Source organism: Hemiscyllium ocellatum, chromosome 2 (assembly GCF_020745735.1).
Source record: "Hemiscyllium ocellatum isolate sHemOce1 chromosome 2, sHemOce1.pat.X.cur, whole genome shotgun sequence".
NCBI lineage: Eukaryota > Metazoa > Chordata > Chondrichthyes > Orectolobiformes > Hemiscylliidae > Hemiscyllium > Hemiscyllium ocellatum.
Window position 1 is genome coordinate 148,050,756 of NC_083402.1, and position 110,214 is coordinate 148,160,969.

General features: G+C 44.6%; 1 protein-coding gene across 1 annotated transcript; it reads left to right on the plus strand.

The window, feature by feature from the left end:
* Positions 1-523: 523 nt before the first annotated feature.
* On the plus strand, positions 524-109,915 carry carm1l (coactivator-associated arginine methyltransferase 1, like). Its single transcript, XM_060841044.1, has 13 exons — positions 524-1,116; positions 38,004-38,129; positions 44,357-44,463; positions 47,014-47,118; positions 48,993-49,103; positions 71,375-71,552; positions 72,432-72,522; positions 79,639-79,720; positions 80,305-80,390; positions 85,552-85,641; positions 87,030-87,167; positions 95,315-95,404; positions 105,733-109,915. The coding sequence occupies exons 1-13, from the start codon at positions 960-962 to the stop codon at positions 105,743-105,745; spliced, it is 1,374 nt and encodes a 457-aa protein (XP_060697027.1). The 5' UTR covers positions 524-959; the 3' UTR covers positions 105,746-109,915.
* The last annotated feature ends 299 nt before the right edge of the window (positions 109,916-110,214 follow it).

Here is a 110,214-nt window from a genome sequence, read left to right on the forward strand (position 1 = left end):
ATCACCGACCCAAAGAAACCCAAACATATAAATAGAAAGCAGGAATTTTTAGCATTGCTTCGCCTGAGGTCCACTGAAGATATTACCTAGTAAGATAACGAAACGTCTGGAAATGAACCTTTCAGCTCAGTGAGCAAAACCTACAGCCATGCCCCAGTACTTTTCAATGCACTCTTAACTGCTGATGTCCAGAATCCCTACAGCAGGGTCATTTGGCCCATCGAATGATCACCAACTCTCTGAAGACCATCCCACCTAGTCACACTCCCCTGCCATATCCTCACATTTCCCATGGCTCACCCACCTAGCCTGCACATCCCTGAACACTCCGGGGCAATTTAGCATGGCCAGTCCACCTAACCTGCACACAACCACCCTATGAAGGAGCAGCACTTTGAAAGCTAGTGTTTCTAAATAAACCTGTTGGACTATAACCTGATGTTGTGTGATTTTGAGCTTTGTACAGCTTTGGATTGTGGGAGGAACCCCATGCAGACACGGGGAGAATGTGCAAACTCCAGACAGACAGTCGCCGGAGGGTGGAGTCAAACCTGGGTCCTTGGTGCTGTGAGGCAGCAGCGCTAATCACTGAGCTACCCCTTCTTAGTTTTATTCTACAAATGACAAATCCATTTCCCCGATCTATTACTTGTAAGGGTTAAAAAATATATATTTAATTTGATGTCGTTCTCTTTTAAACTAAAACAAAACCTGTGTCTTTTGTAGGTCTGGCAGTGTAGATACAATGTTGATTGGGGAATAGCCCCTTAGCTGTGCCAGTGAGTCAGGGATGGTTCTTGCTGGTTCAGGATGCACCAGCAGGGGACAGGAGATGTCCAGGTTTCTACAGCTTCGGGTCGGTACACAGCTCTGATTTCCATCGCCCCCCTGCTCTCAATCGCTTTCGCTGGCAGTTAGTAGCGAAGGCTCTTTGTGTTAGTTCTCGGTCTGTTCTGTCCATGGCTTGCTCGGTGCAGGAACACAGTGTGTCCCTGGTTTTTGTTAACGAGGATCAGCAAGGAGGCTTCCAGTTCACCCACTCCCCGGAGAGTCAGCGGCCCCTTAAACTCGAAGTGAAAGTGCAAGAGGAAGAAGCGTCTTTGCGTTTGATTGACCGTAAGTTTTGTCTTTTTTTTCCCTCCAGTTGTCCTGGCCTTGGGCTCGGTTCAGTTTGAGTGGCAGGGCCGGAGGGATGGGGGGGTTACTGCAAATACAAACCAGTCTGGGCTCATCCTCCCCCACACACTGCCTTAAATATACAACACTCCCCACTCCAATGCTATTTATCAAAATCACTCCGACCATGTCAGCAGGTCTGACAAAATCTATAGAGAGAGAGCTAATATTTCGAATCCAAGACGCTTCCTCAGAAGTTGACAAAGTATTCAGTGGATTGTATTCAGGCTGAAGTTAATCCCAATGGTACTAATTCGGCCTGCGTTATTCAACAGAATTTAACTTCAGACAGGAATCTGAATGGACCCTGACCAAGGTATATAATCATGTGAATGGTAACATCTGGGGATTGGTTAGCTCAGCTGGTTATGGAAGGAAGGGTAATAGTACAACTTTTAAAGCATAGATGGGGGTATTTTGTTTAAAAGTACTTTTTAACATTGACCAGTTGATTTTCTGTGCTTCTATTTTTACAATTGTAAAACAGGGGTTGATTTCCTGATAACCGTGTATCGATATGACTAACTGAAGACCCCTGTTATTTCAATTTGATTTTTGTTACCAGGATGATTTATATTGATGTGGTAGGTGCACAGTTAGCTCGGATGACTGGTTTGCAAAGTGAAATGATGCCAACAGCGTGGGCTCAATCTCCACCACTGGCTGTGGTTATTCTCCTTCCCAACCTCTCAACTTAACCTGAGGTGTGGTGACCCCTCAGGTTAAAGCAACACCAGCTGTCTCGCAGTAATCGGAGAGGAGCCCCATTCATCCAATAGGTGACTTTGTGGTAAAACAGTGGTGTCATTGGATTAATAATCTGGAGGTATCATGTCATATCCCATTTTGGCATTATGAGGGGTTTGTTCAGTTAATTACATACATCAGGATGGCCGCAAAACTGCTGGATTGTTGTAAAATGAAAGAAACGATCCACTTTTGTCCCTTTTGGGGAAGAACCCCCACGCCAAACCCCTTACCCCTTACCCACTCTGGTTCATATGTGACTCCAGACACATGGCAGTTTGGTTTAGTGCAGGGAAAAGTCTGTCCAGATTGCAAAACAACAGACTGCCAGAGTTATCTTGTTTGTTGTTTTTGTTAAGGTACGATTTAGAATAACTTTAAAGATAAAAATGTATGTGGAAAGAGATCAATGAAAGTACCATGATGAATTGAAACTGAGATGGACTGAGAAGATTAATGGTAAATATTCACCTGAAGTGTCAGTGTAATTGCTGCCTTCATAGCTTCTTGGGAGGAATCAGGAGATTTAAAAAATACTCTCAACATTTTTTGATAATTAAAGATGAGGACAGCCACATATGCCTGTATTTCCGAAATATATTACAACCTCTTTCCCTAACTTTTACATTATTTGTTAAATAATGTCTGGGTTTTTGCTCTGCCACTGTGTGGAACTGTATTCCAAGTTTTGATCACTCTTTGTGAAGAATAACTTCATGTGGTTTTGGTCCTGAATTTATCTTTTCTTTGAATTTAGTGGACAGCGAAGACAGTTATCTCACAGTACAACAGGATCTTGATTAGATGGGCCAATGGGCTGAGGCGTGGCAGATGGAATTTAATTTGGATAAATGTGAGGTTTTGCATTTTGGAAAGGCAAGTCAAGGCAGGACTTATACACTTCATGGTAAGATCGTGGGGAGTGTTGTTGAACAAAGAGACCTTGGAGTGCAGGTTCATATTTCCTTGAAAGTGGAGTCACAGATAGATAGGATAGTGAAGAAGGTGTTAGGTATGCTTTCCTTTATTTTTGTTGAGTTTAGGAATTAGGTGCTCATGTTGCGGCTGTACAGGACATTGGTTAGGCCACTGTTGGAATATTGTGTGCAATTCTGGTCTCCCTACTATCAGAAGGATGTTGTGAAACTTGAAAGGGCTCAGAAAAGATTTACAAAAATGTTGCCAGAGTTGGAGGATTTGAGCTATAGGGAGAGACTGAATAGGCTGGGGCTGTTTTCCCTGGAGCGTTGGAGACTGAGGGGTGACCTTACATGGGGTGGCATAGTGGCTCAGTGCTGCCTCACAGCACCAGAGACCCGGCTTCAATTCCAGCCTCAGACGACTGTCTGTGTGGAGTTTGCACATTCTCCCCCTGTCTGTGTGGATTTCCTCCGATGCTGAAAATGTGTTGCTGGTCAAAGCACAGCAGGCCAGGCAGCATCTCAGGAATAGGGAATTCGACGTTTCGAGCATAAGCCCTTCATTCCTGATGAAGGGCTTATGCTCGAAACGTCGAATTCCCTATTCCTGAGATGCTGCCTGGCCTGCTGTGCTTTGACCAGCAACACATTTTCAGCTGTGATCTCCAGCATCTGCAGACCTCATTTTTTACTCGAGGATTTTCTCCGATGGTCCAGTTTCCTCCCACAGTCCAAAGATGTGCAGGTTAGGTGCAAGGTCCATGCTAAATGCCCGTAGGATTCAGGAATGTGTAGGTTAGATGCATTTATCAGGGGTAGATGTAGAGTTATTGGTGTAGGGGAATGGATCTAGGTGAGATACTCTTTGGAGGGTTGGTGTGGACTTGTTGGGTCAAATGGCCTGTCTCCACACTGTAGATTCTATGACTTAGAGAGGTTTATAAAATCATGAGGGACATGGACAAGGTAAATAGACAAGGTTTTCTCCCCAGGATAGGGCAGTCTAATATTAGAGGCCATAGGTTTAGGGTGAGAGGGGTCTTACTGGGCAACTTTTTCACGCAGAGAGTGGTACATGTTCAGAATGAACTGCCAGAGGAAGTGGTGGAGGCTGGTACAATTGCAGCATTTAAAAGGAATCTGGATGGATAGATGAATAGGAAAGGTTTGGAGTGATATGGGCCAAGTGCCGGTGGGACTAGATTGGATTAGGATATCTGTTTGGAATGGATGAGTTTATCCAAAGGGTCTGTTTCCGTGCTGTACATCTCTATGACTCTATGACTGTATGAGAGTTAGTGTTTCGGGCATTAGCTCATCAAATGTCAACTCTCCTCCTCGGATGCTGCCTGACTGCTGTGCTTTTCCAGCACCACACTTTTTGACTCTGATATCCAGCATCTGCAGTCCTCTCTTTCTCCGTAACATGAGAGTGTATGTTCATAATTATTTAACCAGCAGTTGATTTTACTTCCACAAAATTTGGAACATGTCGGCATAATTAAAATTCAGAGGTGTTTTGACAGTTTTCATATTGCTGATCTTTCATCATCATTCATCTCACATAAATCTCTGTCCAAACAGTACTTGTACGTTAGCATATTCTCTGTTTATAGGTTATGCCAACACCATGTGGGTGAGAGTAAATATTTAGGCTTGTTTTGCAGCCATGCATGGGGAACTGGGGCAACAAATGTTGGGGTCTTTTCCATGAAATGGTGCCTAATAGTTTCTGTGTCATTTATTTAAATAACAATATCAGTCAAAGTATAATCAGCGCAGACTTGAAAATTCAAAATGGAGGAGTGAGTGTGGGGGAGAAGGGGTGATAAATGGAGAAGTAGGAATGTGTGTGAGAGTGTGTAAACGGGTCTAGGTCTGTGAGAGGGTGCATGTGTGAGTATGGAATTGTGTGTGTGCATACGTGTGTGTGCGTCTGTCTGTCTGTCTGTCTGTGAGAGAGAGTGTATATGTGTGTGTGTATGAGAGTAAAGTGGTCAGAGTCTGTGACAGGGTGTGTGTGTGTGTGTCTGGGGTGGGGGCGTTGTGAATGTCTGTGAGAGAGAGTGTATATGTGTGTGTATGAGTGTAAAGTGGTCTAAGTCTGTGAGATGGTGCATGTGTGAGTGTGGGAGTGTGTCTCACAGACCTAGACCCCGTTACAGTCACACACATACACATGGTGTGGAGATGCCGGTGTTGTAACTGAAATTATGCATTGAAAAATTGATTGTCTGTTAAGTCTTCCATCTGTTAGAATACAGTGATAGTTTCACTTCTTTCATGTATAAATCACAAATCACAAAACCCTTTTTAAAAAAGTTGCATTCTCAGTTTAGCTGTTAGCAATGGTGATAATTGGACAAAATGTTAAACATGTTGTCTAGCTATAACCATTGTTAACAGCTAACCTGAGAATGCAACTTTTTAAAAAGAGGTTTTGTGATTTACACATGAAAGAAGTGAAACTAACATGGTCATTCTAACAGATGAGAGACTTTGAAAAATACCTTGATTGTTTGTTATGTATAATTTCAGTTACAAGATAATGCAAACTTTTGCTATAAATTCTGTCTTACAACTGTGTCCTCCACTATCACCTGATGAAGGAGCGTCACTCCAAAAGCTAGTGTGCTTCCAATTAAACCTGTTGGACTATACCCTGGTGTTGTGTGATTTTTAACTTTGTACACCCCAGTCCAACACCGGCGTCTCCAAACCATTTCTGAGTTCAAGTTTCTTTCCAGAAATTTTGCACAAAATCTCAGCTGCCCCCTTCAGGCACCACTGAAGGAGTGTTCCACTGTCAGAGGTTCTGTCTTCCAGAATGAGATGTTAAATCAAGGTCAGGTGTTCCTTCTGAGGTGAACGTAAAAGATCCTGTGACACTATTTAACATCTTGGCCCATGTTACCAAGGATCCATGGATCTGGTCATAGCCTGTTCAGCCACATGAAGTCCTGTCACAGAGACCCACAATCCAGGAGTAGAGCTGCAGTCAAGAATTTTGAGAAGAACGATGGAGTTGTCCCTTGTTTCCTGATTGGTATTTGTCCTCCAATCATCACAAGAAGATTCATCTAGTCATCATTATGTAAATCATCTGTGCCTCTTCCTGAACTACAATAGAATGTGCTGTGGTCAAGAAGACCCTCCTCCACCACCAAACTCTAGTCACTAGATGCCTGGAGGAAGAACCCTTCATCTTTCACCTTGGGACCCTCCAACCAAGCAGGATGAATGTGGATTTCAGCAGTCTCCTCATGTTCCCTCCCCCCACCTTATTCCAGGTCCAACATTCCAACTCGGCACTGCCCTCTTGACCTGTCCATCTTCCTTCCCACCGAACTGCTCCACCCTCCTCTCCGACCTATCACCTCCATCTTCCTATGACATTTCCAGCTACCCTCCCCCCTCAGCCCCACCCCCTCCCATTTATCTCTCAGCCCGCTTGACATCCCCCCCCCCACGCCCCCCATTCCTGATGAAGGGCTCCTGCTCCTCGGATGCTGCCTGACCGGCTGTGCTTTTCCAGCACCACCCTTTTCAACTCTGATCTTCAGCATCTGCAGTCCTTGCTTTCTTCAAGAAAGACACCACAGAGCGATGTAGGCGTTATCTAATGTGGCGGTGATATTATGTCACTTCTCCATTGATTATGATATTGATGTTACAGAGAAACATTGTGCATTTCATGGGTGACAATGTTGGAAGCACCTTGCTTCTGTTAGGACTACCCGTGGCATCAAGGTTCCATACAAAGTGTGTTTGAAAAAATGTAGGAAAGATTCTATTCTGATCTTGATAACACTGTCACTCCAAAACAAGAAAGAAAATTCTCCTTTAGAATGATTTGTTGCAAGGGTTACCCATGACTGAAATCAGGAGTGGAACTGTAGGCTTTCTCCCCAGCCCATGGTTTCCAATGCAGACAGTGCCTGTGTTCAGCCCAGTCTCACAGCAAACACACTCTTTCAACTTAAGGACAAATAAAGACACTACGTGGAGCTGTCCTGGACCGAGCGTTGGCAGCTCTGAAATCATATAATTATTGGAGTGAAAGATCTAAGTGACATCTGTATCACTTAATCCAGGCAAGAAAGTACCTGCTACATAGACCACCAACTTGTTCAATTGATAATGAACATTTCCTAACAGCAAGACTTCACAAGGTCAAATAGATAATGTGCTGGAAATGTGTGAATTTGTGAAGGCCAAATTCAGTCACTTGCTATAAGTTATGTTGGTTTGAAGAGATAATGTATTGTGAGATCCATAGGGGAGAATTGAAAACAATTCAAAATAAAGCAAGGCTGTACGCTGGCTTTTTTTTCCAATGAAGTGAGCTGAGACAAATCTGACTCCAACTGTTTTGGAACTACATTTCACAATTGTTCAGGAATGCTGGGCTTGTTTTATTTGATCTGCAGAATTTTGCCCAAGGCTGAATGGAATCAAATGATGTTTTATTGAACAGAAGGTGCGTAATCACTCCTGATAATCATATACCTTCCATGCTGGGGTGAGATTTTTGGCAGCAGTTTTATCTCTGGAAAATGTACAATCTACACTTACCCAGAGCCCATCCAGATTATATTATAATTTGCTTTTGCACATTACAAAAATCCGTCAATATACTAAACTTGGTACAATAGAAGCTTGACTCTTAAGTTCCAATGGCCAAGGTGTGAACAAAACTGGAGTTAATGTGTGTATTAAAGATTTACATCGAAATACTCACATTAAAATGGAGTGGATTAATTTCAAGTGAGGTCACCCCTGATATATAGACAAATGTAGCAGGACATTTTATCACATGCAATGGACCAACAGCCAAATTAGTTTTGGTGATGTTGATTGAAGGAAGATGGTTACTTTGGAGAACACATTGATCATCACCTAATGGCTTAATGGGATTGGTTCCTTAATCAACCTGGACTATGTACTGCTATCAGAAGAATGTTGTGAAACTTGAAAGGATTCTAAAAAGATTTGCTAGGATGTTGCCAGGTTTGGAGGGTTTGAGTAATGGGGTGGAGCTGAACAGGCTGGGGCTGTTTTCCCTGGAGCATCGGAGGCTGAGAGGGGACCTTATAGAGGTTTGAGGGACATGGATAGGGTAAGTAGCCAAGATCTTTTTCCCCAGAGTGGGAGAATCCAAAACTAGAGGGCATAGGTTTAGGGTGGGAGGGGGAAGATTTAAAATGGACTTAAGTGGCAACATTTTCACACAGAGGGTGGTATGTGTAGGGGATGACCTGCCAGAGGAACTGGTGGAGACTGGTACAATGACAACATTTAAAAGGTATCTGGGGGACATGAATAGGAAGGGTTTAGCGGGATATGGGCCAACTGTTTGCAAATGTGACTAGATTAGGTTAGGATATCTGGTCGCATGGCCAAGTTGCACCAAAAGGTCTGTTTCTGCATTGTACCACTCATCATGTGCTCAAACCCAAAAGAGAACTTGAAGTCAGGTGGCCTTATCACTCAGGGCTGCACTGGGGTAGATCCCACCAGCACCACATTGCTGCGATTGGTCAAATTGCCACCAGCAAGCGATTGGTCAAACAAATACATGAACCACCTGACTGATAGACTGGGAATTAGACTAGTTGGGATTTCTGGAAGTGGAGAAGCAGAAGTGGGAATGACCAAGGTTGTTATTGTAGAGATGCTTGTCCAGGCTTCACTCAACTAACAATAAGGTTCAAGTCCCACCTACTCCCGAGGTGTTTAATAAGAAAATATCAACAATGCATGTTATCTCTTAGTCTCTGCCATCATGCAGTCATGGCCTTTAGCCTAAAACCTTGTTATTTACACAGAACCCATCACAGCGATCAGCCACTCCTGACCGGGGAACTGAACCCTGCTTTCACAAGATAACAACCATTCTCCAAACAGGGAGATGCCATGATGAAAACATTGTTTATTTTCTGGAAACAACCAACACTGGAGATCACAGCAGGTCAGGCAGGATCGGTGGAGAGAGAGCAAGCTCATGTTTTGAGTCTAGATGTCTCTTCATCAGAGCTGTCATGAAGTGTAGAGGGGACAGCATTTATGCTGCAGTGGTGGGGTGATGCTGGGGGAGAAAAGATGTTGATGGTTCAGATGAAGTCATCAGAATGTGAGAATGGTAGACAGTTGCACGGGGTGGGGGAGGGGAGAGAGGACATAAAAACAGAATGTAACAAGCTAAATGAAAGGGAAAAGATGGGAGTTAGTTCATAATTTGAAGCTGTTGAACTCAATATTACACCCAGAAGGCTGTAAAGTGCCCAGTCTGAAGATGAGATGTTGTTCCTCCAGTTTGTACTGGGAGTCATCGGAACACTGCAGCTTGTACTGGACAGATGTCTGAACGAGAGCAGGATACGGTGTTAAAATGACCGGTTCCAGGAAGGTCAGGGTCATGCCTGTGTACAGACTGGAGGTATTCTGCAAAGTGGTCACCCAGTCTGAGTTTGGTGTCTCCAGAGTAGTTGACATTGGGTGCAGTGAATACAATACACAAGGCTGGAGGAGGTGCAGGTGATATGCTGCTTCACCTGGGAAGACCATTTCGGACGTTGGGTAGTGGCTGGGAGGAGCAGATGATGCACTTTTGGTGGTTACATGGGAAGATGTGGAGAGAGGGGTGGGGGGGGGAACTGTCTGTCTTTTCACATCTGGCAGGAGATGTACCATTGTTCTGCCATTCTCACACCCCCCCCCCCCCCCCAAACACCCTTCACCCACAAGACCCCATCCCCCACTGTAGCATAAATAGTGTCCCCTCCACCACAGCTCTGATGAAGAATTATCTAGACTGGAAAATTTAGCTCTCTATGGATGCTTTCTGATCTTCAGTATTTGGTGTTTTCAGGACAGGCTCCAGTGTCTGTAGTAACTTTCCCCCTGGTTTATTTTCTAATCAGTCTGCTCAGGTGAGTTATGACACACCTCATGAGCATGTGAGACTTGACCTGGGTCACCTAGCTTAGACATAGGGACACTACCAGTGCATCAGAAAAGCTCTTAGACCTAAAACATCTAAATTTTAATATCTGGCCCTGCACTGTGCCTCCAGTTGTCTGTTGAGTTGATTTTAACAAAATGCAGATAACTATCATGATGATAGGAATAGGACTGTAAAGGTTTGTGCTATTTCTACAAGTGAAAGGTTCAGAATTCAGTCTGTTGTTCCCAACTAAGTTCAGAAATGATTAGCAATTAACTGCAGCTTCTGCTGAAATATGTACAGTTAAATGTTAAGACTGAAGCTGACATTAAAGTAACTTAATTTGAAGGAGTTACCTGACTCAATAACAGTTGACAGTTCTGTTCCTGAGCTTGTATTCAAGTGACAATGGTATTCACTTAAGGTATACTTCTGAAATTATATCTGCCCTTTATCTACACATGGAGAGTCCTTGACACAGGCCTGGCTCACTCGTGTGTGACCCTCCTGCTCTTGATAATCAGAAATGGGGATTAAACCCATGGCTTCAGTACAAGGGCACTGTGCTATTACAGGTAGTCCTGTGGTTTTTTTTTAAAAACTAAATCTCTGGAGATTGAAGCTCCTGTTTTTCTCTCCCCCCCCCCCCATTTTGTTTTTCTTTATTACAATAGAGCAGGCATGCTTATTTTCCCCAGCACCCATCATGTGTAGGTGTGCACAGGCAGCTGCAAAACAGCAAAAACACCAGGTGTGTGAACTAAATAATTACACACTAGGAAAAACATCCATGTGGCCAAGGACCCATCGACAGGCAAGAGGCTGGGAGAACACAGCAAGGCAGGCAGCAGCAGGTGGTGGAGAACTCAACATTTTGGGTATAATCCTTCCTCAGGCCTGAAGGGTTAATACCCAAAACATTGACTTCTCCATCTCCACCACCTGATGCTGCCTGGCTTGCTGTGTTCTTCCAGTCTCCTGTTTGTCTACCTTGGATTCCAACATCTGCAATGGTTTGTTTGTCTCCAAGGCACCAGTGATGAGCAGAGTCCCATGGGGGCAATGTCTGCATGAAAGGAAAAGTGAAAGGAGGGAAGGGATCTAATTGAAATAGAGTTGGAGGATGCTGCATTTTTATTTTATTAACCAATTACAAAAAAGTTGACACCTACTGCTGTATACAATTTTACGAGGGAGAGGAGCAGCAAAGCCAGGCCCCAAACCCTACTGTTCAACCAGTTTACTGGGAGAGGAGGACAAACCTCAAATCCCAATTTGAAATATGAAAAATCAACAATGACATTTGTACATGTGACAGTCCCATTACATAGGAAAGTGCAGACAACAGACCCAGCAAGCCCCTGGCCTTCCCACCTTCCAGCCACTCCAAGGCAGCCCACCCCTACACACTTTCCAGTTCAGTCCACCCAGACACCTTTTGACCACCTCTGGAGCAGCCTGCCCCAGTAGCCGCCTGGGATGACAGCGCTGAGGATGGCTACCCACCTTCTGGCTCTGTCTGCCCCTATGTACCATTGGGCTCTTACCCTCCCAATGCACCATCTGGACAATGGGCTATCCTGGCACACCTTCTGACCACCTCTTGGACAGCCCGTCCCCGTCCCCTGGGAAGGCAGTGTGCAGGGTAGCCCACAAATCTTATGGATCACAGCCCACTCCTACATGCATTCTGGCTTTCGGCTGCTCTGACACCTTCTGACCACCTCTAGGACAGCCTGTCCCGATTAACCCTTATCAGGACGACAGCACTTGGAACGACGTACCCACCATCTGGCTCTCAGGGCGACTGACATCAGGGTGGCCTACCTATCATCCAGCTTTCAGGACAGCCTACCAACCTTAGGCTCACAGGATGGCCTACCCACCCTCCGGCTCTCAGGATGACCCATGAGCCTTCCAGCTCACAGTAAGGCCTGCCAGACCCAGGGACACAAGGCAGTGCCGCTGATAGACCCAAACACCACAAAACAGTTACATATATTTTAAAAAGTCCTTTCTGGTCCACAGTCCAAATATAGAGTCTTCAAAATATAGCGTCCACTCCCAAGGGCAGTAAATGCACACCCCACAGCACACAGTTGTTCAGTCTCCATAGAGTCCTGGCCCAGCCTTGGAAAACCAGGCCCACTCACAGGAACACAGTACATTGTACAGGTGCAGTTAACTCAGGGGTTTGGTCTACTCCAGAAGGAAGGTGTTCTACCAAACTCCAGGATACAGCAACTGCTCACCTCCCAGTGTGCACACACACGTGTTCAATCTTCAGAGGCCCAGTCCCAAGGCTAGGCCTCCCCACAAGAACAGCTCCTCTGGTAAAATGTATATGTCTCCCACAAAGGCTCAGTCTAAACACCAATAAGTATGAAGACATACAAAAAAGAATACTACAGTCCAAGGGCTAAGCCCTACCATAAAATTAACATTTTTAACTTTTTTGAGAAAAGGACAAAAGTGTAACAGGCTGTAACCAGCCAGTGAAACAACAACCCCCTAATGAGAACTGAGCTACACCTGAAGCATTCTGTGCATCAGGAGTTAATCAGTCCTCACTAAAAGGGATACCAGTTAAACTGACTAAATAATTCAGCCAGTTCAGGAATCAGGTTTCACCCCCTCCAGAAAAGGGAAGCAGAAACTCAGTAACATACTGACTGTTGCACCAGCCAACAGAGTCAATCCCCTAAATTGAGGACACTGAATCTCCTGTTTATATTTTATTTTATTAAACAAATTACAAAAACAGTTTACAAAGTTACATTTACAGCTGTACAAGAGACAGCAATTTTACAAGGGAGAGGAGCAGCAGCAAAGCCAGGCCCCAAACCCTACCGTTCAAACAGTTTACAGGGAAACAAGGACAAACCTCACATCCCAGTTCCACATATGACAAGACAGACAATGACATTTGTACATTAGACAATATGGTTACATACAGAAGTGCAGACAATACAGACCCAGCAAGCCCCACCCCTCCCACCTTCCGACCACTATGGCAGCTCACCCCTACCCACCTTCCAGTTCAGTCCACTCCAAGACCTTTCAACCACCTCTAGGGCAGCCGCCCCAGTACTCACCCAGGGTGACAGCACTGAGGATGGCTACCCACCTTCTGGCTCTCGGTCTGCCCCTGCGTACCATTGGGCTCTCACCCACCCCAATGCACCATCCGGCCAGTGGGCTATCATAGCACACCTTTCGACCACCTCTAGGGCAGCCCGTCCCCTTCCCTGGGACGACAGCGTGTCGGGTAGCCCACAAGCCTTGCGGATCTCAGCCGCCCCTACACACCTTCTGGCTCTCAGCTGCTCTGACACCTTTCAACCACCTCTAGGACAGCCCGTCCCGATTACCCCTTATCAGGACGACAGCGCTCAGAACAGCCTACTCACCATCTGGCTCTCAGGGTGACTGGCATCAGGGTGGCCTACCCACCCTCACTTTCAGGACAGCCTACCAACCTTCAGGTTCACAGGATGGCCTACCCACCTTCCAGCTCTCAGGGCAATGCATGAGCCTCCCAACTCACAACAAGGCCTGCCAGACCCAGGGACACAAGACAGTGCACCACCACCACAATATAGTTAGTTACCACAAAAAAATCCTTTCTGGTACCCAGTCCAAATCTATACACAAGAGTTTTCAAGATATAGAAAACATTGCCAAGAAAAGTCCACTCCAGTATACAATGTACATGGTCAGAAACAGTCCACTACTAAAAAACAGAATCCACAACCAAGGGCAGAGTCCACTCCTGAAGGCAGCAGATGCACACCTCACAGGTGTTCAGTCTCCATAGAGTCCTGGCCCAGCCTTGGAAAGCCAGGCCCACTCACAGGAACAGTACATTATACAGGTGCAGTTAACTCACAGGGGTTTGGTCCAATCCTGAAGGAAAGGTGTTCTCCCACACTCCAGGATACAGCAACTGCTCACCTCCCAGCACACACACAGGTATTCAATCTTCAGAGGCCCAGTCCCAGGGCTAGGCCTCCCCACAGGAACAGCTCCTCTGGTAAAATATATGTCTCCCACAAAGGCTCAGTCCAATCACCAATAAAAAGACACATACAAAAGGCAAAGACAACTAGAGTCCAAGGGCTAAGCCCTACCATAAAATTAACATTACCCTTTTCTCAAAGGAGAAAGAGAAAAGAGTAACAGGCTGTAACCAGCCAGTGAAACAACAATCCCCTAATGAGAACTGAGTTACACCTGAAACACATTCTGTGCATCAGGAGTTTAACAATCAGCCCTCACTAAAAGGAATGTCAGTTAACAAACTGGCTAAATAATTCAGCCAGGTCAGGAATCAGGTTTTGCCCCCAAAATAAAATGTAGCCCCAGCCAACACAGAGTCAGTCCCCTAAACTGAGGGACCTTTGAATCTCCTGTTTATATCAGTCAGCCAGGGCTTTTCTGATTGGACCAGATTAACAGCCTCAAACAGGGAACTCATCTTCTATGAGGCCCACCTGGCTGACCTAATTACAGTCACTGCACTGTCCTTCACAAGTCAGTGTTTGTTTTGAGTTGTTTTGCCAGACTGAAAGAGCAGGCACATTCCAGGCCCGACAGGAAATCTACAGTCTAGACTTTAAAACCATGATGTGAAGTCCTAGACTTAAAACAGATAAAGTCTTTTAAAATATCAGCTTTGAATGGGAAGATTCAAGCCATATGCTATAGTCCAACTTCCAATGTCAGTTCTTCAGTTTTCGTTTGTGAATTGTTCATCCCCTTAGGGTGAGCGATACCAGAATCAGGAATTGAAACACTTTCTAATGTTAAGCTTTCAGTGCCTGAGTCTTGTAGAAATCAGCCAAGGCAAACGTATGCTCCAACACAGAAAGCTGCATATCAAGAATTTAAGTGAGCAGATCCCACAGGATTGTGTGCCCATTAATTTTCAATTCTCTGGATTTTTTTGTTTAAAGATTGCATGGACTGGTTTTTATTTTGCTAAGGCTGACTTTTTCATGAAAATTATTGACAGGAAGGAGTTTCTCCCTCAGTGTGGCAGGCCGCGACTCTGCACAACTTGGGATCAGTTGTTTTCCACGATGCAGTTTTCTGGATGGAGTGTAACGCTGTGGATTGTAGCAGCGTGATGAATATTACTCTGGCATATTCAGCTGATGACAGCATGATTCCATTGTGAGATTAATGGTTACGGCGTTAAATGGAGCAGAAATCTTCTGATCTTTGTGCAGTTTTTCTTCTTCCAACTCCAGACTTGACTTGCCCGTTAAATCCCACATCCACCCTCTCAAAAAAATTAGTCCTTACTCATTGTCTCCTGTTATGGGTGAATTGCGACAAACTACCTTGAGTTTGGCCACTTGCTATGAAATCTTACAGACATCCAAATACTCAAACAATTAGTTAAACATTACTGCATGTAGCCCACCCCTCAAGTGAGCAAATTAAGCCTCACAATCCGATTTAGCTATTACCTAATTAATGGCGGAATTTAGTTATGATTCCAACCAACAGTGTCTGTCTCTAGAGGTGTCCTGGTGCAGTGTTGTACTTCGAAGTTCTGCTGCTGATGGTTTCTGGAGTTGAATGTTTGTACAGTTTTCTAACTTCCAGGTTTATAACATTACTGACAATCCTTTAGTTTCTTTTATCCAACATATGGGATGCTACTCTGGAGCTATTGAGTCTGTAGCATGCTGCCTTATCAGAGATAGCTTCCCTGTTCCTTGTTACATTTGACGTTGACTTGCTGTTTAAAGACCAACTTGCCTGCAGTTAACTCCTTAACCCTTTTGTAGGCAGTCAGTTCTTGCAGCATAAGGCAGCTATTTATCAAGCGATTGTTAAGAAAGTATTGTTCATGTAGCTTTGACTCCTTCTCCCAAACGTAGCTAATTGCTTTCAATTCCTCGATACATTTGATCTCGAGCCGTCACAGCTTATTCCAGGCAGAGTTATTGCTGCTTCTTTCAGTCCAGGAGCAGTTGTTAAACTTCTGAAGTTTGCACGATGACACTCCTGGTATCTTTAGTTTGACCGTAGAATTTATCAAGTTTATATTTGGAGCTGCTTCACACTGATTAAAATCTGTGAGTTTGTATCCTTTACCTGTTAATGTGTTCAAAGTGAAATATTCTCCTATAACCAAGCAAGTCATGAAACTGTTAGTGAGAGTGGAGGTGACCCAGTTAGTACAGTACTGAGACCAGTGCAGGTATCTTGTGGTGCAGAGGGAGTGACCCTACCCCCGGACCAGATGTGCCACCTTCTCCATAGGTGTGTGATAACATCTTGGAACAGGTGAATTAGCAAACTAGGTCTGAGTGGGGTGTGAAACCACGCACGTTTCTCATTACTGTTTACCTCACAGTTGGTGAGAAAAGGATTTTATTTGGTTTTTATGTCTCCTGTAGTTGAATAATAAGCTGCCAGTAACCATTTTGACTCGCGTCATACATAGTCGTTTGGAACTGGAAACAGTTCTTTAGGAGAGGAACAATATCAAAGGTCACTGCTGACGTTAGTTGAAGATTAAGAAGACACCTCAAGACATAAGCTCCCTCAGAGAGGGGGCCAAGGAGACAGGGCCCAAAAGGCAGTCCATTGGGGACCATGGGCTGGCCTTTCCATTGTGGCTACTCCCTGTTTGGAGGTGGAGGCTATATGCTCCAATGTCCCTCTCATTGGAAGAAGGGAGGCTGCCTACAGGAATCCAGCCACCTCCCCATGTGGAGTGGTTAGCTCCCTCAAGATGCCGACTGCCTGGGGAAAGCACCATTCCCAGGCCCTACCTTCATTTTAATTGTCCGTCTCCTTTCATTTGGCAGCTTCTCATTCTCACCCGGTCTCACTGCTGGAACCGTCTTGGGTGGAAGGGCTACATTAGGCAGGAGTCCGAGGGCAGCTTCCTGCTATTTTCCTGGATCTCCCACATCCCAGCAGACCGTACAGGGACTGGAGGATTCCTGTCCAAACATTCTCATCAATGATTTCATTTATCTGTCTCCATTCCAGTTTTCCCCTGCGATGATTCCTTGCATAGTTATGGTTTAATGAGGAGTGAGTCCCACTTTATCCAGTGCTCACTCTTCCTGTGTGAGTGCCGAGAGTTACTCAGCTGGAAGGGAATCCTGTCCTGACCCAATGTTCACATAATGCTACTTCCAATCAGGTCAACAATAGACACAAACAGGACAGCTACTCTTCCCCCATTCAGGGACATGGAGCCAATGGCCCAGTGGCTTTATCACTTGATTGTTTGTCCAGAAACCCAAGTGATGTTCCGAACAAAACCAAACAAAAAAAACCGTCAGATGTTGTAAATCAAAAACAAAAACGGACATTGCTGGAAACGCTCAGCAGGTCTGGCAGCAACTGTGGAGAGAAATCAGGATTAATGTTTCAGGTCAAGTGACCCTCAGAATTCAGGACCCGAAATGTTAATTCTGATTTATAGAGTCTTAGAGACGTACAACACGGAAACAGACCCTTCGGTCCATCCCGGCCATGCCGACCAGATATCCCAACTCAATCTAGTCCCACCTGCCAGCACCCGGCCCATATCCCTCCAAACCCTTCCTGTTCATATATACATCCAAATGACTCTTAAATGTTACAATTGTACCAGCCTCCACCACTTCCTCTGGCAGTTCATTCCATACCCGTACCACCCTCTGTGTGAAAAAAGTTGCCCCTTAGGTCTCTTTTATATCTTTCCCCTCTCACCCTAAACCGATGCCCTCGAGTTCTGGACTGCCCCACCCCAGGAAAAAGACCTTGTCTATTTACCCTATTCATGCCCCTCACGATTTTAATAGGTCACCCCTCAGCCTCTGACACTCCAGGGAAAACAGCCCCACCCTATTCAACCTCTCTCTACAGCTCAAAACCTCCAACCCTGGCAAAATCCTTGTAAATCCTTTCTGAACCGTTTACAGTTTCACAACATCCTTCCGATAGGAAGGAGACCAGAATTGCACACAATATTCCAACAGTGGCCTAACCAGTGTCCTGTACAGCCGCAACATGACCCCCCAACTCCTGTACTCAATACTCTGACCAATAAAGGAAAGCATAACCAAACACCTTCTTCACAATCCTATCTACCTGTGAGCTGAAAATGTGTTGCTGGTTAAAGCACAGCAGGTTAGGCAGCATCTCAGGAATAGGGAATTCGACGTTTCGAGCATAAGCCCTTCATCAGGAATGAGAGAGAGTAGTCAAGCAGGCTAAGATAAAAGGTAGGGAGGAGGGACTTGGGGGAGGGGGCGATCTACCTGTGATTCCACTTTCAAGGAGCTATGAACCTGCACTCCAAGTTCTCTTTGTTCAGCAACACTCCCTATGACCTTACTATTAAGTGTATAAGTCCTGCTAAGATTTGCTTTCCCAAAATGCAACACCTCGCATTTATCTGAATTAAACTCCATCTGCCACTTCTCAGCCCATTGGCCCATCTGGTCAAGATCCTGTTGTAATCTGAGGTAACCCTCTTCGCTGTCCACGACACCTCCAATTTTGGTTCTCTCCACAGATGCTGCCAGATCTGAGCTTTCCCAGCAACTCCTGTTTTTGATTCAGATGTTCTGGGGAGCCAGGTTCGAATTTCACCATGGCAGCTAGTGGAATTTGAATTCAATAAAAATCCAGATTTAAATGTCTAATACTGACCATGAAACCACTGCCAGTTGTTGGAGGGAGAAAACCTGTCTGGTTCACTAGTCCCCTTTAGGGAAGGAAATCTCCCATCCTTACCTGGTCTGGCCTATATGTGACTCCAAACCTACGTCAATGTGCTTGACTCTTAACTGTTCTCGGAGGTGATTAAGGATGGACAATAAATGCTAGCCTAGTGAGCAACACCCTCATCCAATGAATAAAAAGAATTAAAAACCTAACATTAATGCATTTAATGTTTTCTTAACTGAGATCAGCTCAGTCAGCACTATCTTAAACCATTCTTAGTGAGTCAGCTGTTGATTTTGTTTCTTTGTCCACAGCATAGATGTTTCAATTTGGGATCTTTCTGCTCTGCATAACTGCACTGGGCAGAAGCGCTTCGACAAGTTCTGTTTTTGAACAATATATGCTTCGATGGGAAGGGAGCATTGCTGACAAAGCCTTTGGTTGCCGGTTCCTATTTGCGCTTGAAGTGTGGGGTCTCCTTGGCCATTTCTAAGGGCAGTAACATGTCTGGAGTCACATGTAGACCAGCCTGGGCCTGGTCAGCAACTCTTCCCTCCCAAATAGCCAGGTCGTTTTTTTTTACAACAAAGGCATGATTGTTTCAGAGAGTCATTACTGAGACTAGCTTTCACTTTCAGAGTTGGGCATTTTTCTAATCAACCCAACCGTTACATGCCTCTGGAGCAGGAGGGACTTGAACCCAAGTCTCCTGGCTCAGTGGTAGGGACACTACCACTAAAAGCCCTCTGAATTCTGGACATAAATGATTGAAAGTAAATCCCATCAGCTTCCATGGTGAGACTTGACCAATGTCTGCAAGGCATTAACCTGGAGTTACGAGTTCTGTGACATTACCACAATGCCACCATCTTTATTGATATGTATTAACTGAAGATATTGATATGTATTACCAAGAGAGTAGTTGAACTCAGTTCAATTACCAGTTAATGTGGTGAGTCTTGAGGGTTAAGCAGATGGTGTTGAGTAGTCAGGCGGCATGGTGGCTCAGTGGTTAGCGCTGCTGCCTCACAGCACCAGGGTCCCGGGTTTGATTCCAGCCTCAGGCAACTGTCTGTGTGGAGTTTGCACATTCTCCCCGTGTCTATATGGGTTCCCTCTGGTTTCCTCCCACAGTCCAAGGATGTGCAGGTTAGGTGAATTGGCCATGCTAAATTGCCTATAGTGTTAGGTGCATTAGTCAGAGAGAAATGGGTCTGGGTGGGTTACTCTTCGGAGGGTCAGTGTGGACTGGTTGGGCCGAAGGGCCTTTTCCATACTGTAGGAAATCTAGTTAACAGTTGTTCATGTCCAGCTATAGGTTCAACATAATTGATATTTTCAGTACCTTGTTTTTAAATATTTTCCCATGCAACTTATGTAATTAATGTATTGTTTTCTCAAAAATTCTGCTCAACTGTTACTCTGATCATTGTTAAATAATGTGTTTGCCAGGCGTGTAGGAAGCTTTACTCCATCATATGGTGAGTCTCGAGGGACCAGCAGGTGGTGTTGAGTAGTCAGCCACAATGTTATTTTACTGCAGAGGCATTTTGATGATGGATAGAGTCTGACAACAGGCTGCTGAACTCTTGAAGCATGGTTTGTTAACCCAATTCCCTTGGTGAGTTCTCATGTATCAGAGAAAGCAGAGGAGACTCCCTGCTGTCACACTGATCTGGGAGCTGTGTGCATTGCCTGTGAATGAGGGAACGTGACAATCACCAGATTAGCTCAGCTAAGTCGGTCAAACAGGTCGACCCAGACCAGGGAACAGTTCAGGAAAGCAAACCCCTCCTTTTACCATGACAGAGAACGGGTCTCTCTCGATAACCCTCTTGGTAAAAGCAGATTCACAAGCAATTACTCTGTTTGCCAAGTATCTGGCAAAGATGTTGGTTTAAAAACTCCAAAATGAATTTTCTGGCACAATATGCAATTAGGAGCTGAGTAACAGCATTACTGGTACCAAAGATAAACAAGGCCTTCTGTGGATGTAGGATATTATTGCTGTGGCTTACTGTTCTGTGATGAGCTTCATAAAATACAAGTCCCAAACGGCACTTTCCACACATTACCAACTGCCACTTTGAAGATAGGAATAATACTGAGCACAGGAACAGGAATAATACTGAGCACAGGAACAGGAATAATACTGAGCGCAGATACAGGAATAATACTGAGCACAGATACAGGAATAATACTGAGCACAGGAACAGGAATAATACTGAACACAGATACAGGAATAATACAGAGCACAAGGAACAGGAATAATACTGAGCACAGATACAGGAATAATACTGAGCACAGGAACAGGAATAATACTGAGCACAGATACAGGAATAATACTGAGCACAGGGAACAGGAATAATACTGAACACAGATACAGGAATAATACTGAGCACAAATACAGGAATAATACTGATCACAGGCAGCAGGAATAATATTGAGCAGAGGTACAGGAATAATACTGAGCACAGATACAGGAATAGTACTGACCACAGATACAGGAATAATACTGAGCACAGGGAAGAGGAATAATGCTGAGCACAGATACAGGAATACTACTGAGCACAGATACAGGAATAATACTGAGCACAACGAGCAGGAATATTACTGAGCATGGACACAGGAATAATACTGAGCACAGGGAGCAAAAATAATACTGAGCACAGATACAGGAATAATACTGAGCACAGGGAGCAGGAATAATACTGAGCATAGATACAGGAAGAATACTGAGCATGGGGAGCAGGAATAATAATGAGCACAGATACAGGAATAATACTGAGCACTGATAAAGGAATAATACTGAGCATGGGGGGAGCAGGAATAATACTGAGCACAGGTACCGGAATAATACTGAGCACAGGTACAGGAATAATATTGAGCATGGATACAGGAATACTACTGAGCACAGATAAAGAAATAATACTGAGCACAGGGAACAGGAGAATACTGAGCACAGATACAGGAATAATGCTGAGCACAGGGATCAGGATTAATACTGAGCACAGATACAGGAATAATACAGAGCACAGATACAGGAATAATACAGAGCACAGGGAGCAGGAGAATACTGAGCACAGATACAGGAATGATTCTGAGCACAGGGAACAGGATTAATACTGAGCACAGATACAGGAATAATACTGAGCACAGAGAACAGTAATGATACTGAGCATGGATACAGGAATGATACTGAGCATAAGGAGCAGGAATAATACTGAGCACGGTTACAGGAATAATACTGACCACGGGGAGCAGGAATAATACTGAGCACAGGTACCAGAATAATACTGAGCACAGGTACAGGAATAATACTGAGCATGGATACAGGAATACTACTAGGCACAGATACAGGAATAATTCTGAGCACAGGGAGCAGGATTAATACTGAGCACAGATACAGAAATAATACTGAGCACAGGGAACAGGAATGGTACTAAGCAAGAGGAGCAGGAATAATACTGAGCACGGGGAATAGGAATACTACTGAGCACAAAGACAGGAATAATACTGAGCACAGGGAGCAGAAATAATACTGAGCTCAGATACAGGAATAATACTGAGCACAGATACAGGAATAATACTGATCACAGGCAGCAGGAATAATATTGAGAACAGATACAGGAATAATACTGAGCACAGGGAGCAGGAATAATACTGAGCACAGGGAGCAGAAATAATACTGAGCTCAAATACAGGAATACTACTGAGCATGGATACAGGATTAATGCTGAGCAAAGATATTGGAATAATACTGAGCACGGGGAGAAGGAATAATACTGAGCATAGGGAATAGGAATACTACTGAGCACAGATACAGGAATACTACTGAGCACAGATACAGGAATAATACTGAGCACAGATACTGGAATAATACTGAGCACAGGTACAGGAAAAATACTGATGTCAGGGAACAGGAATAACACTGAGCACAGATACAGGAATAATTCTGATCACAGAGAGCAGGAAAATACTGAGCACAGATGCAGGAATAATTCTGATCACCGAGAGCAGGAAATTACTGAGCATAGATACAGGAATAATACTGAGCACAGATACAGGAATAATTCTGAGCATAGGGAGCAGGAATAATACTGAACACTGATACAGGAATAATACAAAGCACAGGGTGCAAGAATAATTCTGAGTACGGATACAGGAAAAATACTGAGCACGGATTCAGGAAAAATACTGAGCACAGATACAGGAATAATACTGAGCACAGGGAACAGGAATACTACTGAGCACAGATACAGGAATAATACTGAGCACAGGGAACAGGAATACTACTGAGCACAGATACAGGAATAATACTGAGCACAGGGAACAGAAATACTACTGAGCACAGATACAGGAATAATGCTGAGCATAGATACCGGAATAATACAGAGCACAGGTACAGGAAAAATACTGAGCGCAGGGAGCAGGAATAATACTGAGCACAGATACAGGAATAATACTGAGCACAGGGAGTTGCAATAATACTGAGCACAGATGCAGGAATACTCGTGAGCAGGGGTACAAGAATAATACTGAGGACAGGGAGCAGGAATAATACTGAACACAGATACAGGAATAATACTGAGCACAGGGAACAGGAATAATACTGAGCACAGATACAGGAATAACTCTGATCACAGAGAGCAGGAAAATACTGAGCACAGACACAGGAATAATACTGAGCACAGTGTGCAGGAATAATTCTGAGCATAGGGAGCAGGAATAATACTGAGCACAGATACAGGAATAATACTGAGCACAGGGAACAGGAATAATACTGAGCACAGATGCAGGAATACTCGTGAGCAGGGGTACAAGAATAATACTGAGGACAAGGAGCAGGAATAATGCTGAGCAAAGGGAGCAGGAATAATACTGAGCACAGATACAGGAATAATACTGAGACCAGATACAGGAATAATACCGAGCACAGGGTGCAGGAATAATTCTGAGCACAGATACAGGAAAAATACTGAGCACAGTTACAGGAATAATACTGAGCACAGGGAACAGGAATACTACTCAGCACAGGTACAGGAATGATACTGAGCACAGATACAGGAATAATGCTGAGCAGAGGTACATTAATAATACTGGGCACAGGGAGCAAGAATAATACTGAGCACAGATGCAGGAATAATACTGAGCACAGATACAGGACTAATACTGAGCACAGGGAGCAGGAATAATACTGAGCACAGATACAGGAATAATTCTGAGCATAAGGAGCAGGAATAATACTGAACACTGATACAGGAATAATACAGAGCACAGGGTGCAAGAATAATTCTGAGTACGGATACAGGAAAAATATTGAGCACGGATTCAGGAAAAGTACTGAGCACAGATACGGGAATAATACTGAGCACAGGGAACAGGAATACTACTGAGCACAGATACAGGAATAATACTGAGCACAGGGAACAGGAATACTACTGAGCACAGATACAGGAATAATACTGAGCACAGGGAACAGGAATACTACTGAGCACAGATACAGGAATAATACTGAGCACAGGGAACAGGAATACTACTGAGCACAGATACAGGAATAATACTGAGCACAGGGAACAGGAATACTACTCAGCACAGGTACAGGAATGATACTGAGCACAGATACAGGAATAACGCTGAGCACAGGTACATTAATAATACTGGGCACAGGGAGCAAGAATAATACTGAGCACCAATGCAGGAATAATACTGAGCACAGATACGGGACTAATACTGAGCACAGGGAGCAGGAATAGTACTGAGCACAGATACAGGAATAATTCTGAGCATAGGGAGCAGTAATAATACTGAGCACAGATACAGGAATAATACTGAGCACAGGGAGCAGTAATAATACTGAGCACAGATGCAGGAATACTCGTGAGCAGGGGTACAAGAATAATACTGAGGACAGGGAGCAGGAATAATGCTGAGCAAAGGGAGCAGGAATAATTCTGAGCACGGATACAGGAAAAGTACTGAGCACAGATACAGGAATAATACTGAGCACAGGGAGCAGGAATACTACTCAGCATAGGTTCAGGAATGATACTGAGCACAGATACAGGAATAATGCTGAGCAGAGATACATTAATAATACTGGGCGCAGGGAGCAAGAATAATACTGAGCATAGATGCAGGAATACTAGTGAGCATATGTACAGGAATAATACTGACCACAGATACAGGAATACTAGTGAGCATATGTACAGGAATAATACTGAGCACAGATACAGGAATAATACTAAGCATGGGTACAGGAATGCTGCTGACCACAGGAGTAGTAATAATGCTGTGCACAGGGAGCAGGCATAATACTGAGTACAGATACTGGAATAATGCTGAGCACAGGGAGCAGAAATAATATTGAGCACAGGGAGCAGTAATTATACTGAGCACAGAGTGCAGGAATAATGCTGAGCATGGGTTCAGGAATAATACTGAGCATGGATACATAGGAAATACTGAGCACAGGGAACAGGAATAATACTGAGCACAGATACTGTAATAATGCTGAGCACAGGGAGGTGGAATAATACTGAGCATGGATACAGGGATAATACTGAGCACAGGGAACAAGATTAATATTGAGCAGCGATACAGAAATAATACTGAGCACAGGGAATAGGAATAATGCTGAACATGTATACAGGAATATTACTGAGCACAGATACGGGAATAAGTCTGAGCACAGGGAGCAGGAATAACAATACCAGGCATGCATACAGAAATAATACTGAGCGCAAGGAGCAGGAATAATACAGAGCACGGGGATCAGGAATAATTCTGAGCACAGATACAGGAATAATACTGAGCACAGGGAGCTGGAATAATACTGAGTACAGGGAGCAGGAATAATATTGAGCACAGACACCAGAATAATGCTGAGCACAGATACAGGAATAATACTGAGCCCAGGAGGCAGGAATAATATTGAGCACAGATATAGGAATAATACTGATCACAGGGAGCAGTAATAATATTGAGCACAGATACCGGAATAAGACTGAGCACGGTGAGCAGGAATAATACTGAGCACAGAGAGCAAGAATAATACTGAGCACAGGGAGCAAGAATAATACTGAGCATGGGGAGCAAGAATAATATTGAGCACAGATACTGGAATAATGCGGAGCATAGGGAGCAGGAATAATACAGAGCAGAGATACCGGAATAATGCTGAGCACAGGGAGCAAGAATAATACTGAGCACAGATACAGGAATAATACTGAGCATAGATAAAGTAATACTGAAGACAGGGAGTGGGAATACAGGAATAATGCTGAACACAGGGAGCAGGAATAATTCTGAGCACAGGGAGCAGGAATGATACCGAGCACGGGGAGCAGGAATAATGCTGAGCACAGATAATGGAATAATGCTGAGCACAGATACAGGAATAATATTGAGCACAGATACAGGAATAATACTGAGCAATGGAGCAGGAATAATACCGAGCACAGGGAACAGGAATAATACTGAGCACGGGGAGCAGGAATAATGCTGAGCACAGATACATGAATAATAGTGAGCACAGATACCAGAATAATACTGATCACAAGGAACAGGAATAATACTGAGCACGGGGAGCAGGAATAATGCTGAGAACAGATACAAGAAGAATACTGAGTACAGGGAATAGGAATAATGCTGAGCACAGATACAGGAATAATATTGAGTACTGACACAGGAATAATACAGAACACATAGAATAGGAATAATATTGGGCAGAGATACCGGCATAATACTGAGCACAAGGAGTTGGAATAATACTGTGCAGAGGGAGCAGGAATAATACTGAGCACAGATTCAGGAATAATACTGAGCACAGGGAGCAGGATTAATACTGAGCATGGGGAGCAGAAAAAATACTAAGCATGGATACAGAAATAATACTGAGCACAGGGAGAAGGAATAATACTGAGCACCATCCGAACACCGTCACCGTGTCCACAATCCGAACACCGTCACCGTCCCCGCAATCCGAACACCGTCACCGTGTCCACAATCCGAACACCGTCACCGTGTCCGCAATCCGAACACCGTCACCGTCCCCACAATCCGAACACCGTCACCGTCCCCGCAATCCGAACACCGTCACCGTCTCCACAATCCGAACACCGTCACCGTGTCCACAATCCGAACACCGTCACCGTCCCCGCAATCCGAACACCGTCACCGTCCCCGCAATCCGAACACCGTCACCGTGTCCACAATCCGAACACCGTCACCGTCCCCGCAATCCGAACACCGTCACCGTGTCCACAATCCGAACACCGTCACCGTCCCCGCAATCCGAACACCGTCACCGTGTCCACAATCCGAACACCGTCACCGTGTCCACAATCCGAACACCGTCACCGTCTCCACAATCCGAACACCGTCACCGTCCCCACAATCCGAACACCGTCACCGTCCCCACAATCCGAACACCGTCACCGTCCCCGCAATCCGAACACCGTCACCGTGTCCACAATCCGAACACCGTCACCGTCTCCACAATCCGAACACCGTCACCGTCCCCGCAATCCGAACACCGTCACCGTGTCCACAATCCGAACACCGTCACCGTCCCCACAATCCGAACACCGTCACCGTCCCCGCAATCCGAACACCGTCACCGTCTCCACAATCCGAACACCGTCACCGTCCCCGCAATCCGAACACCGTCACCGTGTCCACAATCCGAACACCGTCACCGTCCCCACAATCCGAACACCGTCACCGTGTCCACAATCCGAACACCGTCACCGTCCCCACAATCCGAACACCGTCACCGTCCCCTCAATCCGAACACCGTCACCGTCTCCGCAATCCGAACACCGTCACCGTGTCCACAATCCGAACACCGTCACCGTCCCCGCAATCCGAACACCGTCACCGTCCCCGCAATCCGAACACCGTCACCGTCCCCACAATCCAAACACCGTCACCGTACCCGCAATCCGAACACCGTCACCGTGTCCACAATCCGAACACCGTCACCGTCCCCACAATCCGAACACCGTCACCGTGTCCACAATCCGAACACCGTCACCGTCCCCGCAATCCGAACACCGTCACCGTCCCCGCAATCCGAACACCGTCACCGTGTCCACAATCCGAACACCGTCACCGTCCCCGCAATCCGAACACCGTCACCGTGTCCACAATCCGAACACCGTCACCGTCTCCACAATCCGAACACCGTCACCGTCCCCACAATCCGAACACCGTCACCGTGTCCACAATCCGAACACCGTCACCGTCCCCACAATCCGAACACCGTCACCGTCTCCGCAATCTGAACACCGTCACCGTGTCCGCAATCCGAACACCGTCACCGTCCCCGCAATCCGAACACCGTCACCGTCCCCGCAATCCGAACACCGTCACCGTCCCCACAATCCGAACACCGTCACCGTGTCCACAATCCGAACACCGTCACCGTCCCCGCAATCCGAACACCGTCACCGTGTCCACAATCCGAACACCGTCACCGTCCCCGCAATCCGAACACCGTCACCGTGTCCACAATCCGAACACCGTCACCGTCCCCGCAATCCGAACACCGTCACCGTCTCCACAATCCGAACACCGTCACCGTCTCCGCAATCCGAACACCGTCACCGTCCCCTCAATCCGAACACCGTCACCGTGTCCACAATCCGAACACCGTCACCGTCCCCGCAATCCGAACACCGTCACCGTGTCCACAATCCGAACACCGTCACCGTCCCCGCAATCCGAACACCGTCACCGTCCCCGCAATCCGAACACCGTCACCGTCCCCGTAATCCGACACCGTCACCGTCCCCGCAATCCGAACACCGTCACCGTCCCCGCAATCCGAACACCGTCACCGTGTCCACAATCCGAACACCGTCACCGTCTCCACAATCCGAACACCGTCACCGTCCCCACAATCCGAACACCGTCACCGTGTCCACAATCCGAACACCGTCACCGTCCCCACAATCCGAACACCGTCACCGTATCCACAATCCGAACACCGTCACCGTCTCCGCAATCCGAACTCCGTCACCGTCTCCGCAATCCGAACACCGTCACCGTCCCCGCAATCCGAACACCGTCACCGTCCCCGCAATCCGAACACCGTCACCGTGTCCACAATCCGAACACCGTCACCGTCCCCACAATCCGAACACCGTCACCGTCCCCTCAATCCGAACACCGTCACCGTCTCCACAATCCGAACACCGTCACCGTGTCCACAATCCGAACACCGTCACCGTCCCCACAAGCGGAACACCGTCACCGTCCCCGCAATCCGAACACCGTCACCGTCTCCGCACAACGAACACCGTCACCGTCTCCACAATCCGAACACCGTCACCGTCTCCGCAATCCGAACACCGTCACCGTGTCCACAATCCGAACACCGTCACCGTGTCCGCAATCCGAACACCGTCACCGTCCCCACAATCCGAACACCGTCACCGTCTCCGCAATCTGAACACCGTCACCGTGTCCACAATCCGAACACCGTCACCGTCCCCGCAATCCGAACACCGTCACCGTCCCCGCAATCCGAACACCGTCACCGTCCCCACAATCCAAACACCGTCACCGTGTCCACAATCCGAACACCGTCACCGTCCCCGCAATCCGAACACCGTCACCGTGTCCACAATCCGAACACCGTCACCGTCCCCGCAATCCGAACACCGTCACCGTGTCCGCAATCCGAACACCGTCACCGTCCCCGCAATCCGAACACCGTCACCGTCTCCACAATCCGAACACCGTCACCGTCTCCGCAATCCGAACACCGTCACCGTCCCCTCAATCCGAACACCGTCACCGTGTCCACAATCCGAACACCGTCACCGTCCCCGCAATCCGAACACCGTCACCGTGTCCACAATCCGAACACCGTCACCGTCCCCACAAGCGGAACACCGTCACCGTCCCCGCAATCCGAACACCGTCACCGTCCCCGTAATCCGACACCGTCACCGTCCCCGCAATCCGAACACCGTCACCGTCCCCGCAATCCGAACACCGTCACCGTCCCCGCAATCCGAACACCGTCACCGTCTCCACAATCCGAACACCGTCACCGTCCCCACAATCCGAACACCGTCACCGTGTCCACAATCCGAACACCGTCACCGTCCCCACAATCCGAACACCGTCACCGTATCCACAATCCGAACACCGTCACCGTCTCCGCAATCCGAACACCGTCACCGTCTCCGCAATCCGAACTCCGTCACCGTCTCCGCAATCCGATCACCGTCACCGTCCCCGCAATCCGAACACCGTCACCGTCCCCGCAATCCGAACACCGTCACCGTCCCCGCAATCCGAACACCGTCGCCGTCCCCACAATCCGAACACCGTCACCGTGTCCACAATCCGAACACCATCACCGACCCCACAATCCGAACACCGTCACCGTCCCCGCAATCCGAACACCGTCACCGTCCCCGCAATCCGAACACCGTCACCGTCTCCGCAATCCGAGCACCGTCACCGTCCCCGCAATCCGAACACCGTCACCATCCCCGCAATCCGAACACCGTCACCATCCCCACAATCCGAACACCGTCGCCGTCCCCACAATCCGAACACCGTCGCCGTCCCCACAATCCGAACACCGTCACCGTGTCCACAATCCGAACCCCGTCACCGTCCCCGCGATCCGAACACCGTCACCGTCCCCGCAATCCGAACACCGTCACCGTCTCCGCAATCCGAACACCGTCACCGTCTCCGCAATCCGAGCACCGTCACCGTCCCCGCAATCCGAACACCGTCACCGTCCCTGCAATCCGAACACCGTCACCGTGTCCGCAATCCGAACACCGTCACCATCCCCGCAATCCGAACACCATCACCGTCCCCGCAATCCGAACACCGTCACCGTCCCCGCAATCCGAACACCGTCACCTTCCCCGCAATCCGAACACCGTCACCGTCCCCGCAGTCCGAACACCGTCACCGTGTCCACAATCCGAACACCGTCACCGTCCCCACAATCCGAACACCGTCACCGTCCCCACAATCCGAACACCGTCACCGTCCCCGCAATCCGAACACCGTCACCGTTCCCGCAATCCGAACACCGTCACCATCCCCGCAATCCGAACACCGTCACCGTCTCCGCAATCCGAACACCGTCACCGTCCCCGCAATCCGAACACCGTCACCGTCCCCGCAATCCGAACACCGTCGCCGTCCCCGCAATCCGAACACCGTCACCGTGTCCACAATCCGAACACCGTCACCGTCCCCACAATCCGAACACCGTCACCGTCCCCGCAATCCGAACACCGTCACCGTCCCCGCAATCCGAACACCGTAACCGTCCCCGCAATCCGAACACCGTCACCGTCCCCACAATCCGAACACCGTCGCCGTCCTCGCAATCCGAACACCGTCGCCGTCCCCGCACTCCGAACACCGTCACCGTGTCCACAATCCGAACACCGTCACCGACCCCACAATCCGAACACCGTCACCGTCCCCGCAATCCGAACACCGTCACCGTCCCCGCAATCCGAACACCGTCACCGTCTCCGCAATCCGAGCACCGTCACCGTCCCCGCAATCCGAACACCGTCACCGTCTCCGCAATCCGAGCACCGTCACCGTCCCCGCAATCCGAACACCGTCACCGTCCCCGCAATCCGAACACCGTCACCGTGTCCACAATCCGAACACCGTCACCGTCCCCACAATCCGAACACCGTCACCGTCCCCGCAATCCGAACACCGTCACCGTCCCCGCAATCCGAATACCGTCACCGTCTCCGCAATCCGAACACCGTCACCGTCCCCGCAATCCGAACACCGTCACCGTCTCCGCAATCCGAACACCGTCACCGTCGCCGCAATCCGAACACCGTCGCCGTCCCCACAATCCGAACACCGTCACCGTGTCCACAATCCGAACACCATCACCGACCCCACAATCCGAACACCGTCACCGTCCCCGCAATCCGAACACCGTCACCGTCCCCGCAATCCGAACACCGTCACCGTCTCCGCAATCCGAGCACCGTCACCGTCCCCGCAATCCGAACACCGTCACCATCCCCACAATCCGAACACCGTCGCCGTCCCCACAATCCGAACACCGTCGCCGTCCCCACAATCCGAACACCGTCACCGTGTCCACAATCCGAACCCCGTCACCGTCCCCGCGATCCGAACACCGTCACCGTCCCCGCAATCCGAACACCGTCACCGTCTCCGCAATCCGAACACCGTCACCGTCTCCGCAATCCGAGCACCGTCACCGTCCCCGCAATCCGAACACCGTCACCGTCCCTGCAATCCGAACACCGTCACCGTGTCCACAATCCGAACACCGTCACCATCCCCGCAATCCGAACACCATCACCGTGTCCACAATCCGAACACCGTCACCTTCCCCGCAATCCGAACACCGTCACCGTCCCCGCAGTCCGAACACCGTCACCGTGTCCACAATCCGAACACCGTCACCGTCCCCGTAATCCGAACACCGTCACCGTCTCCGCAATCCGAACACCGTCACCGTCCCCGCAATCCGAACACCGTCACCGTGTCCACAATCCGAACACCGTCACCGTCCCCGCAATCCGAACACCGTCACCGTGTCCACAATCCGAACACCGTCACCGTCCCCGCAATCCGAACACCGTCACCGTGTCCACAATCCGAACACCGTCACCGTGCCCGCAATCTGAACACCGTCACCGTGTCCACAATCCGAACACCGTCACCGTCCCCGCAATCCGAATACCGTCACCGTCCCCGCAATCCGAACACCGTCACCGTCCCCGCAATCCGAACACCGTCACCGTCCCCGCAATCCGAACACCGTCGCCGTCCCCGCAATCCGAACACCGTCACCGTGTCCACAATCCGAACACCGTCACCGTCCCCGCAATCCGAACACCGTCACCGTCCCCGCAATCCGAACACCGTCACCGTCCCCACAATCCGAACACCGTCACCGTCCCCGCAATCCGAACACCGTCACCGTTCCCGCAATCCGAACACCGTCACCGTGTCCACAATCCGAGCACCGTCACCGTCCCCGCAATCCGAACACCGTCACCGTCCCCGCAATCCGAACACCGTCACCGTGTCCACAATCCGAACACCGTCACCGTCCCCGCAATCCGAACACCGTCACCGTCCCCGCAATCCGAATACCGTCACCGTCTCCGCAATCCGAACACCGTCACCGTCCCCGCAATCCGAACACCGTCACCGTCCCCGCAATCCAAACACCGTCGCCGTCCCCGCAATCCGAACACCGTCACCGTGTCCACAATCCGATCACCGTCACCGTCCCCACAATCCGAACACCGTCACCGTCCCCACAATCCGAACACCGTCACCGTCCCCGCAATCCGAACACCGTCACCGTCCCCGCAATCCGAACACCGTCACCGTGTCCACAATCCGAACACCGTCACCGTCCCCGCAATCCGAACACCGTAACCGTCCCCACAATCCGAACACCGTCACCGTCCCCACAATCCGAACACCGTCGCCGTCCCCGCAATCCGAACACCGTCGCCATCCCCACAATCCGAACACCGTCACCGTGTCCACAATCCGAACACCGTCACCGACCCCACAATCCGAACACCGTCACCGTCCCCGCAATCCGAACACCGTCACCGTCCCCGCAATCCGAACACCGTCACCGTCTCCGCAATCCGAGCACCGTCACCGTCCCCGCAATCCGAACACCGTCACCGTCTCCGCAATCCGAGCACCGTCACCGTCCCCGCAATCCGAACACCGTCACCGCCCCCGCAATCCGAACACCGTCACCGTCCCCACAATCCGAACACCGTCACCGTCCCCGCAATCCGAACACCGTCACCGTCTCCACAATCCGAACACCGTCACCGTCCCCGCAATCCGAACACCGTCACCGTCCCCTCAATCCGAACACCGTCACCGTCCCCGCAATCCGAACACCGTCACCGTGTCCACAATCCGAACACCGCCACCGTGTCCACAATCCGAACAACGTCACCGTCCCCGCAATCCGAACACCGTCACCGTCTCCGCAATCCGAACACCGTCACCGTGTCCGCAATCCGAACACCGTCACCGTCCCCGCAATCCGAACACCGTCACCGTGTCCACAATCCGAACACCGTCACCGTCCCCGCAATCCGAACACCGTCACCGTCTCCGCAATCCGAACACCGTCACCGTGTCCACAATCCGAACACTGTCACCGTCCCCGCAATCCGAACACCGTCACCGTCCCCGCAATCCGAACACCGTCACCGTGTCCTCAATCCGAACACCGTCACCGTCCCCACAATCCGAACACCGTCACCCTCCCCACAATCCGAACACCGTCACCGTCCCCACAATCCGAACACCGTCACCGTCCCCGCAATCCGAACACCGTCACCGTGTCCACAATCCGAACACCGTCACCGTCCCCACATTCCGAACACCGTCACCGTGTCCACAATCCGAACACCATCACCGTCCCCGCAATCCGAACACCGTCACCGTCCCCGCAATCCGAACACCGTCACCGTCCCCGCAATCCGAACACCGTCACCGTGTCCACAATCCGAACACCGTCACCGTCCCCGCAATCCGAACACCGTCACCGTCTCCGCAATCCGAACACCGTCACCGTCCCCGCAATCCGAACACCGTCACCGTCCCCGCAATCCGAACACCGTCACCGTCCCCGCAATCCGAACACCGTCACCGTCCCCACAATCCGAACACCGTCACCGTCCCCACAATCCGAACACCGTCACCGTCCCCGCAATCCGAACACCGTCACCGTCCCCACAATCCGAACACCGTCACAGTCCCCGCAATCCGAACACCGTCACCGTGTCCACAATCCGAACACCGTCACCGTCTCCACAATCCGAACACCGTCACCGTCCCCGCAATCCGAACACCGTCACCGTGTCCACAATCTGAACACCGTCACCGTGTCCACCATGCGAACACCATCACCGTCTCCGCAATCCGAACACCGTCACCGTCCCCACAATCCGAACACCGTCACCGTCCCCACAATCCGAACACCGTCACCGTCCCCGCAATCCGAACACCGTCACCGTGTCCACAATCCGAACACCGTCACCGTCCCCGCAATCCGAACACCGTCACCGTGTCCACAATCCGAACACCGTCACCGTCCCCGCAATCCGAACACCGTCACCGTGTCCACAATCCGAACACCGTCACCGTCCCCGCAATCCGAACACCGTCACCGTCTCCGCAATCCAAACACCGTCACCGTCTCCACAATCCGAACACCGTCACCGTCCCCGCAATCCGAACACCGTCACCGTCTCCGCAATCCAAACACCGTCACTGTGTCCACAATCCGAACACCGTCACCGTCCCCACAATCCGAACACCGTCACCGTCCCCACAATCCGAACACCGTCACCGTCCCCGCAATCCGAACACCGTCACTGTGTCCACAATCCGAACACCGTCACCGTGTCCACAATCCGAACACCGTCACCGTCTCCGCAATCCGAACACCGTCACCGTCTCCGCAATCTGAACACCGTCACCGTGTCCACAATCCGAACACCATCACCGTGTCCACAATCCGAACACCGTCACTGTCTCCACAATCCGAACACCGTCACCGTCCCCGCAATCCGAACACCGTCACCGTGTCCACAATCCGAACACCGTCACCGTCCCCGCAATCCGAACACGGTCACCGTCCCCGCAATCCGAACACCGTCACCGTCCCCGCGATCCGAACACCGTCACCGTCCCCGCAATCCAAACACCGTCACCGTGTCCACAATCCGAACACCGTCACCGTCCCCGCAATCCGAACACCGTCACCGTCCCCACGATCCGAACACCGTCACTGTCCCCGCATTCCGAACACCATCACCGTGTCCTCAATCCGAACACCGTCACCGTGTCCACAATCCGAACACCGTCACCGTCCCCACAATCCGAACACCGTCACCGTGTCCACAATCCGAACACCGTCGCCGTCCCCGCAATCCGAACACCGTCACCGTCTCCGCAATCCGAGCACCGTCACCGTCCCCGCAATCCGAACACCGTCACCGTCTCCGCAATCCGAACACCGTCACCGTGTCCGCAATCTGAACACCGTCACCGTCCCCGCAATCCGAACTCCGTCACCGTGTCCGCAATCCGAACACCGTCACCGTCCCCACAATCCGAACACCGTCACCGTGTCCACAATCCGAACACCGTCCCCGTCCCCACAATCCGAACACCGTCACCGTCTCCACAATCCGAACACCGTCACCGTCCCCGCAATCCGAACACCGTCACCGTCCCCGCAATCCGAACACCGTCACCGTCCCCGCAATCCGAACACCGTCACCGTGTCCACAATCCGAACACCGTCACCGTCCCCGCAATCCGAACACCGTCACCGTGTCCGCAATCCGAACACCGTCACCGTGTCCGCAATCCGAACACCGTCACCGTGTCCGCAATCCGAACACCGTCACCGTCCCCGCAATCCGAACACCGTCACCGTCCCCGCAATACGAACACCGTCACCGTCCCCGCAATCCGAACACCGTCACCGTGTCCACAATCCGAACACCGTCACCGTCCCCACGATCCGAACACCGTCACCGTGTCCGCAATCCGAACACCGTCACCGTCCCCGCAATCCGAACACCGTCACCGTCTCCGCAATCCGAACACCGTCACCGTCCCCACAATCCGAACACCGTCACCGTCTCCGCAATCCGAACACCGTCACCGTCCCCGCAATCCGAACACCGTCACCGTGTCCGCAATCCGAACACCGTCACCGTCCCCGCAATCCGAACACCGTCACCGTCTCCGCAATCCGAACACCGTCACCGTGTCCACAATCCGAACACCGTCACCGTCCCCGCAATCCGAACACCGTCACCGTCTCCGCAATCCGAACACCGTCACCGTCCCCGCAATCCGAACACCGTCACCGTCCCCGCAATCTGAACACCGTCACTGTGTCCACAATCCGAACACCGTCACCGTCCCCACAATCCGAACACCGTCACCGTCTCCACAATCCGAACACCGTCACCGTCTCCGCAATCCGAACACCGTCACCGTCCCCGCAATCCGAACACCGTCACCGTGTCCACAATCCGAACACCGTCACCGTCTCCGCAATCCGAACACCGTCACCGTGTCCGCAATCCGAACACCGTCACCGTGTCCGCAATCCGAACACCGTCGCCGTCTCCGCAATCCGAACACCGTCACCGTCCCCGCAATCCGAACACCGTCACCGTGTCCGCAATCCGAACACCGTCACCGTCTCCGCAATCCGAACTTCGTCACCGTGTCCACAATCCGAACACCGTCACCGTCCCCGCAATCCGAACACCGTCACCGTCCCCGCAATCCGAACACCGTCACCGTGTCCACAATCCGATCACCGTCACCGTCCCCACAATCCGATCACCGTCACCGTCCCCGCAATCCGACCACCGTCACCGTGTCCACAATCCGAACACCGTCACCGTCCCCGCAATCCGAACACCGTCACCATGTCCACAATCCGAACACCGTCACCGTGTCCACAATCCGAAAACCGTCACCGTGTCCACACTCCGAACACCATGCATCATGTTTTGTGACACCATCACAGTGTTGAATGGAGACAGTTTCAGACAATTCATACGTCGGCATCCACATGGGTCTGTGAGCCATTAACATGAACAGAATTATGTTGATCCACCATTTCTTACTTCGTTAGATCAGTAGCTCCCTCGGTTTTCCATTACCATCACGATAAAGGACCTTCCTTAGTTTATTTGGCTGTGTAGAAGGACATGGTGAAAGTGAGGACTGCTGATACTGGAGAGTCAGATTCGAGAGTGTGGAGCTGGAAAAGCACATCCGGTCAGGCAGCATCTGAGGAGCAGGAGAGTCGATGTTTCGGGACGAAACCCTTCACCAGGAATGTGTATAGAAAGGCATTCTTGGAACAGGGCTGGGTGTAACTCAAGTTAAGATGGCAATCTGGTGTAGTTTTACAATAACACTACATGTTCATCATAGAAACTAAGACCACAAGGCAGCCATTCTGCTTCCAGAGCCGACTTAAACAGCAGAAGTGTCATGTTCCAGAGAGAGGTTTGGTCGAGTTTCGATCTCCCTCCCAGAACATCTCTATGTATGGCTTGTCCAGCCCTCACTTAATCTTAAAGGTCTCTACTGAGTCGTCCCTACAGATTCAGCTTCTTCTCCTGTAACACTGGTATGACATGCCTCTTCATAAAAACTGCTACATAAGCCTTACTGATCAATTTCTTGGAAGAAATAATAATATTTTGGTTCTGTAAGTAAATCAGTTACCAAGAAATGTGTATCATATTTCTGCGTGCATGAAATGATAGTTCCAACATATAAATAAATCCAGAATTATACATAAAAGCTTCACAGATGCTTTACTCACGTTTTCTCACGTCCTCGTGTGTTTCAGACGTCCCTAAGAAATTGAGGATGCAGATTGATTCAGGTCAGCCTATAACTACCAAGGATGTGAACTGAAATAAGATTTCTTTCTCTTGCAGGAAATGGAGTTTGTGTGTTCAAATGCTCCATGAACCGTGAGACAGAAAGCTGCCGGGTGGGGAAACAGGCCTTTCTCATCACTGTGGGATACAGCAGTGTGCTGCTTCAGTTTCAATCAATAAACGGTAAGAATGTGATTCGGGGCTCAATCTGACGATACTCTGCAATGGATGTCACACTTACAGAGCAATATGGGTTTTTTTTTGTAATAAATAGTCATTCATGGGATGAGGGCATCGCTAGCATTCATTGTCCATCCCAGAGAGCAACCACGTTGCTGAGGCCAGACCAGGTCAGGACAGCAGTTTCCTTTCCTAAAGAACATTAATGAACCAGATGGGAGTTTCCAACAAGAGATTCATGGTCATCATAGAACTCTTAATTTTTATTAAATTCCACCATTATGCCATGGTGAGATTTGAACGCAGGTCCCCAGAGGAGTCTCAGGATTAATAGTCTCTGGATAACAACTCTAGGCCATCGCCTCCCCATGACCTTCATGGTTCCAATCTTATGGTAGACCAAACTCAGGGTCACAAACCTGGCGCTGCCTGTGGTGTGGTCTGGGAGATGTTTGAGTGACGTCAATGAAGATGTCACTCCTAGAAGCTAGCTTCCTTGAAAACAGACCTGAGAAGTGGCATGCGTATCCTCAACCCCACTCCAGCCTAGGGATGGAAATGCAGCCCGTCATATCAAAATGGAATAAGTTGAACCAACCTGTCTTCTGGTGAGATTCCCTGCAATCCATTTGAATTATTTGTTGCATTTTTCAAATTTGTTTTAGCTTTTGCCTTTTGAGAAATCCTCACACATGTTGTTGGATTGAATCTCAGAGGGGTGGCACGGTGGCTCAGTGGTTAGCACAGCTGCCTCACAGCACCAGGGACTAGGTTTGATTCCAACCTCGGCTGACTGTCTGTGAGGAGTTGGCACATTCTCCCCGTGTCTGTGTGGGTTTGCTCCGGGTGCTCCGGTTTCCTCCCACAGTCTAAAGATGTGCAGGTCAGGTGAATTGGCCATGCTAAATTGCCCATGCTAAATTGCCCGTAGTGCTCGGTACATTAGTCAGAGGGAAGTGGGTCTGGGTGGATTACTCTTCGGAGGGTCGGTGTGGACTGGTTGGGCTGAAGGGCCTGTTTCCACAATGTAGGGAATCTAATCTAATCTAAAAGAAACTTTCTACCCGAGAGTCTGAGTGTCACATTGGACAGTGCAATTACCATGATAGGCATCATGGGAGGCTGAACTATCTGCTGTGATGGGATTCGAACCTGGGTCATCTGGATTAATAGTCACGTGACTACATCACTAGGCCATCGCTCCCCCTACAGTTGTGGCAATAATTATCTCTGCCATTTACTGAACTTTTCACTTTGTTAGATAAAGCTCTTGCAACTTGTTCTATGTTCTATGTTCTATGTTCTAACTCTTGCATTTGGAAGAAATTAATAAGAACGAATGAATCTGGTATTCACCTGAATATCTCAATTCCCGAATAGAGATTATGTTTTGCCAATTACTGACATTTTTGGTGATTGAATGTAATTTTATTTTATTATTTTTAATGATCATTGATTTTTGTGTGCAGACCTACATCTAGGTTTGTTCATTGTATATACTCAAATAGCCAGCGATCCATTCCTATACCATGTATTTACAGCTGAATAATGAGCAAATTAATCAGTATTGGCCATTGTGAATGGATAAGGAATAAACTCATGTACAGCTTAAATACACCGAGAGGAAAAACTCTTTCATTCTGTCAATTTGGAACTTGACTTGCAGAGAAAGTATATTTTTAAGTAAACTCTGGGACAAACCATTTATTTTTAATCCTGTAATTAGCTGATTGCTAAGTTTTGCAGGACTTATAAAAATATATTTTTAATGCAGTAAATTTGCAGTTTACTACAACATTGAACTTTCTTAATAGGTGTTTGATTTCAGAATGAAACATAAGAAAAAAATATGAATAAAGGAAGCAACAAATGAACCTGATGTTTTCCTAGTTAAAGGTACCATTATCCATTATCGGGATAGGTACAGATAGAGATGATTAGTGTGCTGTAGGAGAATATTGTTCCACTGCTGGTGAGACCATGGGAAAGTCTTGCGTGGAATGCAATCAGCCATGGTTGAATAATGCAGATTGTCGGATATACTGATGTGTTAGATTATTGTGGAGGTCATGGAGAGATTTCAGAAACCATCTCTTTTTGTGGAATTTTAGCATTCCTTGGGTAAGTTAAAGTGAGAACATAAGAAATAGGATTAAGAGTGGGCTCTTGACCCCTCTAGCCTCCATAAGTGTGGATAACGATAGATAATGGGATAAAATGTGCATAATCCACCCATAGCATGGGAGAATGGCAAATGGGGTTCCGCACTTGGCAGAAGCAGCCTCTCCCTGGAGAGCAGGCCACCCGTTAATAAGCCAGTCTGAAAGAGGAATAAAAACCGAAAGAATTGTGGATACTGGAAATCAAAAACAAAAATAGCTGAAAAAGCTCAGCTTGTCTGTTATTGCTATGATATCCCAGTCCCACTTTCCTAACCATGTTTAGGGTGAGAGGGGAAAGATATAACAGAGACCTAAGGGGCAACTTTTTCACACAGAGGGTGGTACATGTATGGAATGAGCTGCCAGAGGAAGTGGTGGAGGCTGGTACAATTGCAACATTTAAGAGGCATTTGGATGGGTATATGAATAGGAAGGGCTAGGAGGGATATGGGCCGGGTGCTGGCAGGTGGGACTAGATTGGGTTGGGATATCTGGTCGGCATGGCCGGGTTGGACCGAAGGGTCTGTTTCCGAGCTGTACATCTCTATGACTGTATGATATGAACCAAAGGCAGGTTTATGGAGTTAGGCCACAGATCAGCCATGATCTCATTGATTGGTGGAGCAGGCTCAAGGTCTGAATGGCTTCCTCCTGTTCCTGTTTATGAAGATCTCTCTATAGTTACTGTTTGTGCTGTTTCAGAATCATCTTGTCAAAGTAAGGATGAAAATGTATTCCAAATGAAGTGACCTGGATGTTTCTGTTTGACTCAAACCCACTGCTTGGCCAAGGTCTTCACCATCAGTGGGAATAGAAATCCAGCCTTAGGTTCCTGCAAGGTTTTTGTTTTTATTTTTATTTTCACTTCTGTTGGCAACAAAAGTCTTCCAACTGCAAAGTGTCTCTGTGTAGCCTGTGGAAGAAAGCTGGATTTTAACTTTTTAAGCTTCCAATCAGAGGAATGTGAGGTGTGAATGTAATGTTCCCCTGCCCAGTCCAACAAAGAAAAATGAGGTGGAAGGTCACTTCAGTTCAGCTGGAATTTCTTCCCATCTGTTGTAGACAGAAGCAGCCTACTGTGTACCTCAAACACCAGTAATTCCCAGGCAATATGAAAGGAGAGAGAAAGCCAGTGTCATTGATCCCTACAGTGTGGAAACAGGCCATTTGGCCCAACAAGTCCATACTGACCCTCCAAAGAGCATCCCACCCAGACCTATCCCTGTAACCTTGCATTTCCCATGGCTAACGCATCAAACCTGCACATCCCTAAACACTACGGGCAATTTAGCATGGCCAACCCACCTAACCTCCACATCTTTGGACTGTGGGAGGAAACCGGAGCACCTGGAGGAAACCCACGCAGACACGGGGAGAATGTGCAAGCTCTACCCAAGGACGAAATCAAACCCTGGTCCCTCACTGCTGTGAGGCAACAATGCTAACCACTGAGCCACCATCCTTACTTGTATCACACTGCACTCCAGCACTGAGGTCTTAACAGGATCTTGGTTGGTTTTGTTATATTTAGTACAGTTTGTAATTGGTCAACACAGAAGCACTCTGAGTCACTAGTACAGTGTCTGTGTTTGCTTTTATACTTCTACAAAGTTTGAGGAAACCACATTGTTCATTTTTTGGATTTGTTAACTACCTACAATGCTTGTTGCATGGAGACCAGGAAGTTATCGCCAGTTACCAGGCAGAATTGCAGCCAGGACAAAGGAAATAGAAGGCCAAAAGAGATTGGCCTAGCGGTATTATTGCTGGGGTGTTAATCTAGAGACACAGGTAACATTCCAGTGAGTGGCATTTGAATCCTGCCAGGGCAGATGGTGGAATTTGAATTCAATAAAAATCTGGGATTAAGAGTCTAATGATGACCATGTTTCTATTGTTGATTGTTGGAAAAACCTGTCTGGTTGAGTAATATCCTTTAGGGAAGGAAATCTGCCATCCTTACCTGATCTGGCCTCCAAAAGACTCCATACCCATGTTAGGGATGAGCAATAAATGCTAGCCCCTGAGACATCCATAGCCAGTGAATGAATGAAGCAAAAAATACTGAGGGTTCGAGTGACACCAGAGAAAGAGAGTTCATCGCCCTTCCTGTTGTTAAGCTACAGCTGCTTGGACACTATTAAGAGCCATTTGCTTCAAATTGTACCTGCGCTCAGCATTTTGGGAATTGACTACAGAGGCAGTCCCATGAGGAGATTGGTACCAGGACTTCAGCACATCATTTCGACTGTAGGATTCCTGAATTAACAACCTGCCTGTCAATTTAATTTTTATATCACTTAAAGCACTCATGATTCCAGTGAAAATTTCTTCCAGACCTACTGGACAAGCAATGTGCGGAAAACCGTTAGGGTTTTGTCAAGTGTTGATTGTTACTTCATGATTGTCACAGAAATTATTGGCAATGGAACTGAATTTGCCCAAGGTGATGTGATTTGAGACAAAACTATTTTGTGCTCAGCGAGCTGGCTTCATGATAGATAATGAATAATTTTCTCCAGGAGAGATTAAGGTGTTGTTGTATTAATCAGATGATTGTGAAATGGTTGAAGTAACGTTAACGCTTCAGTACAGTAAAGTTCACAGGCAAATTGCATCTGACCAAGCAATGTTGAGCAGGTGAGTAGATCGAATAGACTGGGATTATATTAATTGGAATTTAGAAGGATTGGGGGGAGGATTTTATAGAAACATAAAATTACAAAGGAAGTAGATAAGATAGAAGTAGAGAGGATGTTTCCACTGGCAGGTGAAACTAAGGCAAGAGGGCACAGCCTCAAGATTAGCGGGAGCAGATTTAGGACTGAACTGAGAGGGAACTTCTTCAGCCAGACGGTTGTGAATCTGGAATTCCAATGCCCAGTGAAATAGTTGAGGCTTCCTCATTGAATGTTTTTACAGCTAAGATTGATTTTTTTTTAACAGTTAAGGGATTAAGGGTTATGGTGAGTGGACGGGTAAATGGAGCTGAGTCCATGAAAAGATTAGCCATGATCTTATTGAATGGCAGAGCAGGCTTGAGGGGCCAGACGGCCTACTCCTGCTCCTAGTTCTTATGAATGCAAGTTTTCTTGATCTCGTTGGGACAGAATTGTATATATTTGTACATTTCTAGATTTTGTTTTCTGTATTTACTATTTTATCCAACCCAACAATCCACTGTTAGTTTTGATGTGTTTTTCAGTGCGTACACACCTGAAATAAGTTAATTTGTCCACCAATGCTGCAGTGTCTGAACAATCCACTTGTGCATTCTAAGTAGCTTATCATCTACTAAAATCTGAAGAGGGGTAGTACTTTTTGTTTTGAATAGGTATTAACTTAGATCAGTCTTTAATTAGAGACAAATTTAGGAATTGCTGGAAAAGCCTAGCAGGTCCAGCAGCAGCTATGGAGATAAATCAGTGTTAATGTTTCGAGTCGAGTTCTGAGAAAGAGTCACTTGAGACCGAACATTAACTCTGATTTCTCTCCACAGATGTTGCCAGACCTGCTGAGCTTTTCCAGCAATTTTGGATTTACAGCATCCACAGTTTTTATTCAGTTTTTAGTTAATTCTGAAGGGGTTTCACTGCGTCAGCATTTCCTGTTGCACCACTGTATAAACGGCAAAGTTAGTCACTCTTGGATAAAAATGCTGATTCCATTGCAGCAGCCACATCGCAGTTGGTGGTGTAAAGCAAAGAAGTTTCTGGAGAAATTTAGTGGCGATTATGTGGAGAGAGAGCAGAGTTAATGTTTCAAGTTCGGTGACCTGTCTTCAGAACTGCCAGTTTTCAGTTCATCCCAGTTCTGAGGCTAGGTCACTCGACCCGAAATGCTTTTTCTCCACAAACCTGTTGAGTTTTCTCCAGTAACTTCTGCTTTTTGTTTGCACTCAGTGGTGTTAAGACTGGTGAGAGTTGATTTTCTAAACAATTTTAGCAAATCTGACTCTGGGTATGTCAAATGTGCTGTGAGTTGGTAGCTGTGGTCATCATGACCACTGTATGTTGTGAAAGGCTTGTAATTTGAGTTTTCACAAAATCGTTATCTCTTTCTTTTCAGAGTTCTTTACCTTTTACAATTCCTTAAAAGTGTTTAAAAACTCCAAGAAAGTGTGTTCAGCATTTAGCCAACGAACAGAAGATGCATCTGCAGTACAGTATTTCCAGGTAAGGAGCCAGTGAGAAGGAGCCAAGGCACATTATCACCCAAATCTTACAATGGCTTAAATATTTTTACCCACGATTTGGATAATGCCACAAATTTCAAGTAAAGACAGAAAATATGTCAAACTTTAATTGTGTGTTCAGCACATTAAATAATAGCAATTGAATGATTCGAATGGTATTGATAAACAGAACTCCTTTCAATAAAAATTAAAGGAAATTTATACATATTGGCCAAACACTGGCAAATGGGACTAGATTAATTTAGGATATCTGGTCAGCATGGATGAGCTGGACTGAAGAATCTGTTTCTGTGCTGTACAACTCTATGACTTGGAAATAGCTGCATTAACCACTATTTCCAAAAATCTCTGGAAACCAAATTGTGCTAAAGGTGTGGGGGTGTCGAAATGTTAAAACCCTGCTCAAAAGAAAGGATTAAAATGTAATTGAAAATGCATCAACATACTCTTTCCTCATTCCTTGCTAAGCACTGGAGTCCACAATATTTGTTGATAGATACGGTAGACCTGAAGAAAGGTTATTGGACTTGAATTGTTAACTCTCCCTCCACAGATACTACCAGGCTTGCTGAGTTTCTCCGGTAAATCCTGACTAACAAACTGAATTTTCATCTCAAAATGTGTCAATACATGGAATGCACTGAATGTGAAATTTTACAAAGCATTGAAAAGGTACCTCTGAAATCAAGGTTGAAGGTCAGATGCAACCAGAGAACTATGATTCATCATTACTCAACTTGTTAAACACCGATGTTAATTCCCATAGTTTAAAAAAAGCTGACCTCACTGATATGAACATTATGTTGCCAATCACATGTAGATGAGCAAGATGAGAGAGCCACAGATGGATCTTGGTGTGAGACTGGAAGGAGAAGCTGGATAGATACTCTGTCTACAGTTGGATAGATAAGAGTGAAATCAATTAAGTTGGAAATGTAGGAGTTGTGTTTGAGGAGGAACAATTTAGCATGGCCACTCTCATTTGTGTCTTCAGCCATTCACATCAAAGGACAAGGTTAATTCACTCAAGTTTATAGGGAGTTAAACGCGGACTCTGAAAAGATAGACACTAATTTATAAATTTGTGTTGCAAACGTTTCGTCCCCTGTCTAGGTGACATCCTCAGTGCTTGGGAGCCTCCTGTGAAGCGCTTCTGTGATGTTTTCTCCGGCATTTATAGTGGTTTGTCTCTGCCGCTTCCGGTTGTCAGTTCCAGCTGTCCGCTGCAGTGGCCGGTATATTGGGTCCAGGTCGATGTGTTTGTTGATAGAATCTGTGGATGAGTGCCATGCCTCTAGGAATTCCTGCTTGTCAATGACAAGCAACATGAATTCGACTGGGACAACACTACTATTATAGGACAAGCCAAACAGAAAACAGCCAGGAAATTCCTAGAGGCATGGCACTCATCCACAGATTCTATCAACTAACACATCGACCTGGACCCAATATACCGGCCACTGCAGCGGACAGCTGGAACTGACAACCGGAAGCGGCAGAAACAAACCACTACAAATGTCGGAGGAAACATCACAGAAGCGCTTCACAGGAGGCTCCCAAGCACTGAGGATGTCACCTAGACAGGGGACGAAACGTCTGCAACACAAACTCCCAGCTCGGCGAACAGAACCACAACAACGAGCACCCGAGCTACAAATCTTCTCACAAACTTTGAACAAATTTATGAAGTAACAACAGGTTCAAGAATTGTGCAGAGAAACGTGGAAAGTGCAGTTTTAAAACTTCATGTGGCAAAGCCCAAACAACTGAATTTAAGCAGTTTATAGCTTTGCAAAAAATGTAAACTTTGAAGGGTTGTGATTATGTAGTGATTGGGACCAGGTAGATCACTTTGACTGTGACATCCCTGATTAGGCTTGTTAACCTGGGCCCGGGCTGACTGTAAACAGGGGATTTAGAATCTCCTCAGTTCAGGGGGAGTGACTCTGAGCTGGCTGACCACAACCAGTGTACTGTGCACATGTAAATAAATGGAGACTTGATGACAGGATATTGGCCTTTCTGCTGTTAATTCAGATTTAATTCTGGACATTGATGCTTACCAGAAAGTGATCCCCGTCATGTTAAGTAGCTCTTTATGGGCTCCCTGGCAATTCTGAACTATTACAATTCCACTTCTCTCATTCACATTCGTGAACAACTTTGTTTTACATGGACCATAATACAGTACAGCACAATACAGGCCCTTCGGCCCGCAATGTTGTGCCGACCTGTGAAACCAATCTGAAGCCCATCTAACCAACCTTCTTTCATTATCATCCATATATTTATCCAATGGTTTGTCACTTTGTTAAAAATGTTAATATTGTTCTATGGATGAACTATCAATTTGATTCCAATTCCTGACATCTGAACGCATGAGCTAATGTTGGATGGAGCAGTGGATGGAAACTTTGTTGAATTAAAGGGAGGATGGAGTTTTGTTAATACCAGCAAGCAGAAGAAGGTCTGAAACATTGGAACATAGGAAATCAGATTGATCAAAGCCATGCATTTTTTTTTCTTTCAGTTTTATGGTTGTTTATCGCAACAACAGAGCATGATGCAAGACTATATAAAGACAGCCACCTACCAAAGGGCAATGCTGCAGAATCATGATGATTTTAATGGTAAGGTGAGTGCACATGAATTAGAGTGGGATAGGGGAGGGCAAGGCTTTATTTTCTAATTACTCAGTGGCATTTAATCCCACAGTTGGCTAGTCCCACATTTTGTTTTAAATTTAAATGAAGCGATCAGCTCTGATGAAGAGTCATCTAGACTTGAAATGTTAGCTCATTCTCTCTCGATGGATGCTCATTGGAATTCAGAAGAATGAGGGAGATCTTATAGAAACATGTAAAATTATGAAGGGAATAGATAAGATAGACAAAGAGAAGGTGTTTCCACTGGCAGATGAAACTAAGACAAGAGGGTGTAGCCTCAAGATTAGGGGGAGCAGATTTAGGACTGAACAGAGAAGGAACTTCTTCACCCAGAGGGTTCTAAATCGATAGAACTCCCTGCCCAGTAAAATAGTTGCATATTTCAGTAAACGTCTTGAAAGCTTTTGAACAATGAAGGAATTAAGGGATATGGTGAGAGGGTGTGTAAGTGGAGCTGAGTCCATGAAATGATCAGCCATGACCTTATTGAATGGTGGAGCAGGCTCGAGGGACCAGACGGCCTACTCCTGCTCCTAGGTCTTATTCTGCCTGACCCAATGTGATCTCCAACATTTGTTGCTTTCGGTGCAGCAAGTAATTGTTCAGCTCTCCCAATACATGAATTGATTCACCTGATTAATGTGATATTTATTTTAAAGTCTTTATTGCGAGATTGCATTTGGCAGTTTAGTCATGGCTGTGAATTTGCAGTAGTATCCACAGTGAAATGGTCAGCATGCCCCATCATTTCCTCCTCTGAACCTGATAATAACCTCTCATTCCTGATGAAGGGCTTATGCCCGAAGTGTCGACTCTCCTGCTCCTCGGATGCTGCCTGACCTGCTGTGCTTTTCCAGTACCACACTCTTGACAGTAACCCCTAGTATCCCCACCTGCATAATTAAACTCTTTTCTGTTGCATGGGTCCATGAAATCAATTGGAAATAATTGAACAAATGAGAGATTAATATGTTTGTGAATCAGGTATTCCCTATCAGAAAACTTAGACAACCATCACGCTGATTTACTCTCACCAGTGTCAATTATTGATCAAAGCATGGTCTTTAATTTTTTTTAATTGAAAACATTCCAAATTATTCATCTGGGTGACACCATTTGCCACTACCAGCCTCTTGTCAGCAGCAAGCCTACGGAGAAACTACTAATGCAGCCTCTAAAACTGCACTGCAGAGGACACTGAGCTGAACAGGTACACGTGTGTGTATGCACATGTCAATCTATTTAAGGGATTTCATATCTCAGATCCAAACTGAGCAAACATTACACATACACAGCAACCAATTACAGCAAAACTATGTGTTCTCATAACTTTTAAAAACATTTGAAGTAATACACCAACTGAGAGCATTGTTAAAGTTTTCGAATGCACCAGATTTGATATTGAATTGAAAATGTTGATCTGTCACATTTATCTGTTGGGATGTAGGATGAGATAGGCACAAGATTTATATTGTGTAATGTAGCGTTGGTTGTCAGATGCCCATGGTGATGGTATTTTTCCAATGTTATGGTGGATATTAACTTGCCTTATACTGTACAGAAATATCCAATTTTCAGTCATACTTGCTATTGTTGTTAGAACAGCTCAGGGTTGCAAAGATTTATATGTACAGATATATGTCCCACTCACCAAGTCCAGCTGTCAATGCTGCAATAATTCTGCCAGCTTACCACTGTCTGGAAAAGGCATAATCTGAAATTGTATTAACTTGTGTCAAGCCTACTCAGCCAAATTAATCCAGGCACGGGCGGTTGATGTGATTAAGGTTTGACACTGTAATGGTACTGTGATTCTGACCACTGTGTTTTATTTTGCTTAAAGGTTGTCCTTGATGTGGGTTGTGGGTCAGGAATCCTTTCGTTCTTCGCAGTTCAAGCAGGAGCTAGGAAAGTCTACGCTGTGGAGGCCAGCTCAATGTCAAAATATGCAGAGGTAGCGCACAAATACACTGCCAAGATTAACATCAATGCATACTCTGCTGATTGAGCTACTGTTTTTTAATGGTCTTAGTTGAATGTAAGTTAGCTCACTGAGCTGGAAGGTTTGTTTTCAGACATTTCATCACCATACTAGGTAACATGATCAATGAGCCTCCGGTGAAGCACTGGTGGTATGGCCCACCTTTTATTTATGTCTTTAGGTTGCCTTGGGTTGGCGATGTCTCTTCCTGTGGTGATATCATTTCCTGCAGTTGTGTCATTTCCTGTTCTTTTTCTCAGGGATGGGTAAATGGGATCCAAGTCAATGTGTTTGTTGATAGAGTTCGGTTGGAATGCCATGCTTCTAGGAATTCTTGTGTGTGTCTCTGTTTGGCTTGTCCTAGGATGGGTGTGTTGTCCCAGTCGATGTGGTGTCCTTCATGATCTGTATGTAAAGATATTAATGAGGGAGGGTCATGTCATTTTGTGGCCAGTTGATATTCATGTATCCTGGTGGCGAGTTGTCTGCCTGTTTATCCAATGTAATGTTTGTTACAGTTCTTGCAAGGTATTTTGTAAATGACATTAGTTTTGCTTGTTGTCTGTATAGGGTCTTTCAAGTTCATTAGCTGCTGTTTTAGAACTTCAACCTGAGCTACAGGTCTTACTTAGATTACTTACAGTGTGGAAACAGGCCGTTCGGCCCAACAAATCCACACCGACCCGCCGAAGCACGCCCACCCAGACCCATTCCCCTACATTTACCCCTTCACCTAACATGACAGGCAATTTAGCATGGTCAATTCACCTGACCTGGACATTTTTGGACTGTGGGAGGAAACCGGAGCACCCGGAGGAAACCCACGCAGACACAGGGAGAATGTGCAAACTCCACACAGTCAGTCGCCTGAGGCAGGAATTGAACGCGGGTCTCTGGCGCTGTGAGGCAGCAGTGCTAACCACTGTGGCACAATTTCTCTATGCAAATTGTTGTAAGCAACCTTTGGGGCTCTTTTACTTCTGAGTCAAAAGGCTAAAGCCTTGTGACCCATGCCCAGGAAAGGAATGAGGGGCAATTCTTTTACAGAGAGTGGATTGGATGAGGAATGAGCTTCCTGAGGATGAGGGCACAGTTACAATGTTTAAAAGACATTTGGATAAGTACATGAATAGGAAGGGTTTGGAGGGATATGCACCAGCAGCAGGCAGTGGGACTAGTGTAGTTTGGGATTATGTGGCTTGGACTGGTTAGACCAATGGGTCTGTTTCCACGCTGTATGACTCTATGACAATGCCTTGAAAACTTATCACCTGGAAATGATGTTGAACAAATCCCTTACCTGCCTATCAAGCAAATGTGAAGTAACTAACGAAAAAGATCAAGGAATCCTGCCAGTTATGTCCTCAAACACCACAGTGATCTTATGTGTCAACTCTGGGATCTTGCTATGTGCATTTTAATGTTACACTTAATTACACAACTCAAAAACATAATTTATTGGATGTGAATAGATATGAAACATTTGCAGGATGGCATGATATGCTATGTAAATCCATTTTCTTAAACATTTAAACACTTTATAGTGTATTTTGTTGAAAGGTTTCTGTGCAGTTTTACTGTAGAGGATTACACTGTAGAATCAGCACCTTTCTGATGTCTGCTCCCAACTCAAGGTGCTCAGTAACTGGACCTGAGCATTGTTAATTACTCTGAAGAGAGAGATAGAGAAAAACAGAGACTAAAAATGTATGCACTCGGAAGCAGAGAATTTTTTATTGTTCCAAACTATGTTACTAATGGTTTTTCAAAATAAGCAAAGATGATAATAGCCATATTGCTGTAAAGGTATTAGGAAAGCCAAAATAAATCATTTATAGGTAAATCTATTCACATGGATTTAATGTGGAAAACGCTTTGATAATTGGGCCTCTATAAGGTCACTGACAAATTTTATTGACCAAGTCACCTCCGAGAGGGTTCACGGAATCAAATTGGCTCGAGCTAAGGAACATAAAGGGTGCAGTGACATTGCTTGGTGCAATCTGTGGGCCACCCACTCGTGAGAAGGATATTGAGAAACAAATCCACGGGGAAGTTACATAGAGGTGCATACAGAACAGTTCCAATGAAAGGGATTGAATATAGACTGGAATCACAATACAGGTTACTCTGCTATAACATGCATTTAGTTAACGTGAATTCGTTGTAATGCAGCTGATGAATTAGGGACACGGTTTCTAAAGAGCAAACTCTTAAAACTTGCGTTGGATGTAATGTGATTACAGCAGCAACACTGCTTTCTAAAGCACAATCTTTCTATAACACAGGGTTGCACAAGAATACAACCATCATGTTAGAGAAGATCTACCTGTAGTGTCAGGGCTAGTGAATGGCAAGCATTTTTACATTGTCTTCAGGAGAATTTTCTACAGCAACTTGTGTTCAATCCAACATGTGCTAGGACTTGCTTTTGGCCAAATGCAACAAGTGTCAATGTATTTAGGGCACAGTGACTTTTGTACAATAAGATTCCAGGATGATGGTTTAAAGTAACAATGAACAATCTAGTCTAAAAATATCACCTAGAGCAGACAGCAATGGGGTGAGAACAGAGCTGGGCCAGACAGACTGGAATGGAAGGATTGGTGGGAAAAACAGGAGCTGAACAATGTGCTACACTCGAATAGGAGGTGGATTATGCACAATCAACATAGGAACATGGAAAATAGGAAGAGGGGTAAGTCTCTCAGCCTTTGTAGCCTGCTGAACCATTCAATATGAACACGGCATATCATCTAACTCAGTATTCTGTTCTTTTTCCCCATAACCCATTGATCCTTTTAGCCCTGAGGATTATATCTAACATCTTCCTAAAAGCATTCAGTATTTTCGCCTCAGATTCTCTCTGTGTCAAAGAGTTCCACAGGCTCGCTACTTTCTGTGTGAAGACATTTATCTTCTCAGTCCTACATGGTCTAACCCTGTCTCTTTAGACTGTGACCCAGGTTAAGGACTCCTGGTCATTGGGAATATCTATTCTGTATTTGCCCTGTTCAGTCTTGTTAGACTTTTATAGGTTTTTATCAGATCCCTACTTATTATAGAGTTACAGAGCCATATAGCACAGAAACAGACCCTTCTGTCCAACTTGTCCATTCTGACCAGACATCCCAGTCTGACTTAGTTCCACATGTCAGCACTTGGCCCTAAACCCTTCTTATTCGTATACCTGTCCAGATGCCTTTTAAATGCTGTAATTGTACCAGCCTCCACCATTCCCTCTGGCAGCTCATTCCTTACAAGAACCACCCTCTGTGTGAAGTAGTTGCCCACTTGGGCCCCTTTTAAATCTGTCCCCTCTCACCCTAAATGTATCCCCTCTAGTTCTGTACTCCCCCACCCCAGCGAAAAGACCTTGTCTGTTTATCCTATCCATGTCCCAGCCTCCAACACTGGAGGGAAAAAAGCCCCAGCCTATCCAGCCGCTCCCTATAATTGAAACCCTTCAACCCTGCAACATCCTTGGTAAATCTTTTCTGAACCCTCTCCAATTTAATATAATCCTTCACACAGCAGGGCAGAACTGTACACAGTACTCCAAAAGTGGCCTCAACCAATGCTCTCTATAACCTCAAAATGACATTTCAACTCCTATACTCAACGGGATGAACAATGAAGGTTAGTGGGCTATACACCTTCTTAATCACCCTGTCTACCTGTGACAGCTTTTAAAGAACTGTGTACCTGAACCCCTAGGTCTCTCTGTTCAACAATACTACCCAAGGCTCTACTATTAACTGTAAACATCCTGCCCTTGTTCGTTTTATCAAAATGCAATACCTCACATTTATCCAAATTAAACTCCAGAGCCAGGGCTGAATGAGGAAATTACAGAGGGACTTGCTGACTGCTCACCATGAGAAAGGGCGTCATAAGAATCCTTCTCAGCCAGCTCCTCCCAGTGACCGAACAGCTCCTCCCTTAGTCTCAGTGCAGCTTCTGTCCATGCAGAGGATCAATGGCCATTACTCTCAGTGCACAATAAACCCCAGGAAAATGCAAGAACAATACCAACCTCTGTTCACAGCCTTCTACAACCTCCCAAAGGCTTTGGACTCTGTTAACCATGTAGGAGTGTGAGACATCCTCCTCAAATTTGGCTACCCGCAGAACTCCATTTCCATTCTCTACCTGCTGCTTTATAATGACTGGCAAGCCTTGTGCCTCATCAATGGATCCACCACAGATCCTGGTGTGAGTGCAAACTGGGGACAGACAGGGCTATGTCATCATATCAGCATTCTTCATTATCTTCCTCAACACCATAATCCACCCCCTGTCCATGAAGCTCCCTATCAGAGTGGATCTAACCTACAGGACGAATGGGAGACTGTTCAACGGTTCCACGCCAGAATTAAGGTCACTCCAATACCTGTCAGTGAGCTGCAGTACACAGTCAGTGCCTGGTGTGCACACTTTCAGAGTCGAGATAGAAACCATCATTAGTGGATTCACCGAGGAGTATGAGAGAATGAGCCTCAGCTCAGACATTCAGAAAGCAAAGGCCCTATACCAGCCTCTCCTGCCACTCAACATTGTCCCCCCACCTGGCCATGAGAACCCAGGGTGAGTCCCTGGACAAGGTGGGTCATTTCCCTGATCTTGGAAAGGTCCTCGTGGTACTAGCAGGCATTGACGATGAAATCCACCATTGACTCCAATATGCCGGTGCAGTCCTCAGGTGTCTGCATGTTCAAAATCCAAGATCTCAAACCCAGCACCCCAACGATCCCAACTCCCCCATAAAGACCCCACCCCAACAGTCCCAACCCCCCCAATAAAGACCCTACCAACAGTCCCAACACCCCCCATAAAGACCCCTGCCCCAACAATTCCAACACCCCCATAATAAAGACCCTCAACCCAACAATCCCAACCCCCTCATAAAGACCCCAAACCAACAACCCCAGCCTCCATAAAGACCTCACCCCAAAAATCCCCACCTCCTAATAAAGACCATCTCCACCTCAGCCTCAACAAACGTCCCCCCCACCCAATCCCATCCCAAATGTAGGGTTAGTCTCCAGGCTGGTTCCAAGAGTGTGCTGCACTGTGACTCGTGCTGGAGCAGGTGAAGAAAGGGAAGGGTTTCCATCAAGTCAGTCCATGAGAAAGCACAGCTGAAACTGAACATAACTATTAATACCTTTGATTCACAGGAGGGAGGAAACTAGGAGATAGAACAATGCACAAAAAGGCAGTGTACAAGACAACAGGGAGAGACGGCTGTTGGACCAAAAACAATGTAATCCAAAGAGATGCACAAAGAAAAATGATATGAACAGCATAGACCTAATTATATATTCCAGTAGCTACTGAATTTTACTTTCTATTTTTGAAAAGCTTGATTACTGTGTTGCTGAAATAGAAGACAAAGGAAACTGAATATTCACAGCCTGTTTTCCTGCAGTAATGTTTCTAATTATAACTCCTGTGTGATTCCTCATGAAAGGGGGACTTAGCATTTAAGCAGTGCAAATTACAACAGGCTTATCATTTGCTCAGCTCTCTACCCAAGTGTATCCCCATCACTAACTGTCCAGAAATCTCAACTGGATCCTGCTCTTCCTTTTGTTTCCTGAGATGCATTATTGGCCACGTCGGATCATGCTGCTTTTGCAATCGTTAACACAGGAAATGTACAAATTAGAATTTCTTTCTTGCCAGAATGCATTGACGTTTGTTGGTCCTTGATCCAGAATAAATAAATAATGTTAATTGACCCATTTTTATTCCATGGCACATATTGACTTATCAAATTTTTCCCAGAGAATAACAGTGCTGTTCTCCAGATGTTGGCGAGACACAGGCGTTGGTAAGACCCAGAACCGGTCCATAAGATACATGTAAGCAGGTGTGAGTCAATACTATATTATCCTGTTACACTGCTGACTAGATTCTAGCTGGTTCCCAACAAGCTAAAGCAGGTGGGGCCACTCATTGCACTATTGGAGGATAACATTCCTGCTGTTAGATCTTTAGCAAATTAAACTACAAACACTGTAGTTTTCAGGAAGAGGGATTTGCTCCAAAGGTTTTCAGATTTCTGAAATTTTTGTAGCAGCTCATTCTGAATTGTAAAGAAAATGATCAAATCACTGTTGTTAGACTTGGATATATTTCAACAACTAACATCAGGTACTTATCTTGTGAGATCAGTTCTTACTCATTAACTTGACACTGTTAGTGTGCATTTACTTTCTGATATGGATTTTTATTTGAGCCAGGAAAGTGCAACTTGACGGAATCCAATACTGAAGGAGTTAAATAACCCAGAACGGGGCAAAATTATGCAAAGCAGTTGAATAAACAGGAAATGGTTGCAGTCACACAGGAGAGTGGGTTTCAATACTCAGAGGAGACCTTTTAGCATTGGATCGCAGAAGGAAAATAACCAAAACCTTTTCTGAACACGCTGGAATTGGATTGAATCTTTAGACACAGACAAAGCAATGTTATTAGTTCAGAAAACAAGATTTCTTCAATATAAGTTATTCTGTGTAGATTTACATTAATTTTTAAAAGGTATACAAAGGTCATGTGTATATTTGAGTAAAGAGCTTGGCATGAATCCACGACTGACTGCCTATCACCCGTCAGTTATGGTGTACCCTTATTATACAGCATTGAATCCCATCAGTAAAGGCTGCTGAAAGTCAAACCCGATACTAACTTGAATGATTTTATTGTCACATGTATTTGGAAATGGTTTTATTCCCACAATCTGATGTCATTTTGGATTACAAAATGAATAAACTAAAATAGAACTTCATCTTCAATTGACAGAAACATATAAAGGCAGAAATATAAGAAATAATGTTCATCTTCACATGTCCTTCTTGTCGAGCATGGCTCTGGATGTTTTTAAGGTGTCTAGGGTTTCTGTGAGGTGGTCTGGGCCCCGTCCATAATGAATCCCATTCTATGCCCAGCCAATGCCCCAGAAGTCGCCAACTGCACTGCCTCGCCCAACATCATTGGGAGTCCCGATCCATGCTGAACGTCACTTGGAGTCCCGATCCGGGTCCAACATCACTGGGAATCCTGATCCTGGCCGGACATCACCAGGAGTCCCGATCTGTGCCCAACATCACTGAGAATCCCGATCCGGGCCCAATGTCACGAGGAATCCCTACTCGGGCCCGACATCACTAGGAATCCTGATCCAGGCCCAACATCATAAAGAGAGAGCTAAGAGCAGCAAGTAGGATTAGGGAAAACCCAAAGGCTTTCTATAGGTATGTCAGGAATAAAAGAATGACTAGGGTAGGAATAGGTCCAGTCAAGGATAGTAGTGGGAAGTTGCACGTGGAGGCTGAAGAAATTGGAGAGACACTGAATGAATATTTTTCGTCAGTATTCACTCAGGAACAGGACATTGTTGCCGATGTGAATATTGAGTCACAATTAATTAGAATGGATGGCTTTGAGGTATGTAGGGAAGAGGTGTTGGAAATTCTGGAAAGGGTGAATATAGATAAGTCCCCTGGGCCTGATGGCATTTATTCTAGGATTCTCTGGGAAGCAAGGGAGGAGTTTGCAGAGCCATTGACCTTGATTTTTATGTCCTCGTTGTCTACAGGAATAGTGCCAAAAGACTGGAGGATAGCAAATGTGGTTCCCTTGTTCAAGAAGGGGAATAGGGATAACCCTAGTAACTATAGGCCGGTGAGTCTCACTTCTGTTGTGGGCAAAGTCTTAGAGAGAATTGTAAGGGATAGGATTTATGAACATCTGGATAGGAATAATGTGATCAAGGATAGTCAGCATGGTTTTGTGAAGGGCAGGTCGTGCCTCACAAACCTTATTGAATTCTTTGAGAAGGTGACTAAGGAGGTGGACAAGGGTAAATTGGTAGATGTGGTGTATATGGATTTTAGTAAGGCGTTTGATAAGGTTCCCCATGGTAAGCTACTGCAAAAAATACGGAGGTATGGCATTGAGGATGCATTAGAGGTTTGGATTAGGAATTGGCTGGCTGGAAGAAGACAGAGGGTAGTAGTTGATGGTAAAGGTTCATCTTGGAGTGCAGTTACCAGTGGTGTTCCGCAAGGATCTGTTTTGGGACCATTGCTGTTTGTCATTTTTATAAATGACCAGGAGGAGGGGCTAGAAGGTTGGGTGAGCAAGTTTGTGGATGATACGAAAGTTGTTGGAGTTGTTGACAGTGAGGAAGGATGTGGCACTTTACAGCGGGATATAGATAAGCTGCAGAGGTGGGCAGAAAGGTGGCAAATGGAGTTCAATGTAGGTAAGTGTGAAGTGATTCACTTTGGTAAGAGTAACAAGAAGATGGGGTACTCATCTAATGGTCGGATACTTGGTAGTGTGGATGAGCAGAGGGATCTTGGTGTCCATGTACACAGATCTCTGAAAGTTGCCACCCAGGTAAATAGTGCTGTGAAGAAGGCATATGGCGTACTGGCTTTTATTGGTAGAGGATTTGAGATCCGGAGTCCTGAGGTCATGTTGCAGTTGTATAAGACTCTGGTGCGGCCGCATCTGGAGTATTGTGTGCAGTTTTGGTCGCCATACTATAGGAAGGATATGGAGGCACTGGAACGGGTGCAGAGGAGATTTACCAGGATGTTGCCTGGTATGGTAGGAAGATCGTATGAGGAAAGGCTGAGGCACTTGGGGCTGTTTTCATTGGAGAAAAGAAGGTTTAGGGGTGACTTGATAGAGGTGTACAAGATGATTAAGGGTTTAGATAGGGTTGACCATGAGAACCTTTATCCACGTATGGAGTCAGATATTACGAGGGGGCATAGCTTTACATTAAGGGGTGGTAGGTATAGGACAGATGTTAGGGGTAGATTCTTTACTCAGCAAGTCGTGAGTTCGTGGAATGCCCTGCCAGTAACAGTGGTGGACTCTCCCTCTTTATGGGCATTTAAACGGGCATTGGATAGGCATATGGAGGATAGTGGGCTAGTGTACGTTAGGTGGGCTTGGATCGGCGCAACATTGAGGGCCGAAGGGCCTGTACTGCGCTGTATTTTTCTATGTTTCTATGTTTCTATCACTAGGAATCCCTATCCAGGCTTGACGTCTATGGGAATCCTAATCCAGGCCCATCATCGCTGGGAATCATGATCCGAACCCGACATCACTCAGAATCCAGATCCGGGCCCAACATCGCTGAGAATCCTGATCTGGGCCTGACATCACTGGAAATCCCGATCCCGGCCCAACATCGCTGGTTATCATGATCTGGACCGACCGTAACCATGAGCCACCGCTGCAGCCACCACCTTCACCATGGGTTTCGCTCTCACCTCCTCCGCACTGACACTGCCTCAGCCAACAAGAAAATTAAAAAAAAAGAAAAGAAAATGAAAAGTAAAGAGAAAAATGGATGTGACTGACCTGGAGTAGACGGTCTCAGAAGCCAAAACGCTACCTACCTTGTTGGTGTCGCCATCTTGGTTGGTACAGTGTGCTGGTGCTTGAGAGCACAGGACAATCAACTGAAAAGCCATGGATCTGAGTTCTGCATTTCTGTGGCTAATTGCCAATTACCTCAATTTTTGGAGGGTTAATTGCCATGAAGGCTAGCAAGGGTATCATCTTATCTAACTAAACTAGTCGCATTAACTGGTGATCCCATCCATGTAGTGTCACTGTCATGCGATTCTATCTACATCTTACCCTGAGCTGTCCCCAGAACAATTCACAACTCACTAGATATTACCAAGAGACTGGTATCTCAGATGTCCGAGCAATACTTAAAACACACGACCATAAGAAATAGGAACAATAGAAGGCCATTCGACCCCTCAAGCCTGCTCTGCCACTCAATAGGATCGAAGCTGATCCAACATTCTTCATGCCCACTCTCCTGCATTTCCCCCATAACCCTTGATTTCCCAATTCATCGAGAATCTATCTATTTCAGCCTTACGTATACTCAAAAACTCTGTCCCCCACAGCTCTCTGGGGCAAGGAGTTCCAAAGGCAATCAACCCTCATCATCTGAGACTTAAATTGGTGTCCCCATTTTATTCTGAGACTATGCCCTCTGGTCCTAGAAATGTAGAGGTTAGGAGCAGGAGTAGGCCATTTGACCCTTCACACCTAGACTCTCCCATGAGGGAGAATATTCTTAGTGTCAACATGGAGTGAACCCACTGAAAATTCAAACCCATTATTCAGAAACCAAATCGGACATTGTCCAAAGGGTCTATTTCATTCAGCAAAAGTTGTTGATGAAAAATATGCTTGTGTGTGGCCAGTATACTGTCCAACATCTGTTTGTGTTTATTGTTCTGCCCACAAATACCTCTCAATGTCATGGATAGCATTGGCTAATGAAGGGCAAAACCCTGTGGGAATTCAAAACTATGAGAGCACTTTGAGGATCATAGAAAAGCTCAGCTTAATGTTCGATGAGGCAATGGGTGTGAACCTTGGATTCATAGCTGGAGGAACAAGAGCAAAAGTTATTGCGGTTCTGTACATGCCAGTGAACGTTTAGGAGAGCCATTGAAGAGCTTGGTTAACAATGTTTGGGAACTTCCTTGGTGTGATAAAACTAATTGCTAAGATTCATTCTTTTCTTCCATCTACTTAAAACATGATAGAAGCAGTGAGTTTGAGAAATCTCCATACTTGTGGAAAACAATCTGTGATAAATAAATGTACCAATGGCTGAAAAAGCAAGACAATCTATTTTGGATGACTTGAGAAAGGCAGGATACTTTAGCTTGTCAACTTTATACCAAATCTTTCACATGTTTACCAATCAACTGTTATTGTAAGGTATGTGTCATTTAACACTGGTTTTCCAATTGAATGTTTTCTAACTATCCTTCAAAGAATGTAGTGGTAAAAATGTGGCCAACATAATGGTGGATTACCCAGGCAATGATTGCAAAGGTGACTTCACTAAGTGCTGTCGATAGTATGATTTGGGGATGCCGGTGTTGGACTGGGGTGTACAAAGTTAAAAATCACACAGCACCAGGTTAAAGTCCAACAGGTTTACTTGGAAGCACTAGCTTTCGGAGCGACCCTGCTTCATCAGGTTGTTGTCTGATGGGCCGAAGGGCATGTTTCCACACTGCAAGTAATCTAATCCAATCTAAACCTGTTGGACTATAACCTGGTGCTGTATGATTTTTAACTTCACTAAGTGCAGGGGGCTGACCTATCATAATGCAGTGAAAATGGCAAGATAATTATAACGATGTGCAGCAAGAACTATAGAGAAAAATAATTATGAGATATATGTTCCATGTTTTGTACATTCACTGAATTCTGGTGGCTGTGCTACTGTTGATTGCTGCCAACACAGTAGTTTTGCTCTTATACAACAAAAATACACATTCTTCTCTGTCTCTGCCAGATCTGAGGGAGTACTTAAAATCCTGATTCTACCTAAATATTTCTCTGACCATACACACACCATCCTCTGCGTGAAAAAGTTACCCCTCGAATCCTTTTTAAATCTTTACCCTCTCACCTCTAGTTTTGAACTCCCCCACCCCAGGAAAATGACCTGCACTATCCAACCTGTCCATGCCCCTCATGATTTTATAAGCCTCTATAAAGTCACCCCTTGGCTTCCGACACTCCAGGGGAAAAGTGTTCCAGCCTATTCAGCCTCTCCCTTAGTACAAACCTTGACAACAACCTTGTAAATCTTTTCTGCATCCCTTTCAGGTTTAACAACATCCTTCCTTTAGAAGGGCAATGAGAATTGTACACAGTATTGTATGCAGGAAAAGCTCGTGTTTAGACAATTGGCAAAAGTTGGCTATTCATGAGTTTGGTAAATGGGAATTGGTCCTGGCAAGTCTGGAAGAGCAGATGGCATTTGTAGAATGGGAATTGAGACCTATCAGGGTGGAACCAGAATTAAAGTTATATTTTTGAACTATGTTTTCTGATAGATGGTTCTGGGCTGGAGCAGAGACAGCATGAAGATTCGAAAGCCCAGAGAATAAAATGCTGAGTTAGATATATTGCTGCTTTTGCCTAGGTAATCAGAGAAAGTGACATAGAGCATAGAACATTACAGCGCAGTACAGGCTGTTTGGCCCTTGATGTTGCACCGACCTATGGAATCAATCTGAAGCCTCTTTAACCTACACTATTCCATTGATCAATGTTTTAATGAAATGACACCGTGTGAAAGTCATTTAATTACATTGGCCAGTTTTGTCACTTTCGTTTTTTTTAAATCTTAATTGTGTGTGTTTGAGTGAATGGGGGCTGAAAACAACTGGTCTGGATTTAAAGCATAAATATTAATCAGCCCGCCACGTCGTTTAAGTTTCTCGCTGCTTGTGTTATTTTGGATGAAATACACAGTTAAGTCTTTTGTTTAAGATGCAAAGCCAGAGTCTGGAAATTAATTATTCACAAAGTCTGGTTTGGAATGAAGTATGTGGGGGTCTTTGACAGTTGAACTTTACTGTGTTGTGAATACAGAGGTGGAAAGACTTATTTGATTCAGCTACCTTCCTCCATGTCATAACAGTGTAAGTCAATCTCTCATTTATTGTCATTACCTGGAATGAAGAGGCCACAGATGTGAAGGAAATATCTTTTAAATCCCTCAATAACCATATATTAATTTAAATATAAGATTTATTTGTTCAAAAGAAGTGTTTTGATTGCTGAGAATGGAATTTCTAGGAGTCTCGATCTGGGATGAGGGTGTAATAAGATCCAACCGTTGAGGTAGAGACTGTCACAAAGCTGGTCCCAAGTTGCTAAAAGCTGTTCCTTTTTTCAAGGATACTGTGTCCTTGGTTTTTCTCAGAGAAATCATAAACCAGCTCCCGGTTCCAATTAGACTGGTTTGGTACAGAGATTAAAGGGTATTGAGAGGCCTTTTTGTTTATATGTAAACAGGTGAGACTTCAGGCCATAGGGGTCATGTTTTAGAAGTGACCTGTATAATGAACAGGGAGTGGTCAGCTCTCTAGCTGAACAGTTCAGTCCAGAACTAGTTGTGAATTCAGCTGTGGACTGTGTGCACAGACTCTCTCTCTCTTCCTGCCCTTCTAACATCAACCTGTAAGCATCCGTTCCATTTTTTACTGTGTTTTAGGGGCTTTGCTTATTGGGGCTGTTGTGTATATTTGGAACAGCATAATTAAGTCTAGTTTGGATAGACTGAGTTCTGTCGAGGTTCTTTATTCTGTTCACTGTGTTTCATTGTGTAATTTTGTGAATAAATTTCTGTCTGTTTTAAAACCTGGTAGTCAACCTTACTCCGGGTAATTCTCACTGTACACTTACCGAAACAAATTGCAAAGTTATGGTCTAGGTTGTCTGCTTAAGAATGTTTTGAGTGGTCTGGCCTAGTCCATAACAGCAACAGGTAGGTGCTAGTGTCTTTATTTTGGGTGTTGGCTTGGTTGGGTAGACAAAGTTTGGTCTAGTCTCCTAAAGCTTTCTGGATGTGGATGCGGTGACGTTGGGAGCTATGCAAAAGGTGAATAAGACCAAGCTGCAGGAATGAGCAGAGAAGCTGGAATTGGAACTGCCTGTTTCTGTGAGGAAAAGAGAAATAATTACAGCAGTAGCTCAGTGTTTAAACCTGTTGGGGAAATCATCCGAATCTATAGCGATGACAAGACTTCAATTGCAAATGACGCAGTTTGACTTAGAGGGGAGAGATAAGGAAAGGGCAGCAAAAATGAAACAGATTGAGTTACGATTAAAAGCAGAAGAGAGGGAAAAACGGAGAGCAGCAGAAGAGAAAGAAAAAGAGAGTTTTGACCTTCAAAAACTGACATTTAAAATGAAGGGCTTATGCTCGAAACGTCGAATTCTCTATTCCTGAGATGCTGCCTGACCTGCTGTGCTTTGACCAGCAACACATTTTCAGCATTTAAAAAGGAGAGTCAGCTTAAAAGGCTGGAGATAAAGGCTGTGAGGTTAGGCTTAATGAGGAAGAGAGTGAGGAGGAGCAAGTCCCTGGTAGTCAGAAGCCGAGTGAGAAACTGTTTAAGTATGTTCAAGCATTGCCAACATTTGATGAGAAGGATGTGGAAGCCTTTTGCATCTAATTTGAAAAGGTGGCTAAACAAATGCAGTGACCAGTGGCAATGTGGGTTTTGTGATCCAAATGAAACTTGTAGTAAGGCATGTACATCCCTATCAGAGGAGGAATATGGGGGAAAAAGCCATTTTAAGTGCAGATGAGCTTGTACTAGAAGCCTACAAGTTGACAACCACCTGATGAAGGAGCATCGCTCCGAAAGCTTGTGCTTCCAATTAAACCTGTTGGCCTATAACCTGGTGTTGTGTGATTTTTAACTTTGTACACCCCAGTCCAACACCAGCACCTCCACATCATGTAATGCTGAAGGATGAGGAGATTTGTACACCTGAGGGACTATTACCAGAGAAGGTACTGGGAACAGGAATTCATGGTGAGACAATACATGCTCATTTATCTAAAGTACGGTTAGAGAGTCCAGAGAAGAGTGGAGAATTTGTGGTATGAGTACTGGACAAACTCTCAGCTCCAGGAATATAATTTGTCCTTGCAACTTATATAACTGATTCACTGGTAGGCGTGCTGTCTTCTCTAGTTGAAAAGCCGGTGGAGACGCAGGCAACTGAAGACATGAAGGATCTTTATTCAGGAATTTTCCCTGATTGTGTGGTCACAAGATCACAGAGGTACAAGCTGAAGCAGAAGAGTTCAAAAGGCACAGATAAGGAAGGTGATATAGCTTTGTCTGAGACTTTTTTGATTGGATAAGTGAGACAGAGTAGGAGCAACTAGATAAACATGCAAATATCTTTAGCTCTGCTAAGCTTATTGAATTACAACAGAAAGATTAGGTTACTTACAGTGTGGAAAAAGGCCCTTCGGCCCAACAAGTCCACACTGACCCTCTGAAGAGCAACCCACCCAGACCCATTCCCCTACATTTACCCTTCGCCTAACATTACGGGCAATTTAGCGTGGCCAATTCACCTAAACTGCACATTTTTGGACTGTGGGAGGAAATTGGAGCACCCGGAGGAAACCCACGCAGACACGGGGAGATTGTGCAAACTCCACACGGACAGTTGCCTGAGGCGGGAATTGAGGCAGCAGTGAGGCAGCAGTGCTAACTACTGTGCCACCGTGCCGCCCTCAAGATGAGAACTTAAAACAGTTGTATCAAAAGGCATTTACAGAGGAGGAGAGTGAATGCATCCCTGTGTGTTATTACCTAACAAATGATGTCTTAATGAGGAAATGGAGACCATCACACAGTCAAGTAGATGGGAAGTAGGTAGAGATTCATCAGATTGTCTTGCCAGTAGGGAATAGAAAGGAGGTGCTGCGAGTGGCGCATAAGCTACCACTTGGAGGCCATTTAGGGCTGAGGGAAACACAGGCTAAAATACAAAGACATTTTTAATGGCCTGGACTATTTAAGGACATAGTTGAATTTTGCCAGACGTATGATACCTGTCAGCTAATCGGAAAACCACAGGCAATAATAAAACCTGCCCCTTTAATATGTATTCCAGCATTTGAGGAACCTTTCACAAAAGTCTTGATTAATTGTGTAGGTCTCCTACCTCAAACAAAAAGTGGGAATACGTATTTATTCATAATCATGGATGTATTGACTAGATTTCCAGAGGGAATTCCATTACGCAACATCACAGCTAAAAGGGTTGTCGAAGAATTACATAACTATTTTACCAGATATGGACTACCAATAGAGATCTAGTGAGATCAAGGATCAGACTTCACGTCCAAACTATTCAAGGAAGCTATGGATAACTTGGGAATAAAGCAATTCAAATCTACTGCATGCCACCCAGAAACGCAGGGAGCACGAGAGAGATGGCATCAAACACTAAAGACCAATGTTGAGGGCTTATGGTCAGGATTATCCAGATGATTGGGATAAGGGAGTTCTGCTTGTACTTTTTGCAATCAGAGATGCACCAAATCAATCAACCAGATTCAGTCCATTTGAATCAATTTTTCAGCATGCAGTAAGAGGACCCTTACATTTGATTAAGGAGAAATTAATAAGTCAGAAATCAGAGACCACCCATTTGGACTATGTGTCAAATTTCAGACAATGATTAAATAGAGCTGGAGAGTTGGCTAGACAGCATTTAAAAGTATCACGGCATACAGTGAAACAGGAAACAGACAAGAAATCACAAATTTGCAATTTTACAATTGGGGAGAAGGTATTGGTGTTACTTCCAAGAACAGGTGAGCCTTTAAAAGCAAGATTTAGTGGAAAATCAACAGGAAATTGAGTGAGGTAAACTACTTGGTAAGAACTCCAGACTGGAAGAAATCTCACAGAGTGTGTCATGTGCATACGTTCAAAAGGTAGTTTGATTGGGAAGGAAAGCAAGAGGAGAAGGTGTTAGTGATTACAGCACAGAAGGAAGAACCAAGTTCAGAGGATTCTGAATTGGACATTCCTCAAATCAAATTGGACAATGAGGAAGTTGTCAAAAATTGGGATAAATTATTGAGTTACCTTCCTCAAGAAAATCAAAATGACCTGAAAGAGTAATTACAGTCGTATGGGGAGATATGTGGAAGTAGGTTGGGAAGTACTATCCTAATTTTGCTTGATGCAGATTTAGGAAATGCTGTTCCGATTAAGCAACATCCTTATCGGCATAATCCTCTTAAAGTTGGCACAGGTTCAGAAAGAGATAGAACGCATGTTCCAAGATGGCATAATTGAAGTGAGTTACAGTGACTGAAGTTCACACATAATCATGGTGCCAAAGCCAGATGGTACCCAACGGTTATGCGTGGACTATTGCAATGTCAATGCCGTTGCAAAGACTGATGCATATCCTATTCCACGGTTGGAGGACTATGTCGAAAAAGTGGGATAAGCAACTTACATTTCTAAGTTGGACTTGCTCAGAGGCTACTGCAAGTACCTCTGTCAGAGAAAGCAAGGCAATTTCAGCTTTTGTAACACCAAATGGACTATATCAGCTCAAGATCATGCCATTTGGTATGAAAAATGCTCCAGCCACAGAGACTGACTAATAAGGTCATTGCAGGATTACCCAACTGTGTGATGTATATTGATGACCTGGTGATTTTTGGTCACTTATGGAAGGAACATTTACAGCATTTATTGGACTTGTTCGATTGACTTCGGAAGGCAGGCTTGGTGGTAAACCTGGCTAAAGGTGAATTAGCCAAAGCCCAAGTCACCTTCCTGGGCCATGTTATTGGATATGGACAAATGGTCCCACGGGATGTGAAAACAAAAGTAATTGGGATTTTGCCACACCGTCGACGAGGAAAGCAGTACCTTGGTTGCTGGGCTTGAATGGATTTTACCAAACATTTGTGGTGAACTTTAGCAGTGTGGCTGCTCCACTCACCAAATTGTTAAAAAGGGGAAGAAGTTTCAGTGGACAGCAGACTGTGAAAAGGCATTTGACAGCCTGCGGGCTGTGCTAACCACTGCCCCAGTATTAGCCACACCTGATAACACAAGGCCTGTCAAAGTGGCTATCGATGCCAGTGATGTAGGTGTTGGTGCGGTGCTCCTGCAGGAGGATGACGAGGGAATAGAAAGACCCATGAGGTATTTTTCCAGGAAGTTAAACATTCATAAACAGAAACATTCAATGGTGGAAAAAGAGATTTGTAGCTTGGTGTTAGCATTACAACATTTCAGTGTTTATATTACCAGCAATGCATCTGAGACAATCATATACACTGATCACAACCCATTGACATTTATGAAAAACTTAAAGGACAAAAATTCCGGGCTGTTTAGATGAAGCTTGGTGTTGCAGCCATTCAATGTGACAATTGTACATGTGGCAGGTCGCGAAAACGTGATTGCCGTTGTGTTATCAAGGCTTGAATGAGACACGGGGGCATTCAGTGGCGGGTGTGCCACAGCCTGAATTTGCGTATGGTTATGCATGTTTCATTAGTATGTTTAGTTTTGTGTATATGTGTGTGTTAGCAGTTGGTTTTGAAGGGTTAAAATTGAAGCCATCTTTTGGTATTGATGGTTCATTTTTTTTAAGGGCGGGAGGTGTTACAAAGCTGGTCCTATTTTCTAAAAGCTGTCCCTTTTCTCAAGGATACTGTGTCCTTGGTTTTCTTCAGCTCCTGGTTCCAATTAGACTGGTTTGGTACAGAGATTAAAGGGTATTGAGAGGCCTGTTTGTTTATATATAAACAGATGAGACTTCAGGCCAAAGTGGTCATGTTTTAGAAGTGACCTGTATAATGAAAGGGGAGTGGTCAGCTCTCTAGCTGAGCAGATCATCTCAGAACTAGTTGGGAGTTCAGCTGTGGACTGTGTGCACAGACTCTCTCTCTCTTCCTGCCCTTCTAACATCAACCTGTAAGCATCTGTTCCTTTTCTTTCTAACTGTGTTGTATGGGGATTTGCTTATTGGGATTGTTGTGTATATTCGGAACAGCATAGTTAAGTCTAGTTTGGATAGACCTGAGTTCTGTCGAGGTTCTTTATTCTGTTCTTTGTGTTTCATTGTGTAATTTTGTGAATAAATTCCTGTCTGTTTTAAAACCTGGTAGTCAACCTTACTCCAGGAAATTCTCACTGTACACTTACCAAAACAAATTGCAAAGTTATGGTCTAGGTTGTCTGCTTAAGAATGTTTTGAGTGGTCTGGCCTAGTCCATAACAAGACAATGTGAGGTTTGTCAAAGAAAACATAAAGAACTTTTTTCTACTTTCCCTTGTCTGTAAGATTTTGGTTGACAGTTTTTAATAATTTTCTTTGAAGCATAATGTCATGAAATTGAATGGGTGTTCCAGATATTCTGTGTAAGTGTGTAGAAACGGACTCGCTTCCTTTTGTTTTGGGCTAAAAAAGTTAACGTTCTACTTGGAAACTAACCTTGTTGCATTTTGAAAGTTTGAAAGAAAGTTCACAAAGTGTGATCAGATAGTTAACAGGATCCATTTTCCAAGAGATCAGCCTTGGAATCTTAGTTCCTGGACAGAATTATGATTCCAGGATATTCTGAAAATTGTGGGGATTTTTAATTCCCATACAAAGTTCACACATATATAGACTGATTTTCTAGTGTAAGATATGAAGTGTTTGGAGTGATTTTGATTAATCTCGAGTTATATTAATTTGAATGAGAAGTCTTGCAAAGTTTTAAGATTTTTAGATTTTGGTTTTTCGTACAATTCCCAAAATGGAAAATGATTTTTAAATTTGAATCCTGTTCTTTGGAAGATATAAACAAATGTTGTGAGTCTGATATAGTGGACTCAATGTGTTAAAATGAAGAAATATGTTGAATTGGTTTTAGAAAGAAAATGGAACAAAATGTTTGGAGAAAATTAACATTGAACTAAAATGCTGCAGACTTCTATGCTGAAAGAGGGCAGAGTTTCAAATAGGGTCCTTCCACCATTGTTTAAGAAATATTTTTTAAAATATGTAAAATGACACAAGTGCATGAATTGGAGATTGCTTTGCTCTATCCTTTAGTGAAACAGATAAAGATAATTTACATGTATTTGGAAAAGCAAGGACTGATTAGGGATAGTCAACATGGTTTTGTGCGTGGGAAATCATGTCTCACAAACTTGATTGAGTTTTTTGAAGAAGTAATGAAGAGGATTGATGAGGGCAGAACGGTGGATGTGATCTATATGGTCTACAGTAAGGCATTCGACAAGGTTCCCCATGGGAGACTGATTAGCAAGGTTAGATCTCATGGAATACAGGGAGAACTAGCCATTTGGATACAGAACTGGCTCAAAGGTAGAAGACAGAGGGTGGTGGTGGTGGGTTGTTTTTCAGACTGGAGGCCTGTGACCAGTGGAGTGCCACAAGGATTGGTGCTGCACCCTCTACTTTTCGTCATTGACATAAATGATTTGGATGCGAGCATAAGAGGTACAGTTAGTAAGTTTGCAGATGACACCAAAATTGGAAGTGTAGTGACAGTGAAAAAGATTACCTCAGAGTAGAACGGGATCTTGACCAGATGGGTCAATGGGCTAAGAAGTGGCAGATGGAGTTTAATTCAGATAAATGTGAAGTGCTGCATTTGGGAAAGCAAATCTTAGCAGGACCTGTACACTTAATGGTAAGATCCTAGGGAGTGTTGCTAAACAAAGAGACCTTGGAGTGCAGGACATTGGTTAAGCCACTGTTGGAATATTGCGTGTAATTCTGGTCTCCTTCCTATTGGAAAGATGTTGTGAAACTTGAAAGGGTTCAGATGAGATGTAGAAGGATGTTGTCGGGTTGGAGGATATAAGCTATAGGGAGAGGTTGAACAGGCTGGGGCTGTTTTCCCTAGAACGTCAGAGGGCTGAGGGGTGATCTTATTAGATTAGATTCTCTACAGTGTGGAAATAGGCCATTTGGCCCAACCAGTCCACACCGACCCTCCGAATAGTGACCCATCCAGCACCTGAAGGAAACCCACGCAGACACGGGGAGAATGTGCAAACTCCACACAGTCGCCCGAGGCTGGAATTGAACCAGGGACCTTGGTGCTGTGAGGTAGCAGTGCTAACTACTGAGCCACCATGTCCCCAGAGGTTCATAAAATCATGAGGGGCATGGATAGAGTAAATAGACAAGATCTTTTCCCAGGGTGGGGGAGTCCAGAACTAGAGGGCATAGGTTGAGGGTGAGAGGGGAACGATATAAAAGAGACCTAAAGGGCAACATTTTCACGTAGAAGATGGTGTGTGTATTGAAATGTCAGATGAAGTGGTGGAGGCTGGTACAATTACAACATTTATAAGGCATTTGTATGGGTATATGAATAGGAAGGGTTTAGAGGGATATGGGTCAAATGCTGGCAAATGGGACTAGATTAGGTTGGGATATCTAGTCAGCATGGATGAGATGGACTGAGGGTCTGTTTCTGTGCTGTACAACTCTATGACTGTATGACTCTGAGTAACAAAGGTGGAATCTCATTCTTATACCAACCTATCAGTCTTCGGTTACATTTTATTTGTTTTTTTATTAGGATCTGAATATGTTGCAATGTTTTGTTTCACATTTTTATAAACTTGTTCTGCTGATACTGAACCGGCATCTTAATGCGGAATTTAGAGTTTCCAAGAGCTTGTCCCTCATATGTAACCAAGCTGTTAGAGCGCTGAACTTGGATGGAGGTTGTCCTCATGTCTTAACACTTTCAGTTGTGCGCCCAATTTTTCCCAAGCTTGGACCAAGATTCCATCAAAATTATAGCAAGAATTGAAGCCAGGTTCTTCAGAAGTTGAAGGCCTAGACATAGAACAGTTATATTTAGCTTGGAATTGGCATTCTCACCAATTTACGGCAGGCTGGTGGTGACTGAATTAGTAATCCGAACCCTCAGGTTAATATTTCATCCCATTATTGCAAATGGTGAAATTTGAACTCAATACAAGAATCTAGAATGGAAAAGCTAAGCTAATTGTATCCATGTACCTGCTGTCAATCATCAGGAAATAAAAAGCCATCTGATTCGTCAAAGTCTTTTAAGGCAGGAAACCTGTCTGGTCTGGTCTACATGTAATTCCAGACCCACCGCTACATGGTTATCTTTAAACTGGCCTTTGGGCAATTAGGGCTGGGCAATAAACACTGGCTGAGCCAGCAACACCCTCATCCTGTGAATGAATTAAAAAGAAATTGTATGGAATGAGCTGCCAGAGGATGTTGTGGAGGCTGGTACAATTGCAACATTTAAAAGGCATTTGGATGGGTATATGAATAGGAAGGGTTTGGAAGGAAATGGGCCGGGTGCTGGCAGGTGGGACTAGATTGGGTTGGGATATCTAGTCGGCATGGATAGGTTGGACCAACAAGTCTTTTTCCATGCTGTACATCTCTATGACTCTATAACTCTAAGTCAAATAGTCCTCTTGAACAGAGTGATGAATGATATGGAGGGGCCGGTGTTGGACTGGGGTGAGCAAAGTCAGAAGTCACACAACACCAGGTTATAGTTCAACAGATTTATTTGAAATCACAAGCTTTCGGAACACTGCTCCTTTGTCAGATTTACTCTGACCTGATGTCATCACCTGACGAAGGAGCAGTGTTCCGAAAGCTTGTGATTTCAAATAAATCTGTTGGACTATAACCTGGTGTCATGTGACTTCTGATAGAATGATGTAGATGTGGTAAACTATCTTATTCTTGTTCAATTTATAAGTACAATGAAGGTAGGCCAATGAAAAGACACACCTGTTTGTGGTACCAATTGATGCTAAGATGTTGCTCTCTGTTTATATCTTCAGATTCTAGTGAGAAGTAACAATCTTTCAGAACGGGTAATGATCCTGGAAGGGAAAATTGAGGAAATTGCCATTCCTGAGCAAGTGGACATCATTATTTCAGAACCCATGGGATATTTGTTATTTAATGAAAGGATGCTCGAAAGTTACCTCCATGCAAAGAAGTGGCTGAAACCAAATGGTAGGTCGATACGTGCAGGAACATGTAATTTGTCTGAATATTTAAGAGTTGGGTATGAGGTCACTTGATGTGTTAATGGGAAGTGAATACCTAAAGAATCCAGCAATATTTTGAAAGCGGGGCAAAGTTGTTTCGTAGCAAAGCATGTTGTTTTGGGAATGGAACATCTTTCTCAGTTTTTGTCCCCCAATGTTAGCATCAATTTCTCTGAAATCAGGCTAGGAGCAATGTAGAGCTTTCTCTGTTCTGTCCTAACAGTGTATTTTTACTCGATGTGATAGTTACTTTATCCCAACAGCAGTTTGAATATTCTCCTGGTCAAATATCTAATTCTTGAATCAGGTTTCTTTAGAGTAAACTCACTGGTTTTAAGAACTGTTGAGATTATTCAATTTCAACAGTGTATTTTGGCTACTTAGCATTGGCTGAAAGCAGAGCTGCGCTAAAACTCCAATACCAGAGGCAAAAGGACAATATTCTAACTAACTGCACCATCAGACCTAAGTCCTCAGAAAGAAAAAGCATTGTAGCCTATAATTCCTGACAGAACACACAAGTCTTGACTTTCTTCATCCTGCAATGCAGGTAAAGTATCCTATTTTTATTTAGAGCATCAGTTCACCCTGCAGCATCATGCATTGGAGTTCAGTAGAGGGACGTGGGTTTGTGTCTGTAATTTCCTGATGATAATATTCTAAAGACAAACATCCTGCCTTTGCATGAGGTGGTATCAGAGGGTCAGCCTAATTTTTAGGCTTTAATAAAAATAAGGATGGCTTTTGCTGTCCCTTAAAATAAGGCAGTATTTATTTTTATAATCGTTATTATAGCCCTGTTGAAGCTTCCATGTTTATACCCCTGCTGTGTATGTTTTCTTAGGGATGATGTTTCCTACTTTTGGTGATGTTCATCTTGCTCCGTTTTCTGATGAGCAGCTTTACATGGAACACTACACAAGGGCAAATTTCTGGTATGTCCTCATGAGAGGCTCTGGCAATGTTTACCACCATCTGAAACTATTTGAGGACAACCTGTTTTCTGAAGAAACGGGCATATTGTTATGAAATGCTTAAATCGCTGGAGGGAAATGGTCTTTTTATAAATCTGTCCCATTGGAATGTGTTATGAAATGGATCTTGTAAGTCAGGATGTTGCATGTAAATGCCAACATCCAATTTCTAAGAGTAGATGTGTAAAAGCTTAAGTTTTCATGGATTATGTGTCATGTTTTTGTCTATTTAAATGGGGTCGTGTTACAATGCCAAATTAATTCTGGTGACAGCTTTCCCAGAAATACATCACGGAGCAAACTCATTGTATTTTTTTTGGAACCTGTATTTAAGAAGTGCAATATTCAATTATCTCACATTTAAACAGGAGTTTAGTATTGGAGTGTTGGCATATGACTAGCTCTGTGCCATATTTGGCATTGCTTCCAATGTCATTGTTTTCCTCCAAAAACCAGGATCCCACAAGTGTTGCCTTGCCTTCATGGTGCTTCCCTTTGCTGCCAGACGAAAACAGAACCACTTCGCAATAGCAACAACAGCTTATAATTACAATGTGCCATTTGTTTAATAAAATGTCCCAAGACACTTCACAGGAACATTATAGGACAAAATATGGTATTGAGCCACACTAGAAGTTTTTAATTCATTCATGTGATATGGCTGTTCTATTATCCACCTCTCTATTTTACTTTGAGAAAGGGCTGGTGAGCTGCCATCTTGAACCGCTGCCGTCCATTCCTGTAGGAAGTCAGCCATTAAGGAGGCAGTTCCAGAATTTTGGCCCAGCAACACAGCAGGAACGGGATATATTCCCAAGTCAGGATGATGTGCGACTTGGAGGGGAACTTGGAGTTGGGAGTGTTCCCATGTATCTACTGTCCTTGTCCTAGATGGAAGTGGTTGTGCGTTTGAAAGGCGCTGTCTAAGAAACCTTGGTGGATTTCTGCAGTGGATTTCTATGTGGATGTTGGATGAGCAGTCTGCTAATTAAGTAACAGTAGTGGAGTCATAGAGCTGGGTACAGGGCATGTATGGACACTAATGCTGTAGTGTTTGATTAAGCCACCTGACAGCATGAAGATGAGAAATGAGAGAAGGACAAGGATAGATCCTTGCAGGCTCCAGATGTAATGGCATGGGAGCAGGACGAGAAACCACAAGTGAATAATAAATACAGCAGACATAGAGAGTCAAGACTAAGTTCATTATTTAGATTAGGCATGTCAGAAAGCAGTGAAATCCTGGTAATGAAGTGTCTGTGGTGATTTAACTTCCTTGGTAATTCAGGCTAGAATTTACTTTGCAGATTAGTAGCAAAAGCCTGCACCTAACCACACTGTTTAAAGGTTGTTCCTTCCTCTCGGAATTAGGTACATGGGATATGACGCCGAGCGTGCAAATGATCTATCACAGGAATGTGGTTTCCTTGTGAACAGAGCTTTATGAACTGTGTACAGCACAGGTTTCTACAGGAGCAGACATTTCAGCATTTGGAAACATTCCAAATCAGTTTTCTATCAGACTATCATTGACAGATGAATGCCCACATTTATGCTAAAGTCAACACTGACAGCATTTCACTGAAGCCTATGTTTCCTAGTTATTCCTTGGAATAAAATGCATTGTGTGGTTATGTTGGTGCCATCACAATTCAAAAATCCCTGAAATCCTAATCTAATCCAATCTGTGATGCACAGGGAGTGGTGTTGGACGGGGGTGAACAAAGTCAGAAAAGTCACACAACACCAGGTTATAGTCCAGCAGGTTTGTTTGGAAGCACTAGCTTTCAGAGCACTGTCCCTTCATCAGGTGAAGGGGCTTCACCTGACAAAAGAGCTACACTCTGACTTAATCTGTTCTAATCTAACATCTAGATGTTTTCAATGAGTAAAGATAGAAGATCCGCCCAATGTGCTACCAAGAAATGTTTTCCCCTATGAAGTTTGATCTCTGTATTAGGGACTAGCTAATTTTCATTCTTTATAAGAAAATGTTAAAGTTTTCTCTTTGGAAAGACCCAAAATATGGATTTATACTTAAAATGACAGTTGTTATGGGGTATAGGGCAGCATGGTCGCTCAGTAGTTAACACTGCTGCCTCACGGTACCAGGGACCCGGGTTCGATTCCCACCTCGGGTTTCTTCCAGTGCTCTGGTTCCCTCCCACAATCCAAAGATATGCAGGTCAGTGATTTGGCCATGCTAAATTGCCTGTAGTGTTGGGTGCATTAGTCAGGGGTAAATATAGGATAGGGAAATGGAACTGGGTGGGTTACTCTTTGAAGGGTTGATGTGGACTGGTTGGGCCGAAGGGCCTGTTTCCATATTACATATCTTGTGCAATAGTGTAAAGTCTGACTTTTCTTTCCATTGGCTTACATAGAGTTAAATTTTGGGAGATGTAAAACCTAGACTTGGTCTGGTACAAAGTCATCAGGCACTCAGAGATGTCTTTCTCAGATACTAAAGTTATCTATCATTGCTTCATGTTTCATGAAAGAAAAATTAGGTAGTTGTACTGGGCTGGTTGTTCTCTGCTGCAAAGGAACAGACCAAGCATACGGATATCAATCTCAGGATGTGTACAGGAGTTGGAGGGTCACGTTGCTGATGTACAGGACATTGGTTAGCCCACCATTGGAATAATGCACTCAATTCTGATCTCCCTGCTATAGGTAAGATGTGAAACTTGTAAGGGTTCAGAAAAGATTTATAAGGATGTTGCCAGGTTTGGAGGATTTGACCTTAGGGAGAGGCTGAATAGGCTGGGGCATTTTTCCCTGGAGCATCAGAAGCTGAGGGGGTCACCTTATAAAAGTTTATAAAATCATGAGGGGCATGGATAAGGTAAATAGACAAAATCCTTTCCCCAGGGTGGGGAGTCTAGAACTAGAAGGCATAGATTTAGGGTGAGAGGGGAAAGATATAAAAGAGACCTAAGGGGCAACTTTATCATGCAGAGGGTGGTACGTGTATGGAATAAGCTGTGGTGGAGGCTGATACAATTACAACATTAAAAGGCATCTGGATGAGTATATGAATAGGAAGAGTTTAGAGGGATGCTGGTCAAATGCTGGCAAATGGGACAAGATTAATTTAGGATACCTGGTCAGAATGGACGGGTTGGACCGATGAGTCTGTTTCCGTGCTGTACATCTCTATGAGGACAAAATGCAAAAGGGAGCCCACGGGAATTTGTAGAAAAGTAATGGCTTCAAAGACATATGTGCCAGGAATTTGCTCAGGAGTTCTCTCAATTGGCTTGAGCGACTTTCAAATCTATGTAAACCGGCCTATGAACAATCCTCCACTAACATTGTGGCATCCAGTGTGGAGAAACTACTCAGCAACAGCTGAAGCTGATTAAAATCAAATAAATACTCTCCTGGATCTCACTTGCCAGTTAATATTTAATATGCTCACCAAAAATAACCCTCACACATTACATAACTGACAAAGCTACAGTTTAGGTTACCCTCGGTGAATGGAGAATTTGAAGTTTGTGTGAGTTGTGTGCATATGCTGAAAAAAACACTCTCACTTGTCTTCAGTACTTCATGTGAAACACTGAAGTGGGAGCAGATGTTGATGTGCTATGCAAGTTACCATTTCGCTGAAATATTTTCTCTGAAGCCTGAAGCGATTTGGGAACTTGCATCATTAAACTGGGTGTGAGTTGAATTTTGCAGAGTACTTCCATAAATATGTTTGTCTTGTTTTTAGATTGCTACTACATCGTATATAAGGAGAAGAGAACTGCAGACTGGGGGAAGATTGGCTTCAAATAGGTCAAAACAGAGATTAATTATATTAAAAAAACTTGGAAGGACAGATATAAACATAATTCAAGGAAATGCCTGAAGTATTCTTATAGAAAGGAGGATTAAAAATCTCAGGAAATAATGAGGATCAGTTTTAAACCGTGGATATGGATTAGTAACTGGTTAAAGGGATTGAAGCAGCTGGTTATTATAAAAGGAACAAGGTCAAATGGGGGGAACAGTTACGCAAGGAATCATGCAAATGGATTTTGGTGTTGGCTGCTCTTTTTATGTTCCTGATGTGCATAAATAATCCGAAGTTGCAGTCAATTCAGGAAGTAAAATGTACAGATGACAGCAAACTATGGTAAACATGGACTGAGCTGGCAGCAATGATCTTACTGAGAGAGGAAGGGGTGGCACACTGATGTTCATCAGTCGCAAGTGATGTTTAAAATGGATTCATACAAAGTGAAGGTTTTTTATTATACATTCATGGAATGAGGGTGTTGTGGGCTGGTTAGTTATTAGTGATTATCCATTCTTATTGTCCTTGAAGACAGAGTCAGTGTGTCTTGAACAATAGCAATCATGTAGCACAGGTCCACCCAAAGTGCTGTTAGGGAGAAAGCTCCCAGATTTTGATCGAACAACAGTGAAGGAATGGCGTGTAGTTCTAAGCCATGACAGTGTGAAACTTGCCTGTGATGGTGTTCCCATTGCGTCTGCTGTCGTCACTTATTAAGATAGAAGAGGATTGTTCTGGGTCAGACCAGACCAGACCAGACCAGACCCCTCAATATATTTTAAGAAGGCATCCTAGACCTAACTTTTTCTTATTTATAATGCAAATGTGTAGTGCTGTGTTCCAAATGCAATGCAACTGGTCAAATTACTCAAGGTTAAGCAGAACACAATTTATTTAAACACTATAGTTAAAATACAGAGGAATTTAGAATAACTTAACTCTACTGGAAAGCTTAACAGAATAATCGATACAGGAACTATTACTAATTAACTGTTCCAATATAGTAACACGCCCTTTAGCAAAAAGGTCAATTGAGAAAATCAGATTTAATCTCACGGCCTAGGAAGGGAGGCCCAGATTTTGGCTGTAACAGAGAGACAAAGATAGCTTCCCGTTCTTGAAACCCACAACAACAATTGCTTAAAGGAAAACTTAAAAACTAAAAAACAACTAGAAACTATGGTCTGTGAGATCTGGCAACACCCACCCAGTCCGCTTCTATTGTTTCAACTTTAAAAAAAAATTCAAGCCCCTCCCAAGCTGTTTACTCGAGTGATTTTGGAGCTCATTACCTCTTCCTTACAACCTTGCTTCAAAAAAAAGGACAAAATAACCTTTTAAAGTCTTAGCATCATCACAGGTTGCAGGATTGGAAGGTACTGTTAGAGTAGTTTTGATAAGTGACTGTAGCGCATCTTGCAGATGGCATTCAATACTACCATTTTATATTCGTGATGAAGGGGGAAAATGTTGAAGGTGGTGTCTAGCATACCATTTAAAAAGGCTGCTTAGTCATGGATGGTTTATAGCCTCCTGAATGTTCTTAGAACTGAATTCATTCAGAAGAGTAAAGAATATTCCATTATACTCCCATCGTGTGTCTTAGAGACAGTGGACAGTTTCTGTGGAGTCAGGAAATGAGTTACTCACCATCAAATGTCAGCCCTCTGACACCATTGATCTGACTATTGCCGTTCAGTTTCTGGTCAATAATATAGTAACAATGAATTCTTCCACCCATTTTTGTATTGATTGGAAGTAAACTGATTGGGTGATAATTGGCCGGGTTTGATCTGTCCTGCTTTTTATGGGTAGGGCATGTCTGAGCAATCTTCCACAAGGCACCTGAATGCCAGTGTTGCTGCTGCACTGGAATAGGACACATCTAGTTGTGGAGTACAAATCTTCAGTACCATAGCTGGAATTGTGTTAGTGCCAATAGTCTTTGTACTATCTAATGCTTTCAGTTACTTCTTGATATCTCACAAAGTGAATCAAATTGGCTGAAGACTTATGTCTGTTATACTGAGGAACACAGGAGGATTGACTTAATGGATCACTCACTCAGCACCTTTTATTAAATTTTGTTCACTGGGACGTGGCATTGCTGGCTCGGCCAATATTTATTGCCCATCCCTAATTGCCAAAGGGTATAAACCAGACTGCTTGGAGTCACAAGTAGGCCAGACCAGGTAAAGATGGCAGATTTCCTTCGCTAAAGGACATTAGTGAACCAGATGTTTTTTTTCCAACTATTGGCAGTAGTTGTTTTAAAATTGAATTCAAATTCCACCATCTGCCACGGACATTACCTGGACGTTAATTGTCTGGTGTTGATGCCATTAGGCCATTGCCTCACTCTCACTGAAGATGCTCCAGACTTGCCTTACGATAAATAAAATGCATATTGCAAACAAAAAAAAACATCTGTGTGTACTTGAAGAATGGACCACAGTTTGTCAAGGAAGAATATTGAAGACACCATCTCTAAAGGCAGCAATCAAGATAACACATGGAATAGTGCATTACATTGCAAAGTCATTTGAGTAGAAATCCTCAGAATCATGCCAGAAGTATACCATGGATTAGTCATGTCATACCTGGAATGCAAAGTGAATATTTTGAATTAATGTGACTCTGCTGATTCCTGAGGAATGAGTGATAAGGAGGTATGGTATTCAACCTTAACACAAGATGTGACCGAGAGTAACAGATAGAGACTCAACGCTACCGAGAAACGTAGCTTGTGACGACACATTCAGAGATGTGTTATCCACAGGACCTGATTGCAGCGATTTGAATGACCATGAAACAGTTCTTCAACAGATCAACTGCTGCAATTGCTCATCAAGGACAGGTTATCCCGTTCAGGAGACTGGACTCATTTAAACAGTAGATAGGCGTCTTAATGGGAAGAGAGTAAAATTGGTATGTTGGATGAATGAGTTCAAGTGGCTAAAAAAGTCCCAATGTAAAGCTCTCCAATGATAATACAACCAAGTCGTGCAGTTTTTTTTTACAGTATGTGACAATGCGTTGTGTTACCAAACTCTCAGATGTGACAACTTCAGCTGCTGCCAGTAACATTTACAGGTAAATCCAGAGATTAGCCACTCACAGAAAACTGCCCCATTGTAACAGGTTGGGAGGTACATCTTCAGTCTGAATCCACAATAGAATCACACATGCATAGGTTAGGCTCCTAAGACCAAGCTCATAATTACTACTGGAATTACAATTGTTAATGGTTTCCCTTGTTGAATATGCTGATCATCTTCCCACTCCAGGTACCAGCAGTGTTTCCATGGGATTAATCTGACTGGCCTTTGCAATGCAGCTATGGAAGAGTACTTCAGTCAGCCGATTGTAGTAAGTAGGACTGTCAGCCTCTATGTGCAGATGAGAATGAATGTCAGAGATATTAATGGGAAATTATTAAGCTTACACACTTTCTGCTTAGTCCTTCACACCATCTCTGCTATTCAATACCATCATGGGTGGTCGTCCAACTCCATACCCCTTTCACACTTTCTCCCTGTAGTCCTCAGGCCCGTATCTATCTCCTTCTCGAAAATATTCAGTGTTATGATCTCAACCGCTTTCCAGGGCAATGAATTCAACAGACTCTCTGGGTGAAGACATTTCTCCTCAGCTCAGATTTCCCTTCATCACCTCTTCCTGTTCTAAAACTCCAGCATATACCACAGAGATTAGAGCTGGGGACTGCATGCTGCTATTATATTTACCATTTTGCCCAAGTATTCTTCAACAGGACAGTGTCTTTTTTTTTTCCTGAAGAATATATTAATCACCCAACTGAAAGTCAAATTACTGCAAATCACATATTACTTTATAGACTTGGAGAGAATATTGAGCTTTATCAGGTTCTAGTGGAAATTAAAACAAAATATTTTTAGGCCATCAACACAACTTATTTGGCATTTCCTACCTAGGATACCTTTGATGTTGTCATTTTGATGGCACGGTCTGTCAAGTACACGGTAAATTTTCTACAGTCCGATGAGGATGATTTGCATCGGTAAGTGGATGCTGCAATTGAGATTCCAACTTGTTCTGTGATAATTGCTGAATTGCTATAGATATGATTATATGCAAACATATGCACTTGGAGCTGGGTCAGTTAGCTTGGATGGCTGGCTTACAATGCAGGGTAACACCAACAGCGTGGGTTCAATTCCCAGCACCAGCTGAGGTTACTATGAAAGACTCTCCTTCTCAACCTCTCCCCTCACCTGAGGTGTAGTGACCCACAGGTTAAACCACCGCCAGTTATTTCCCTCTGTCTAATAAGACAGCATCCCTATGGTCTGCAAAGTCTACAGGTAGAATCAAAGTTAGAAAGACTCACGGCTCTCTGTGAAAAAAACATTCTACTTACCTCGACCTTAAATGGGCAATCCCTTATTTTGAAACAGTGACCCCTAGTACCATATTCTTCCTTTCAAAGAATGAGGGGGGATCTTATAGAAGCATAAACAATTATGAAGGGAATAAATAAGAGAGAAGCAGTGAGGTTGTTTCCACTGGATGGTGAAACTAGAACTAGGGGACAGAGCCTCAAAATAAGGGGGAGCAGATTTGGGATGGAGTTGAGGAGAAACCTCTTCACCCAAAGGGTTGTGAATCTGTGGAATTCCCTGCCCAGTGAAGCAGTTCAGGCTACCTCGTTGACTGTTTTTAAGGCAAAGATAGATTTTTGATCAGTGAAGGAGTTAATGGTCGTGGTGGGTGGGCAGGTACGTGGAGCTGAATCCATAAAAGGATCTTAGTGAATGGCAGAGCAGGCCTGATGGGCCAAATGGCCTACTCCAGCTCCTAATTCTTATGTTCCATGAGGTAACATCCTTTCCACATGGCACAGGATCTTACATGTTTCAATTAAGTCACCTTTTACTCTTCTGAACAATTACAAATACAAGCTTTGCCTGTCCAATCTTTTCTTAAAAGGTGTTGCCCATTCCAGATATTAGTCAATAAACCTTCCCCAAATTACTTCCACTGCATTTATATCCTTCTGTGAATATGGGGATCGATACTGTACACAGTGCTTGAGAGGTGATCTATTGAAACCTACAAAATTCTGAGGAGATTTAAGAACATGATTATCTCCCCCTGTGGGTGAGTCTAGGACCAGAGGACATGACCTCAGAATAAGGGTCACATATTTAAGACCAAGGTGAGGAGAAATTTCATCTCAAAGGATAGTGAATTGTCATATTCTTTACTGCAGAGGGTTGTCAAGGCTGGGTCACTAAGTGTATTCAGGACTGAGACAGACAGATTTTTACTCAGTAAGGCAATCAAGAGTCCTGGGGATAAAGGCAGGAAATTGGAGTTGAGGATGAGCAGATCAGCCATGACATTACTGAATGGTGGTATAGGAACTGAATGACTGACTGCTGTTCCATCATCTTAGGCCTTAAATTATTTGCATCAGATATAATGATTGACAAACTATGTACAAATTTTCCAGCTATTGCCCGTGTGTATAATGTCCTACTTCCTGTCCCTCCTGCTCTGGTGCATTGCGGTCTCGTGCTGTGAGGATGGGGTGGAGCCAGTTTGTCCTGGTGCTTTGGGAGGGCGAGGCCAAAGGGCACTGGGTGACTGAGATGTGTTGAGGGTTCCAGTGTCTTCAGGTATTTCTCCCTCGCTCACATTCAGAGATGAGCCCAGTGAAGTGTTGTTACTGTTAGTGTTCCAGGATGTAGTGCTCCTCCCTTAATGGTCAAGGTGGGCTGCTCCGTGGGAAGATGGGTCTACCTGTGAGGCAGAAAGTCTTGTAGACATTGGTTAGTAATGGTGTTTAAGACCATCAGAAATAGGAACTGGAGTAGGCCATTCAGCCCCTCAAGCTTGCTCCACTATTCAGTAGAATCATGGTTTATCCAACATTCCTCATGTCCACTTTCCTGCCTTTTCTCCATAACCCTTGATTCCCGACTGATCAAGAATCTATCTCAGCCTTAACTGTACACTGGCACTCTGCCTCCACAGCTCTCCGTTGCAAGGAGTTCCAAAACATCACAACCGTCAGATTGAGGAAATTCCTCCTCATCTCAGTCTTAAATTGGTGCTCCTTTATTCTGAGGCTATGCCCTCTGGTCCTAGATTCTCCCATGAAGGAAGCATTCTCTCAGAATTTGCCCTGTGAAGCCCCTTAAGAATTGCTCACAGTATTCCAGATGTGGTCTGACCAGCACCGTGTAGAGTTGCAGTTAAACTTCCCTACTCTTATACTGATCCCTGGTTCATGTGATTGTCGCAATGAGGTGATAAGTGTTACTCATTCAGATTCAGATCATGGATGTCTCCACATCCCCACATCCTGCCTCGGGTAAAATCCTTTCCACAGAGCGATGAGGAGATGGACACCTGGCAATGCACCACCTGCCTGATGGCACAGGCTGTTATGGGATGTCTTCTCTTGTAATGATATAAAAGAGTTGAATGAATAAGATGAAAGTGTGTGGTATGGCTATCAACGCAGGTGCATGGAGGGTGAATGTGTTGGAAGTGCTCTGAGAGAAAGTGGAGGGCATGGGTTAGTGGGGGGTAATGAGAGTGAGTGCAGCAGAGAGGGTATCAGAGCTTACACCTGCATGGGAGGTGGGTACGCTGGTACAGAGATCAGAGTATTACACTCACCCTGGCGGGGGGCAGAGAAAATCCTTAATCTCTTTCATACTGTGCTGCCATTTCCTCTCAACCTAGAGATGGCATCGATTTGGGAAGCAATCGCTGCCCACGCTGGCATGGTGTGGCCCAGCCACCAGGAAGAAGATTCTTCTCCCCTCCACTGCCCCGTCCACAACAACTTCCCATCCCCCTCCAAGGAGCGTGATGCCAGTCTCCCCATCTCTGTCATCTCTCACACAGCTTAGAGGTGGCAGCTGCCTGCTTTGGAAGGTAGCGCGTGCCCAAAGGTCTTATGAAGGACTCCCTTATGCGAGTTCCTCCGCAGGTTTGAATCTGGGACAGAAATAGGATGAGATTCTCAGTGCAAGGGCTCAGATGGCAATAAAACCAGCAAGAAAACTTACCCCGCCTCACAGAGAGAACCGTTCCACTAAATTCACCACAGATTACACTTCAGCGAAAGATTCAGTTCTACTTTGACTTCTTAGACAGCAGTACCTAGCGTAATCACTGTCTGAGAGGAGAGTCATAGAGTTATACAGTACAGACCCTTCGGTCCAACTCGTCCATGCCGACCAGATATCCCAACCTAATCCAGTCCTATTTGCCAGCACTTGGCCTATTTTCCTCCAAACCCTTCCTATTCATATACCCATCCAGATGCCTTTTAAATGTTGTCATTGTACCAGCCTCCACCACTTCCTCTGGCAGATCATTCCATACACGTACCATCCTCTGTGTGAAAAAGTTGCCTCTTGAGTTTCTTTTATATCTTTCCCCTCTCACCCTAAACTTGTGCTCTTCAGTTCTGGGCTCCCCCAGAATAACTTTGTCTATTTATCCGATCCATGCCCCTCATGATTTTATAAACCTCTATAAGGTCACCCCCTCAGCTCCGACGCCCCAGGGAAAACAGCCCCAGCCTCTCCCTATAGCTCAAATCCTCCAACCGTGGCAACATCCTTGTAAATCTTTTGTGCACCCTTTCAAGTTTCAAAAATCCTTCCTGTAGCAGGGAGACGACAATTGAGTGCAGTATTCCAATAGTGGGCTAACCAATGTCCTGTCCAGTAGCAACATGACCTCCTAATTCCTGTACACATCCTGAAATTGCTATCAGTATGCTTGGCCTGTTTTCTTTGCAACAGAGAATAAGTAGCCCGGTACAAGTTCCTCTGCCAGCTCATTCCATACACGCACCAATCTCTGTGTGAAAATGTTACCCCTTGGCTCCCTATTTAAATCTTTCTCCTCTCACCTTAAACCTGTGCCCTCTAGTTTTGACTCCCTGACATTGGGAAAAAGACCTTGTCTATTTGTCTTTTCCATGCCTCTTATCATTTTATAAACCTCTTCCAGCGATATCAGTGACAGAGAGAAATTTGTCATCATCTGGATGTAGAATGTCGATGATGAACACAAGGCGTTTCCTACATTTTGTACCCAGTGTCAGAACTTACCTTAAGATTTTGCGTTTGCTCAGTTTTCCTTCATGTTGAAAAGTGCAAACTATTGTAAAAAAAACCAAAGAACTGCAGATGTCAAAATCAGAAACAAAAAGAGACAATTGCTGGAAAAGCTCAGCAGATCTGGCACCATCTGTGGAGAGAAGGCAGAGTTAATGTTTCGGGTCCAATGACCCTCCGTCAGTATGGGTCTGAAGAAGGGTCACTGAATCTGAAACATTAACTCTGAGTTCTCTGCACAGATGCTGCCAGACCTGCTGAGCGTATTATTGCACGTTTCTATTCCCTTTGCTATACAGTGGTGAGACATCTAATTTAATGCCTGTTTTAAGAATTCTCAGAATGAAACTTTGCTTACTAGGAACTGACTTCAAACTGTTGTCTTTTCAGAGAGAAAGGAGATCTTCGAAGTAATTTTGTGACTCTTGTGGGGGAAACTATTGTGAGGCGATTGCATAGTGGTATTATTATTTCTTAATGAATGGGACACCCAAATAGTATTCTGGGGACCTGGGTGTGAATCCCATTGTTGCAGATGGTAGAATTTGAACTCAATAAAAGTCTGGGATTAACAGTCTAACCATGAATCTCACGTTAATTGTTGGGAAAACAAACCCATCTGGCTCACTAATGTCCTTTAGGGAAGGAAACTGCCACCCTTACCTGGTCTGGCCTACACATGACTCCAGACCCACAGCAATGTGGTTGACTCTGAACTGCTCTCTGGGCAATTAAGGATGGGCAATAACTGCTGGCCTGGCCAGCAGCGCCCACATCCTGTAAATGGATTTGTTATTTTTTTGAATGGTGAAGAGATCTTCTAACTAACTGGGCAGAAAATTAGATGCATAATGCACGTGAGTCTCTGATCTTTGCTTCAAGTGGACAAGATGACAGAGACTGTAGGGTTAGTAAATTACTTGTATATGATTTTATTGTTCTGTGCAGGATTGAAAGCCAGCTGTATTATAAAAATGCTGCAGTATTCCTTGTATATTTCTTCAGTTAATCAGAATTCTAATAAATAGCTTTTTATTCCAAGGAATAGTAACAGTATTCATTTTTATTTTGCAGAATGGAGATCCCCTTTGTCTTCCACATTCTTCAGTCTGGACCAGTCCATGGCTTAGCATTTTGGTTTGATGTGGCATTTGTGGGTACACAGTAAGTGTATTTAGCTTCTCATAATATCCCATTTTCTCTCAAGGAGGTTGTACTTTGTTATAATAATTAACATTTCTGTTTTAGAAATGTAACAAAAAACAGTGACTGAACTCACATTCCGCAAGAAATGCATTTTGCTGTTATCCAGGAAATATGTCGGATTATCTGATCTCAGGTTGTTATTTGCAGGAGGATAATAAAACCTCTTCTACCAAATAATAGCAACAATTAGGTACAGTGCCTTTATTTTTTTAAAAATCCCAAGATGTTGTACAAAACTTTGTTTGGACCACAGCTGAAGTACTGCAGGAAGGATGTGATTGTACTGGAGGGGGTGCATAAGAGATTCACCAGGAATCTGCCTGGATGGAGCATTTCAGTGATGAAGAAAGGCTAGATAAGCTCAGATGGTTATTTTTGGAGCAGAAAAGATTGAGAGGTACATAAGATTATGAGGGGCATAGGCAAGATGGATAGAAAGCAGGTTTTCCCCTTGCAGGGTTGATAAATAAGGGATATAATTTAAAGGTGAAAGGCAGGAGGTTTAGATGGGAATTGAGCCCCAGTACTATCAAAAACTTTTAACAGAGCACTCAGTTATATTACTGATGTGGTTAAAAAACCCCTTCCATCTGTGCTCATTAGTACTTGACTAGTAAAAGCATTTTTTTAATGTGACTATTGTTATGGACCAGGCCAGACCCACTCAAAACATATCAAGAAAGTAGCCCAGATCCTCACTTTGCTAGTTGTTTTAAGCAGGTGGACAGTGGATATTCAGGAGGGATGCAGCTGGTCAAACTACTTTGTTGAAAAAAATAGAATTTATTTACAAAATTACTGAATGAAACATGAACAATAGAAAACAGAATACTGAATAACTTATCCTGTCCAAAAACCCAACAGACTATCCCAATTTAATGATGCTGTTCCAAATACTTACAACAATCCCATAAACACTCCTTGGCACAAAAGGTAAAATCAATCACAGGGTCTTACAGGAGAGAAGTCAGACAGGACTGGCCTGGACCTGCGTCCAATGACCTTTCTTCACATTACTACTTTTAAAAAAAACCCAACCAGAGAAAAGCTGAGCTGGGAGAACTAGCCACTCCCCTTTCATTGTGAAAGTGTTTTTTTTAAAAAACTTGAAAGCCTTCTGCCTGAGGCAATATCTGTTAGCTTTTATCAAATTGACCCTAAAACCCTTCACCTCCAGACTTTTCGAAGTGTGTGTTGTTTACGACCTCTCTAAAAAAAAACCAAGAACTGCATAGCCTTGTTAAAGGAGCTGTTTTGTCACACTGTGCTCATCCTTTTTGTTAATTACTTTAGTAAAACAGCAATCACACTTCCGATATTTAATGGATAAAATCTTTCCTTTTCAGAAAAACAGTCTGGTTATCGACATCTCCTGCTGAACCGCTGACCCACTGGTACCAAGTGCGATGCCTCCTACAGACACCACTGATTGCCAAAGAAGGTGAAACATTTTCAGGGAAGGTCTTACTTGTGGCTAATAAACGGTGAGAATAAAAATGCATTGACCTGTAAATGACACATTAAAGTTATGTTTTTAGTTGGTACAGACATGCTATAAGATGGACAGATGATAAGTTTGTGAAAATAGATATATTAACCAGAAAAAGAGTGAACATGGTTTGAGTGCAGTCACTTTGAATGTTTGGAGTCTGAGAAATGGGGTGAAATGGATGGTTGTGAGTTAACCGTTGGTTGTTCTGCAGGGGTGACATTGTTTCTTAACCATATCCAAGGCCTGCCTCCTGCAATTTTCCTGGTAGACCAGGAAATGAGCAAGCATCTCACCGGCCTGTAACTGGCAGATATAACTGCCTGACACAGGGCCCTCTCTTGTGGAATTCTCTGACACAAGCATGTGACAGCTTTTGGCCTAGAAGCAGTAGAATCATAGAGATGGACAGCATGGACACAGACCCTTCAGTCCAACTCATCCATGCTGACCAGATATCCCAACCTAATCTAGTCCCATTTGCCAGCCCTTGGCCCATATCCCTCTAAACCCTTCCTATTCATATACCCCTCCAGCTGCCTTTTAAATATTGTAATTGTACCAGCCTCCACTACTTCCTCTGTCAACTCATTCCATACACGTACCACCCTCTGAGTGAAAACGTTGTCCCTTAGATCCATTAGGAAAGTGTGTACTTACCTTTAAATGTCTGTGGAATCTGAAATAGCTTGAAAGAATGTTTGAAAAGGACTGTGCGTTTTCATCAATTATGAAGAAATCAATTTTAAATTCCTTGAAGATGAAGAAATGTGACCTGGAAACTGTCCGAGCGTGATGGTAGTTCTGATGTGAAAGCTATGTGGTCAGCAGACTCAAAAGAGAGCTAGAGGCATGAGGTGCTCCACACACTGACGCGGTAATTCTGACAGGCAATGTGCAAGCAGAGCTGTGTGCTTTATCAGAAGTGGTCAAAGCCTGAACTGGAGTGTTACAAGTTGGTCAGTTGTAAGGGAATTCCAAAAAGTTACCCCATCAGAATTGTATTGACCCAAGAGAAAGAGGGTTCTTCGAAGTGTGCCTTAATAGTAATAATTATACCTACTCGCTTCAAAAGTCCGTGTTATTGTTGAGTAGAACTCCTTACTTACCCTGCACGAATAATGAACAGTATATTCTAGAATGGCATAGTTGTGATGAGCCATCTTTTTCCAGGGAGTGAATTAGATGTCTTTAGTTGCATAAGATGTATCTTGTCATTGACTACTTGAACTGAAAATGTGTTGCTGGAAAAGCGCAGCAGGTCAGGCAGCAACTTTTTTAGATTTGAGATTTAATGCACTGTTACATCACGTTTGAACTGTGTTGGTTGTGATTTGTGTTAAAGCTACAAAAGGAAAATCTAATAATTTCTTAATTTGGGGAGTCATTCAGTAAATTCACACGATAAAAACAGACAGCCACGTGCAGACGTTGAGTTTCACTCCTCAACCAACCAATCTCCTGCTCTCCCAGAATGGGTCAGCTTTGAGGGAACCAATCACTTGGTGACCACAACCTTTGGTGGTGTTCCTTTTTGTTAGCTTTCCCATGTGGTGTGGGCATGGCTGGCTGAGCCAGTGTTTGTTGCCCATTCCTTAATGGTAACTGAGAGGATGGTGATGGGCTTGTAGTCTGAGGAGTTTTTGTACACACTCTTGGTGCTTTTATGAAGGTAGGATTTTTGACCTGACCTTTGAAGGAACAGAGAGATAATTCCAAATTCGGCTTGGAGGGGAACGAGCAGGTGGTATTGTTCCCATGTAATGCAGTTGTTGTCCTTCACGGTCATAGAGGTTGAGGTTTTGGACAAAGGAGCATTGGTAAGTTGCTGCAGTGCATCTTGATGGGCCTGTGTCAATGTTGGAAGATTGAAGAACAAGGCCTGAACAGTACAAAGATCCCAGTGTCACACTAACGGGAATAGGTGGTCAGTGCAGCTGCTGTCCCTACCTCGTGTCTGTTCCAGGCTGCAGTAGGAAATCAACCTGGATGATTTAAAAAGGTATAAAAAGAGGTCAATGCATTGGCATCATGTTTTAGAGCACTAAGTTCACAGTGGTAGGATGGGAGAATGTCTCACTACACAGGAAAGGACAACCAGCAAGGTACACATTATCATCTTCAAAAAAAAGTACTGTCACTTCTTTGTTTACATTTGGGCCAATGAGTTGAGAGTGGCAGATGGAGTTTAATTCAGATAAATGTGGGGTATTGCAGTTTGGAAAAACAAACAAGGGCAAGGTTTATACAGTTAATGGTAGGGCCCTGGATAGTGTTGTCAAACAGAGAGACCGAGAGGATTGGGTACATAATTCTTTGAAAGTTGCATCACAAGTAGACAGTGTGGTTAAGAAAGCATTTGGTACACTTGCCTTAATTGCCCAATCAGACTGTTGAGTATAGGAGTTGGGACATCATCTTTAGGTTGTACAAGATGTGGGTGAGGCCACTTTTGGAATACTGTGTTCAGTTCTGGCTGCCCTGCTATAGGAAGGATGTTTCTAAATTGGAGAGGGTTCAGAAAAGATTTACCAGGATGTTGCCAGAACTGGAGAGTGTGAGTTATAAGGGGAGGCTGGAGTGTAAGAGGTTGAGGAGTGACCTTATGGAGGTTTATTAAATCATGAGGGGGAGAGGTAAGGTGAGTAGCAAAGGTCTTTTCCCTTTAGTGGGATCATTCGAAAGAAGACGGCATATTTTGTGAGCAGCACAGTGGTTAGCACTGCTACCTCACGGCACCAGAGACCCGGGTTCAATTCCCGCCTCAGGCAACTGTCTGTGTGGAGTTTGCACATTCTCCCTCTGTCTGTGCGGGTTTCCTCCGGGTGCTCCGATTTCCTCCCATAGTCTAAAGATGTGCAGGTTAGGTGAATTGGCCATGCTAAATTGCCCGTAGTGTTAGGTGAAGGGGTAAATTTAGGGGAATGGGTATTAGGTGGGTACCTCTTCTGAGGGTTGGTGAGGACTTGTTAGGCTGAAGGGCCTGTTTCCACACCGTAAGTAATCTAATCTAATCATTTTTAAGGTGAGAGGAGGAAGGGAGCTGAAGGGCAACTTTTTAGGTGGTTCAGGTGTGGAATGAACTGCAAAAGAAAGTGGTAGATGCAGATACAGTTAGACAATAACAATAGGTGCAGGAGTAGGCCATTCTGCCCTTCGAGCCTGCACCACCATTCAATATGATCATGGCTAATCATCCTTAATCAGTATCCTGTTCCTGCCTTATCTCCATAACCCTTGATTCCACTATCCTTGAGAGCTCTATCAACTCTTTCTTAAATGAATCCAAAGACTGGGCCTCCACTGCCCTCTGGGGCAGAGCATTCCACACAGCCACCACTCTCTGGGTGGAGAAGTTTCTCCTCATCTCTGTCCTAAATGGTCTACCCCGTATTTTTAAGCTGTGTCCTCTGGTTCGGCATTCACCCATCAGTGGAAACATGTTTCCTGCCTCCAGAGTGTCCAATCCTTTAATAATCTTATATGTCTCAATCAGATCCCCTCTCAGTCTTCTAAACTCAAGGGTATACAAGCCCAGTCGCTCCAGTCTTTCAGTGTAAGGTAATCCCGCCATTCTAGGAATTGACCTTGTGAACCTACGCTGCACTTCCTCAAGAGCCAGAATGTCTTTCCTCAAATTTAGAGACCATAACTGCACACATTACTCCAGGTGTGGTCTCACCAGGGCCCTGTACAGCTACAGAAGAACGTCTTTGCTTCTGTACTCAATCCCTCTTGTTATGAAGGTCAGCATGCTATTAGCTTTCTTCACTACCTGCTGTACCTGCATGCTTACCTTCATTGACTGGTGTACAAGAACACCCAGATCTCTCTCTCTGTACTGCCCCTTTACCTAAATTGATTCCATTGAGGTAGTAATCTGCCTTCCTGTTCTTGCCACCAAAGTGGATAACCATACATTTATCAACATTAACCTGCATCTGCCATGCATCTGACCACTCACCTAACTTGTCCAGGTCACCCTGTAATCTCTTAACATCCTCATCACATTTCACCCTGCCACACAGCTTAGTATCATCAGCAAATTTGCTAATGTTATTACTAATACCATCTTCTATATCATTAACATATATTGTAAAAAGCTGCGATCCCAGTACTAATCCCTGCGGTACTCCACTGGTCACTGCCTGCCATTCTGAAATGGAGCCGTTTATCACTTCTCTTTGTTTCCTGTCAGCCAACCAACTTTCAATCCAAGTTAGTACTTTGCCCCCAATACCGTGTGCCCTAATTTTGCTCACTAACTTCCTATGTGGGACTTTATCAAAAGCTTTCTGAAAGTCCAGGTACACTACATCTACTGAATCTCCCTTGTCCATCTTCAGAGTTACATCCTCAAAAAATTCCAGATTTGACAAGCATGATTTCCCCTTCATAAATCCATGCTGACTCTGACCTATCCTGTTACTACTATCCAGATGTGTCTTAATTTCATCCTTTATCATAGACTCCAGCATCTTTCCCACCACTGAGGTCAGACTAACTGGTCTACAATTTCCTGCTTTCTCTCTCCCACCTTTCTTAAAAAGTGGTACAACATTAGCCACCCTCCAATCCGCAGGAACTGATCCCGAATCTATCGAACTCTAGAAAATAATCACCAACGGATCCACAATTTCTAGAGCCACCTCATTCGGTACCCTGGGATGTAGACCATCAGGCCCCGGGGACTTATCAACATTCAGACCTAACAGTCTCTCCAACACCAAATCCTGGCAAATATAAATTCCCTTAAGTTCAGGTCCTTCAGCCACTGTTACCTCAGGGAGATTGCTTGTGTCTTCCCCAGTGAACACAGATCTGAAGTACCAATTCAATTCTTCTGCCATTTCTTTGTTCCCTGTAATATATTCCCCTGTTTCTGTCTTCAAGGGCCCAATTTTAGTCTTAACCATTTTTTTGCCTTGCATATACTTAAAAAAAACTTTTGCAAGGTTTGTGAAGGTTTGTAGCTCAGGTTGAGGTTTAGGGTGTAGGTTTGCTCGCTGAGCTGTAGGTTTGATACCCAGACGTTTCACTACCTGGCTAGGTAACATCATCAGTGGTGACCTCCAAGTGAAGCGAAGCTGTTGTCTCCTGTTTTCTATTTATATCTTTCTCCTGGATCAGGTTCCTGAGGTTTGTGGTGATGTTCGTTTTCTAGATCTATGTGTTTGTTTATGGCATTGTGGTTGGAGTGCCAGGCCTCTAGGAATTCTCTGGCATGTCTTTGCTTAGCCTGTCCTAGGATAGACCCAGTCGAAATGGTGGTTGTTTTCATCCGTGTGTAGGACTACAAGGGAGAGGGGGTCATGTCTTTTTGTGGCTAGCTGGTGTTCGTGTATCCTGGTTCTTTTCTTCCTGTTTGTCCTACGTAGTGTTTGTGGCAGTCCTTGCATGGAATTTTGTAGATGACGTTGGTTTTCTCCATGGGTTGTACTGTGTCTTTTAAGTTTGTTAGTTTTTGTTTGAGAGTGTTGGTGGGTTTGTGTGCTACTAGGATTCCGAGGGGTCTCAGTAGTCTGGCTGTCATTTCTGAAACTTCTTTGACATATGGTAAGGTGGTTAGGGTTTCTGGCTGTGTTTTCTTTTCGAAACCACCTTTTCGACTGGGACAACACACCTATCCTAGGACAGGCTAAGCAAAGACATGCCAGAGAATTCCTAGAGGCCTGGCACTCCAACCATAATGCCATAAACAAGCACATAGATCTTGATGCCATCTATCAACCCCTCAGAAAACGAACAGGAAATTACATCACCACAAACCCCAGGAACCCCATCCAGGAGAAAGATATAAATAGAAAGCAGGAGACAACAGCTTCGCTTCACTTGGAGGTCGCCACTGATGATGTTACCTAGCCAGGTAATGAAACATCTGGATATCAAACCTACAGCTCAGCGAGCAAACCTACACCCTAAAAAAACCTTTACTATCTTCCTTTATATTTTTGGCCAGTTTATCATCGTACCTCATTTTTTTTCTGCATATTTCCTTCTTAGTTATCCTCTGTTGTTCTTTAAAAGCTTCCCAGTCCTCCGTTTTCCCATTTATCTTTGCTATGTTATACTTTTTCTCTTTTAACTTTACATCTTTCTTAACTTCCCTCGTCAGCCACGGCCACCCATGCCTCCTCCTAGGGTCTTTCTTCCTTTTTGGAATAAACTGATCCTGCAACTTCGGTATTATACACAGAAATATCCGCCATTGTTCCTCCACTGTCATCCCTGCTAAGGTATTGCACCATTGAACCTTGGCCAGCTCCTCCCTCATAGCTCCATAGTTCTCTTTATTCAACAGAAATATTGTCACTTCCAGTTGTACCCTCTCCCTCTCAAATTGCAGATTGAAGCTTATTGTATTATGGTCACTACTTCCCAATGGCTCCTTCACTTCGAGGTCCCTGATCAATTCTGGTTCGTTGCTCGATACCAGATCCAGAATTGCCTTCTCCCTGGTAGGCTCCAGCACCAGCTGCTCTAAGAATCCATCTCAGAGGCACTCCACAAAGTCTCTTTCTTGAGGTCCAATACCATCCTGATTCTCCCAGTCTACCTGCATGTTAAAATCCCCCATAACGACTGTAGTAACATCTTTGCGACAGGCCAATTTCAGCTTCTGATTTAACTTACATCCGACATCCAGACTACTGTTTGGGGGCCTGTAGGTAACTCCCAACAGGGTCTTTTTACCTTTAGTATTTCGCAGCTCTATCCACATTGATTCTACATCCCCTGACTCTAGGTCCTCCCGCGCAAGGGACTGAATATCCTCCCTTACCAACAAGGCCACCCCACCCCCTCTGCCCGTCACTCTGTCCTTACGATAGCACGTGTAGCCTTGAATATTCATTTCCCAGACCCTGTCCACTTGAAGCCACGTCTCAGTTATCCCCACAATATCGTATCTGCCAATTTCCAAAAGAGCCTCAAGCTCATCTATCTTATTTCTAATGCTTCGTGCATTCATGTATAGTTACACCATTTAAAAGATATTTGGACAGGTACATGAATAGGAATAGTTTAGAGGGATATGGGCCAAACACAGGCAGGTGGGTCTAGATTAGTTTCGGAAAGTTGGTTGGCATGGACTGATTGGGCCAAAGGATCTATCTCCATGCTGTATGACTCTATGATTCTAACAATTGAATATATAACAAAAAAGATGCACTTATTTGTATCCAGCCATTCAAGCAGCATTCAGCATTCAAGCATTGCATCAATATTGACTCTTTTTAAAGCTAGCTGAATGAAAATTAGTCAGTCAAAGAATTTCTATGGTGGGAGAGAATGGAGGAAATAACATTGTTATACAAGAGAGCGCCTGGTAGAATACTCTCCACTTGCCTGGATGGGGGCAGCTCCAACAACACTGAAACCTGACACCATCCAGGACAAAGCAGCTGCTTGACTGGCACCACATCCACAAACATCCACTCCCTCCACAACTGTTGCTCAGGAACAGCAGTGTGTACCAACCAGAAGATGCACTGCAGAAACTCACCAAACCTCTGACAGCACCTTCCAAACCCACAACTACTTCCATCTGGAAGATATACACAATCTGCAAACTCTCCTCCACGCCACTCACCATCCTGACTTGGAAATATATCACTATCACTTTACTGTGACTGGGTCAATATCCTGGAATTCCTTCCCTAATGGCTTTGTGGGTCTACCTACAACACATGGACTATAGGCAGCTCACCACCACCTTCTTAAGGGCAATTAGGGCTGGACAATAAATGCTGGTCCAATCACCAACATCCCATGAATGAATGAAACAAATGAAGCTATTTTGATTTAGTCTCTGCCCTCCCCTTTCACTGTTTGATCACATAGCATTGCCCTTTGATGTGAAGGGCACTGCTTGTCACAGGCCACTCGGGTGTTTTCCTATCTTCCTGGTGGTGGAAATTGAATAAAGATTTGTACACTTTGTGTCTTTCACTGTGAAAAAAAATGAAACAAATGAAGCCATATCAGTGGATTGTAATGTTCTCAAAGTCTCTATCAAAATAGGACTGAGAAGACAATTTATCTACAATTTTCCCAGTTTTAATAAAGTCGTGTCCCTTTAAACTTTTATCAGAGATGATGACAATAAGATTACTTGGATTTTCTTTTGTTTTCCCATCATAGACAAAGCTATGATATTCACATTATGGGAATGATGGACCAAACTGGCTTCAAATCTGGAAACCTCCTAGACTTAAAGAATCCTTTCTTCAGGTAAGTGTTTAGATACCGTAAAAGGCAATAGTTCACTATTACAGTGTTTCTTAAAATAATATCAACAAATGAGTAGAGTTACTGGCTAATGAAATGTTTTAAACAAAGGAGTAAACAGGAATGGGGGGGACAATGGCCCAGACATATTGTCCCTGTGCTGTTAATCCTGAGACCCAGTTCTTGGGACCCTGGTTCAAATCCTGCCACAGCAAATGGTGGAATTTGAATTCAGTAAAACAAAATGTGGAAATAAGAGCTTAACAATGACCATGAATCAATTGTGAGAAGTCAAAAAAACCCTTCTGGTTCACTAATGCCCTTTAGGAAAGGAAACTGCCATCCTTACCTGGTCTGGCCTACATATGACTCCAGACCCACAGCAATGTGGTGGATTCTGAACTGCCCTCTGGGTAATTAGGGATGGGTAATAAATGGTGGTCCAGTCAGTGATGCCCTCATCTTATGAATGAATAAAGAAAAAATATCAGTGTGACCTAATTCTGCTGCACAACATAAACATTAAAAGGTTCGTAATTTTTGGATTTCATATTTAACAGTGTGGATCAAACATACAAAAAATATTAATCGCTACTTAGTTTCTTATTTCTGTTTACCTCCTTCTCATAACTCGTTTTTATACTGCTCAGCATCACTCTACACCCTTATTTAGGAAGTAGATATTGAATATGGCTCCCAAGTCATTTTATGGATTTATAATGAATTTATTCCCCCCTTATTTTTCTATTCCTTCTCAATTCTGTCATTCCAGTGGGAATTTCTCATTGCCACTGTCACTCTGCCCTGATGTATTTTGCTGAGATCAGACTATTTCTGTGTGGAATTTTTTTTCCCCCAGAAACTCCTTTATCAATACACTAGACCACCATTGAATCAAAAACATTGTCAAGAATTGAACTCTGCATTTTATGATCCGAAAAAGTCGAATATTTTTGAGAATGTGGAAGCTAGTGCTAGACGGTGGCTCAATGGCTAGCACTGCAGCCTCACAGCACCAGGAACCCCAGGATCGATTCCAGCCTCGGGTGACTGCCTGTGGGGAGTTTCCACATTCTCCCCATGTCTGTGTGGGTTTCCTCCTGCAGTCCAAAGATGTGCAGGTTAGGGTGGATTAGCCATGAGGAATGCAGAGTTACAGAAGGGGTGGGTGCTCTTCAGAGGGTTGGTATGGGCTGAACGGCCTGCTTTCACACTGTAGTGATTGTATGATTCAAAACACAGGTACAAGGCTTCTATTACTTTACTAATGTAGACGTATGGGTTAAAATATTTGCTTGAAGTTGCATTATATAAGTTTAGTGAAATTATTGAGGAAACCTAAAAACAAGAAGAAATGTTGAGGGTGACGTCAGTTACACAGTTATAAATGCATATAACATAACATTAGTCAGAAAAGTTAAAGCCAATGCAATACAGAGGAATATGGCAAGTTGGATCCTTAATTAACTCAGTGACAGGAAATAAATGGTATTGGTCAGTGGCTGTTCTTATGAATGAAGAACAGTTTGCAGAGGTGTTCCACAGAGCTGTGCTGGGTCCTGTACTCTTTATGGTATATCTCAATGACTTGGACTTAAATGTATAATTGGGAATGAACGAGAGCTGCCAGTTGATTGTGAGGAGAGTGGCTATTGACTGCAGAGTGATATCGAGGGTATGGACGAGCGGACAGAAAAGCAACAAATGAACTTCAAACCCAGAGAAGTGTGAAATAACGCACTTGGGGAGAGCAAACAAAGTAAGAGATTACACAATAAACGGGAGGGTTTTGAGAGAGGTAGAGAAAGGGAGAGATGTTGGAGTATATGTCCTTGGGTGTCCGAAGGTGAAAGATTGGGAGGTGAGGCAATTTTAAAAAAAAGGATACTATTTTAAGGAATTGAATACAAAAACAGGGTTGTATTACTGGAACCAGATAAGTGTCAATAAAATGTGGAGCTGGAAAACACACAGCAGATTAAGCAGCATCAGAAGAGCGAGGGTGTTGATATTTTGGGTAGGATCCTTCCCCAGTCCTGATGAAGGATCCTGCCTGAAACATTGACTCTCCTGCTCCTCTGATGCGGCTTGACCTGCTGTGCCTTTTCCAACTCCACATTTTATCGACACTGACTTTCCAACATCTGCAGTCTTCACTAACTCCATGGAACTGGTTGGGCCACAGCTGGGGTTTTGTGTACAGTATACATTTCAGCAAGGCCGCAGTTGCTCTCGAGAGTACAGAGGAGATTAACCAGGCTATTGCTCGTGATTGAGAATTACACTTAGCTGCGATGAAAGATTGAATGGACGAGGATTCTTTTCCTTAGAACCAAGGAGGCTGCAGGATGAGGTCTAACAAAATAATGAGGATCTAAGGTAGAGTGGACAGGGATGACCTGTTTGCCTTAGCAGTAATATTATTTACTAGGGGCACCAATTTAAGGCAATGACTAGAGGCATTAGAGGGGAGATGTGGAAAGATTTTCTCACACAGAGGATGCATCACTATCCAGTTTGGTGGTTGATGTGGAAACACTCGATTCAGTTCAAAGGAATTTGGTTTTGACACCTGGAAGTGCTGTGTATCTGTTACACAACGGACCAGATGAAGAAAAGTGAATTAGAAAGGGCAGGTAGTTAACATAACAGCTGGTGTAGACATAATGGGCTGAATGGCCACTTGCTGTGCAATGAATTTTCTGTGGAAACAGCTGAACTTACGGGGTCAGATAAAATAGCCATTGCAGACACTCCTACAATTTGATCTTGGCAGCTAAATATTCCAAACTATAAAGTCTTCAGAAAGAATAAGGGCATTGGGGTAAGATTATCTGTATTGAGATCTGGGAGCGAGAGTTTCCCTGGGATTTGTACTGGGACTACAGCTTTTTACCAAATCTGTTAATGATTAGTCACAGACTCATAAAGATGTACAGCACAGAAACCGATCTTTCGGTCCAACACATTCATGTCGACCAGATATTCCAACTCAATCTAGTTCCACCTGCCAGTACCTGGCCCAAATCCCTCCAAACCCTTCCTATTCATATTCCCATCCAGATGCCTCTTAAATGCTGTAATTGTGCCAGCCTCCACCACTTCCTCTGGCAGCTCATTCCATACACGTACCACCCTCTGTGTGAAAAAGTTACCCCCTAGGTCTCTTTTAGATCTTTCCCCTCTCACCATAAACCTATGCCCTCTCGCTCTGACTCCCCCAACACAGGGAAAAGACCTTCTCTATTTAACTTTGTCCTAATTAGGACTTACAGAGGCATGAAGGAATTTTGGTGACCATTTAAAATAAAAACTAAGGAGAGTACAGGTACAAAATGCAATAAGAAAGGGTAAAGGAATGCTGGCTTGATCTGACGCTTGCTGTTGTGTAGGTACTAAATGAATTTCAGGACTGAGTGATAGACTGTTATTGAATAATGGGATCAAACACTACGGAAGAAGGTAGGCCAATAGATTTTAAATAAGTGTCGGTGATGACCTAATTGAATGGCAGAACAGAGGGGACATTTAGAGTCTTAAAGATGTACAGCATGGAAACAAACCCTTCGTCCAACTTGTCCATGCCAACCTGATATCCCAACCCAATCTAGTCCCACCTGCCAGCACCCAGCCCATATCCCTTCAAACCCTTCCTATTCATATACCCATCCAAATGCCTCTTAAATGTTGCAATTTAAGCCTCCACCACATTCTCTGGCAGCTCATTCCATATACATACCACCCTCTGCGTGAACACTTTACCCCTTAGGTCTGTTTTATATCTTTCCCCTCTCACCCTAAACCTATGCCCTCTAGTTCTGGACTCCCCCACCCCATGGAAAAGACTTTGTCTATTTATCCTATCCATGCCCCTCATAATTTGTAAACCTCTATAAGGTCAACTCTCAGCCTCCGACGCTCCAGGGAAAATAGCCCTAGCCTGTGCAGCCTCTCCCTGTAGCTCAGATCCTCCAACCCTGGCAACATCCTTGTAAATTTTTTCTGAACCCTTTCAAATTTCACAACATCTTTCCGAAAGGAAAGAGACTAGAACTGCACGCAATATTCCAACAGTGGTCTAACCAATGTCCTGTACAGCCGCTACATGACCTTCCAACTCCTGTACTCAATACTCTGACCAATAAAGGAAAGCATACCAAACCCCTTCTTCACTATCCTATCTACATGCGACTCCACTTTCAAGGAGCTATGAACCTGCACTCCAAGGTCTCTTTGTTCAGCAACACTCCTTAGGACCTTACCATTAAGTGTATAAGTCCTGCTAAGATTTGCTTTCCCAAAATGCAGCACCTCGCATTTATCTGAATTAAACTCCATCTGCCACTTCTCAGCCCATTGGCCCATCTGGTCAAGATCCTGTTGTAATCTGAGGTAACCCTCTTCGCTGTCCACTACACACTACAATTTTGGTGTCATCTGCAAACTTACTAACTTTACCTCTTATGCTCGCATCCAAATCATTTATGTAAATGACAAAAAGTAGGGGACTCAGCATCAATCCTTGTGGCACTCCACTGGTCACAGGCCTCCAGTCTGAAAAACAACCCTCCACCACCACCCTCTGTCTTCTACCTTTGAGCCAGTTCTGTATCCAAATGGCTAGTTCTCCCTGCTAGATCTAACCCTGCTAAACAGTCTCCCATGGGGAACCTTGTCAAACGCCTTACTGAAGTCCATACAGATCACATCTACTGCTCTGCCCTCATCAATCTTCTTTGTTACTAGCTCAAAAAACTCAATCAAGTTTGTGAGACATGATTTCCCACGCACAAAGCCATGTTGACTATCCCGAATCAGTCCTTGCCTTTCCAAATACATGTACATCCTGTCCCTCAGGGTTCCCTCCAACACCACCACCGGCGTCAGGCTCACTGGTCTATAGTTCCCTGGCTTGTCCTTACCACCCTTCTTAAACAGTGGCACCACGTTTGCCAACCTCCAGTCTTCCAGCACCTCACCTGTTACTATCAATGATACAAATGTCCCAGCAAGAGGCCCAGCAATCACTTCTCTAGCTTCCCACAGAGTTCTCGGGTACACCTGATATGGTCCTGGGGATTTACCCACCTTTACCCGTTTCAAGACATTCAGCACTTTCTCCTCTGTAATCTGGACATTTTGCAAGATGTCACTATCTATTTCCCTACAGTCTATATCTTCCATATCCTTTCCCACAGTAAATACTGATGCAAAATATTCGTTTAGTATCTCCTCCATTTTCTGTGGCTCCACACAAAGGCCACCTTGCTAATCTTTGAGGGGCCCTATCTCTCCCTAGTTACCCTTTTGTCCTTAACATATTTGTAAAAACCCTTTGGATTCTCCTTAATTCTATTTGGCAAAGCTATCTCATGTCCCCCTTTTGCCCTTCTGATTTCCCTCTTAAGTATACTCCTACTTCCTTTATACTCTTCTAAGGATTCACTCGATCTATCCTGTCTATACCTGACATATGCTTCCTTCTTTTTCTTAACCAAACCCTCAATTTCTTTAGTCATCCAGCATTCCCTATACCTACCAGCCTTCCCTTCCACCCTGACAGGAATATACTTGCTCTGGATTCTTGTTATCTCATTTCTGAAGGCTTCCCATTTTCCAGCCGTCCCTTTACCTGTGAACATCTGCCTCCAATCAGCTTTCGAAAGTTCTTGCCTAATACCATCAAAATTGGCCTTTCTCCAATTAGAACTTCAACTTTTAGATCTGGTCTATCCTTTTTCATTTCTATTTTAAAACGAATAGAATTATGGTCGCTGGCCCCAAAGTGCTCCCCCACTGACACCTCAGTCACCTGCCCTGCCTTATTTCCCAAGAGTAGGTCAAGCTTTGCATCTTCTCTAGTAGGTACATCCACATACTGAATCAGAAAATTGTCTTGTACACACTTATGAAATTCCTCTCCATCTAAACCTTTAACACTATGGCAGTCCCAGTCTGTGTTTGGAAAGTTAAAATCCCCTACCATAACTACCCTATTATTCTTACAGATAACTGAGATCTCCTAACAAGTTTGTTTCTCAATCTCCCTCTGACTATTAGGGGGTCTATAATACAATCCTAATAAGGTGATCATCTCTTTCTTATTTCTCACTCACTTCCACCCAAATAACTTCCCTGGATGTATTTCCGGGAATATCCTCCCTCAGCACAGCTGTAATGCTATCCCTTATCAAAAATGCCACTCCCCTTCCTCTCTTGCCTCCCTTTCTATCCTTCCTGTGGCATTTGTATCCTGGAACATTCAGCTGCCAGTCCTGCCCATCCTGAGCCATGTTTCCGTAATTGCTATGATATCCCAGTCCCATGTTACTAACCATGTTCCTAACCAGTTCATCTGCCTTTCCTGTTAGGCCCCTTGCATTGAAATAAATGCAGTTTAATTTATTAGTCCTACCTTGTCCCTGCCTGCCCTGTTTGGCTCACTTCTATTCTCAGCTGTACCCGTCTCAGATCGATCTCTTTCCTCCCTATCTCCCTGGGTCCCACCCACCCCACCACCCCCGCCACCTTACTAGTTTAAATCCTCACCTTGACCTCCTTCCACCTATCCCACCTCCATCGCCCCTCCCCCAAGTCCCTCCTCCCTACCTTTTATCTTAGCCTGCTTGGCTACTCTCTCTCATTCCTGATGAAGGGCTTATGCTCGAAACGTCGAATTCCCTGTTCCTGAGATGCTGCCTGGCCTGCTGTGCTTTGACCAGCAACACATTTTCAGCTGTGATCTCCAGCATCTGCAGACCTCATTTTTTACTCGAAGATAATTTAAATCCTCCTAAGCAGTTCGAGCAAATGTCCCTGCCTGTATATTAGCCCCCTTCCAATTTAGGTGCAATCCGTCCTTCTTGTACAGGTCACTTCGACCCCAAAAGAGATTCCAATGTTCCAAAAATGTGAATCCTTCTCCCATACACCAGCTCCTCAGCCATGCATTCATCTGCTCTATCCTCCTATTCCTGCCCTCACTAGCTCGTAGCACTGGGAGTAATCCAGATATTACTACCCTTGAGGACCTCCTTTTTAAAATTCGACCTAACTCTCTGTAATCTCCCTTCAGAATCTCAATCTTTTCTCATCCAATGTCGTTGGTTCCAATGTGGACAATGACCTCCTGCTGGCCCCTTTCCCCCGTGAGAACATTCTGCACCCTCTCTGAGACATTCTTGATCCTGGCAACAGGGAAACAACACACCATTCTGCTTTTTCTCTGCTGGCCACAGAAACGTCTGTCTGTACCTCAGACTACAGAATCCCCGAACACAATTGATCTCTTGGAAGCCGACGTACCCCTCGTTGCATTAGAGCCAGTCGCAATACCAGAAACTTGGCTGTTTGTGCTCCGTTCCCCTGAGAATCCATCACCCCCTACATTTTCCAAAACAGCATGCCTGTCTGAAATGGGTATATCCACAAAAGACTCCTGCACTAGCTGCGTCCCTCTCTTACCCTTCTTGGAGTTAACCCATCTATGTGACTGCATCTGAGACGTTCCCCCCTTCCTATAACTGCCATCCATCACATATTGTTGCTGTTGCAAATTCCTCATCGCTTCTATCTGTCTCTCCAACCGATCCACTCGATCTGATAAGATTCACATTCAACAGCATTTATGGCAGATATAATCCGCAGTAACCCTTAAACTCTCTTTAAACTCCCACATCTGACAAGAAGTACATCTCACTGCAAAGGCCATTTTTGCTCCTTCACAATCTACAGACCCAGAAAATAACACCGTCTTACTCCTCTACAAACACTGCCCCCGGTTAAATTAATAGCTATGGCTTATATTTTAAGTTTAATCAAGAAACTTATCTCCAAAAACATATAATCAAGAAAGAATCCACTATACTCACTACTGCAGCCTTTCTATTGGACAGACTTAAAACAACAAATAACTTATCTGATTCTGTGCTGTGATCTTCGCCCAACAGTTCCTGCAAGATCAGTTGTGAATTTCACTGTTTTTTAATTTTCCCAATGTCTAGCAATACACGAATTCAAACAGCAAAGGCAGTAACTGTGCAGGTTCTTTCGCTCTTTCTCTCTTTTTTTTTCTCTCTCTCTCTTGCACTGACCTCACCATGTGCTTCCTTTGTCTGTTGTTCTCCCTTTTAAACTGCTGTTGTTTTGACTTTTTTTTCCCAAAGTTCCAAAACAATGCAACAGCATATAAAACAGTAATTGCTGTGCCCGGAATTCGAGGAAATCACCTCCAACACCTAAAATACCTGAAAAAAGGAGCAGCTCTTACAGCCAGAAATTTTTGCCATCCTCCACCTTGGATTACCCAGAACCCTCGTCTGGTCATCTGGTCCAGACCCTTTGTAATCTGAGGTAACCCTCTTCGCTGTCCACTATGCCTCCAATTTTGGTGTCATCTGCAAACTTACTAACTGTACCTCTTACGCTCACATCCAAATCAGTTATGTAAGTGACAAAAAGTAGAGGGCCCAGCACCAATCCTTGTGGCACTTCACTCGTCACAGGCCTCCAGTCTGAAAAACAACCCTCCACCACCACCCTCTGTCTTCTACCTTTGAGCCAGTTCTGTATCCAAATGGCTAGTTCTCCCTGCTAGATCTAACCTTGCTAATCAGTCTCCCATGGGGAACCTTGTCAAACGCCTTACTGAAGTCCATGCAGATCACATCTACTGCTCTGCTCCCATCAATCTTCTTTGTTACTTGCTCAAAAAACTCAATCAAGTTTATGAGACATGATTTCCCACGCACAAAGCCATGTTGACTATCCCGAATCAATCCTTGCCTTTCCAAATACATGCACATCCTGTCCCTCAGGATTCCTTCCAACAACTTGCGCACCACCGATGTCAGGCTCACTGGTCTATAGTTCCAGTATATAGCTTGTCTTTGCCGCCCTTCTTAAACAGTGTCACCATATATTTCCCTAGTCTATATCTTCCATATCCTTTTCCACAGTAAATACTGATGCAAAATACTCATTTAGTATTTCCCCCATTTTCTGTGGCTCCACACAAAGGCTGCCTTGCTGATCTTTGAGGGGCCCTATTCTGTCCCAAGTTACCCTTTTGTCCTTAATATATTTCACTGTTTGTTAATTTTCCCAGATGCACTCTGATGTCCAGCGATACATGAATTCAAACAGCAGAGGCAGTAACTGTGCAGATTCTCTCTCTCTCTCTCTCTCTCTCCCCTGCACTGTCCTCACCATGTGCTTCCTTTGTCTGTTCTTCTCCCTTTTAAACTGCTGTTGTTTTGACTTTTTTTTAAAGTTCCAAAACAATGCAACAGCATATAAAACAGTAACTGCTGCTCCTGGAATTCGAGGAAATCACCTCCAACACTTATAATACCTCAAAAAAAGGAGCAACTCTTACAGCCAGAAATTTTTCCCATCCTCCAAGAGGATTCGCATTCCTGAAGAAGGAATGCCCAATACATCAATTTTCCTGCTCCTTGGATGCTGCCTGACCTGCTGTGCTTTTCCAGCAACACATTTTTCAGCTTACCCAGAATCCTCCAATTATGCAGAAAATTAGGACAGATTGAAGATTTGTATGAATTATTGATTGTTTAATTGATGTTTGATAATTCAGTACATTCTTCTATCAAGATCTTCAGAAAAGATTATCAGTGGTCCAAGTTATTTTCTCAAACAATAACAGAAAATTCTGGAAATGCTCAGTAGGTCAAACAACATGACAGGAGAGAACAGACTAGTTAATATTTCAGAAAGGTCAGCTTCATATCTCAATTGGACTACGTAGAGGAGCTAGCTAGATGATCACTACAGAGTAAGGGGATATCAGTAGCGATATTTGAGTGTACTGTTTACAAAGTATTGTTAGAATAATATTGGCAGACATTACCAACAAGTCACCTGGGCAGCTTTTTTGTGACAAGCCCAACAAACATCTGAGAAGGTGCATTTCTCCGATTCTGGCTCCTTATGTATCCTCAGTTGCCTTTGTAACACCGTTGGTGGTTGTGCCTTCACCTTTCCAGGCTGTGCGGTCTGGAATCCCAGTCTGCCTGTCTGGTTGATTGCTGTTGTTGTTAAGTGTATTCCAAATACTACACAGGAACAAGCCAACAAGTCACATGTGCAGTGTGGGTAAAGGATGTGGCCACAATTGTAAAATCATTTTTCACTCAGTTAATGAAACAAAATAAATATTTTGCAATTTGAAAGAGACCTTTGGCATTCAAGAAAAACTTTGAAAATTGTCTTTGCAGAGTAAATCTTAAGGTTGTATCTTGAGTCAGGGGTGTCTCCAGCATAAACATTAGAATTCTTTAATCTCTTATTTTTGCTTTCTGTTTATTCATCAGTTTTTATGAATGAATCCTTGTGAAAAATTACCCTCTCAACTGACACCAGCTTATCTACCGATACGATACTCAGGTGACCCATAGGAACAGGACTGCAATGCAACAACGAGATACAGATGTTTTAGTGACGCCTCCCAGTTGCATTAACCCCTTTTCTAGAACATTTTATCAATTTTATCACTTGTGCAAAATATCAAATTATGTCTGAAATCTTCAATCAAAAGTAGCCAACCAAAACATCAATCAACAACTGAGAAGTACAGAAATAATGTGAGAATCATGTAGATATTTACAATGTTAGCCATGTTCATGTGTCTGTGCACACAGCCAGTGGCTGCTATCTGTAGAAGGTCAGATCTGATCAAAGATACTATGTAAATAGGGCAGTCTTAACAAGCTGAACAGTAATGTAACATTTTTATTTCAACTTTCATAATAATAGATAAATTATAATGAGAAACTGCTTTAGAGCAAAATTCATTATAATAAAATATTTAATAGGTATGGCTTATTTATATCTTGGCACTCTATGTAATATTTTGGACATATGTAGCTATATTACAGTGGAAAATATGTGCTGTATAGCTTATAGTGTAGAATTATTAACTTTTATAATTAAACTTTACACTCATTATATTGGAGGATGTCACTGCAAGGGGACGTGACATATTTTGTTATCCAGTGCAATGGACTCATTCCTGGGTTGGATAATGGAGAATAAACGTACTCCTTTGTAAGCTTTCCCAACAATGAAGAACAACCTGTAGCTAAGAGGTGCCAGCTAGAAACCAAACCAGCCTTTCTTGCAGTATGGTTAAGCAAGTCCTAACCTCTGGGTGATGTTATCATGGCACCATGGCAAGAGAAAGGGCAATCTGCTACCAAACTCTGTGTCAAATTATTACTGAGGTAAATGATTCCTGATGAAGGGCTTTTGCCCGAAATGTCGATTTCGCTGCTCCTTGGATGCTGCCTGAACTGCTGTGCTCTTCCAGCACCACTAATCCAAAATCAAATTATTAATACTGTTTATTATTATTATTTTCAAAAACTGTTCAAATGTTACCAGTCCACCCACTTCCAAATCACAGCAATCGGTTAACTTTATAGTTATTTTTCTAAGACTTGTATTTGTAAAAGGAACATCATGACTTCAAGCCTATAATTTGAAGTCACTATTGATGAACGAGGTTTTGAGAATATTGGGTGTGTTGTGTTTAATTTTGCAGAGATGCCCAGAAACCATACTTGGGAATTCTTTATAATTCATACAACTAAAACAAGGTCATCAGACATCAGCAGGGTCCCTTTCCTAAAAGGCTGCAGGCTAGTTCTGATAGGGTACCAGGTTACAGTTCACAAATGTGTGTGTCTGTGTGTGTGTGTGTGTGTGTGTGTATATGTGTGGGTATGTGTGTGTGGGGGGGTGGGGGTGAGTGTGTGTGTGGGTCCGTGTGTGTGTGGGGGGGTCTGTGTGTGTGTGTGTGTGTGTGTGTGTGTGTCTGTGTGTGTGTATGTGTGTGTGGGCCTGTGTGTGTGTGTGTTTGTGGGGGGGTGAGTATGTGTGTGGGTCTGTGTGTGTGCATGTGTGTATGGGTCTGTATGTGTGTGTATGTGTGGTTCTGTGTGTTTGTATGTATGTATATGTGTGTGGGGGGGAGATCTGTGTGTGTGTATGTGTTTGTGTGTGGGTCTGTGGGTGTGTGGGTCTGTGTATGTGAATGTATGTATATATGTATGTGTGTGTGTGGGTCTGTGTGTGTGTATTGGTCTGTGTGTGTGGGGGAGGCCTGTGTGTGTGTGTTTGTGTGTGTGTGTATGTGTGGGTCTGCATGTGTGTGTGTGTGGGTCTGTGTGTATGTATGTATGTATGTGGGGGGGGTCTGTGTGGGGGGGTCTGGATGTGTGTATGGGTCTGTGTGTGTGGGTCTGCATGTGTGTGTGTATTTACATGTGTGTATGTATATATGTGTGTGGGGGGAGGTCTGTGTGTATGTATGTGTTTGTGTGTGGGTCTGTGGGTGTGTGGGTCTGTGTATGTGTGCGTGGGAGGGGGTCTGTGGGTGTGTATGTGTTTGTGTGTGGGTCTGTGGGTGTGTGGGTCTGTGTATGTGTGCGTGGGAGGGGGTCTGTGTGTGTGTGTGCTTGTGGGGGGGTGAGTGTGTGTGTGGGTCTGTGTGTGTGGGTCTGTATGTGTGTGTGGGGATTTGTGTGTGTGTGTGGGTCTGAGTATGTATGTATGTATGTGTGTGTGGGGGTCTGTGTGTGGGGGAGTCTGTGTGTATCGGTCTGTGTGTGTGGGGGAGGCCTGTGTGTGTATGTGTGTGTGGGTCTGTATGTGTGTGTGTGTGTGTGTGTGTGTGTGTGGGTCTGTGTGTATGTATGTATGTGTGTATGGGTCTGTGTGTGTGGGTCTGCATGTGTGTGTGTATGTACGTGTGTGTATGTATGTGTGTGTGTGTGGGGGGGAGGTCTGTGTGTGTATGTGTTTGTGGGTCTGTGGGTGTGTGGGTCTGTGTATGTGTGTGTGGGAGGGGTCTGTGTGTGTATGTATGTGTGTGTGTATGTGTATGTGTGTGTGTGTGGGTCTGTGTGTGTGGGTCTCTGTGTGTGTATGTATGTGTGTGCATGTATGTGTGTCTGTGTGCGTGTATGTATGTGTGTGTGTGTGTGTCTGTGTGTGTATGTATGTGTCTGTATGTGTGTGGGTCTGTGTGTGTGTATGTGTGTGGGTCTGTGTGTGTATGTGTGTGTGTATGTATGTGTGTGTGCTTGTGGGGGGGTGAGTGTGTGTGTGGGTCTGTGTGTGTATGAATGTGTGTGTGGGTCTGTATGTGTGTGTGGGGGTCTGTGTGTGTGTATGTATGTATGTATGTGTGTGTGGGGGGGTCTGTGTGTGTGTGTGTGTGTATCGGTCTGTGTGTGTGGGGGAGGTCTGTGTGTGTGCATGTGTGTGGGGGGGGTGTGTATGTGTGTGTGGGAGGTGGTCTGTGTGTGTGTATGTATGTGTGTGTGTATGTGTGTGTGTATATGTGTGGGTCTGTGTGTATGTGTTTGGGTCTGTATGTATGTGTGTCTGTGTGCGTGTATGTATGTGTGTGTGTATGTATGTGTGTGTGTATGTATGTGTCTGTGTGTGGGTCTGTGTGCGTATGTATGTATGTATGTGTGGGGGGGGTCTGTGTGTATGTATGTGTGTGGGGGGGTCTGTGTGTGTGTGTGGGTCTGTGTGTGTATATGCGTGTGTGTATGTATGTGTGTGTGTATGCATGTGTGTGTATGCATGTGTGTGTATGTGTGTGTATGGGTCTGTGTATATGTACGTGTGTGTATATGTATGTGGGTGTGTGTGTGTATATATGTATGTGTGTGTGTGTGTGGAGGGGTCTGTGTGTATGTACGTGTGTGTATATGTATGTGGGTGTGTGTGTGTATGTGTGTGTGTGGAGGGGTCTGTGTGTATATGTATGTATGTGTGTGTGTGTATATGTGTATGTGTGTGGGGGGGTGGTCTGTGTGTGGATGTATGTGTGTGTGTGTGTGTGTGTGTGTGAGGGTGTATGTGTATGTGTGTGTATGTGTGTGTGTGTCTGTGTGTATGTGTGTGTGTGTGTGTGTGTGTGTGAGGGGGTGTGTGTATGTATGTGTGTGTATGTGTGTGTGTGAGGGGGTGAAGTCCTTGCTGTGCTTTCCTCCCAAAGGATTGTCCCCCTTGTTTTCTACTGAAAACGCAGTTCTGCTTCACAGTCTGCGTTTACTAGGACATCAACATGTTTAAAGAAAGCTATTCAGACTCTGAAACTTGTGTATGGATTCAAGTACAGAATTTAAGGAAGATATTTCTTCGTATGTGTAGCACAAAAATTGTTTGAGTTGAAAAATTAAACTCTTGCATGTATGACACTATGTTTCTTGTATTATTTAAAGACTGATGGATCACTATCATGACACTGAAAGCAGTAGACAGGGATGAATGCAGCAAGAATTGATCAAGTCCATGTAATCATTTTTGTAACAAACCTCTATTAGTGACAGGCCAGTACCCTCCTGCTGACTAGATGACATTGGGTGGTATCGGGAATGTAACAGCTCATTTGAACTGAATGATATGTAAAAATGCTACCTCATACCAATGGCTTTTGGTTGTATCATCAAACAGAAAATAAATTCCAACATTACCTTATGACGTGTCACTCAGTCTTAATATTTCTACTGCATCTTAATATTTAGCAACTTCTGGGAAAAGGAATTCTAAACCCTCAAAAATGGAAACAACTTCCGGCTATCCACCTTCTCCAGTCCCATCAAGATTTTATATGTTTCAATAAGATTACATCTCCTTCGAAACTCCAATGGATATACACCCTAACCTGCTTGACTTATCTTCGTATGATAGGTCTTTCATCACAGGATTTTTTTCACATAAGGTCAGTACTGTCGACAATATCCAGATGTGGTCTCACCAACGCTGTGTACAGCTTC

Excerpts from the sequence above, each read along its gene's own strand:
- carm1l (XM_060841044.1), top strand. The coding sequence starts at position 960 with ATGGCTTGCTCGGTGCAGGAACACAGTGTGTCCCTGGTTTTTGTTAAC. Across the intron at positions 72,523-79,638 it reads TACACAAGGGCAAATTTCTG|GTACCAGCAGTGTTTCCATG; the intron begins GTATGTCCTCAT and ends TTCCCACTCCAG. Across the intron at positions 79,721-80,304 it reads ACTTCAGTCAGCCGATTGTA|GATACCTTTGATGTTGTCAT; the intron begins GTAAGTAGGACT and ends TTTCCTACCTAG.